This window comes from Chrysoperla carnea, chromosome 5 (assembly GCF_905475395.1).
Source record: "Chrysoperla carnea chromosome 5, inChrCarn1.1, whole genome shotgun sequence".
In the NCBI taxonomy this organism is placed as follows: Eukaryota; Metazoa; Arthropoda; class Insecta; order Neuroptera; family Chrysopidae; genus Chrysoperla; species Chrysoperla carnea.
Window position 1 is genome coordinate 16,313,084 of NC_058341.1, and position 121,896 is coordinate 16,434,979.

The following is a 121,896-nucleotide window of genomic DNA, read 5'->3' on the forward strand; positions in this document are numbered from 1 at the left end:
ATTAAAGTTAGGAAACTCAATCTCGATCATCCTTTAAATTCCATTTGCTTCTATCACTTTGTGTCCTCATTAGTCTTCTTGCTGGGCTATATTTCCCATTACGAATTCTGTATATTATTTGTAAATCTAAACATGTAGTAGAGCTAGCTGAAGCTAACTTGGTATTAGTGATAATTTTTTTTCCCGAATAAAATTTTCCTTTTAAGTTTGTTTTGGTAGCAAAAATAAATTTGTGTAATATATCAAAGGAACAAAATATTATTTTGTGGTTTTATTTAATATACTCGAATATCCTAGATTTATTATACAGGATGAATCCTGTTTTATTTAGAAAATGATCCTCTTGCATTCGAAATGAATGGCAAATAGTTTTTCCCCATTGTTTTTGATATGTACCCCTTAAAAAAATTTCAAAAAAACGAAAAAATTTTTTAATCTTAAATTTGGATAAAACTCAGTATATAAGGTAATTTTGACCCCAAAAAGTACAAAAATCGGGTGTATTTGATGACTGGTCGAATAGTTTTTGAGATATGGACTAAAATCGATCCAAATATTGCGATATCTCAGAAACTCTACATTGTAACTTATTATAGGTGAAATAATTTTTAAAATCGGTTAAGTAGCTAATTCAAAAATGACGAATTTTCATACAAACTAACTTTCTTCCCCATTTCGACCCTCTTAAAGAATGAACTTTTATGAAAAAAGTAAAATAATCTTTGGTCTCAACCCATGAGCTCATGTATCAAGTTTTATATTTCTAACTTCAAAAATGAGTTTCATATAAACTTTCATCCCCTTGAAGAATGAATTTTTTGAATCACTCATTTCAGCTTACTTACTTTTTTGCTTACTTCAAATGTTTAGTGTAGAGACACTCTGTGTTTATATACTGCAAATGAAAATATATTTTATGTATATATCCTTTGATAATTCATGAAAATATGTCAATCTTCTCTGCATGAGTTTGCAGTATGGTACATATAACTTTAATTCGAAAACCTCATGACTCATCTAAGTCACTACTTTTTTTCCTGAAATTTGGTTTAAATAAATGATTTATTTTACCAAAAATTTCTCGTTGCATGAGCGTAGAAGTATGTAGGTGGAAATACTACTAAATATGGGATAGCAAACACTTAATAGGGGATCGGATTAAATATTTTTTCTCCCTTCAGATGAAGAATTCTCACTTCACGAATAGAAAGGTGAAGTTGGTTTTTAAAAATCTTTACAGTATGCTTAAGATATGAACGTTTAAAGTTTCTAATTGAACAAAAAGATAGATACCCACTAGTGACGTCATATGAGGGTATCGCCATAGAGATTACATATAAAACTTTGTGCTAAAAGGAGATGGGCAACCTTTGAATACAATCTTTGATTGCTTATAACTTCTTCGTTTTTAAATCAATTTTAATTTCACTTTCAAATTTTGTCATGGTATCAAGTCTAGTTATACATTCTTATGGGTACTATTGCTAAATCGACAATCTAGATCAAAAATTGCAGTTTTATATGGCTGTTTTATGTTTAAAAAAAAGCAAAATCATCAAAAAATCAGATAAAATGTTATAATATTTTGATATTTTTATTATCTAGCTGTTAGGAATATCATACTCACTTTTTTAAACATTTCTATATTTTTATAAAACTTCAATCATTTTACTAATTTATATGAACAATTTCATTCATACTTTTTTTATTTTGTTTTTTACCACGTTTCCAAAATGGTACCAATACATAAAAACGTACATTTAAATTTGTATACAAAACGTACAAAATTATGTTTGTTTTTTAGATTTTATTTATTCTATCTGTAATTTTTATCAAATAAACAATTAAATACATACGATTATATATTTATTACTAACTTGATTCTATTTTTAAAAAGCAAAATTTTTATTTTGAACATCATTGAATTCTAAATGGCTGAAGGAAAATTTGTTAACATTCAAAAAAAAAATTGGCATGTAGCAAATAAAATATCGCTTCTAACTAAATTTTTTTGTCGCTTTTTGAGAAAGTCTTGGCGGCTTAGAAATTTTCTTTCATTTCATGTGATACCTTGTTTAAATTCCAAATAAACTCCGACACATAACCCTTCGTCAAAAACACCTTAATTAAAAAACAGAATAGAACCATTAATTTTAAAACAAATATTTGTATATATTATTTTCCTCTTTTGAAATGAAGGTAATAAATTAATTTTCCACACACATACATACATACAAACACACACTCTAATTCACACATACCAGAACGGATATAGTATGTTATTTTCATTTTCTATTAACTATAAAATGCCAAGTTAACTAAAACTAAGTAATAGGTATATATTTTAACTAAACTCTAAATGCTAAAAAGTAATTAAAAACTTGATATGTGAGTATATATGCTACTTTGTATACACGGTTGTTCAATAAGATGTTACCACTTTAATGTGGAGTTACACATTGCTCAAAATATTACCACTGAAATGGGAAACATTCATTGTCAAAAAAAATGTTGACACTTAAAAAGAGGAGGCATATATTTTAAGAACATTATACAGGGCGTTCTTCTTTGATTACCATGTGAAAAGTCTAAGATCATCAAGACAAAGCACTTCAGGAGGTGAGTAATCAAATGTTATTTTTAATTTGAAGAGTACATCGTTGCAATTCTTTAATAACTGTCAAATTCTTATTAAAAACTCCTCCCAAGAACTTAGTTTGGGGGGAGGGGGTTTAGTTTATATGATTTGTTACTTATGATTTGATAATTATTAATTTTGATTTACAATCATGTAAATGTGATCTAAATTACAGCCCATGTATAAAAGTAATATTTTATTCTATGACAACAATATATTACTCTTTTTTGGACAAGATGTTTCTCTCATTTAAATGGCTACATCTTTTTGAACAAAATATCTCCTATTTACGTGGTAACGTCTTAGTGAACAACTCTGTCCAGAACGTTAAGTATTATTAAAATAGTTTTGTGTTAAATTATTTTGTGTGTTAATAAAAAACTTTTTATATTATTTAATAAATTTTACCAAAGTTGCTACTGCTACAAACGTTGGAGGGTAAATAAGGCACTATACCAACAGTCCAGACCGACCAAATTTAGCTGAAAACACATGATAAAATCTTCTTAAGACAATCAAATTTACTGTCTGTAATTTTCTCTTAAATTATTCAGTTAGTTTATCTCGCCTAACTTGATAGTATAGTAATAAGTATACTTTTAACCTCCGATGCACAAAAAGATTGTTTAATCTTTAGTCATTTTATCTGAGCCATCGTAGCTCCAATTTAAACTGACAGAGGCACCGCCAACTATCCTTTATTTTGCATTCAATTTGACTACGTGAAAAAGTGCTCAGTTTACGTATAATCATACAAAGTGCCCTCATTTATTACTAAAAAACTTTTTATTTACATATTTTTATTAATTATACGATAAATGATTAATTGAAAATGTACATAGCGTAAACGGTTTTGAAAACTTAACAACTATTTTTTAATTACTTTTCAGTCAAAGCACTTTTAATCAACAAACGATTAATAAGAAAATGGATTCTTATGTCCTATTTATTTATATCGTATTTATTATTCCTCTATTATTAGGAAAAAAAATATTTTACCTTATACAAAATATTGAGAATGGAATAACGGAGCCAAATCATAAAATATGGATTACAAAAAGGTTAAGAGCTCTCACGAAACCCCAGTATAATTGAAATACGTAAAATATAATTTTTCTTTTGATTGAATCACACTGGGTACCCGGGTGCCTCGTTTCTTACATAAGACGACCAAATTTCACTGATGCTATCAAACGACAGAAGAAAAAGAGTTACTTTACAAACAATTACCTTAAGATTAAGAGATAGTCGAACCAGAAGAAATTAGGAAACTCAGCGCTAGGCAAATCCTGGGTTTCAGTACATCAGTTGGTTATAATAGCCACTGAAAAGCGTAGCGGGGATAGAGTACAAGGGTCTATTTGGCTAGGTGCTCTGAACCATTACTTCGAGGCGCGATGCTTGAGCATGTCCCGCTAACCTCCATACCATACCCTACCATACCAAGAGTTGGAGAATTGAAAACCAAATTTAAATTTTTTAAATTTACCTTTTATGAAATGTTCGCAATCTCTATAAAGATATGGTTAGGCATACATCAAAATTAATAACTATAAAATAACTAAAATCTATATGGAATCATCTGTCGTATAATATCATACATATTCCAAGTCATTTGGACAGGCATTCATATTATAATCTTATTATCATATATTCATAGGGATAGGTTTAAAATTAACTTATATATTAAGACATTCTAATATCTTCCTTTGTTTCCTTTCTAGTCGATGGGGTTTCAGTGTGATATGTCTAAGTGGCAGATAGGATACATACAACAGACATTATAATATAAGAGCTAGTAACGTCCCGAAAAAATGGATTTTAAGATTAAGAATTTTGAATATTTCTTTTTTTATTGAAATAAAGTAGGAATTAAGTACATTTGAATGAAAATTGATGATTTTTCATATCCTTTTAGGTATAAAAACTGCAACTTTTAACATTGCGCCCGAAATTATTCCGATAAAAGTTTCCAAATAATTTTATCGTGGCTGTAATTATTAGACTAGTCCTGGAGATAATCTTTGTGACCAGAGTATCCTGGTTTCTAGGTACACCATAATCATCGACCTGGACAACTCCCGAGAACCAATTTTGGATGCATTTAATAACATTAGAGATGATTCTGGGGGTCTACAACCAGGTTGTCTTGGTCACCAGGTACATAAAAGAACCTTTTTAACATCATAGTCGTGATGTACGACTCCATAGACAAAATACGTACTTCACCTCTGCTTAAGTTCATTATGGAAATTAATATCCGAAATTTCACCGTCTTAAAATAAACCGATGAAAATAGCTTTACAGCTCTCGTACCACTAGTGTTATATCGTCTTATAACGTGTCATATTGTGTATTCAGCGATGTCGTTTATCAGTGACACATAATATCCGATTACAACGCGACGCGACACACTAGAAAGACACACTAGCTATTGTAACGAATATTAGTTAATGCAGTTTCATAGAGAAGTATTGTTATTTTAAAACATTTACTTGTCTAGGCTGTATCTTGTTGATTATACAGGATAATTTAGTTTGTTAGAACAATCCAAAACTTGCTCCACCGAGTGCTCCACCGAGTGCTCCACCGAAAAATTAAAATCCATAAAATTGTGAACAAAAGGGAGGATAAGTGAGGGCTATAACGTGATAGTCATTGTGCAAAGCGGGCGGGTATCTGCGAGTTGTTGTATATAATTGTAGTCAATTCAATTTCTTGGACTAATAATATACATCGAAATATGAAATACAAAACCATAAAACCTCCACTTTTTTGAAGTTGGTTAAATAAATAAACAAAAAATCATTAATTTTGTGCACTGAATCGTAACTTGATCAAAAAATTACTACACAAAAACAATTAGAAGATGATTCCAATACTATATTATTATTTAATAAAGTATATGTAGAGAAATTCCCTTCAAAAAAAAATAAATATACAACACAAAATCATGAATGAAATCTTTTATTTCTTGTTTATATTTAGTAATTGGTGTAGATAAAGATACCTTTGTGGAAATCATTAGACCTTAACAATACAGCAAAAAAAATAAAAACGTATAATTATTATATTTTATTTTTTGAGAATATTATGTTAAATCAAAGCAAATGAATGAATACAGAAATAATAATTTACTCATTTATTTTCTAGTAAATATATAGAAAACTTATTGAATGAGTTTTCATTTTTGTAAAGAACTGGAATGTTTATTTCAAAATTTTATCCAAATCTTGCACAAAAATCAACAATTTGAATCATGTTTATGAATAGCCAACGTACTGTCAAAGCATTCTTTCTTCGATTTCTATCAGTTTTCTATCGAGCCAAGTGTTCCCTAAATCATACCGAACATAACAGATTGATTTTATTATAAACATCGGCATTAAATCACCTATATAGAGCCCAATAAACAACCTTGTGGTACACCTAGTGATTTGACAAATTGAATTAAACAGATAGAACATATCTCGAAATATAGCTGTTACAGGAAAAGTTTGAGGTTAAGAAAGAATTATTAATAAGAGTTATTCTCCCTAGGCAAAGTAAACTCACTTACTAAAAACGTCAGTAACAGTTGATTACAAGTGAAATTTACAAAATTTAAAAAACCTCCGACAATTTTTTCGGGTATGGAACCCCAAACTCGCACTTGAAACATATCTAAGAACACTCTCCATTGAATTTTCTTTCAAACGCAACAAAAAATCAAAATCGGTTCATCCGTTTAGGCGCTACGATGTCACAGACAGACAGACAGATAGATGTCAATACAGAAAAAACTTGAAGGTAACAGAATTGTTCAATACTGAATACTTATCCAACTCAAAACCGATCTACGCAGAGCTTCGTTATCGTACTGCCTTAATTTAAAAAAAAAATTGTGAAAATAAAAAAAGTCTTTGAAATTAAAACTTTATTAAAAATTATAATACAATTCAATTCAATCTTGATACAAAATCACACATGAAAATTATAATTTTCAATAAATTTTGTGTCAACAGACCATACTTTTTTTTTTTGTATAATTATAAAAAATCATATTTCATGTAAATAGAAATGTAACGTATAATCTAAAAAATTCTAAAGAAGAAATCATTTATATCAATGTCTTGAATGTTCTATGTTTAATGGTCTGTAGTCTTTCATACCTCAATACAACAGAGCACTGCTACAAGAATTAAAATACTTATGCGACCGATTTTTGTACACCTTTATTTCAGATAACGTCCAGGTTAGTTGTTTTTGTCGCATATTAATATGGTTAGAAAAAAAGTTTTCTATTCTTCAAGGCAAATGTAACTCTCCGTTAATAATCGCCACGTATAGAAATTGGTGACCCTTTCATCATAGTGTTTATCCCATTACCGGTCTTTTTATTAAAATCCGTTATTATATTCAATTACTTTGATTAAAAAGACTAAGGTTCACAAAACTTGTCTAAACCACAAAATTATCATTTAATTATCTTTGATATAATTTAATAATAATGTAACTACTATTTACGTTTCAACAGGTTTCTCGACATAATCTAAGAAAAGAATTTATAATAAATTTATAGAAATTGCATGTTTAACATTAACCAGTTGTAATATTGTGTAGAATTAATAAACGTTAAATTACCCTGCTGCCACGATAATATTTATTACAAATGCAACCATGTCAAAACCCTTTTAAATGTTTTTAAAATGTATTGAAGTGAAGTACCCCCTTTATAGTTCTACTAGACCGTTTATTAAAATAATTGTATATTAATATTTTTTATAAAATAAAAATCTTGTTTTATATTAAAAAATAAATAAATAAATATGTCGCAGAGATACCATTAAAGCCTCATTGTTTTAAAACAAGATAAATTTCACACGTTGTTCGAACAGGCCACGGCCCAGTTTTCAGCACCGGCCAATTTATTTTATCTCATGTAGAACCGAAGATAATGATCAAAGTGCGTATCACGTCTTTTCGCTATGAATTAAAATTTTTTATCTCCTCACCTCGGGGAGCAAAATGAATAAAAAAATTCGTGATTACCACACAAAATAATCCCTTAAAAAAGCACTTTCAGCTATTCGCAAAAAAATCAACAAAATTCACTACTAGTAACTTAAGACAGACGACTTCACTACTAGTAAAATTTACTTCTGAAATACAAAATCCTCGGCATAAAATAGTAATCCGACAAAAGAAACGCGCTGACACGCACGTATTTTTTTCCACCTAGTCATTATCTTGATTTAAACAATCTAATGATCCTTAAGCGAAACCTCAGGTTTTCTCTCAGGAAGCCAGTGCCACAGAATTATGATACTCACTACCATTTCTTGTCGATGGTTGAAATGCTTCTTTATTCGATGGTGAGCGTACTTCGAACGGAGCTCTTGAAATTTTCAAATAAGTTGATATTTCTATTTTACTTAAAATTATACTAGCGTTATTTTCACAAAATATTTTTTATAATAAACTAGCAACATGTACAATGTACATTTTAATAAAAAGGGTCAGTTTTCTTATCTATATGTTCAAAATTATAATCTCAACTTGTGTCAAACACGAGTTTTTAATTTAAAAAAATTATAAAAAAGCGTGAGGGAATTTATGATTTTAATCCTGTTAATCCTTATATATGGAAAAAAAATAAAACTATCTCGAATCTAATCAGCATGATCTTAATTGAAATGTATTTAGGACAAGGCTATTTCCTTTGGGAACTGTTAATCAAAATTTAAAAACTTCTGAAATGTTAATGTAATATACACATTCTGGGTAATTGATTTCCATTAATCAGAAGCATAAATTATATAAATATTTAATAATATCCTAAGGGAATTGTTTACTGAAAACAAACTATTACTGGTGATTTGAATAATGTGTTTCCATAGGTAGTTGCTAATTATTATGGAAAAGAAATATGTTAAAATATATTAATAACATTTCTCAGAGAATTTCAAAACGATGATAACAAATCCTTTTGACTTTCAATAAATTATCTTTTCTTCTTTAAGGTAAAATAATGTTTTTTTGTACATTTACTTTCAATAGAAACAATTTCTATTAAAAGTGAGAACTAACAACAAACCAGGTTAATATATAATGTATAACTTGTTAACTTTATGCTGCGTAATTGTGCCAAATTCATATTTTTGAGAGATTTCGTGTCCTTAAGTATTTCGCCCAAGACAAGACATTTAAAACAACAGAAGATTATTTCACGATTTGTTAGTCTTTTCACGACCATTATCTTTGTAATTTAGGAATAAGAATATTCCAATTAAATTGATTGAAGAAGTTTTATGGAATATCAACATTTAGGCTCTATCAAAAAAATTCGTACCGGCGATGGAAACCGTTCTGTGCTTACTGCTCAATTAAAACCCTTCACATAATCAGGATTAATCGTGTGGCATCTGATATACGTCTAGTGCTTGTTGAACAAACAACTGATTTCTATTTCACGATATCAGATAAAATAACGTGAGTTGTGTCCTGGATATGCTTTCTAACGCCAATCTTAGCATTTTTAATCAGAACTTTTTGATAGTTTGCTTCTTCGTTAAACATTAATTAGTAGATATTATCCTAAATAATTTTAATAACAAAAAAAATAAAAATAAATAACATAAACTTTCTTTAAAAATATATATTTTATTATCTATTATTTTAATATTTGTTTATATACTTTCAAGAGCATTTCAGTTCAAAAACAAGTATAATTAAAATTTATACATTCATTTAAAAACAATTTTAATCATCTGACACATAAAATAATATTAATTACACCTTAACTTATAAAATCTATATATAGTCATTTACTTAAACAAAATAATATAAATATGGTATCAATTGAAATTCTTTCATAACTGAATCAATTTATATTGAAAATGTAAAGTAATGCTATCACAATAGATCGTATATGTACTCGTATCTTTTTTTATGTTTACTTTAATCCGGCTCGAAGGACCAATACCTTGGTGTCTGCTTAAAACTGAAGTATATATACTTCAATTTTAATCAAAAACCATTTTCTATCCGGCTCGAAGGACCAAAATTTCCATGTAAAAACTGATTGCCAAAACACTTTGGAACCAAAAATCATGAAAATTCATTGCTGCAGACAATAATGTTTCCGACAAAAGCAATTAACTAAGTGGGACACTTTACATACCTTGGGCAACAAGTCATCAAAAAATTTCAGTGGAGCGACCTAAGTCAGTACCGGAAAACCAAAAGGTGACTAAATACAAAAAATAGCTGACATAGTTCAATCTTTTAGTGGGCATGGGATCCCCCGAAACGAAGAGAGAATTTGTATGATGATATGCACAGCTAAAGTAAAGAGATCCAAAAAAAGACTCTCGAGGAAGGCCTGGTGACTTTTGACAATAATGTATCGAAAATCGTTAAAATTTATCTTTATATACCGAAGGATATAAACCAAAAAATTAACCAAAAACGAATTGGTTTTTTTCATTAAATTTTCTATTATTAGAAGAAAAAATCTATTTTTTCGTATACTAATTTATATTTGGGGTCAATAAAACCTCATACGAACAATTGTGAGATGTTTGACATGCTAGTAATTAAAGTTAACAATTTAAAAGTATAAAATAAATATGTCAAAAAATAATTCGTTGACCTATCCAAATATTTTCAAGACTATTTCAATTTGTTTTCTGCCAATTTACGTAAACCCATAAACAAAATTCCTTTTATAATTGATCAAAACAAAAACATTCTTTCCAAATCATTCACCACCTGTTGTTATGACACGGTGCGTTGTGTGAATGAAATATGATGAAGAAAAAAAAAGTTGTCCACAGAAAGTTTTTCAAGAAAAACATACATCATACACCATGCACTCTGTGACGTCAATTAAAATGACATAAATAACTTCAAACATTTCTCTTAATAGTGATAATGAATTTACAACCTTAAGAATATAAATTTCATTCTTTTGAAAACAAAAATTACCTTTTAATTAGCAACGACACCATCCAATCTCAATATCAAAATGAAAAGCGAAATTATAACCCAAAAAATTAATTCCTCCTACTTTAAATTTAAACTTTCACAATTTCACTGAAAGTTAAAAAAAGCACAGAATTTTTGTTGTTCCAAAAAGAAAATAACATCATGACAGTTGATTGTCGATTTAAAAATAAACAAAAACAAAAAACGAAAAAAACACAAAAAACACTAATTTTAGAATTAAAAGTTGTTTTTTTATAAAGTAAGAAAAAACACAATAAGAAAAGGATATAAATCACAAAAAAATTTTAGAAGAAAAATCGGAAAAATTCACGATATTTAATACACAACTTTTTTTTCATAAGATTGTAAACGTGAACACTCGTGAATTATGAAAACATCAACACAGACCGTGCATCGTCACCAAAATAATGTGACTAACAGGACTGCACAATAAAATATAAACGCATGTTAGTAAAATTCTCTTCGTTCACATTGGGTTCAGTCAGCTTCTATATGTGTATACCACTCAATATACATATAACAATTGTGATGGCGCACGCATAAAACCTGGACTAACCAATCTTTCTTTACGTTTTTATTAACAACGTACAAGCCTTGTATTTGAAAATTAAGGGATTGCTCGATGAGATAGAGAGGTGAAGCGTTGTGAGCTGCTTTTCTATCCCAAAACAACTGACATGACTTTCTTTTACGGCTACAAACAAATCAAAATGATATTGACTTCAGATGAAGAATTCTCCCTTCACGAATAAAAAAGTGTAGTGGTTTTTAAAAATATTTTCTGCAATGCAAGATATGAATGTTTAAAATTCCTAATTAAGCAAAGAGGACGATACCTGCTAGTGACGTCATGCGTGAGTATCGCCATAGAGATTACATATAAAACTTTGTTTTGCTAAAAGGAGATGATCAACCTTTGAATGCAAACTTTGATTGCTTATAAGTTCTTCGTGCTTATCAATTTTAATTTCACTTTCAAATTTTGTCATGGTATCAAGTCTTGTTTTACATTTTTATGGATAATATGACCAATTCGACATCAGTATTATCCCCTATTGCAAGAAGAGGCGTGTTTGACTAGATATTAACAGTTCCAAAAAGTCAACATTCTACGGCTATCTGTTTTTGAGTTATCTGTACATGTTACATACATTCGTATATGCAAACGAAAGTACAGGCCTCCCACCGAAAGTCGATACGGGATGCTAAAGATGGATTTTTTCGTAGAAAACTTCGTTGAATCACTGCACTGGTTTACTAAGAAGCTCCAAATGCCTCTATAAAGACCCCTAAACTACTTTGTTGGGGACCTAGGATGACGCCTGCCCATCTTCATTTCACGAGTAAGATACTCTTAATCAGCGATTTTCTCTAACAAATGTTTACAATTTTAGCTATTCTTGATTTTTTGCATACACCCTCATGTGAATTCACAATGTTCGTGTATAATCGTGTATCGTGTATCGTGCATTTAGTATAAAACCACTATACATATCCAATCTCGTGTGTTCGGGTTTTGAGTCGACTGACAGACGAGACATTCAACTATTCAACATTATATGCATGAGTGTATAAATGTATACAGTATGTGTGTGAGTGTGTGTATGTTTGGCGAAAGAGAAAGAGGAAGAATCTGAGCCATCATCATCATTAGCAGACGACGACTGTGTACTTCAACACTAGCACAAGAACTGTATGCATGTGTATGCTATCATAAATATATTGAATGACCTCAGAAATTTTTATTTTTCTTATCATAATATGGCGATTAAGTTACTGAGAGGAACTAAACGGAAGGCGAGAATGGAGAAATGTAAATCGTATCCTAATATCGCAATTATCTTGAGAAAAATATCTTTGCCCTGTTGAAAATCATCCCGATTGGTACCATGAAAAGTTGCAATAGGATTTGTAATATACAAACACTGACAAAACAGTAGCTTCACCAGGTACCTCTGCGCGTTCCCTGATGCTAGCTGTCTCAAACGTCTACATCCGTGAGCGTTTTATTCTCATAAAACCGTGCTACGCCATGACCTAATTCAAGAAATGATCAAAATAAGCCTTCCGTAATCATTGGCCACTAAGGACATCCAAATTGAATTGTGCAAAGCCATAATCATTAAAGTTGCAGTAGGATTTTTAATATACAGACTAGGAAGGCAATGTCTTCACTTCATTGTCTCAAACAACCACATCTGCGAGCTTCTAATTCTCATAAAACAATTCCCCGCAATGTTCTAATTCAAGAAGTGATAACAAAAAGCCCCCCGTAATCATTGCCCCCAAAAGTCATCAAAATTGTTCTGTGTAATGCCATCACCACAATCAGTTAAAAGTATTCACCTAAAACTTATACAAACATGATTCGCTATATCATAAGGGCAGTAGTGGCATTGTCCTCCTAATTTCCTAATCCGACAATTCCAGACTATCACAGATGTAGGGTTAATTTGAAGAACGGGGGTACCTCCATTCATTTTATTTGCATCTGTAAAAACAAACAAGGAATCAAATCAAAATGTTTGAGTCTGAAATTTTGTACCCATTCTTTTTATGAGATATTCCGAAAGTGAGTTTTGAGCTCTGAACGGGATAATAATAGACATCCGCACTCCAAGTTGTTCGGAAGAAATGTCTAGAGGAGCTATAAGTCGAGGGCACACATCTGAGAGCTATTATCGTGGGCACATATCTGAGAGTTACTATCGAAGAAGTACCAATTCTCAGATACTTGTTTCTGTACTACACTCATAGACAATATTCTTTAAACTTCGTTAACGCAAATTAATTGCTATATTTATAGATCTATATGCATTCGGAAACATCAAGACAATTGTAAAATATAAAAACAGATATAATTAATTTTGTAGGCAAGCATTTTCACTCCGTTCATCTTCTAAGCATCTCATTGTCCAATATACATTGTTTCACAATCCGCACATAATTCCTTGCTTATTCCAATTAATATCAAGATTATACTCTTCTTCCATATCGTTTGGTAAACCATTCAATATATTGGATATGTGCATTATAATAAATACATACATAGTTTAAAATCGACTTAACTCGATTGATGTTCGAGTATATTCGTTTGTTGCTGCAGATGGTCTTTGCAAATGTTTATAACATATACATTTACAATTCAGTCTCTATGTATAATAGTTAAAAATATGTACACAATGTTACGGAAATATACAGAATGTTCGATTTACATCTAGGCATATAAATATCACGAGTATGACAGAGTACAAGCGTTAGGCAATGCATCTAAGTAAGATGTGCTATATGAAATTGCTGAAATGACTTGTATCGTGACTTATCTGTTGTAATTCATCTATTCAACTAAGAAACTCCCACTCTCCAAGCGTCTTAAAAATATCTTAACGCTTATCGAAGCTTCACACATATATATAATACCTCTCACTTAGATGCATTACTTAACGTATGTATTCTGTCATACTCGTGATATTTGTATGCCTAGATGTAAATCGAACATTCTGTATACAACAGTTTATTAGTATTTGTACGATCTTTTTTACAATACACTACAGCGAGTGTAAGTAAAAAAAGAAAGCCGCATTACTCTGTATATTAGTTATCCTTTTCTCTTAACACTAAGAGTACTACACTGAAATAAAAAGAACAATCATATTCGTTTTAAGTTCTTTGACACACATTTTGTATAATAGATACATACTTATGTTATTGTTATTAATAATAAATTTATTAATAATCTAAATGAATTAATTTACAAAATACAAAATATTAAATTATGCGTATATAATTCATCTGTGTTTCTTACTTCTTAAACGATAGTTAAATAGATATCTGATAGATGAACTACATAATTTTTAAGTGTATCAAAGTTTACTCACTGTTTATTTAATCTAATATGCAATAGCGAGAATATTGAAAATCAGAAGTTTTTGGTTCAATGAAATTTTCTGATTTTTACATGAATCAGAAAAAGAAACGATTCCATGCTTATTAGGCTGTTTGGAATGTTTTAAACAAAACATCGTTTAAGGCGAATTTGTGGTGAAAGTGGATAAAATACGATATCAAAATCAAAGTCAAAATAATAACAATTCAAAATTAAATGTGTTGATTTAAACAAAAAAATATATATATAAACGAATACACAACGATTAATGGCACAAAGTTACACAAAAATATAACCGGGGACCTTTTGATTGCCAGCCAGCCATACTTAAAACTTACTCTCCCCCCTTGCGCCAAAATATTTGGAGCAAAATATATTCCCTACCAAAGCACTATTCGGTTTTTCCTTGGATGTGGAGTCCATAATTTGATGTGGGTAGAGCTTGACAATAGGCCGTTTAAGGACCGTAGTAATGGTCTTCAAGGTAACAATATAAACTAGATTTTGCGAGCCGGAGTGTAGCTGAATTACCGGAATTATTATTAATGACGGGAATTACTACTTATATATCGCTGAAGATGTTCTCTAGACTACTTGACCCAAAAACTATTGATGATTTGTCGAGTAAGCTGCCAACGATTCAATCAAGACATGGGAACGTGTTCGGTTCAGGAATAGAAGATAAAAGGCCCCCGATAAGAAAGTCAGCTATTGTTAGAACTGATAAGTCCTCAGGATCTCCTTTAGCTGACAAAGGGGTCTTGAGTTCAAAACAGCTTCTATTTGTGAGAGAACTGTAGTAAATTCTTCGTAAGTCAGTGATAAATTCCCGACCACACGCTTTAAATGAGACTCAATCGATTTAACCCCAGATTCGAAATGACCCCCAAAATGAGATACAGTAGAGGGATTAAAATGCCAATCTGTCCCATCGTTTCCTAGCAGGTCGGTGTTCGTTGATCAAAATATCTTGTGAGGAAGGTCTCGCCGATTGGCTGGCAGCCATTATGGTAGGAATGCTCAATTCATCAAACTACAGAATTCAGAGTCAATTTGAAATGAGTATATAAAGAGAGAAAAAAAAGATATTATAAATGCTGCAACCACTGAGAATCGAACCGGGGACCTCTTGGCTTCCAACCAGATGAGCTACCGACTGCGTCACCATGACTGTTAAGATTAGATTAGAGAAAAGTATTCATTGCAGAGACTTTAAACATACTTGAGACAAGGAGTTTTGTCATTTCATAAAAAAAATCAGTTCGTATTGAGACACTCGTTACAAAAGAAACGACAGAAATCAATAAGATTTTATCCAACCGGCTTTCCATAATCCTACACTGTATCATCCTGGATTTAATACTCTTTTCAAGTTAACTATTATATTTATTAATCTTGATGCTGTAAAACTATTTTAAAAAAAATTAAAAATTCATATTGTATGCAGTTTATTAACAATTTATGTTATTGAAAGAAGAAATTATAAAAATATACTAAGACTATTATTTAGTTAATAGACCGGTAAAAGTGAGAAGAATTTCCGTAAACTAAACTTTGTTGAACAATATTACAGGAAGTTGTATCGTATGTACGAGTAAGTTATTCTATATGTGTTGAAGAATTCTTATTAAGTGAAGGTTAATTAATACCTATACTCGTTTTTTTATTAATGAAATTTTTTTATAATGTACTGTCTAAGCTATAATTAAAACAACTTGAGAAAAATGGTTTTTGTAAACTTGTATTTAGAATGAATGAATTTTTTTGATAATGTAGTTTGAAAAATTTGTTCTAATTGTAACGGGTATTTTTTAAAGGTTCACTACTTTAATTTTTTTTTATCTCCAATTTCCATAAAACTCAGCATATATGGTAATTTTGACCCAAAATTACCATATATTGGGTGCGTTTGATGACTGGTCGAATAGTTTTTGAGATGCGGGCTAAAATCGATCCAAATCAGAAACTCTGCATCCAATCATTAAATTAACACGATTTTTTAACATTTTGCATCAAAATTACCCCATCCATCAAGTTTCATCAAATTCCAAAACAAAATTTTTTTTGCGTTTTTTTCGATTTTTTCAAAGGGGTACTCCTTAAAAAATTCCAAAAAATCGAGAAATTTTATTAATCTCCAATTTCGATAAAACTCAGTTTATAAGGTAATTTTGACCCAAAAAGTTCAAAAATCGGGTGTATTTGATGTCTGGTCGAATAGTTTTTGAGATACGAGCTAAAATCGATCCAAAAATTGCGATATCTCAGAAACTCTGCATCCAATCATTAAAATAACACGATTTTTTAACTTTCTGTATCAAAATTACCCCATCCATCAAGTTTCATCAAATTCCAAAACAAAATTTTTTTTGCGTTTTTTTCGATTTTTTCAAAGGGGTACCCCTTAAAAAAATTACAAAAAATCGAAAAATTTTATTAATCTCCAAATTCGATAAAACTCAGTTTATAAGGTAATTTTGACCCAAAAAGTTCAAAAATCGGGTGCATTTGATGTCTAGTCGAATAGTTTTTGAGATACGGGCTAAAATCGATCCAAAAATTGCGATATCTCAGAAACTCTGCATCCAATCATTAAAAAAACACGATTTTTTAACTTTTTGTATCAAAATCCCCATCCATCAAGTTTCATCAAATTCCAAAACAAAATTTTTTTTTCCGTTTTTTTCGATTTTTTCAAAGGGGTACGTACCCCTTAAAAAAATACAAAAAATCGAGAAATTTTATTAATGTCCAATTTCGACAAAACTCAATTTATAAGGTAATTTTGACCCAAAAAGTACAAAAATCTGGTGCATTTGATGTCTGGTCGAATAGTTTTTGAGATACGGACTAAAATCGATCCAAATGTTGCGATGTCTCAAAAACTCTGCATCCAATCATTAAATTAACCCGATTTATATATTTTTTGGATCAAAATTACCCCATCTACCGAGTTTCATCAAATTCCAAAACAAAAAATTTGTTTTCTCGATTTTTTCAAAGAGGTACTCCTTAAAAAATGAGTTATCGTGATTTTATAAACATCTATATAAAAATTCTGTTCGTAGTAGCAATATTTTTAGGTGTTACACACTTGGTACTAAACTTAGTATACCTTGATATATTTCATATATGCACAGTATAAAAAAACACATCTCGTTCTAAAACATGAAATCAAGACAATCCTAGCTATCACTACAGAGCGAGCAACAATCCAACAAGAATTGAAATGGCAAAAACAAATCTTTTGCTATAATTTACCCAAATAAAAATAAAAATAAATTCGCATTGTATATTTTTCTAAGAGAATGATTATTTATTCGAATTAGAATAATAATAATAATAGCATGTTTCTAAATAATTCTATTAATATTTAGATTTATTCTAGAAAATAAATAAAAAAAGATATAAGTACATATTATATAGTTTTATTTCTAGAGTTCTCTTGTTGTTGTTGTTGTTGTTCTGATGTAGTTTGTAGTTGTTTAATCGTATTAAAGTAATGCACACAGGTCTAGAGAAAATAAATGTGGAAAAATGAATGAAAATGAATAATACAAATGGGAATAAGGAAATATGTTCTTCATATGAAAACTATATCCATATGTGTGTGTATAACGGTATATGTATATAATATGTTAAATAAATTGTACAAAGTGTTCAATTTTATTTTTTTTTTTTAAAAGATTTTAATATAAAAAATACTTTTTAAAGAATAAGCTTTTTATTGTATTAAAAAGAAGAAAAGTATTATTTCTATGAAACACTCATATACCCGACTAGAAATTTTAAAAAAAGACCTATTGAGGCCTCAATGGGTTTTTCTTTAGGGACAGCACCTAGAGGGACTGGAACGCAAAAGCTTGTTCGGTTCTAATTAGGAATCCCATTTGTGTCCAAAATGGAAAAAATTCCAAATTGGTCCCATTAAGGTATCCCAACTGCGGCTTAATTGGGTAATCCAAGAAATGTTATTTTTACATTGGGGCCTCAATGGGCTCGCTTTAGGGACAGGAAGCTCCTAGGAACCGTGACGCAAAGGTTTGTCCTGCCAAAATTAGGAATCCCACCTGTATTCCGATGAGAAAATCCCAATTTGAACCCAGCTGGGTTGCCCAATTGGCATTCCAAATGGGAATGTAACGTAGATACGTACTTGGGTCCCAATCGTACAATCCTAAATAGATTACTTATTAACTGACTACTTGCGTATTGAGTTCGTGTATGGTTTATGTTTGTGCCTAAAATTTGGAAAAATTCTATTGTTTGACAAATTTTAAAAACGATAAGTGAGAGAGAGATAAAAGTTTTTACAAAACACGCTACTATGGCTTAATAGAAGGCAGTTTAAAAGATACAGGATTTTAAATCCAAGCGTCAATTTTACTTGGAAAGTGAATATCTAGGCCCATAAAATTCGTATTGGAATTTTCTATTGCTCGTTTCTAAGAAAAATACACCAGCCTTCGAGAATTTTTAAAATTTCTGCTTGCTAAATTATATAGACACGATGTTAGAAATAAATCCTCCATCATAGAAATTGAATTATTCAATTTTAATTAAAGTTTAACCTTTCTGAAAGCAACAAGCCACGCGTTATTCTAGATTAAATTTTTGTTTTTGCTAAAATGAAAAATATTCACAAAACAACATCACTCTGTTACAATATGACATTTGACGATGTTGCATTCATAAAAAATAATTTACATTTCAGATTTGTGATTATACAGGGGTTTGAAAATAAACACCAGAAGACAATTGACCAATTTTTAATTAAATCTCCCACAGTTTCATTTATAATTGTATATGTATGTTCTCTCCCCCATGACGACTTTTGATTAAATAAAAATTGATTCACCCCAAGCAACAAACAACATTATTAACCCTCTATAAAAACTAATGCATTTATAAAACCCATATTATTAATATGGTTTCATTTCGACCGTTCGCGTAATAGAATGTCTATACCTCTTCACATAGAACTTATTAGATATAAAGTTAGCTCGTACATTTTTGTAAACTATTTGCAACAAGTCAAAAACTTCAACAACTCACATTTTAAGTTGGAGACCATGACAAACAGCTTAAAATCTATGAATACTAATTTAAAATTGATGAATATCCGTTTTTTCGACTGTTTTTAAAAAAAAGCTAATAAAAAACAAACTCAAAATTCACACGCAAAATTAATCTCAACTACAATATGTGAATAAAGTAGTTATTTTGAAAATCGAAATTGATCTTTTAAGTTTAAATCCTAATTTTTACATTTATTTATCTCCATTTTTTCTAAATTATCTAACTTCTGATTGATCATTTTCCTACTGAATAATTTTTGGCGACGCAATAAAATTTTTTCTTCATTATACCATGTATATATGAAATACACATTGGCTAGAGTGGGCTCAGAAGTGGGTATTCAACATTTATGTCCACTGTTAATGATACTCCATCTGACATAAGAGTCTCTATTAACTTGTGGTATTCATACTATAACACATTTGCAAAAATGTTGTCCCAAAATTCCACCAACAGAATTCAAAATTTCAGACACAAGATTTTCACATGTCAATATAGACATCACCGGACCGCTACCAACCTCACAAGAAAATCGTTGTTTGTCCAATCCACGTCTTTGTCCGAATCGATGGTACTAAAAAACCACTCGAACCTCAATATTCTGGTCCACACGCAGTAATTGAGCGAAACGACAAGTATTTCAAAATTTCACTCAACGGACAAGACAAAATGATTGCAATCGACCGCATCAAACCAGCATATATTTTTCACGACGACTCAACACTGAAAGATGACAAACGAGCAGAGATCCAACCTACAATAACGCAAACACCCCCACAAACGGCCACACAACCAGAACTCACGGAAACGAAACACACGTTCAGGACGATACGTCACATTTCCAACGCGTTTCAAAGAATATATTTATTTTGCTTCTTAATCGCTACGCTAGGAGGGGGGTATATGTAGGGCAACTGTGGTTAGTTAACCATACTCTAGAACTTTCTTAAAAACAAATGTAATTTTGAAATACTATTCTAGACAATTCTAAAAAGAAAGAAACAATGTCGTTTTATATTGCTCAAACAGAGATAGAAAACATATACAAGTAATATATATGCAATGGATTACGCATGAATGTTCTAGAATTTGCTAGACTCTACGGTAACAATTTACTGTTACTATATAAACGACGCACAGCGTGCGATACGGTCAGATAACAATACAGACTCTTCAAGTTGACTACAGTACAATATGTAAGTTCATTTTAATCAAGTTAACAATCATAAATAGTACAAGCTCTTGTGAATCAATTATTGTAGTGAAATATTTTAAACGTCAATAAAACAAATAGTTTTTAATTTGTGATATAAAATTCACTACAAAATATAAAATTTATTACAATTTTAAAAGCAAATAGCAGAGCAGTTAATAAATGTTGGAGAGAGCAAACATGGCTGCGGAAGGCCATCCACATCACTGCCCAAGGAGCCTCCAAAAGAAAAAAAGAATTATTATTCCAAATTGAGAAATACTTATTAGATCTCACTTTAATTAGACGCAGCCTAATAGATTATAACACAGTCAATCCTAAAACACTGTACGACGATTAAAATTAATCTCATACAAATATTCACTTTCAATTTCTCTAAGCACAAACCAAAGTTACTTTTTGTATGTCGCAAGTATGATGCTAAACGAAAAAAAGCAAAGGTCGACGATATACTCTCAAGAATAAAATTTTAGCGTTATCACTTTTGAAGCAAAGTCCCAAAGGGTATAAATTACACAAAAAATGTTTGCCTCGCCGTCAAGAAAATATTTGATGGCAGTAATAAATAAAATACTCTTTTCTTATGGGTTGAATGCTGCTATTTTGAACGGCTTGAAGGAGTCTGTGGAGAAAACGAAGCCACTTGACAAATATTGTACATTAATTTTCGATGAAATGACATTGGAACCGTCATTAACATATTTAAAAAAGAGGACCGAATAATCGGGTTTGAAAATAACGATGGGAAAACGATAAAGGCATTTGCGGACCATGTAATAGTTTTTATGTCAAGGTGTATACGCTGTAAGTGGAAGCAGCCAATTGCCAATTTTTTTTCAAAATTAGGAATGGATGTTCACAGTTTGAAACGGAATATTATAAAGATCGTAAGATCCGCAGGCTTGGAAGTGGTTGCTACGGTTTGCGATCAGTTTACGATTAATTCGTCACCTATAAATTCCCTTAAAGCCGATGCAAACAACTGATACAAACAGCTCGTGCAACTGAAGGCAAAAAAAATCTGAAGTATGGATTTGAATAAATACTCCAAATGCTGGCAGAAAAAACTCGACGTCAAATCGGCCAAATTGTTTCTGCTTAGAGAGGCGAATTGGTGACATTTGGGGGAAACATTACCAGAACTGGCAATAGTATTTCACCCGTATGTGTTTCACAGGGTTCATTACAAAAGTCATTTTTTAAATGGTGCTCCTAAAGGGTCTTTGGGCTTATCTTCTAGATCTGGTTGGATAAATGGAATTATTTATAAAGGTTCTTTAACATATCCAAAAACATCCACATATTTCAGTCGAAGCAATAACTTATTCGCGTGAAAATTGAATTGTTTACTTATCCCTCATAAACTAAAACCTCTTGACGTCGGTGTTTTTGGTCCAAGCAAAACTCAAGGCAACCTTTAATGGCTGGTACATTAATTACCCTGGGAAAGCGTCAACTATTTATAATATTCTAAGTCTTTCTAAAGTGATTTTTTTGAATCTTTCAACGCAAAAAATATTACGAGCGCATTTGCTAAGCCGGGAATCGTGCCATTTAATAGATTGGCATTTTATGAAGAAGATTTTTTTCCATATGACCTTTGTAGCAATCAAGAATTCCAAATGATCCTACAAATGATTTTAAGGCCAATCCTATTGATCCCGATTAACGATAGAGAGCGAGCAATGTGTAACACCACTTTCTACTAGAGAGTCACCAAACATCATGAATTATTTTGAGTTATATAATATAACTACCACATCGAGAGCTTCCGGCAGAATTAATGAAACACTCACAACCAAACCATGCATAACTTTTGAAGTTGTAAGACCTTAAAGTTGTAAATCGCGAATTTACACAGATACTCAAGAAAAACAAAGAATAGAAGAACTGCAAAGAGCTAAGCATGAAGCAAACCTAAAAAGACAACGAAAGCGCTCAAAAAAATGAAAATTGTTGATTCTCAAAAATATTTGAGTTTGTTACAAAATAATATATTGCCAATTGTAAAACACTATCCGTCAGTGACCATATTCTTCACTGACGGATCTGTTGATTCTCAAAAATATTTGAGTTTGTTACAAAATAATATATTGCCCAACTGTAAAAATTTTCAACCTGAACTTGCAACACCTAAATCTAGAAAAAGATCACAGATACTCAAGAAAAACAAAGAATAAAAGACCTGCAAAGAGCTAAGCATGAAGCAAACCTAAAAAAACAACGAAAACGCTCTAAAAAAATGAAAACTGTTGATTCTCAAAAATATTTGAGTTTGTTACAAAATAATATATTGCCAATTGTGAAACACTATCTGTCAGTGACCATATTCTTCACTGACGGATCTGTTGATTCTCAAAGATATTTGAGTTTGTTACAAAATAATATATTGCCCAACTGTAAAAATTTTCAACCTGAACTTGCAACATTTAAATCTAGAAAAAGATCACTGAACAAGAAATTAGTCAGTTAATAAAAGGGAGTTATTGCGTAATAGTGGAAAAGAATATTTGACTAAAACGGAAATACGAAAAAAAGGAAAAACATTCGAAAATTTTGATTTTAGACGTCGTAAAAAATGTGTATCCTTATTTACAGAAAATGAGACATGAAATTTTTGACTTTTTTGTAACTTTAAAGAATTCAGAAATTCTTATCTGTATGTATTTGTGCAAACAGTTGACAGAAAATGTCCAAAAGATCGTTCAGAAGCTTGGACTCTGACCATGAGGCATTTCTCTTTCACACAGAAATTCGATGAGTATCGAAAGGTAATACGTTGGAAAGATTATACGAACTGCGAGCACAGGTTGAGATTTTTCTCATTGACAAAAAAATGAATGATTTGTTGAAACAGTTTACTAATCCGACATTCCAGATGTATTTGGCTTATTTTGTGGATATTTCCACACACTTAAATAAGTTGAATATGCAATATATTCATTTTTGAAGATAAACTTCACGCTTTTATTTGCAAACTTCAGTTGTGGTTACGTAAAATTGAAGAAAACAATCATTCTGCGTTAACGACATTAAAAGAACTTGTGAACGGCAAAAAGTATGACGCTAATAAAGCATTATACAAGAAAACAAAATTCTTTTACAAATGTTAATTGATGAATTAAAACGTTGCTTCCCATAACATACAGAAGTACTTGAAATTGATCAAAAACTTCGATTCGTAACCCCTTTAGCACACCAACGCTAGTGAAGTTACTGAAGGAATCCAGGAAGAACTTTTTGAACTTCAAAATGGCAGAAACTGAAAGTGAGTGGTAACTTGAGTAACAATATTGGTTGAGGAACAGTGTTTTTTTTGTATAAAACTTTTTTATTTAAAAAGAACGTAAAATGTTTGTATATTTCGATGTATTCATTTAATTAGAAGATGTATTACAGATAAAGTTTAGGCTAGGCACTATTCTAAGACATTGTAAACTGACGATAATAATTAATAATTTTGAAGTATTTGGTCTAACGTCAAAATAGTCTAAGCCCGGTCAATCACGATAATCAAAACATGTTAGCTGCTTAGATGCAAACGAATAACATTGAAAAATAATCGGAAGAATTCGGAAAATATGACGAAAAATATTTCGCTAGATACCTTATGAAAGATATGTTCGGAGTAAAAACTAAAAGAGGACCACATAGTCACGTGGTAGTGTTAATGTTGAAGCTGAAGAAGAACTTGAAAAAATTATTTGGAGTTAAAATCTCACAAGCGCTGGTGGTAAAAAAACTACTGAAGACATAGAAACTACTCATGATATACAAATTGATGGTATAGAAATGATTGAAGAAATGCAGACTAAAGGGCCCTGTACACGATCTAATTATTTGTCAAATATTTGTTTAACAAACAAGTTTGTCAAATTTTTTGAAAGTGTGCGAGCTTGTTTGACGTGTTTTATGGAAATTTTGATTGACGGTGTGTGTTTGACAAACCTGTTTGATAGTGTGCAACGGTGTTTGTCAAATAATATCTCAGTTGTCGCCTTGAAACCATGGAGAACACAACTGCGACGACGAAGGACCACAATAACGGCAACATCAAAAGACTATATGGATAAAAACAAGAGAATGAATGCGATCAAAAAAATGACGGATTTATTCCAAGTGTCTCACTCGAACATCACTGAAGATGTTAAAAAAAAGTTGATAATTCCACACAAATTACTGAAGATAACCTTGATAATGGTACACTTTATGTTGAAACACAAAATATAAAAGACAAAGAAGGATAAAGGGTATAAGGATCAATTTCAAAATTTATTATCAAAATATATTCAAATTTATCAGAATAGCAAAAAAGAGTCGACTAAGAGAAACATTAAATTAGCAAAACTCCATATCCACCATATTTTATTTAATTCATTGAATATTTTTTAATTAATTTATTTATTTTAATTCATTTATTTATTTGTATTGTTGAATTTTGGATACGGTTTTTTTAAAGTGTGAATTCGTTTATGTTAATTAAATATTGTTTTTCAGAAAATTTTTTATCACAAAATTCACATGAAAAATGTTTTATTCCAATATGGATGAGTTTATGTTTAACTATAATCATCACATGAAAATGGTTTTTCCCCAATATGAGTTCGTTCAAGCACGAATAATCTGTTTTTTAGAGCAAATGTTTTTGTCACAATCTTCACAAGAAAATGATTTTTCGCCACTGTGAGTTCGTTTATGTACAACTAAATTGCATTCGTAACTGAATGTTTTATCAAAAATTTCACTTGAAAAACTTTTAATTGTATTACGTTGATCTTCCAAAATAGTTTTAAATTTCACTGATTTTTCACTCATAACTATTAATTTTTTATTTAATTGCTGTTCAAGTTAAAAAGTTTTATAAAATGTTCATTTAAATGCATTATTTCATGTTCTTCTAAAATTTTTTTCTTTAATTGCCACGTGCCATTAGATCACTTTCTTCGAATACCTTATTTTTTACTATTAACTTTTTTCGTTGATACACAAATTATTATTATCTTCATTATTTGCCATTTTTTATATTTTTGTGCACAACACGTGCAAAATTTTATTAACTTTTTAAATAAATATTTTAAAGACGCTATCCCCATCCGGCTGTAACATACGCCATGGACGCCATATTGAATTGTGATATTTTGTTCTTAGCATTGGTTGCGTTCTTGGTAGAATCAGATTCTACCAAGGCTGCGTTCACACTAGTAGTAGAGCTTATGGATAAAAAAGATAGAACTAGCACCTTACATATGAGACTAAGATTATTCGCCATGTTTGTGCTTATGTCATTTAGACAAAGTGGATTTTTGAGTAAAGGTACACGAAAATTGACGAATTTTTATGGAATATAATTGATATTTTATTTTTCAAATATCAAATACAATACATTTAATCATCTCTTCTTTATAGTTCTATTGAAATCTATTCAAATCGGAACAGAATTAATAAGTAACAATAAGCGTCAAGCGTCAAGATAATTTTATAAATACAAATCATTAAAGTAATATAATATTGTTATATTACCTCATGTTATTACCTCTATCATTCCATATCCTTTATGACACAAATCCCCCGAATCTTTATCCTAGAGAGTCACAAGCGGGGAGTCTATGTCAGTAAAAACTGCACTCACACGGATTTCGAAATTTCGCATATGAATCAATGCTATTTAATGATAAGTACAATATGGACTAGATGTGCTAGGGTTTATTTTGGCAAAAAGATTTTTTATCATTCATTATCGAGTTCGTAAATGAGCAACATAGGTCAATTGAGTCTTGGGTCCGTAGCATCCATCTCGTAAATCGTTAGAGATAGAACAAATATATAATGTAAAAAATGTTCCTTATAAAAAAATAAACAACTTTGGTGTGTGGCTATTTAAGAGTGGATATCTTTCTTTATTTACGTGACGTCAAAAAACAAACGATTACGTTATCAACACTTATGTACATATTAAAATTCGACCACATGGTATGTATGTTAACAAAAAATATTTGAGATGTTTTTTTTTATTTTGTTTTGTTTAAGAGGTAGGTTTGGTTTTACGTAGAATGTAAAAAACAAAATTGAACAACATAGTACTTAACTTGATTATATACTGAATATTATTATGTACTCAGAGTTTTAAAGCAAGCAAGTACTGTTGTGTACTGTTTTACTTTGTGTACTCTATGTACTTAAACAATTTGTTCTTTTTAATCGGTAAAGTAAAGTGAAAGTGTAACCAAAATTAAAGAAGAACCACTTGAAAAATTCGATTTCAAGACGTCTGAATTTTGATTATAACTATTCTTATTGAAATTAGGTAGGGATGCTTTTACTAGAATGCATCCTTGAAAAAAAGCTGCGGAAAGAGACCTGCTTTCGGTTGCTTTACTAGACGTACTTGATCCCCATCTAAGCTGAACAAGTAAAAAGAATACCGAAATTCAGCCGTCCATAGTTAAATTGTGGAAAACAAACAAACTCTCTTTTTCTATTTATACTTAAGTGTTCTACACCAAACTTAAAAAGAACAAGCGTTATATTTACTATATACATGTATATGTATTTATTATTCACAGATTCATATAATTTTATTAGCTTCGTTTACATTAACACTTATTGGTATCTACTTTACTGGCTGTGGATAACGTTTTTGTACTTTAGTTAGTACTATAAAAAAATAACTCTTTAATTAACACTTAAATAGCTTGTGCTAAATTGTATTTATGTAACTAATATAAAAAACGCTCCGAGCACCAACAATTCTATTTATATTCATTTCTTGTTGAAATGGGGTTTATGTTCTTTTCCACTTTTGGAAAACATGCAATATCTACATAAAAGTGAGATACAGGGAGTTGAAAAGCTTAAATCCAAAAACAACATATTCTTGGCACTAACCTAACGTACATATCGATTTTTATCCCTTTAACTCTATTTGGAGAGGCTGTATAAACGTTCAAGGCCATAAAAACCACGAAAAATCGTAATAATATTCACTAAAACGTTTGAAGAAACTCCCGACATAGTTTCAGGTTTGATTCGTTTGTGACATCGTAGTTCTTAAACGGATGAACCGATTTTGATTTTTTTTTTGTCTTTTTTGCTGAAAGGTAATTTGATCGGGAGTGTTCTGAGCTATGTTTCAAGAACATCTACTCAGCCATTTGAAAATCATCGTCTCTTTTCTAGTTGTTTCGAGGTACGTAATTCTACCATCGCACTTGAAACATAGCAAAGAACACACTCAATCAAATGACCTTTCAAACAAAAAACACATAATCAAAATCTGTTCATCCATTTAGAAGCCACAAAAAAAGGTGTGATCAATTCGTCTGTGGTATCGAAACTCCTAAACATATGACCCGATTTTTTTTTGAAATATAATTTGATCAAGAATGTTCCTAGCTAGGTTTCAAGAAAATCTGCTCATCCGTTAGAGGACGCCTTTTCTAGTTGTTTTCGGTACGGAACTCTAAAACTTGAAACGTAGCCAAAACACTCTCGATCAAATGCATTTCAAACAAACCAAAAATCAAAGTCTGTTCATCCGGCTAGGATATACGTCTTTTTAGTCGGAGGGGTGGGTTAAAAAGGGTGAAGGGGGATTGGGAAGTTGACACGCCATAAAAACATATCAACTGTACTGAAGTTGAAACCCATAAAAACGTCGAAAAAAGCTGTTTTCCCTTTAGGAATCTCGTCCAAATTTTGTAAATCGAACCCTCGCTCTTTCTTACACCATCAATATGCCAGATACATTATATGACTCTAGGCACTACATCTTGCCCTATCTCATCAAAGAAAGACTATGGATTTATAAATATGTTTGATGAACATATATTTATATTTTATATACCTACTACAAAAAATACACAGACTACAACAATGAACAAATATTAGATTTTGATGTACTGTTGGTTGTTTGTTATATTTATATACATGCAATAACAATAACAATAATAATAATACCAAACCTAATTATTGTTATTATGATTATGTTGTTGTTGTTGGTGGTATATGTATATGTGGTTTTAGGTTTTTAGTGGAAAAAATAACACACAAAAACAACTAAAATTTTAATCGATGTGTTTAGTATTTATACAATATATAGGTACTACAACAAACATATCAGTTTATTAATCGTGTATGTATTATATATTATATCAGTCTGAAAACAACATATTACACGGAGAAAAATTCATGAATATTCTATTTTCTTAAAAGATTTATAATTCATATTTTTTTTATTAAGGATAGAAGCTGAATCTTGAACAATAGAACCGCCTAAAAAAAGTACGCATATAGCTAAAAATCGATCTAGTTAGGTTTCATTTTTAGAAAATTTTGTTTGATGCGTGTTTTCAGGAAAAACTTAAACTAACTGCAAAATAAGACTCTTCCTGACATCTACTGGTGTTAATCGTAGTTAACGAAATAAATTTCATTGGCGGGACATTCAAGTTGGTATTTATGTGAAGACATTTTAAACGGTACTTATGTTAGTAATAAAATTTGAGTCATTTTAACTTAAAAAATACTGGCCATCCAGATACTGTGTTTATTAAATAAAAATCTTCATTCTTCTAAATGTGAAGACTAACTGTTAAAATTTATTTCTAGGAATGGAATTATATTTCATTAAAATAATTCCCTTCTAAGCTCATTCTAGCAATCCAGTTTTCAGTACATTTCTTAACCCTCGAACTAAAAAAAGGGATGTTATAAGTTTGTCTATCGTAGTGCCTAAACGGATGAACCGATTTTGATTTCTTTTCTTTTGTTTGAAAGATAATTTAATGGAGAGTATTCTTAGCTATGTTTCGAGTAAGGTTCCGTACCCGATAAACTAGACAATTGATGATCATCTTCAAAATCGACTCAGTTTGGAAAAGGCTTTTAGAAAAACAGTAATTTATTGTAGTGAATTCTTAGATATTATGTTTCAAGTACGAGTTTAAAGTTCGATTTTATGGACATGTCAATACATTCAATGACAAACTTTCAATATTTCCCAATATTAATCATCACTTGAAAGAAGAGCTTAGAGTTAAGTTTAAGCGAAACAATTTGGTAGTTCAAACCAAAATATAATAACTTTTTCACGCAAACCAATAAATTTTCTCTCCTTATATTTTTACACGAACGTTTTCCACGTTTTCCGTGGTAAATATAGGTTGTTTAATGATTATTATTTTGTTGGATACATTGATTACTGACTGCTACTATAAAATAGCTTAGCATGTATATCGAAACGTATAGAGGAGGAATTGTTTTAAATAATAATAATCTAGACATACTATACCACCTATATTTAAATATATATAAAATCATTTTATGAATTGTAGAAGGTGAGATATGAATCAAATCAATTTAAACCGTGTACGTGTACTGCTTGACCAAAAATATTATTAGAAGGTTAATAAATACTGTATTAAAGTATTTCGATACCGGTAAAATGAAAATGATCCAAAAAATGTAATATAAAGTTTTATTTATAAATTAATCATCCTTTTATACGTCTTTTGTGAAAAATCTTATATATTCTAACGATCAATTCTTGTATCTTATATATTTAAACGAGCAATTCTTGTATATATATATATATATATATATATATATATATATACAAGATCTTGGAAATGGCTCCAACGATTTTCATGTAAATGAGTATGTAGGGGTTTTTTGGGGCGATAAGTCGATATAGCTAGTTTTCATTTATCAGAAATGTCCTTTTATCCGTCTTTTCATGAAAAATTTATATATATATATATATACAAGATCTTGGAAATGGCTCCAACGATTTTCATGAAAATGAGTATGTAGGGGTTTTTTGGGGCGATAAGTCGATCTAGCTAGGTTTCATTTATCAGAAATGTCCTTTTATCCGTCTTTTCATGAAAAATTCATCAGACATCTATTGGTGTATAACGTAGTTAATGAAATACAATGCAAATTATAACATAACAAAAAGGAGGCGTTTGAGTAGTCTAAAGTGAAAAAAATTCATCAGACATCTATTGGTGTATAACGTAGTTAATGAAATACAATGCAAATTATAACATAACAAAAAGGAAGCGTTTGAGTAGTCTAAAGTGAAAAATATGACTCTTGCTGACATCTATTGGCGAATAACCGAGCAAAGCTCGGTCATCCAGATATTATGTATTTACTCATGAAAATCAGTATGCAGGGGTTTTTTGGGACGAAAACTCGATCTAGCTAAGTTTTATTTTTATAAAATGTTGTTTTTTCGTGTTTTCAGGAAAAACTGATACAAACTGAAAAATGTGAATTTTACTGCAATCTAATACTATTATTTTTTTTAATTGGGAGGAACTTACTGCCTTACCGACACTGAAACACTAAAGTTAAAGGTTTCGGTATATGGCGTTGTTGAGTAACACATTTTTAATATGCAGGGGTTTTATTGGCGAAAAATCGATCTAGCTAGGTGATATTTTAAGAAAACGTCGTTTTCTCTCGGAAACAGGACCAAAGATTTTCTTAAAATTTAGTATGCAGCCAAGTTCTTTATATTGATTCTCTGAACAGTTTATGAGAAATTAACTATCAAAATCAGTTTTTTACCAAAGGAGGGTGCATTTCTCAAAAACCGTACAGGGAATCGATATGAATTTTTCACAAAAGACTTATACAAGAGTGATTAAGGTATTTTGATACCGTAAATTGAAAATGATATCAAAGATTTGAAATTTTATTTATTAGTTAATCATCCTTTTATACGTCTTTTGTGAAAAATTCATATCGATCCTCTGTACGATTTAGAAGAAATTAACTATCAAGTCAGTGTTTTTACCAAAAGAAAGTTTTTCATTTTTATGCACAGTTCTTAATAGAGATCGATTTCCATTAATGCGAAACTCGAGCCGCAAATAAAAATCTCAATTAATGATAGATATTTCATAATTGAAGACTCACGATCTAATTCAACAATTTAAAAAAGAAAAACATTTTATAATGTGTCACAACGAACTCCTATCTAATATGTCACACTTTGTTACATCGTTGGTGGTTGCAGACACAAGACACACATACAGAGTGGGTATACCTTAGCTACTGTTTAAAAAAATTGTGAATTATCACAATAAAAATGGAGAAAAAAAAAGCGATGTAAAAGAAAATTTATTTGGATGACATCTTTATTCGTTTCTTTCCATTTTAATACATTTAGATGCTTACTCTTACTATTGCCTACGTATAATACGTACCTACATAGTAGGTACATTTCTTTTTTAAATTGCAATAAAAATAATGAGCCCTTAAATTTGTGTGCGATATTTTATTATTATTGTACCCAGCAAGTAGTAGCTGTGTTATTTTTATCAGACCAATTTTTTTTCTATATATAAAAATCATATAATATATATCATTTACGTTCACTATCACTTTTCATAATTCCGTACCGTAATGGAGGCCAGTGGCCTAAAATTTTTTTATTGCTTCAAAGAACGTTCGCTATCGAGCCAAAACATCTTGTGAAATTTATTTTTGGATAGCAGCAATAACTACGATAAGTGAAATTTACAAAATTTACAAAACTCTCTCGATTAAATTAAACTCCAATTTTTTAGATTTTTTCGGATTCGGAGCCCTTAACTCGCACTTGATAGCTAAGAATACTTCCCGTTAAATTACCTTTCAAACGAAACCAAAAAAATTAAAATCGGTTCATCCGCTAAGGCACTACAATACCACAGACAGACAGGCACACACACAGACACACACTAATAGCGGTCAAACTTATAACACCCCTTTTTTTTAGTTCGGGTGCTAAAAATATGAAGGATTTAAATAGAAAGAAAGGAAAATAACACTTGGTGACGTCATAACTCCAATTAATGATGATAAGACGAAAAGAAAGAATAAAATATTTCGATATCTGCGGAGTAATTTTCAAAATATCGAAAACCGAAATTTTGTTTAATTATTTAGCTTTAGATACTTCGAAAACCAAGGCAAGTATCAAAGAATTGTATTCCTATTTTTCGTCTATATTCATGAAATTATAACAAAATTCATCATCAAAATTGAAAATAGGGTACAAATAATTTCAACCCTAAATCTAAAATTGCTTTGGCGCTCGTACTACCTTCAGTATTGGTTTTTGTGTGAATTCATGTCTTAATGGATGAATCGAGTACTGAATTTCCAATGTTTTCGTCAGTCTTACTCTAACCGATTATTTTTTTTACATTGGTATCTGTACCAGCGTGTGCGCCTCTGTTCATCTGTGACACAAACATTAAAATATTGTGGATGTTCTCTGTTAAAAAGAATAATAATTTATCTCGCTTTTTTTTTATTCGCTTTAACGTCGATTGTGTAGGTAGTAGCTAACATTATTTTTCAAAACGATTTGATAATACTAATTTTGTATATAATTTCTCGCAGTCATGCAAATTAATGTTTTATGATAACGAAATTTCTTGTGCATATTAAAATATAATTTGGAAAAACGAATTTGCTCATTACGTTCCATATATAAAGGTTGATTTATATTTTATGCCATTTAAGATACGAGCAACAACGCAATTTTAGACTTAGTATTCAAATTATTTATACTTTATTTTCAACTTTGATGGTGAATTTTGTTATAACTTCATGAGTGTAATCGAAAATAAGAATAAAATTTCGATATCTACCTTGGTTTTCGAAATATTGAAAGCTAAATAATTAAAATAAAGTTTCAATTTTCGATATTTTGAAAATTACTCCAAATGTTGAAAAACTGTATTCTTACTTTTTCGTTTCAGGTCAAGGATAAGGGTCAGGTGAAAGATGCTTGGTAGAAGGAGAAGTCAAAAGGCAAAAGAGACTTTTTTTATCGTAATTGTTTATGTTGAATAGTCCGGCGAAGTGGACGGGTAATTGGTAGCTAAATATAAATTCGACTGTACAAAATACAGTTAATAATTTTGAATTAATCCAAAAACACAAATAACACAGTATCTAGCTTTAATTAATTACGTTAATTAAATATAGTAGCTACTCTAATAATACAGATACAATAATTAATTACATGAAATTCAAAAGATATTTACATAAAATATTATTTATTGTTACAAAATACGAGATACAATGTTTATTTATATGTTTTGATAGGCAATATCTGTAACGTAAATGTATTACAAGTTGCATAATAATAATAATATTATGATTACATAATAATATGGCTTTTGGTGTTTATAGGCAATATAAATAACATTAGTAAAACAAATTGCATAATTATAATATTAGTTACATAATTAAATCTCCATTTTTTCATATTTATGGACAATACATAATTGTAGAGTAAAATAGTCATGTTTCGAACTAAAAACACCCGACTTAAAAAGAAGTAAAGAAAGGTTTTTTTCACAAAAACTTGGTATTTCTTAAATAATCCTAGACAAAAGATGGTGTTGTTTTTTTTCAAAAGAAATGAAAAGATATATTCTTTTTATTTAACAGAAAATAAAAAGGTAACTACCGATGATATTTCCTTGCTCGTAAAAGAGGAAAATGCTCGTCACCGTTTATATATAAAATTTTTTTTTTTTCATCATTTGTTCTACGATTTCCCTACACAATTTATTTTACTTTATACAACGTAAGTAATAAATATACTATGTTTCATTCAATTTCAAAAAATGGATGAGTGTTAGATAGAGGATAAAATAATGCTGTATTATGGTAGTAGGTATGTTTCTTTTTTCCAGGCCATTATATTTATTCTCGATGACTTTAACACTGTGATAATATACACTTGGGTGCATCTCTGTAATAATTTTGATGGTTTATAATTTTTTTTTTAAAGATTTTATCATTGAAAAGTGAATTTGAATCAATTCACTTAAACACGGAAAATAAAATGTTTATAACATTCACTTTGTGTTCATTTCCTATTGAAACCCATTCAAAATATTAAATTAGAATGAATAGGATTGAATTTGAATTTTAAATTCAAAGTCACTTCCTTCCAACAGAAAAAATTTAATGAATTGAAAACTCCTTTTCTGATTGAAGTTGATTAAAATCCATTCTAAAATATAAGCTTTGCAGCGTTGAAATTTAAGATCCAATAAGTTCAAATAAATCATATTTTTAATTATTTAACTTTTCAAAAATTGATATTCTATAATTAAATTGGTGAAAATAAATACAGAAATCTGTAAATATAAAAAATATTTTTCCAAATTTCTTAAAAAATAACTTCAATTGGTACAAGAATTCCGAGCACCGAGTCCTGCCTCAAAGAATATTAAAAGTATTGTCGCAAAATACGATACGTTTCCTTGATAAAATTAATAATTTTCGCCACTATTTTCAATTTAGAAATCGTAAAACTGACATTAACGAATCTTAACAAGTTTTCTATGATGCAGGAATGGTGATATTTTGCTTTAAATCGAAACTTACCTTAACGATTGATTTAATTGTAATTGAACTCATGCCAAACAGTTTAATATCAGTGGGAAGTGTTTCTAATTTTATTAAAAATAATCGTACTTGTTCTAAAGCCTCCTCTGATTCTTCGGAATCTAATTTTAATCGCGTGGTATATTCGAATACATAATGTTTTATTGATAAACTCTATAAAAAAAGATTTATTTTGTAAACTATATACAGTGTGTCGAATTAAATCAGCACCATTTGGAAAACCTTTTTTATGAAAGAAAGAAATATACATAAGTATATAAATTTTTTGCATTCGTATGCGAAGCTTGTCGAAAAATGTAAATTTTGTTCAGTAGTAAATTATTATTTTTTGCAATATAGACAATCTTTATTTAGAATTATAATTAGCAACCATGGTCAGATATTCAATTATATATCTACCATGATAAATAAAATTTTGTTATTTTTACTAACTCTATTTTGATAATTTATGTCTACAAAGCGACGTGTAGACAAATTGATACTACAGAGAATTCGTTAGTGCATCCTAGATAATATTTCGATCTGTATACATAAATTATCAAAAAAGAGTTAGTAAAACTAACACAATCGATGTTGTCATTGTGGATGGATATAGTTGGACATCTGAACATCCTGGCCAACATTTCCTGACCATATAATCAACTTTTATTAATAAAGATTGCCGATATAGTAATAAGGTACTTTACTCCATAGCAAAATTGACAAAAAAGATTGATTTTAAACTATTTCATTTTGCGTTTTAAGCCATATAGTGCTGATTTAATTTGGCACACTATATATTTCTGTATTAATTCTATTAATATAGCATTAAATAAAATAAATAAATATAAAAACAAACTTTATTCATCTCTATTTACCTGTTCCCTAAGCAATGTTAAATAATCCAATAATAAATATAAAGTTGCAAATTGAAAAATAGCAATATAAATATCCATACCATAATGAATAGCAATGGGAAAAATTAATTCACGAAAGAAAAATCGATAGACCACAGTAAAAAATGATAGTGTACAACAAATCATCTCAAATGATAAAATCAATAAATGTTCCTGTGATATTAATTGATTGAATTTCATGTATTCATTACAGTACAATTCATGTTGTTGACGAAGTTCATCCAAAATTTTATCTTTATCTACAAAAATCCATATTTATCAAAATTGAAATCAATTTAAGCCCCAAATACACTCGAATTCGCTTTTGTAGATTATAGAAACACTAAAAACATTTCGGCACTAGTCTCAGGTCCCGCTAAGTTTGTTTCTATACAAATTTTATTACTAATTTCATTTAAAGTAAATACCTTTAAAAATATTATCTATGTTAAGATATTCCATTTATATGGGTTAACTGCTTTGTTAATCCATCGAGTTTACCCAAATTCGATAAATTCGTATTGATGGTGCATTTTCAATGGGCGTTATTAAAATACTGAAGAATAATATAGCTACCTGTTTTAGATATTCCCTCGATGTTTGAATGTGCCAATCGATCACAATTCGCAATCGATAATTGAACAAAATATCGAAAATTTGTTACAGTTTCTTCAATATCTGTTAATGGATGCTGCGATTCTAAATAATCTAATTGATTTTTCAAAATACTTCGAAAACATGTAACAATATTAAATAAAATTTGATTGTATAACATGTACAAGAAAATAAAACTGTACAGACTTCCCGAAACTATTCCCGAATATATAATCAGAAAGATATCAATGTCCTGGATACTTCCACGATCAACTAAAATGTCTAATAATTAAGATAAAATTAGCAGATTATATTTATTCTGGATTCTAAAGAATCTGTTGCTTAGTACAGCCGCATAGGATTTTGCAATTATAACTTGCTCAAGTTGAAGTCTGTTTGGTATCGTTTATGTAAATCGTATCTATTGTACTAGATATTTTTACTCTTTGGACTAAAAAAGTATTCTTTGGAGAATTTTCCGATAGTATATGAAAGAAAGAGTATTCAGACTCTCGACTCAACTTGAATCTTATTGAAACTCATTTGTGAATGATGACAAATGAAGGACTTCGTTTTTTCAAGTAAAAAAGACAATTTTATTTTTGAACAGGATTCAATCAGATTCAATTGGACACAATTTCTGTTTTTTTTTCCATTCAGTTCAATTTGATCTTTTTATCCGAATCGAATAAAACATATCTGAAAAATTTGAAGTAGAAGAATTCCTATTACCTGTTAGAACGTTCGAAAATATGAATAAACATGTAATAAATATTATAAAATAGAGCAGAATTTTCGAAGATGTCTCCTCATTTATTTCGCATACAACATTAGCTTGTATCTTCAAACATCTATTTACAATCTTTAATTGCTTTTTAACTTTAAGAATTAACGAAAAATAACCGAAACACAAAATCAAAGAACGAATTATCAAATTTAAAAAGTAAAATAAATCGGTTAACGAATAAAAATAATGTACAAAACTTTTGATTAAATAATAACAAACGCTTAAATGAAAAAATAGAATTAAAACTGTATATAAAATTCCAAATTCCGAAATATAAGCTACACATACATCATTTTTTGAATATTTTTTAGAATGTGGATAAAATTTTACTGGAAAACATCCAAATAATCGTGAAATTATTAAAAATTCACGAAATATTTTACAAAAACACATTTTTTTAGTTGGAAAAATAAACACTTGGATGTATATTTTTGTGAATTGTAATTTGAGCTTTTCTGAATAATTCAAATAATGTGTTTGAAACAATTTTAAAGAGAGAAAAATAACACTAATTATTCGGAATTAATTATAAATAAATACAATTCCACGCTGTAATGTGTATTCACTTGTCAGCGTGAAAATAATATTTATTTAGCTATGTTTCTCTCACGTGAATCATCAAAGAAATATATTTACAAAATCCAAACAAATTTCTTCTGCGGTTCACCAAATGTATGGATTGAAGCGCAGATAAACGTATTGATATTGGTTATGAAATTCAATGTTCAATGCTCTCTGCGCTTCCACCAAATAATTATATATATGTCAGCCGTTTTAACACGATCAGAAAGTTTTTTTTGAGCAGTATTTAAAGTCATTTATTGTCTAACAAATAACAATAAAATCTTTGTTTCGAAGAAACCATTGTCATTAAATCGAAAGGATTAATAAAAGGATTCGATGCACAAAATTGTTCATCGTAGAAATTATGGCCACACTAACGTTTGAATGACGAACAAATTTTTTTCGATTAATTACAACTATCATTTAAGAATTTGAATAATTAATAAGGTATTTTTTTGTTTTCAATTTAATTAAATTATTCATACATTTTTAATGAATACACTTCAATTTGTGAGTATGCATAGTAGAGCGAGCTATTAGCTCTTGCATTGCTTGAAAATGAAATTATAATTTGTATTTGTTTAAGTATTCCGTACCAAAATATCATCATATAAATTGTTCCAGAAATTAATCGTATTTAAGAAAAGCGTATTTTCGAAAAGCAAGATTAAAATAACAAAGAAATTGAAGGCGCTGGTATTTTCTTATATAAATAAGAAAAATGGACAAATGAGTGGTACATTTACAATGTGAAAGAGAGAAATAAGAAACTTGAAAAGAAGGAAGCTCAAATGAATATACTCAAAAAGATTTAACACGAGTTAGAAAAAAACTAGCCCTAGGTTCTTTCAATTGAAATCAATCGAATGTCGAAACACATTTAATGAGTGCTATGGCTGTTTTCATCATTTTTCTTCTATATTATTCTATATTTTGTCCCTTAATGAGTTCCATTTTGATCCAACTGAGATTATTTTTTTTTGTTAATAAAGGGTACTTGATTTTTTTTCTTTTAACCAAGCGACTGTTTTCGAAACAAAAATAAAAACAATTTTGTTAGACAAGGATATAAAAACAAATTTTGTTAGACAAGGATGAGACTATCTTCTCACCTTCTCTTGCGAGATGTTATCGCAAATTTTTTGAAGAGAACCATTCTCTTTTGCATGGAAATTTTGTCGAGTCAACTGCTCATCATTAAACTTGAGATGTATTAAATTTTGTTTGGATTTTTATTTGCCTAAAGTTTGGGAGACGGTCCGCTATGTGGTTTCATCTATTTAAAAGGAAAAAGTCAGGTATTTTTTGAATCAAATAATGTAACACAAGGTAATATTTTCTTTTTAATACAAAATAGTAATTATAATATAATTTAATAATTATACAATTATATGTAGATGATGTTTTTTTTTTAATTTAGGGTCGTTTTTTGTTGCTTTGGGCAAATCAATATTAATTTAAAAAAAAAGGGGTTTTCTAAGTTGCCTATGTTTTGATCTTGACTTGATAAATTTGTTGTTTCCATTGTTTTAATGTATTATGAAGAATCTTTCATGATCCTTCCAAACATGGACACTATGCTCCTCATGGCAGTATTTTTTGAGTGTCACTTAATCCATTTTGAATTATTTAACGGTTTATTCACAGTAATTTAATATTTTGTATATTTTTATATTTTTCCAAAGTATACACTGTTCTGTGGTACAAACCTTTTAGGTTAATTAATTTTTGATACCTCTAAACATAAAAAGTATCACTAACTGTGGTGACATTTTGTTTGAATGTATTATTTTCTACATTTTATTTATTTTTGTTGAAAACAGTGGAAGTACGGTTTATCACTTCAATTTTCAAAATACTACGCATATTTTTCAATTGATTTGACATTTGATGTTCATAGAGGTATTTTAAAAAAAAAATAATAGACTTATATATATATTTATTGGCAGAATTATGCTTAAAGTATTGTACGAGAGTTTATTTTCAAAATGATAATAAATTTTCTATTGTGATAAAGATAGATTTTTTTTTGTATGTAGTGATAATAAACTATTTGTAATAATAGTATTTATATTTGTAATAGTATTTTTGATGTAATAATAGTAAGACTGTTTAATTCAGATTTTTGAAGTTATTAAATAAGACTGAACTTTTTATGATATTTTTTTTTGATCATTCCCTGATTGACAGGATTTCAGGAACGCATAGACAGCCTAAAACGATCTACTTAATTCAAGGGCCCAGCATCTCTCCATATTTTTGAGTTTTAAAATATATTTTCACATTCTAATAAAATCCTTTTATGTAATATAATTTTATATTATATTTTGAAATTTTATTTTCATAAAATATAATTTTCACAGTTTTTCAAATTTATTAAATAATATTATTTTTTATCATATTTTTAATTTTATTTTCACAACCATGTAGTAATTTTATTATTGTGTTACTAACCAATAAAATTTAGACACTTTTTACTCTTCTAGGATGTAAATGAGACAATGTACAGCATTTCTCTGATAGGGCACATATGGATATGGCAGAGCAGCCATTTTCGAGATAGAGGGAAATAAAAATTGAAAAAAGTTTCTACTCCTTGCCAAATAAGTTCCCTAACGATCTCACAAATATGACTAGCAGACATGTATGTAACGTTTGTGCAATCATTAGGTAGCTTAGTGGGTTAAGAGTAGAAATTTTCCTAAAATTTTTACTGATTTTATGTCTTCTTTCCCCTCTATCTCGAAAATGGCCACTCCGCCTTATTTCTTATGAGAAAAAATGATCCATATTGACATCGGAGTTAGGGTTCATGGATTTCTTTACGTGTTATATCCTAGAATATACACATGCAGTAAAATTTTAAAATATTATAGAATTTTTGTAGGTCTTTTTTTACTAAAAGTAAATTGAATTTTGAAAATGGTGCACTATTTTTGTAATATTGTTGGTACTTTTTTGTTCAAATAGTTGGTAAATTTACTTTTTTTTCCTTACTGTATATGTTTTCTTTGTATAATGAATATGGAACTCTCTCAATGGAACGGTTAAGTGTTGACCGTTTGTTAAATTTTTTACTTTTTTTTTTACATTCGCGTTTTTAATTTAAATAAAGTTTTTTCTGTGACATTGTATGTAAAAAAATTTACATTTTATAGTATTCGAATTGGTTTTCATATTGTTATAAAATATATGTTTCAATTTTAAATGCTAGTAGGAAAATTTTTCAATTTATAAACATAAGCTATGCTTGGCTGTAGTACTCTAGCTATGCTCAATAGTGTAGTTATGCTATGGTAATGCTCTTGTTATGTATGTGCTATGTGGAGAAAATGAATTGAATGGTGTATGGAAAAATGAAATATGTATTTCCAATAAAATCCAAATGTTGTTTTAAATAAACTGAAATGTTATTTTCTCTTGGTTATACATATTTTTTATCTACAGCGATGGAAGTAAAAAGTTGAACATAAAATGTTTACACAGGTGATTTATAACAAAATGCATACCCGAACAAAAAATTTTACTGCATATTTTTTCAAAAGAAGCATTTGACTAAAATCTTAAACAAGGAAATTCAATAATCTGAAGAAAAAAAATTAATTTCGCTCTATCACATTCAAATTTTATCCAATTTCAACAAACCAAGTATGGAATTCTACTAAATTTGAGTCATGCTTTTCAAATTTGTGGTCATAATTAACCTAGCTATAATAGTTTTCAAGAAACTGGAGTCCTGGTCTCAGTATTTGGCACATAGGTCGATCGTAGTGGAAAATTAACATCACAGGTGAAAAGATTGGCCCAAAATTAGTAGGATTCAAAAAAAATTCCAATACGATCGGATAATATTTGCCTGTGATATCAAAAAAAATTCATTTTTGAAACTTAATGACGTCATCAAAATCCAAAAAAATTAATTTCGCTCTATCAAATCCAAATCTTATCCAATTTCAACAAACCAAGTATGGAATTCTACTAAATTTGGGTCATGCTTTTCAAATTTGTGGTCATAATTAACCTAGCTATAATAGTTTTCAAGAAACCGGAGTCCTGGTCTCAGTATTTGGCACATAGGTCAATCGTAGTGGAAAATTAACATCACAGGTGAAAAGATTGGCCCAAAATTAGTAGGATTCAAAAAAAATTCCAATACGATCGGATAATATTTGCCTGTGATATCAAAAAAATCCATTTTTGAAACTTAATGACGTCATCAAAATCCAAAAAAATTAATTTCGCTCTATCAAATCCAAATCTTATCCAATTTCAACAAACCAAGTATGGAAATCTACTAAATTTGAGTCATGCTTTTCAAATTTGTGGTCATAATTAACCTAGCTATAATAGTTTTCAAGAAACCGGAGTACTGGTCTCAGTATTTGGCACATAGATGAATCGTAGTGGAAAACTAACATCAAAGGTGAAAAGATTGGCCCAAAATTAGTAGGATTCAAAAAAAATTCCAATACGATCGGATAAAATTTTCCTGTGATATCAAAAAAATCTACTTTTGAAACTTAATGACGTCATCAAAATCCAAAAAAATTAATTTCGCTCTATCAAATCCAAATCTTATCCAATTTCAACAAACCAAGTATGGAAATCTACTAAATTTGAGTCATGCTTTTCAAATTTGTGGACATAATTAACCTAGCTATAATAGTTTTCAAGAAACCGGAGTCCTGGTCTCAGTATTTGGCACATAGGTCAATCGTAGTGGAAAATTAACATCACATGTGAAAAGATTGGCCCAAAATTAGTAGGATTCAAAAAAAATTCCAATACGATCGGATAATATTTGCCTGTGATATCAAAAAAATCTACTTTTGAAACTTAATGACGTCTTCAAAATCCAAAAAAATTAATTTCGCTCTATCAAATCCAAATCTTATCCAATTTCAACAAACCAAGTATGGAATTCTACTAAATTTTGGTCATGCTTTTCAAATTTGTGGTCATAATTAACCTAGCTATAATAGTTTTCAAGAAACCGGAGTCCTGGTCTCAGTATTTGGCACATAGGTCAATCGTAGTGGAAAATTAACATCACAGGTGAAAATATTGGCCCAAAATTAGTAGGATTCAAAAAAAATTCCAATACGATCGGATAATATTTGCCTGTGATATCAAAAAAATCCATTTTTGAAACTTAATGACGTCATCAAAATCCAAAAAAATTAATTTCACTCTATCAAATCCAAATCTTATCCAATTTCAACAAACCAAGTATGGAATTCTACTAAATTTGAGTCATGCTTTTCAAATTTGTGGTCATAATTAACCTAGCTATAATAGTTTTCAAGAAACCGGAGTCCTGGTCTCAGTATTTGGCACATAGATGAATCGTAGTGGAAAACTAACATCACAGGTGAAAAGATTGGCCCAAAATTAGTAGGATTCAAAAAAAATTCCAATACGATCGGATAAAATTTGCCTGTGATATCAAAAAAATCCATTTTTGAAACTTAATGACGTCATCAAAATCCAAAAAAATTAATTTCGCTCTATCAAATCCAAATCTTATCCAATTTCAACAAACCAAGTATGGAATTCTACTAAATTTGGGTCATGCTTTTCAAATTTGTGGTCATAATTAACCTAGCTATAATAGTTTTCAAGAAACCGGATTCCTGGTCTCAGTATTTGGCACATAGGTCAATCGTAGTGGAAAACTAACATCACAGGTGAAAAGATTGGCCCAAAATTAGTAGGATTCAAAAAAAATTCCAATACGATCGGATAAAATTTGCCTGTGATATCAAAAAAATCTACTTTTGAAACTTAATGACGTCATCAAAATCCAAAAAAATTAATTTCGCTCTATCAAATCCAAATCTTATCCAACTTCAACAAACCAAGTATGGAATTCTACTAAATTTGGGTCATGCTTTTCAAATTTGTGGTCATAATTAACCTAGCTATAATAGTTTTCAAGAAACCGGAGTCCTGGTCTCAGTATTTGGCACATAGATGAATCGTAGTGGAAAACTAACATCACAGGTGAAAAGATTGGCCCAAAATTAGTAGGATTCAAAAAAAATTCCAATACGATCGGATAATATTTGCCTGTGATACCAAAAAAATCCATTTTTGAAACTCAATGACGTCATCAAAATCCAAAAAAATTTATTTCGCTCTATCAAATCAAAATCTTATCCAATTTCAACAAACCAAGTATGGAATTCTACTAAATTTGAGTCATGCTTTTCAAATTTGTGGTCATAATTAACCTAGCTATAATAGTTTTCAAGAAACCGGAGTCCTGGTCTCAGTATTTGGCACATAGGTCAATCGTAGTGGAAAATTAACATCACAGGTGAAAAGATTGGCCCAAAATTAGTAGGATTCAAAAAAAATTCCAATACGATCGGATAAAATTTGCCTGTATTATCAAAAAAACTATTTTTGGAATTTAATGGCGTCATCAAAATCCAAAAAATTTATATCTCCCGGAGATTAAATCCTAATGTGTTTAAAAGTAATACACTTAAAATTATCTTTATTAAAGCTTGTGTCACAGTTTTTATTCCTTTCAGCATACGAATCCACCAATCTAATTTTAATACATCGAATAAAAGAAATAACTTGGAACACAAAAAAAATTGTTTTTTTTTTTAGCTCAACTAATTTATTCATAAAAATTTTTCTTTTGTATAAAAGCAATTTTGTTATGAAAAATTTGTTTATAATTTTATTTTCGTACGAAAATATATATATTTTGAAAATAAAGTATAAATAATTTTTGTTTGTTTCTATTCGTTCAAATCTTTTTTTTTTTTTATATAAATAATTTTAAACTAATTTCGAATTGTCTTCTTAACATATTTTTCTTTTTCTTTTTAAATTGTATAAAATTTGAATATATATTATGTCATTCAAAAATTCCGCCTGAAGATAAATTGAAATAGAAAAAAGAATCGATCCTGAACTGTGAAAAATTGCATTAACAATTTCTCAAAAATATCCTTGGAAATTAGTTACCATATTTAAACGAGACTGCTCCCTGTTTTCGATCTATTAAAGCCGTATTTACAACTGTTGTTTCCCGATCGCTTGTACAATTTGTTGTCATAATAACCAAACATATTCTTAAAAAGATTTCAACGTCATGAAAAGTATCTTTTAAATTCTTGTCAGGTAATAATTTGTATAATTTAGCATTTTTTTTGGAGAGCCTTTTTGTGGAGGCTCTCAAGCGGCCGCAACCTAAATCAATGCGATATTGTAATCTACAGAATGGTCCTAGCCGTAACAGTAACGCTTCATCAAATGATAGATAATGTTAAAATAATTAGACAATATTCACAAAAATATCGTTTTTCTTAAAAAATTTCAATACTCTGTATTTCAATACCCCGGGAAATTGTTATAATTTTAACATTATTTATCATTTGATGAAATATTGCTGTTATAACTTGGGTCACCCTGTATAATGAATATCTTCGTAATTTATTTGATCTAGAAAAATGCTGAGACCAGTAATTAATAAATTAATTAAGAAAAAAGCTTAAACATATTTATATATATATAGGGAGATTTTTAAGGATTTTAGCACATTTTCCTGTGAATAAAATCACTAATTGGATAACAATCATTACAAGAATATTTTTTTATTATAAAAAAAATCAATTCCCGACGCTAGATTTTAAATAGCAACTTTATTTTAAATAAAGTGTGTTAAGTGGAATTACGGTAATCAGGTAATATTCAATTACTTCTTTAGCTATCGTTTCGTTCGACCTTTATATAAGTGCTTTATCTTTTTTGACACTGAGGGTAATTAATTTCATGACCTTATTGGTTGAAACTAAAAAGCATTGATGTTGAAAAAAAACAACATCTGTAAAGCGTAGATAAAGTCTAATACTTAAAGTATTATGTTTTGTTAACGATCAGGTTAACATCATTAAAAATTGTTCAATTAATTTTGAATTTACACTTCATTTGACGGAGTATAAACAAGGCCAAAATATACTGCTAAATTTTCGTTGTTTCGGCTTCCCGAATTATGATATATTTTCTTGTTAACAAGTTCAATTGTTTTCTTGTGTCTTTGAAATACCTGTAATAAAATTTTACCAGTAAGAAAAATTACCAAATATTATTTTAAACCAGGTTTCGACCTTGTATCATTTTGGAGACACAAATTCATGAAACAATCCTACTAATTAAAACTAAAACAAAGCGTTTTTCACAAAGCTTTCTTCTACAATATGTAATTCCAAGATTTCATTATAGAGCAGGTGCCAGGTAGAGTTGAGTGTGCAAAAATCGAGAACTCAATTTTGTCAATTACAATTGATTTTTATTCAGAAAAGCTTATAGATTAATATTCCGGATGTTACCAGATATCCTATTTTTCCAATTTTTGTATATCCCTCCCCTTCAGCTGAAATAGTCAAGTGTTACTTTTTTGAACCAAATAAAACAACCCAAGACTTGTTGGTAATTTTACGTCAAATGGCTCCTTGCAAATTTTCCGCTTCTGAGTTAACAGTTTAATGTTTGGAAAAGCTCCAGAAATTTTGAGCTTTTCAAAATCTTAAAATCATCTATGAACATCTTTTATAAAGTTCTGAAAAGTAATTACAGATTTTTTTATTTTAAAGCCTCAATTTCAATTGATAAAAATTGTTTATCTCACGTCTTCCTGAAATATTGAAGTGTCAACTTTAGCGATAACGTGTTTGTCCTTTACAAAGGTAATGCTACCTTCACAACAGATTTTTCTAGAAGACATACACCGTAATTCTAGTTCTTTATTATATGGAATCCTTTAAAAATACAAAACTTTAGGTATTTCTTTTGTGACCTTTCCATACATATATATATATAAGGATAAGATGTATCCTTAAATTTATATATTGAATTTTTAAGTGGAATAAATCACGTTACGATACATAACAACAACTTTTATTTCTAAGTGTTCTATTCAATTCTATATTATATCAAACCACTTTCTATATACGTTACGTCGGCCATACGTCATCGTTCATGTATCACAATCAAAATAACAAGAAAAATAAACATGATGTGAGCACCGTATGACTTCGTTGGACACTTAGTCAAAATTTATTGCAAATTGAAACGCGAAATTTTTCGATATCGCTACGTACAAAGAAGTTTAGAAGGAAAAGTGCAAAATTCGATCTTATAATAGTCTTAAATTTCAAATTTCAACATGGTTACAGAACCATATATCTTCGAGGTTTCGAAAATTTTCGAAACCGTCATCTAAAATATACATCTATAATAGTATCATAAAGAGGAAATATTAGATTTTTTGTTTATTTGTAATGGATAAACTCAAAAACTACTGGACTGATTTAAAAGAATCTTTTGCCAATATAAAGCTGTATTATTCACGAGTAACATGAGATGTATTTTATTTTTTTTTAAATTAGGATTTCGCACCAAAAAATTAATACCTAACTATGAAATTGAGAACGACAGGAAGTATAAGGAGAAATGAAGGCTATAACGCAGTAATCTTTGTTTTTAAAGTTGAAATTGCCCAGTTGAAGTGGCCTTGTAACTGCTAGTGAAGTATAAAAATATCGGCAAAATTTTTTACCTTGTTTCTTACTTTTGTGATAAATAGTCAAAATCCAAATTTTCAATATCTTGTGACTTTTAAAGTTTTTTAGTTGTGCGGTTTATCTGTCGTGCCAAAATTTGTCCAAATGGATTTAAGGATGCTGAATATTTTCGTCAAAAACTCAACAACGAATTTTTTTCGGGATTAAAATACTTCCTTTGTTTTGTACAAGGATGTAGAAAAAAATGGGTATGTGGTAGAAAGGTATTATATAACAAATTGTATTGTTCATCGACGAAAAATTTATTAGGAAAAATAACATCTGGTTTTTTTTTTAATACATTTAAACATGAGACGACATTCATTCACTTAAAGCTAAAGGAAAAATTTTCCCTAAACTTTTTAGGTATTAAATTAAAATTTTTTGTTACTTATTACTTATATAAAAGTGAAAATAATATTTTTTTCTGGAAATTTTTATGGTAGAGCTTCAAACTGAACTGAGAGTTTCAAAATTATACAAAGCCAAAGTTAGTTTCAAACGCACACATTTTATACCGTTATTGAATTCGATCTAAGTTTTCAGGTTCAATTAAAATCTCACTCTGATTCAAATCTGGCAAACATTAGATGAACGCTTTAATCGAAACAACCATGGTTGTTTCGATTACCAGTTATGGAGTAGAGTGAGATTTTCATTGAGCTTGAAAACCCGCTTACACACCCAACCTTTTTCACTTGAAATATTTTTATCCATAAAGTCATTTTTCGAGCTTCAAGCTTATGTCAATTTAAAAAAGTATACCCTGTATATCAGCGAAATAGTAAGAACCTAATTTATATTCTTTCTAATAGTTTCTTCTCTTATGCAAAATGTTATACGTCGAAGTAACACAAGTCATCTATCTACTTCTTATAATAATATAGCACCACTCAAGAGGGAAATCAGAATGACCAATATGAATGTAAGTATAGTAGTAACACATTCGAACTAATAAAATAGAGAGATATGTCAGATTTTATTAGAACAAGAAATGATCGAATGCAGTTATGGGAATTAATCTTATGTCCTGGAGGACTTTATTCATATATAATATATAATTGAGATTATCAAGGTTATATTATTATATTCTCTTTTATAACTTCTATATAGTAATAAAAAAAGCACCCCAGTTTTGATAATATAATATATCAAAGTTATTATTCCAACTTTGTTTTTATTTGTGAATTTCTCTATTCTCTATATCTGTATGTGATTTAATTTAAAAAACGCAAAGTAAATAATGTTAAAAATCAGAGAGAATACGATGGAATGGGAAGTAAAATTTGAATCATTAAAAAAAGCTCAATCCAGAATCGAGAATTTTCCTGTAACTATGAAATAATTTAAAAAAAACATTACTATTACAAAAGTGTTTAGACTTATTCTAGGTTTAGACCTCGAAACAAAAGTCGGTTATTACTTTGACTGATTACCCATATCCCTGTCTACGGTTTTGGATAGACTGATTTCGATTCGTTTTTTATAATGACAACTTTGCTATCATTAACCTTTGCTACGCTTAGTAGAAAGTTTTACGAATTAACCTATTTGCCACTGTACGTCCAGGGAGATTAACAGCAAACAAACCACGGTCTTAAGCTTTCCAGGAAATGAATAAATGAAATGTATTTGATCGATGCACTAGCAAAAAATTTAATCGATTTCCTATTGAAATGAGTCAGCGGCACACTTCTGGTTTCGCATCTGATTCTTGAAATAGCCAAATAAATCCGATTTTCACTTTTGGGTCAAAATTACTTTGGAAATAATTTTGAATCAATATGGAAACAAAAAATTGTTTCCATTTCTTTCGCAAGTGACTAAAAGAAAAACTTGCAAGGAGTACCTAATATACAACTTACCGTAGTTGTTGTATTATGCACATTTCCATAAATACGTATATTTTCCACTCTTTCCAAGCTCTCTTTGGTATTAAAAACATATTTAATATATTAATAATGCCTTATAGCATTTATTTTTGTATGGTTTTTTATTTTAAATAATAATTGTTAGGTAATTCTTTAAATTATTTAAAAAACCCAGAATAGATTTTAAAATATTCATTGAATCATTCAAAATGTATTAAAATTCTGCTAAAATTTATTATTTTCACTTCGCTAACCATGCATTGCCATCCAAACTATACGTCTATGAAAAATTTTATCTCAATCGGTTGAGGATAACTGCTTTAAAATTGCTTCAGTTGCCAGATTTAACCCAGACAAATATCGTACGTAAAACAATTGCAAGTTAAATAAATGCTAGTTAAATCATTTTGCCCAGCTCAGCAGGATGTGTCGAAGAACGAACATAACGAATATTAGTCTTGAGCTTGCCATGCTGTTAAAAAAATTCCAGAGCTCTTGAAAGGCAAGTTCTCGCCTATAGAAATTTATATATAGAAAAAAGTTTTTAGCCACAGCCTCGGCAACAGCCTTTCAAAATTCCAGTCCTTCTGAAATTACTGTCAAATTGTACCACTGGTACTAGTCACACCAGTTCTTCTTTAAATGGATAATTTTCGTTTTAATAGTAATAATAATATCGTTAGAAATCGTAATATGTAAGTAAGTTGGAAAATGTATAATTTCTTTTAAAAGGTTTTTCATTAAAAATGATAAAAACTTCATCGTTTTCATTTATAACACAATATAAGGCAAAAGTAGTTGAATCAGTCATTTATTTCCAGTCATAATATTTTTTAGGCCATGTTTGATCGCTAAATTTCTGGTCAAAAAGGTAATTATCAAATAAAAACAGAAACTTTCCTTTCCTCCAATGCCCAAACGTTTTGGAATGAAAATATACTGCTTATAATAAAATAATTACATATTATCTATTTTATAAATTTTTCTTTAATTATTTCACATTGACATGTTATAAAACATGCACTAACTTTGTTCTGTCACTGAAAACTGAAACCCAACGTTAAAATGGTGACGTATTTGTGTATAGGTGGACTGCCCTTTTGTCTGTGATAGTTTGTACGCATCATAAGAACCGGGCCATCATTGGTTCCACAACCTTATTGATTATATTTCTAGATACAATGTCTTAATAGTGTACACTGTTGTCACAAATAGTGCACGAATATAAGAATATGTTTTTATGAATTTGACTATAACAATTGAACTAGCTTAAGTTTAAAGTTCTATCATTTTAAATGAAAAACTCTTTATAAATTTGTTACTACCAAATGGTGCGGCATATGAATGAATGTATGGTATCTCTATATATGTATGGGAGTGTAAAATGACAACATATTTTGTTATCAGAGCACACATTCTCTCTCTGGCGAATGCGAAGAAGAACAGCTAAGAGACATTTTAATTTCCTCTTTTCTAATAAAATTTATTTATCTACTTACGAGATATTTATAATCTTTTAAAATTCAGTTTTATTTTCTATAATATGAGGTGATTTTAAAATTACCTATGTTCCACATATCAATCTTACAGATCTCATTTACAGCCCAGCTTAAGTCGAACCAAAAAACTAGCTCGTTTGCTGATTAGATACGTATTTTCCGAGTTATTTCGAGAATCGTTTCGAAATAAAAGCTTTTCGAACCGAATTTTAACCGATATCGTAAAAACTGTATCCCTCTCCATAAGATTTAGACTTGCTGAAACCCATCTGTAATCAGCTATCGATGGTCGTATGGCAAAATGATTTTCACAATATCCATAATATCTTATGAGCTTTATGAGTAAAATTTACGACTCCTATGTATGAGTTAATTGTATTTGTTATTTTTATGATGCAATATCTATAAATAGATTGTTAAAGAGATTCCTGTATTTTATGTAAAATTTTATAGTATTTTAAATTTTTATCGGCTCTAAAATCCATGATTATGACAGCGATTCTTCACTTACTTACTTTAAAATCGTCTATAAATTAAATTGCTTCATCGATTATATATATTATAACGTTAACATGCACGTATATTTCTTCGTACAAAATGTTACAAAGTATCTAATTCAATTTGAATCTTTATTAGAAATGATTCCCCCTTTGACACTTCTTCGAATTGAATAATTATAGTTGTAAGATATGTAAATATTATATGTGTTCTTTTTAGAAATAATGCAAATTTTCTGTGCATTAAATATATTCTTGTACTGTAGTTATTTTGCAAATTTTGATTTCAAATGTTTCAGATTTAGAGAAAAATTTGTACTTGTGAAAATAATTCTGCAAATATATGTATTAACTCTACATGTATGCATAATTCATTAAAAAACTATTTTCTACTTTTTAGTTCAGTAAAAGCTTGCCCCTAAAACAGTATTTTTAATTTAGAACTAAAAAACGTATGTTTACCTAAAAAATATGGTAGAAGCGATGGAAAAATCTGATTATACATATAATACTGTGTCAAAAAATAAGGTGAATTTAAATTTAAACTGCGCGTGTTTGTTGTGCATTATGGACTCCTTCCGCCCGGCCAAACAGTCAACAAGGAATTTGAACGTTATGTGTCATTTGCGTAACGCTATCCGCCTAAAAAGGCCGGAATTGTGGAAAGACAATTCATGGTTTTTACACCACGATAATGCATCATCCCATACTGCACTCATAACTCGTGATCATTTCGTTAAAAACTCAACCCATATCGTGCGACTTCCGGCTGTTCAACAAACTGAAGGCAATTCCGGAAAGTGACTACAACCAGTGTTTCGAAGATTGGAAAATCCGTTGGCATAAGTGCATTGCATCGGGAGGAGATTACTTTGAAGGGGATGAAATTGATTTGGGAGAATAAGTAAAGAATTTTCAAAATAAATACAATGTCATCTTATTTTTTGGGCACAGTAGTATATGCAATATTTCACCTTAATCGGAAACCGAGAGAAATATTGATTTCAAAATTCCAGGACATACAAATAAAAGAGTTTGAAATATCAATATGATTTCATTTTAATTTTTAACATTGTATTATGAATATTTTTTTTGGGACACTCAATATATTATTCTATTATTTGAGTGCATTAATAAAAGCCGAACGTACTTTTAATCTTTAAATAAAAATGAAATATGAAAAGCTTGATAAAAACTTAAAGATATTTTGAAAAAAAAATATATATATATATATGAAATATCCATCAATATAGCTGATAGATTTAAGATATTAAAACGCCTTCTTTCATTGAAAAAATATTGGATAATCTCGGAATCTATTTATACTAAGGAAACTGGAAATGAAAAATAAATGTACATCATTTTAGAACAATTTTCTTTTTTCTCAAAAATATATTTCGATCATATTTTGATAAATTTCGTTTTTACAAATAAATGATTATAAAAATAGACATAATTCAATAAAATTATCTATAGGTACTGGCCCTACTAATATTCACTTTTTGCCATAACCAATTGAACCGCTCCCACTTGAGGCATTTGACTGACTATGGGATCCCGATCCCGAACCAAATGATCCACTAGAACTTGAAGAGTGACTACTTGAAAAACTACCACTTCCACCGCCGCCTCCAGAACATGTCGTACATCCACCACCTCCCAATCCACCTTTACCTCCTCCAACTAATCCTCCTCCTAAGCCTCCACCTCCACCTCCTCCTAGGCCACCACCGCCTGAATTGCCTCCTCCGTAATTACCACCACTGCCTGAATGACCGCCACCTAGGCTTCCACCTCCTCCTAGTCCTCCACCGCCTCCTAAGCCTCCACCTCCTCCTAAGCCTCCACCTCCTCCGAAGCCTCCACCACCTCCAAGGCTTCCTCCGTAGTTACCACCGCCAAGGCCACCTCCTCCAGAATGACCACCTCCGTAGTTACCACCGCCATTTCCTTTTCCTCCACCAAGACCACCTCCAAATCCTCCACCGCCTCCTAAACTTCCGCCGTAATTTCCACCGCCAAGGTTACCACCTCCTGAATGACCACCTCCGTAATTACCACCTCCAAGTCCTTTACCACCGCCAATTCCTTTTCCTCCACCAAGACCTCCTCCATATCCACCACTTCCTCCAAATGCACCACTGCCTCCATGACTTTTTCCACCTCCATAATTACCACCTCCTAAGCCTCCACCGCCACCGAGGCCACCACCTAAACCTCCTCCAAGACCTCCTCCTTGGCCACCATGTCCACCACCATTATAAATACCACCATTTCCTTTTCCTCCACCATATCCTCCTCCTAGGCCACCACCTCCACCTCCTCCCAAGCCACCTCCCAATCCACCGCCATTTCCACCAGTTCCGCCATAATTTCCTCCTTTCCCACCGCCACCTCCCAAACCACCACCTCCTCCAAATCCACCTCCCCCACCAAGTCCTCCACCCCCACCCAATCCACCTAGACCACCATGCCCGCCAGTATTACCACAACCACTTGTACATCCGGAGCCTCCATCTCCTTTTAATGCTCCACCATAACTTCCACCACCTACACCCCCTCCTCCTAATCCACCACCAAATCCCCCTCCAAAACCACCTCCAAATCCTCCTCCTATACCACCTCCTCCTCCACCACCCCCACCTCCAAATAATCCTCCTCCTTTATCACCACCCCCACCGCCATATGGAGAGCGAACAATTCGTCGTAAGTCTGAAAATACAAAACAAAATGTACATTAAAATGTCAGAAATTACATTCATGTTTGCAAGAAATTATCAAAAAAGAATTTCGCTTTAAAGGATATCGATAATAATATATGTCGATTTTGGATAGCACACTTATAACTTGATCGAAAACGTGCTCTTATCAATTTTCCAAAAGATTAATAGTTATAAATTTTTAAAAACACACCATAAATTTTGTATATACTAACAGTAACGAAATTCAGATAGAAAATTATAGAAAAGTTTTACAACTTTGACAGAACGTTTAATGTTAACTAGATTTTCAATTCCAAATTATAAATTCCAAGCGGAGTAATTATGTTTCGAATTTTTTTTTTTTTTTTAGTTCCTCAAATATACGATACAAATTGAACTCAAAGAACTCCCAAATTCTTGTTTAAGCTGGAAGAGTAGGGATTTTTTATTGATTGCGATTTTAATCGTTTGACGACTTATTGATTCTTCTATAAAGATTACAAATTCTTTTCGAGTTAAATAGGTAAAAACACATTTCGAAATTTTTTATTTCGATTTTCAGGATGTATACAATAACTTACTACCAGAAACGTAATAAATCTTTTTAAAAAAATTCAATTTACCTCCGGGATCATTTGTTACTTGTGTATAGCCATGAATATGACAAATTTCACTAACTAAAACTAGCGATATCAATAATTTTATTGATATCATACTATTAATTTTATTAACTCTTTATTATATTAACTAATTTCTTCACCAAAACTAATTAACACGATTATTCCAGCTGAACTGTGACTTAATAAAACAATGGAAGCTGCTTTTATAGTTTTTAAGAAACAAAGTATAGATGAAGAACTCCTAAGCTGTTTAAAGATTTTTTTACTTTGAATTCAATGTCAAACACTATACCGGTTACTTTTTGCTAAGCATGAAATAAGATATACATCAATTTTCTATGTAATTTTGTAATTTCATTTGAATGTCTTTTCCCAGTTTTTTATTACTAGGTTTTTTTTCATTATTTGGCCGATATCTTATTAAGAATTGTTTATGAAAATTATTATTTATGAATAATTTCATCATCATCAGCAACATCTTTGATTATAATAATCAATGCGAAATGAAAAAAAAATGCATACAATATTGCAAAATATCGCGTGTGATATCGCGTGCGATCGAAATTTAACCAACTATGTCTGGACAGTAAGAAAAGGTGAGAAAAAGTTCGGCAACCTTCAAATCACTTCCAATCGGTACGAGAACATATATTTTGTAATTTCATATGAATGTCTTTTCCCAGTTTTTATTATTAGGTTTTGTTTTCATTATTTGGTCGATATTTTATTTAGAATTGTTTATGAAAATTATTATTTATGAATAATTTCATCATCAGCAACATCTTTGATTATAATAATCAATGCGAAATAAAAAAAAATGCATACAATATTGCAAAATATCGCGTGTGATATCGCGTGCGATCTAAATTTAACCAGCTATGTCTGGACAGTAAGATAAGGTGAGAAAAAGTTCGGCAACTTTCAAATTACTTCCAATCGCTACAAGAACATATATGGCTGAAATTTTAATGAATTCGAGAAAAAAAATTGTACAGTTGGTTTAAGGACAATGGTCTGACTCTCTGGCTCGTGGTGTAGTAAGAAAAAAAAACAAATTTTGCTCTTGAACCTTAAGCTCTTCAAGCCTCTTAAATATAACACAAACTGTCCTCTGAAAAAATAGTGCTTAAGGATGTAAGAGTGCCAGGGCAATTTTGGATAAAAGGCTTGATTTTTTTATATGGAGTTGGATTATTCTTATTTTTCGTCTACATTCATGAAGTTATGACATAATTCATCATCAAAGTTGAAAATAAGATAAAAATAATTTCAACCACAAATCTAAACATGCCTTGGCGCTCGTACTACCTTAATTGAAAAAATGCACAAAAAGTAAAAAAAAATAATGTTTAAATAAATACTTCCGCAGTCATTTTCTGTGTCGATTTCAATGAGGAATTATTAATTGCTCTCATTAGGAAATTATTGATAGAAGTATTAATTTTAAAATTATTTTTTACTTTTTTATGCATTTTTTGTGCGACTAACAAAAAAGGCTGTTATAACTTTAACGTATTTGTGTATCTTTGAACCTGTCTATGGCATTGTAGCTCTTAAACGGATGAGCCGATTTGGATTTTTTGTTTTGTTTGAATTGCAATTTGATCGATAGTGTTCTTAGTTTCAACGAAATCTACTCAGTCGTTTGAAAATCATCATTTCTTTTCTAAGTTGTTGATGGAGAGATATAAAACTTCAACAACTAGAATAGAGTTGACATAGATCAAATAACATTTCAAACAAAACAAAATTTAAAATCGGTTCATCGGTTTGGGAGCTAAGATGCCACAAACGAATCGATCAGACCTGATTTTGGATCGGGGGTTTCTTTTTAATTTCTGATTGCCTTATTTGTTTTTGCTAGTTTACAAACTCTGTCAACTATAGCTAATAGTTAATCTATATTAAAATTGATTTCCTGTTATACGCATTATAAATTTTTTTTTTGTTACTATTGTCATTTTCGCTATAATTTGATTTACTAGTAAATAATAATGATTTTATAAAATCATCAAAATTAATTTTAATTATAATTGATTTGATACTAATTATATTTTAAAACCATATCAAATTCATTGTCAATATTATAGTAAAATGTATTTTAACTTTAACACGTCCTCTCTGCCATGATATCATTTAATTTTATAAATCAATTATTTGTAATATCGGTGGTTTTTAAACATTTACAGGTCTAGAATAGATCCGTTTTTATCATGCCACAGTTCGCACCGCTCAGGTGTATGATCCCCGAGTTGTCGAAACTCCCAAAATATCAAAATCTAATGTCTGTCTTATGAACCCTTAAATTTTTTTTATTTTCAATAAAATTTCTAAATCATTTTTAAAAATTTGTAGAATTTTATCAAAAGTATTAAACGAAAATTTTAAAAACACGAAAATTGAAATAACTGCATCTTTGCGAAGATGCAGTTATTGCAGTTATACTGAGAGTTGAAAGGTTGAGAATTTTATCCTTAAATTTTACATGAAGTTTAGAAGCATACAAAAATTATTTTACAACAAATCTGATAAGCCCACTCAAAAGTTTGTTTATTTTTCTTGAAAAGGAACTTTAAAAAGTTACCGCACGAGCTTTTTGAACCAAGATAATCGTTTTCCAAGCAAAATTTACACTTCTGGATTTAAAAATTTTGTATCTTCTGAAATAATCGTTGCATTAAAATTTGTCTCATATTATTCGAATGCTGAAACTGCTTTCTTTAAAGCCCTTGCATATTGTTTTGTAAGAAAATTTTGTCACTCTCCCACTAACTTCAATTTTAACCCCTTTCAGCAGCCTAAGGCACAAAATCTGAAAAACGTCAAGTTTCCTAGTCAGGCGTACAGTAAACAATAGTTTTATCAACACCCATCAACTCGAATTCGTCATCAATAGCATTTGTTTAAATACTACTGGTATTGATTGATGTACTAAAACAATTGGAATGAATAATTTTAACAACATCAATAATTGTGATCATCGAACGAAATAAATGGCCACCATTTTATTTTCAACGAGTCTAATATGATTGCATACAGGTGATTTATAAAAAAATTAAGGTGACGATACACTATTACCATTTAAAAAACTAAGCCCTACATACTCTTGATACCCCCATTTGCAGACCAAAATATACGCCAGAGAGGGAATCCAAGTCATCTTTCTTTTAGTAATTCGGATCACGGTTTTACCAACTAAACCATCTTTCAAGTCTTGATGTCTTGACATATAATGATATGATTGTGAAACACTGAACTTTTTGTGAGACTGTAAATATAATATTTAATCTATACAGGTTGTCCCCCCTAAATCATCGGAATAAACAGAGATTAAAATTTTAGGACGAAAAGTCCCTTTTGTGTTTTTCGACCAAATGTATTATTAACGATATAGACTACGTTAGTTATCGTTTTTAGTTTTATAAAATTAAAGTAAATTGCAATCGAGGATAGTCTATGAATGCCTCGAGAAAAATAGTCAGACTGATCTGGCGTGAATTGTTATGAAGCAGCAGAGAAATTATTAACATACGAAACGATAAAAATTTGAAATGAGGCCACGATCGTTGCATCAGTCAACTTTTAGTACTTTTCATATTCAATTTTACTAAGGAATTCATGGTTACTGTTTAGTCCGGGAATTTAGGGAGGAAACACCCTGTAGATATTATATTTGTTATTTATACATATTATTATTATTTAATAATAGCGTGACCCTAATTATTATAAAGCCAATTAATAACTTATAATAATAATTATTAAATTATTAATTTATGATGAAAATAGAATTCATAGATGTTATTAGTTGGGCGCAGAATAGAACGATCGGTATAATGGTGTCGATTTACCTAAATCGATCTATAAAAGATGCAAATTGAGATTGATTCGGTCTTCGGTTTGCGATAAGTAAAGGAAATCAAATGAAAAATTTTCCCGATTTTTTCAATAAAACACTTTTTTAACAGTGCTGCAATTATAACTATTGTTGTCCCGTCAGCGGATTTTTGGTGAAAACCCACTTAAGAGGATTGAAATCCTTATAAATTTAAAAAGGGGGAATTTTTTTAATTAAAAAGTTTTTTTTTTAAATAATGACTAGTTTAAGTAAAATAAATGCTTTCTTAATTAATTATTTCTTTTTACAAACAGATAAATTAAAATTTAATATATAATTTCAATTTCAACTTTATTTATAAATATTTTATTATTAATTAAATAGGAACTTGTTTTCTCTTTGAAAATTCATCTATATGACCACATCATAGAACCAGGTCTTTTAAGAGCGAAGTTTGTATTCTTAAAAAGATTTCAACGTTATGAAAACTGTCTTTTAAATTCTTGTCAGCAAATAATTTGTGTAATTTAGCTTCATAGCCCAAGTCAACTCTTCCTTAGTTTTTGACGTTACAAAGCTATCTAAACGAAAGTTCTTAAACGCTCATGTATCCTCTACTTGAAATTAAATCCCATTCCCCCTTCAGCATTTATGAAACTTTCTACATAATAAAAATTTATTTAACAATTTTACAAACACGGATGAATGTTTTAATTTAATAACTTGTATACCTATATCAATAAAATCATAATTAATTTGTGTACCTATTGTAATATTTATATTTAATAATTATAATAATAATAAATAATATCTGATAATAAAATAGAAACAAATCTAATAATATAATCGATTTTTAATTTGAAGTCTGTCAGAAAATACTAGAAACAAAAAAATATTCGAAAAAAACACACAATGATTAACAATAACTATTCGAGAAAAAAATTGTATATTACAGAAATAATATTCAAGAGTTAATTAGAATTCTCTGATCATTATCTGTATTTTATAAATCAAAAATGAAATAATATATCATAAAATAAATAAATAAAAAAAAAAACCTTTTGTAATGAATTAGATAAATTAATGAATATTACAAGCAAAAAAATGGGCAAAAGTAAATCTTCATGTGACCTGCATATGCTTTTTGCTAAAATCCATTTTGAACCCACTTTTCTCTAAACACATTAATACAAAATGAATCGAATTCTCGATATTTCTTGTCCTAAACCGATCACTTGGGTAAGAACAGAATTTAAAACATAATTATCTTATTATAACAAAACATGTACAGATTATTTAAACAATTAATTTAGAAAGCTGTTATATTTCTTGATAGTAACATATATTTTCCAAATTTGGATCAATATTTTGCTAACAAAACTACAGTAGAGTCTTCTTAATCAGGACTCAATAAAAACTAGAAGTGTTCCAATTACTTGGATTAAATGGAACTGTTAAAATTTCTGGGGTTTTCACCATTATGCCGTAATTAAAATTTCGTATGTGTAAGTAGTCTGCGTGAAGCTGGGCCGGATTGCTAGTTACTCATAAAATAAAGTATTACAAAAACAGTATCAGGACAGAATTGGAATATGTATGTATTTAAGCGAAGAGTCTTTAAGCATTAAATACATGCCCTTGTGATGCTTTTGTGTTATAGAATCATAACAATGAACCATATTTGATGTATATACAAACAAACAACATCATTTTTTCATTATTTGAAGAGAGTGGTGTGGAAAGTGCCAGCAGTCGAAGAGTATTGCGACTATTGAACGTTTCCGATTCAAATATTCAGATTATCGAGACTGTACGGTATTATGACCTCAGACCTAAGGTATAAAACAAACAACGTGGAAAAAGCCTCACGACAGACATCCATAAGCTTCTTCCTAATTTATCTGAGTATTGAAATTTCTATGTGAGTGGAAGCGCAGATAAGCGGATTGAACATATCTCTTCTGCATAATAAGATAAAGTTCCTTGCGCTTCCACCATAATAGCTACTGAAAAAAATATATTCAGTCAGATTTCTTCGAGACAAAGTTTAGGTATATATGATAAGGTATTATCGTCTGATTACTAAAGGTGATAAGGTGTGCAAAGGGCGCAAAGGGCGCAAGGAATTAGGGGTATCCAAAATAAGGCACCCATATAATAAGTCTACTCAAAATATCATTTTTTCATACAATATAAATAAAAACCGAAAAACAGTCGATGCAAATGAAATATTTCGACACGGATTCCAAAAAACTACAGTTTCATCATCTAATCCGAAGATAATATCCCTTATAATGAATGAATAATATCCTTTATAATGCGTGTACTTTGGAGAGCTTGAAATATTGTAAATTACATTTATACTTCGTGATAACAGACCTTATCGAGCCATGAAAACGCAAGTGCATAATTTATTGTGTAATCAAAAATATTATGACATTTGCTTATCTTTGAATATATTTCGAAAGGAAGGAAGCATTTTTATATAGAAATATTCGTGTTTGACACTTGTTTTTTCACATTTGAAAAAAATAAAAATAAACACGAAAATTTCGATATAAAAATATAGTTTTTTTTGTGTTATCCGGATATAGTTATTTTGAAATTTATAATATTGAAAAATAACATATCAGTTGTACACTAGCAGATAAAGAAATCGAGTTACTACATTATTCAAAATCGGGATAAAAATATGTATTTTATTTTATTCAAAATTTCAGTAAATTAAATATTCATCCGAAAGGAAAATTTTTGTTGTTTTCTCGATTTTTTCACCATATTACGGAGAGTGTTCTTAGCTATATTTCAAATGCGAGCTTAGGTTTCCGTACCCAAAAAAACTAAAAAATGGGCGATGATCTTCAAAATCGATTCAGTTTGGAAAAGGCATGACATATAAATAAATACTATGGAAATGAATGGTCAAATAAACCTGGTTCAATTCATTTCGAAAAGTGAAATGGTAAAATAATTAGGTAATTTAAAACAATAATTCAAAAGAATAAAGTTAACTCAAATATTTCAATTTCAATTAAAATATTTCCAAAAATTTGTCCCAAAAACTGATAGCTCTCTAAGTATCTTTTTCATCTCATCTGATGTCCTTAACCATCACTTTGATATTGATTTAAGAAGGAGTGTTATAAGTTTAAAATGTTTATCTGTAGGTCTGTGTGTTTTTCAGTGGCATCGTATCCCCAAAACGGTCGAACCGACTCGATTGAGAACATTTTATAGCAAAGTTTACAAAAATCGGTTTACAAGGAATAGATCGCAATTGTCGGGGGTTTTTTAAATTTTGTAAATTTCACTTGTAAATAATAATTATCGATTAATTTTCACATTTTAGAGGCGTAGATAAAGTTTTGTTCGATACACGTGTGTTAACACATTATTAACGTAAATTTCACAGGCGTACGTTAATAATACTGTTATCCCACTAGTATCATAAATGCCTATTACCGATTTCAGTGATCCGGTTTCTCTGTTAGCAAGAATATTATATTTCATTTAATAATTATTAAACAATAATACATACAACAGGCATATCGTGACGTTAATTATTCAAATTTTAGACAGATGATAAGGATTTATGTTTTAAAATGAAAATAGGTAATAATTAATTTTTCATAGTATAATGTTTTGATGCTTTTGTGTGTGGGGGCTTTTTCATTTTATTATAATGCTTACTTCATCAACAACATCATTTATGGAATTTCCAATATTTGCTTGCTGCTGGTAAAGAGCGAACGGATAATAATTAAATATCAAAAAAAAAAATTTGTATTTTATTTTAATAAAAAAATTTATCATGTATAGATTGTAGATTTTTGATAATGAATATTTAAAAAAAATTTTTTTTTAATCACGGAAATACCTTTCGGCTAACTTCTATGTTTCTGTGTAAAAAATTTTAAATTAGAAAGATGAAAATATATAGCTTTTTACTGATAGACTACACTATTTCACAAAATCATTTATATGACAATCATTAGGGATAATTGTCCGACGTCTCGCGAAATTTCACACTAAGCAATCCTACTTACAGGACATAGGAAAAGGGTCATAATAAAATCTTACGTCATTTGTAAAACACACATGCACAGAAGTGGATTATCCATAAGGCAAAGTTGGCTCGTGGCTACATGATTGCGGTTACGAAGGGGCAACCGCGCGTAGAAGTTTTTAAACAAACATAAAATTAATTGTGTGAAAGTATGGCAGTATTTCATATAATTTCTGCAGAAACTGGAAATTTTAATGATGTTCATTTAATTGCAAGCCTTAGTACTTTCAATAGTCAACGAATATGGAAAGATCGCAAAGAGGATACGGAAGAGAAACCTCACGAGAGATGAATCTGTCGAAGACATTAATTCTTTATTATCTGGTCAGGAATCATTCAGAGTGACAGGATTACCTCGATGTCGAATTGGCCATATTACCCATAAAAATGCAAAATAGACTTGATACCATGACAAAATTTGAAAGTAAAATTAAAAATGATTAAAAACGAAGAAGTTATAAGCAATCAAAGATTGTATTCAAAGGTTGCCCATCTCCTTTTAGCACAAAGTTTTATATGTAATCTGTATGGCGATACCCACGTATGAAGTCGCTAGCGGATACTTTCCTTTTTGTTTAATTAGGAATTTTAAACGTTCAAATCTTGCATACTAGTAATGGTTTTTAAAAATCAACTTCACTTTTCTATTCGTGAAGTGAGAATTCTTTGTCTGAAAAGATAAAAAAAATTTAATCCGATCCCCTATTGCATAAAAGATGTAATAAAAATTAACTTTCAATCATCTTACAAGAGAACTGTGAAAATCAAAGCTTCTTAATCAAATAAGTCATAACTTTAACGAATAAATTTTCTTTCCAGCAACAATGATGGAAGTAGATATTCAATATGAAAAGTATTTAATGAATATTTTTATGTTAAAAATCCCATTTATGCAAACAAAAAAAAGTTTAATTAATAGGTTTCCAAGTTTTTAATGAAAATAGATCTCTTAATGGTAAAATAATTACCGTGACTATTATAGAAAAAATTAAGTAGGTATTATATCTATCTTATTAACACTTGACGCGCTGACTGTAACCTTCAAAACATTATCTGGTTTTTTTTTCTTCTTATTTTTAATGTACATCACTACGTCATTACAATTAACTTTAAGTCTACTGACCTAAAGCTAATTAATAATGTGGACATAACAACAAATTAAGCCCCTATCAAAAAAGTACTATTTGCAAGAAAATATGGTCTTAACATGGTAGCATGTAAATGTTTTCTTGATTCAAGAAATATTTTAATCAGTTTAAAACTTATTTTCTTCAATTAAGTATTAAGACCGTTGGCTCAAGAAATATTTACTTGTGATGTGACCTAATTTTTGTATTTTTTAGGTCAAAATTACAGATTTTAATCCAAATCGGAGACAAACAAGTTTCTACGCCTTTTTTGCAATTTTCTTAAGGGGTTTTTGAAAAAAGCAAGAAAATTGGATACCTTTGGCGATTGGGCGGTCAATTTTAGAGATATTGACTAAAATCGTATACGAGATATGAGATCTCGAAGCAAATTCAGTCAATATCAATACAATAACTTGTTTTCTAATCGTAAAATGAGCCAAAATTGCATAGGTATATAAAGTACGAGCACCAAGGCAATTTTGGTTACAAGGCTTGATTTTTTTTAAATGAAGTTAGACTAAGTATAAATCAATCCTGAATAATTTAGAGGGGGTTGTCCGATTCATTAAATGAATAAATGACTTCAAAAGTAGGCATATTTAACATTGGTCTTATGGGAAAACGGTAGATGGATGATATGTTTTCATAGATTTCTCCAAAACTAGTCGGTGGAAATTAAAAAAAGTCGGATTCTGCCCGACTTATTATGGATGTATGAGCAAGGTTGAGGGAACACAAATTTTAAAAAATTTATTTTTTTATTTTTGATTCAATTTTTGTTATAACTTCACGAAAAGTAAGAATAAAATTTTTCGTTATCTAGAGTAATATCGAAAAATTTTATTCATATTTTTCGTCTACATTCATGAAGTTATAACTAAATTCATCATCAAAGTTGAAAATAAGGTACACATAATTTCAACCACAAGTCTAAACTTGACTTGGCGCTCGTACTACCTTAAAAAAAATTAGTCCGATAATAAAATATTAAAATACATTGGTATTATACATATATTCAATTTAGTAATAATCGAATAACCTGAATAATAAAAATAAGCGCAAAGAGTTATATAAATTTAATTTAGTTATCCTTTTTGGCAATACAACGCCCATTTTTACTATATATTATAAGGGATTATATTGAAGTAAGTTGAAATCAACTTTTTTTACCTGATCCATTTTGATCAGTTACTTTTTTCAAAAAAATTAAGGATCCTGTATTTTGATTGGTCCTTAAATTTTTTTCTTTTTAACAATAATAAATCTTATAATTATTTCATATTTATTCAAAAATAAACTTTCAAACGTCAAAGTTTGTTATTTTTAAAGCAAGTGATATTTTTTCTGTGATTTATTAAAATGTCTTATTTTTATAAAAATAAATTTTATAGATTTGATAAGGTATGTACACGAATTTTAAATACTTTCTAATTTTCATTTTCAAATACGTTTTATGCAATGTACAGTGCTTTAATGTAAAAGTAATTTTTATTAGATATAATGAAATAGTGATTATACACAAATACATAGAAAATTTCTCGACGTTTTGTAAATTTTCTATTAGCAAAAAATATATGATTATGCCTGCACGATTATATGATTGTGCCTGCACGACCGATCTATAGTGAAAAATTGAGACCTTTTACAAAAAAACTAAGAAAACAAGTACAGTTCAGTTGCTGCAACAGTTTTTAATTTTTTGTTTTTTCGATTTTTTCTTAGCACCCATATTGAAATTGTATGTGTCCTGTTTCATTACATATAAAAAATTATTTTCCATTCATCTGTGTGCGAAATTGCCAATTTTAGTTTATTTATGGTAATCTCAACTGTGCCAGTTTCCCCAAAAATTTTGCGGAAGAATTTATGTAAAAATAATACACAGAAGAAGCAAACTCAGATCCTTCTTTTCTCTCGGATACTCCGAGCTAGTGCCCAAGGATCCTTCTTTTGCATCCTTCGTTTCATATGATTTTGCATATCTACACAGTCCCATGATACTTATGTTTCCAAAGCCCCCAAAAGGTTAAAGATGGCCCATGAGTAAACTAATTATTTTTATTTAAAGTATTTCGATAGCGAAAAAATGAAAATGACCCAAAAAAAATTTTGTTAATCAATTAATCATCTTTTTATACGTCTTTTGTGAAAAATTCATATCGATTCGTTGAACGGTTTATGCGAATTTAACAGAAGGCGTATTAAATACTCACAAAGTTTCAGTTATTTGGTAACGAAACACTTTAATAGCTTTCAGTGATATTAATGACTTTTATTATTTATTTCAGTTAGAATTTGCATTTTTACAATTGCAAGTTAAGGACGAATGTACTGCAACGAATCCAAGTTTAGATACAACAATATTTCCAAGATGCTCATCACCAATTCACAACCAATCGCCAGCACCATTTCATATTAATCTAAATGAAAATGAACAATACACATTATTTTGTATGGGCTTACAAACTTTATCACCAAAAATTCAAAAAGTACGTGGTGTTAAAACACAACCAAAAAATGTAATCAATGGATGTTTAAGATTATAAATTCATGCCAATTTTTGAATTATCGTGATCACAGACGGGCAAGCGGAAATGGATTAATTCAGTGATTTTATGAACACCTATGACAAAATTTTGTTTGTAGCATCAATATTTCTAAGCGTTACAAACTTGAGACTAAATTTAGTATACTTTGATGGAAATTTCATATATACCTATAAAATTGTACTTAATAATTTTTTTTTAAATTGTAAATATAAGTTGTATTTTTAATCGAAATCGATTGTTTTAATGAAGCCTTAAATTATCGATTACGGGCTTTGTTTATGCTATAAAATTGTACATAATTTTTGTATTATAAATTTTAAATTCTTTTTATAAATTGTAAATAATATAAATTGTAATAATTTTTTTATATATTTTGTTGACGTGATAGTAAAAAATCTATTTATTAAATTATCTAAGCTTTTTTTCTTTCCTACTGCGCGTTTTTAAGTTTTCATTGTTTTAAATTGACCTTTTTCCTCTGAATATTAAAAGATCCGCTAGATGGCAGCACTAGGAAGACATTAAAAAAATCCTTTTCCGTATGACTGAAACGATTATCTCAGAGAATATATCGGTAAAGTGATATAGTCTCTGATTATGCGTTGAAGACTGTCGTACGGAAACGTCAAAGGTTAGCGAATCTTTTTAATCTCCAGTGGAAAAAGGCTAATTAATAGCAAAAATTTTTGAATTTATTCTGACATTTTACTCCTCCATCTATGATAATCATTTTAAACCATAAATAAAAGATTTTTGTAAAATTTTATAATAGTAATTGTCAAACAATTCATGTCCATCTTTTCTTGTACCTAATGAATTATGATTATTTTATACTCAATAATATTGAAAATTGTGCAAATATTTTAGCTATGTAAAACAATTCCTTCGAGTATTATGGAAGAGGAATAAGTGAGATCAAGCGAGGTGGAGGCTATAAAGCGGTGGTTTTTACTTTTAAATCCAGTAAAGCGGGCGGGTATAAAGCTAGTACATATAATAATAAAAAAGACAAAAAATATCTATTATGAAACATACAATCATTCGTATTCAACCCAAATTTTTTTTATATTTTTATACAAAATAAAAACTTTTTTCTCCGCCATCAACGATATATATTTTTCCCACGATATGTATATAATAACAATAATAATTAATAATTTATTTATGTAAAATAATGCAAACAGTGCTCGTCGCGTCAGCATAAAATAATATTATAAAAATCGAATAAAAAAATAAATAAATATTATATTCATGCTAATGAATATTATGATAACATGATAGTAGAATCTATTTTCATAGTAGGTACAATATAATGTATGTAGTGAACGCATTACCGCTTTTATTTTATTTTATTTTTTTTTTATTTTATTTAATGTAAAAAGTATTCATAATATTTTATTGATTTTAATTGAAAAACAGGAAATTCTATTGTTGCCATAACGTAAATGAATAGACCGATATAATTTATTTATGGTTTATAATAATAAATACAGTACGATCCTGTTAATCCTGAATTCCTAGCTAAGGTAATCAGGGCCGTAACGAGGGTATATAGCGCCGGTGGCAAGTATTTAAGCACATAAGTGATAGCTAGCGAAAAACAGACATCGCATTTATGACTTTATGTAAATTAATGAGCGTCGTTTACATGATTCTTTACTAACTTTTTGTTTTACGTATAAAACATACGTTTTGTTTTGCGCCTCTATTTCTGTTGCGCCGGTGGCGGATACCTTCTTTGCCACGCTCTAGTTACGGACCTGATGGTAATTACTATTTAATATTATTTGGAACGATCTTGAGAGATTATCTAATTTTTTCAAAAACCTAAATAAGTGTATTATTGTATTAATTAGTTTCAATAATTAAATTGTTGTAGACTCATTTCCATTTAAATATTAAGCGACGTAAAACGCTGGCATTTGTTGTCGCCAACCAATCAAAAAGGCAGCATTTGTTACGTCACCCAACATGCATATGACGCAACGTAATATACGTAGACTTCTGATTGGTAACGCCAACGTTATCAATACTAAGCCCTAAATTTTTGAAGCTTTTAATCTTACAACGATTAAGGAACCATTATTATTAAATCCAAAAACCCTTCAAGTTAGGGCTCAGCCCCATTCAAGCGCTAAGTTGTCGTAAAACGCTGACGTAAAGTGTTGATAACCAATCAGAAGCCAGTTTGGTACATGATATGGTAAATGCTGACATCTGATGAAAATGCACAGTACAAAAATATCGGAAATCAGTTCTTTAAAATTAGGATAACCTTTTAAATTAAATTCTACACCTTCCCAAAAAATGTTATTTTTGAATAATTTTTATTATTTTGTGTAGGAATCAATTCTTCACATCGTACACATTGGTGGATCCTTTTTTTTATAAATGAAAAAACAAGAATCATTAATCCCAACAAAATTTTATTGGTGCTAGCTTATATACTTGACCGACGATTTTCGATGTCCTTTTTTTGTAATAGAGAATAGATTTTTGAGTCTCGCTTGTAATTATTTTAAAATCGAAATTCGGACACATTCTTAATTACCCCCGACTCGAAAATCCGAATGAGCTAATTCAAATCGAATAAGAAATCTGTCGTATTATTGAGATCGTACTGTACGTTCTACGAGAATCAATAAATATGAAATATTATTTTCAAACCAATATTTGCGTGTTATTATTATTATTTTTATATTATTATGCATATTTTATTTTCATATTTTTCATCATAATAATTTATAGTGAAATATATATTGAAAAAAAGTTTATTTTATTCGAATTTTTACATGCGTTATTTATATATTTATTTATTGTTTAAAATACAGTAAATAAATAAAAGCTATTTAATATTTACTTTCACTTAAAAAAATATGTCACGCACATAAAAAAAAATAGAGGCCATACAAGTAGGTGTAATAGATGATCTATGGTGGATAAATAATTTCTGGATAGGTTGTCTAAAAATGGAAAATATACCTCTCTGGTTACAGTATCTCTATCATAAAACACTTTATGTTCCAGCCCCAGCCTGCAAAATTGCCCAAAATAAAAACAAAATGACAAATATATCTCTTTCTTCAATTCCTTCAAAGAAAGTTATTAAGTAAGCACAACACTCGTTTTTTCATTTCATAAACTAATCGTTTTTATTTTAACTTTTAACCATTTTTTATTATCAAAATTATCAAAAAAATTAGATTCTTTTGGAGCCCAGTTCGACTGCATCATCTAAATACAATAATTATTATCATCAAAATTGTAAACCATAATTTTAGATATGCAAAACTATATACAAGAATGCTACAAATATTGCCTATATAACAAAACAAATGAGTCAAAGGCAAAGGATCAAAGTTTCCAGTAACAGTAAAATTTCATTATATCTTCATTAATACTTTTAAAATTTTTAACTCATCATCACAAATCGTGTAAAAAATTTTCATATTTCTTATCAGAATAACTTCGAAATATTAAAATACCTTTGAGCCGTTTTAATAAAATTGATTATCTTATATACATATAAAATGCTTTGTCCTGAATGACTGACGTATCAACGCACAGCCTAAACCGCTGATCGTAGAGACCTGAAACAGGAAGGTTTGTTTTTTGTATGACGTAAACATTCGATAAGAAAGGTTTTTCCGAAATTTTACTCCTAAGGGGATAAACGGGGGCAAAGTTTGTGTGGCCCAAGATGATTCCTTGGTCCAATCTACTATCAAATTTTGCATAAGCATTCTTAAACAGAATTTATGGAAGACGTGTTTCGTATTTACCAAGCGAAGTGGGTGGTTAACTGCTAGTAAAATATAAATATTTTGAAATTGTTACAAAAAATACTGCATAATAAATTCGTAATGTAAATTTTTCATTTTTTTATTCATAAAAATAATTTATCATACAATTGTAACTAACAACTAATCAAACAATAGAAAAAACTCAGTCATTCAATTCATTTTTCATTCGAGTATATTCCAATATACGCTGAAATATAATAGAAGCGAAATTGCATAACCGTCACACCTACGAGAATAAAGTATTTCTAGTTTTCTAAATTCTAGTTAAATGCCTTAATTTAAAAAATATTATTTTATTAAATAATTTAAAACGTCAATAATTTAAAAATAAACATACTGATTCGATAAAATAAAAAATAATAGGTTTTCTTTTTTTTGGAAATTTTAGAGTACATTTTACTTGACGAATCTCACAACGTACATTAGAATATACTTTAATCAATTTATTAATTAGAAAACAGCGTTTAATTAAAGCATACCTTTAATAACTTAACAATCAATACCAGAGGTCATGAATCGGGTAATTGATGAAGGTAAAATACTCCAGATAATTTCTTATAAATATTTAAGCTACTCATAATGGCTGCACTTTTAAAAACTTCGTGCAATCCTTACGAAAAATAACTTTCGATATAATTTTTTTAATATTTCGGAAAATATCATTTTAGGCATCCAATATAAAAGTTTCAATAACCGGAATACACGATTCCTGATTGTTTTATATGAATTTATAAAAACTCAAGCCAAACTTGAAAATTGAAAAACCAAATAAATTGAATAACAAAATAGCTTTTCCAAAGGACATTTCTAAAGTGCTAAAAATATTATTCCAAATAAATAAAAAACTTGATCAAAAATCATTTTTCAAAAGGATCGTGCAAAGTTTATCTAATAGAAAACATCATAGCTACTAACTGAAACTATATGGAAAAATCTTAAGCCAATCAATTTCTGTAAATAAAATCCTCTCTAAAAATATTTAAAATAAAACAAGCATTGAAATTCTTGATAAAAACTCAGAAATCCAGTATTAATTCAATATAATTTCGGTAATGCCAATTTTATAAATGGACGCAGTTTTTATTTTAACGTGCAATTCTACAGATTGTGCAATTCTAAAATTTTTTAGGGTACCGCATGTCCCGCGCATTTCTATATACATAAATTTGTATATTGAATTGAATCCATATTGAAAAATTTTTAAAACCTTGAACGAAATCTGCGATGAATACGATATGGAATTGCGAAAACCAAGGCTCGTGTCATTTTCGAATGTACAGACTGATTTTTCAGTTGAAGATTATTTCCGGATCACAATGTACATGCCGTACATCGATTTGTTTCTGATACTTTTGCTTAATAAAAGATTGTACGGACGTGAGGCATCCCAAATATCAATCAATGTAAAAACAATTTTTTTTTTTTTCATTAAAATTTTTAATTTTTAAATATTGCTTTATTTTAAAATTTTGTTTATCAGTCATCGATTTCATACTTGCAGGCATGTAAATGTAACCCTACAAAATACATAAGATAAATCTACTTTGTGCAAGGCAAAGTTTGGTGTCATGACCTCTTTCTCTAATCCTATAATCACATTTCAATGAATTAAAACCAATAATCGTGTTCATTAATATTTGACAATTGTGTGGTTGTAATCGTTGGCACAATACTTTCTAAATCGACATCAACAGTTCTTTCTAATCCGTCTTCATTATTTTGTTGTTTCATGTGTCATAGTATCATTCTTTGATTTTTTAAATCGGCTATCCTTAATACTGGTAACATATTTGTTAATTGCATTAATGTTGATATATTCACTTTCATTTGTGTTCCACCTAAATTCATTGTCGTAGTTATTCGCGAATTATCCGTTATCGGTTTTTTACCATAAAATGAATAATATTTATCTTTATCTTCATCTTCATTTTCTTTAACTAATTCCATTGATGGAGAAGGCGAGGGTATAGGATTAACATGTGGAGTTGTTGATTTCCTTGCAACTTGTAATATACGAGGTTTTGGAACGAATGTTGTAGATTTCTTTGCCACTGGAGATTTTTTAACTACATCCATTTTCATAATTTTATTAATGGATGAAGATCCGGTAGGATCTTCTTCAGATTTCCGTTTAGATGATTTATATTCGTTATATAACATCTTGGTGCCATCTTCTAGGATTACCATTAAATTATTACGTAATTCAGTTAATTCCTGTTGTAGTTTTTCAATAGCCTCATATTTGGGTTCCAGCCCCGTATGTTTTTTAACTGTATGTATTTTTACGTGATGTGGAAAACTAAAACCGACGTCACAATAGCCGCATACGAATGGCTTAACATGACTACGAAAATGTTCGATAATTGACATATAACTTTCACTTGTATGTGAGCAATTTGGGCAAGAATATTTTACACATCCTGGTTTTGTGACAGGAGTTACAGATAATTTTAAATGAGAATGAAATAGTACATGATGCTCTTTGGCAGCTGCTTCATCTTTACATATTTCCTGACACCATTTACACTGCACAGCACTAGCATTTGGTTTCTTAGAGACTTCTTCTTGTTTACCAAGTTCTTCAGCGAATTGCGTTTTAAACAGATTCGCGTTATTATGAACTTTAATATAATGTTCCTCCATTGCGACCAAACTATAACAATAGAATAAACAATTTTTACAATTAATACGAGTGGGTTTTACAGCACTTGCGGCACCATCGGAGGTCGATGGAGGAGGAGTGGTTTCGTCAATTTGTAATTGTTGACCCGCATGCATTTGTTTATGATGTTTAAGAACGTTTTGTTTTGAACCACGGTAACCACATATTTTGCATAAAACTCGCCCACGCACACGAGGAGGAATTTGACTTTTACCGAACGTACGAAATTTAAAAGAACCTTTAGAAAATCTTTCCTTATGTGTGGCCTGCCAATGATCGTAAATAGCTTTCACTGTATCGCTTTGTTTTGGACAGTAATGACATAAATATACAACTGGTTCTTTTGGGTCAACAGTTGGTTCCGGTAAAGACGTCGATGGAATATCTTTTTCAGTCTCGTTCTCTAAAATTGGTGGTTTGATATCTTCTTCTTGATCTTCCTTCTTTGGTGTTGTTTGTAAAACAATTTTTTTAACTTCCGGTGGATTCTTCGGTGGTGCTTCTACAGCAACTTTTTTAATTTGCGGTGAATTTTCACCTGGATCTATAGTTTTTCGTCTATTACCTATTTTCATTGGTCGAGTTTTAATATCCTTAGGATCGATTAGTTTAATAACTTTACACTTAATTTTATGCCTTAGAGAATTATGTTTGACAATTTCAATAATTGTTGTGCCTTTAACATCACAATACCCACATTGATACGGTTGCTCTTCCCAATGGCGTATAATATGTTTAGTAACGTCACGCGGATACTTCGAAAAGTATGAACAATGTGGACATTTATTCCGATCGGTTTGTCGAGGATCCACAAAAAATTCTTCACCCGATGTTAAATCTTTGATTTTATGCATTGAAGAAGAATCATTATTAGTTTGATCAATCTCCTCATATTCGCTATCTTCTTCAGGATATTGCATGCCTTCACCAAGTGCTGTTGAAGACGAAGTTGGTGCTGATGAACTTGTTGAACTATTTAAATCGGTGTTTTTATGGCGATTTTCTGATGGAAAACCAAAAATGTCTTTTAAATTTTCCAATGGTACATAATTCGAAACTTTTTCCGTTTCACCGGATTCTTTTTCTTGGCGATTTATTTCATTTAATATAAATGATTCGATATTTTCGTCCACAGTTAAGGAAACGATAAACTCTGGCTTCCATGGTTTACCATGTGCAATCTCCAAATGCGATTTCATCCAATCAAAACTATGCGAACGTTTACTACAGTAAGTACAAATAAACCTACAAGAGGAAAAAAAAAAATAAAATAAAAATTAATATTCTCTTCTTCAAAAGGTAAAATAAATCGATAAAACATTAGGTAAAATAGGTAAAATAAACATTCCGATTTAAGATTTTAAAGAGTGTCATTTTTTAAATTACGATTTTGATTTGACAATGAGACTTTGATAAACTCAACAGATTTACTGTAATCTCAAAATCGATCGAATGATTTAGGTATTGTTGTAGTTAAAATACTACCAAATTCTCATTGCTACTTAAAATTAAATATTAAAGTTCGAAAATTGATATTTTACTTACTTTTCGTAATTCATTTCTTCACAAAGATGTTCGGCAATTTCTTTCCGCGCTGTCGCCGTAAATTTATTACATATGGAACACGAATAAGTAATATTTAATTCCAATTTTTTACTATCCAAATCTTCCTTACGTTCATAATGTTTTACCTCCGTACTTTCCTCCCCTGCGTATAATGAGTCTTTAATTACTTTAACTGTAGGTGTCGCTGTAGTTGATTTTCTTCGTTTGCTCGTAGTTTTCTTTACATATTCAGTGCTATCCAAGTCCTCTTCAAGGTATTCTACATCAACGTATTCATCATTTACTACAGGAGTTGTTTTCGCGGATTTACGTGGAGATGTTTGTTTTGTCTGCGTTTCTTCAAATAATATACCACGTATGTGTCGTATTCGAGGCATATCCCGTCGCCAAAGTGGTGTAGTATCAAATACTTCGGCTGCTGAAGAATTTGCGCCTGGAACGCTAGATTCAATAGAGGGTGTATCATCTTTATAATAAACGGAAATCATATCCACCGGTTGACCTGAATGTTTAGAATTAAAATGTTTCTCAAATCCTTTATCGTAGGAGCATCTGTATTGACACAAACTGCACATGAATTGTGATTTGACAGAATGTGCAGTTTTTGCATGATCGATAATTTCAGTACGCGTAACGGTTCTCATTTTACAAAGACCGCATCTCCAAGGTTTGCCATCCCCTATGGCTTGTGTTAACGCTGCATCATTTGTAGTTGTAGTTTCTACATTGTCTTTTCGCTCATCGTTTCCATCTGCATCTAATTCTCTAATCACGTGGACGTAAGGAACTTTGTCGGAATGTTTTTCACCTAAATGTCGTTCCACGACATATTTTTGATAATGATAATAAGAACAATGTGAACATTTATACAATCGTGTATCATGCATTTTTAAATGTATCCCAATTTTATCGATTGATATAACTGCCCCTAAATGTTCTGGACAATGTGGACATTTATAATTAATTTCATCCATATGCAACGCCCGAAAATGACACCGTAACATTGAATCATCTACAGTTAAATAATTGCATCCATTCGCACCACACACAAATCGTTTATTTTCAGGGACAAATCCAGGTAAATCTTGTAGATCTTCATTCGAAATACTACTTTTACGGGTCTGTTTACCTCCCATTCGTGAAGATTCAGAAAACGAACTGTTTGCTAAATTTACCATTTTATCAAACATTTTTTCATTTTTCTCTAAGCACGGTACAGGATTTACAGGAGCAGATTCAGGAACAGCAATTGAATTTGAATGAAACAATAAATGACGAACCATATTTGTCCGTACTTTTGTAGCATACGAACATTGAGCACATTTCATATCAAACGGTGAAATTGGTTGGCGTGGTAAGAGATCAACTTCATTTGGTGCAAACACCATTTTTGTTTCAACTTGTGGTGCCGTGCGATCCATATCTCTGTTCGAACTTTTACGTTTCAGCGTACTTGTACTTTTTCCTTGCGGACAAACAACAAATAAATCATTCTCCAGATCAGCTTTAAATGGATCCAATGGTATAGTTCGAACCTGTGTGATTTTATGACGGTCTTTCATATGTTTTGCAACGGTTGAGGCTATAGAAGATCGATAATTACACAAAGAACATCCGTACCGAGCTAAACCATGCCGTTTAATATGATCCACAAGTGAAGTCAGATATTTAATTAGTTTCTTACAATGGAAACATCGGAACATCGATGAATCTTGACTTGTGTCACATATAAATAAATGATCTTTAAAACTTGCTAAAGTCTCTGAAGCATGATCACAGCCCGGGGTTCCACAACGATACAAAGCTTTACCATTTAATCCCGTGCTTTGAATGTCGTCTAACGAATTTACCACTTGCTTTGGATTCTCGTTATCAGCATCATTTTTGGGATTATCCTTGGATTCAATCTTATCTTTCGGCTCATCATCTAAAGCTAATGGATCCACTTGATTCGTAACATCGTCTTCATCACTATTTTCTAATTCGACCACCAGAGGAATGTCCAATTCTTTGGAATTTTCCGTAATATTATCTTTAAATAAATCAAGGTCAGGTTGCTTCCCATCATTTTCAGTTTCTTTTAATGTACTTTCAATTAGTTCGTTCAAATGTGAATTTTCATCCTCTAAATTTGTTTCAAAATTTTCTTTGGTAGTTGAGTTAGTAGTATTATTTGTTTCATTTTCGTTTAGAAGTAAAAGTAAATTATCACTAAATGGTGTCCCAGATGTTGTTGCGCTAGATGAGGCTGTAGATGTTGTTGAAGAAGAGATAGCAGTTAATGCTGGGGGGTTGGTTTCTGTAGTAGTATCTGGGGTAAAATTAAATGGCGTACTTGGTATGGGGATCGCTGTACTGAAATGTGTTGTTTTTAGATCTAAGTTGCAAATGAAGAGATGTCGAAGAATTGATTCGGAATTTATTGGTTCACGAATCTAGAGAAAAAGAAAAATTAAAGTATAATTTAAAATATAATCAGCAAATAAAGACATAACTCTTCAACTTACCTTTAACACTGTTTTTAATGCTGGATTAATTTTTCGGAATAATACTTTTGGTGATTGATTTGGATGACGCTTTCCTAAATGATCTTTCATAGTGTGCTCGTATTCAGCACACGACGCACAATACAAACATTGAATGAATCCAATATTATGTTTTGTATAATGTTGAATTAATGCTAGCATGGTTTCACGTTTTTCTGGGCATAATTGACAAGCGTACATATCCATGTCTGCATGTTGCTCAACATGTTCAACAAAATTTTCACGTAAATATATTTCAACTTTACAATTATCTGAAAATTAATAATAAAATTTTCTTTTTTTATTTAATATTTTAAAACAACTTCGCCGAAGACAACAACATTTGAGCAAAACATTCGTTCTTTTGTGGATTTATTTAAAATGAAATTCAAAAAATACTTTTTGTCTCATTTAGTTCCCCAAGATATTCAATTGAAATATTTGTAAATTAAAAACATTATATAAAAAACAAAATACATACGTACCTAAGGGGCAAATATATGGTTTACAAATTAATTTTAACGGCATCTGTTTCTTGTACTCATTGTAATCCCCGCGTGGTTCCAATTGATACACTCGAAAATTTTCAGAGCCATGATGTTCACATTGGTGTCGTTCAACTAAAGTTTGTGAAGCAGCCCGATAGAAACAGTAGCCACATTGAAAACGACATTCTCCATGCTCATGTAAAATATGTTGTTCCAATCGCTTGGCACTAGTAATATTAGGCTCCGAACAATATGGACAAGTACCCCAATCTTTTTCATTCATATGTAGAGGTGTTTTTACCGTATTTAAATGCCATAGAAATGTGTTCGCTTCATCAGTTGAAAATGTACACATTTTTGCCATACATTTAAAAATATGCGCTAATTTTGTAGGTTCTAGCATTTTTTGTACAGTTTTAGGATCCTTACAAGCCATTTGTTTATTTATATACAAACGTTTTGTAATTATTTTTGGAGATAATTTTTGCTGCGGAGATGCATGCTTCGGAGATGCACTAGTTTTTATCAGTAAAGGAACAGTTTTCAAGAGTGAGGTTCCAGGTGAAAGTGTTTTGATTGGACTTAGTGCATAAATTGTTTTTGTTGGAGTTTTTTGTTCTGTTTTTATTGAAGTTGTTTCAACTTCATCCGGATTCAAAGTACGTACATCTTGGATTTTAAATTCAAGACCATCTGTTGGCTCCGAAAAGGAGACTAGATTTTTGATAACTAAATCATTACTTGTGTTTGAATCGGTGTCAGTAATATTACTACGATCAATGTCTGGAGACATTGATAATTTATCTCCACTTAATCTACGCATGCGTATCACAGGCTTATTAGTTACAGAAGCTTCATCAACTTTTTCGCCGGTTGATAGTTCTAAATGAAATATAAATAAATGATCCAATGCATCTTTACACGTAAGTTTTACATCGTTTTGTTGAATATTCATATCACATTTATTACATTCACCATCCCAAAAATCTAAATGTTTATCCAAAACATGCGCAGTAAAAACTTCTTTATCATCACTTGAAAATTTACATGCATTTGATGAACAAAAATATTGTAAAGCATCTCCGGTTTTTTCAGCGGTTACAGGACCCACATGATATTTGACTGTTTCTGCAGTAGGTAAAATTGCAGCTGGATCATTGCCTTGTTTAACAGCATTGGCTAAGCGTTGGATTGTATTCATCATTGCTGAGTTTGTTTTTCCTGTGCTCCATTTTGACCAATCATTTTCCATATTTAAGACTTCATCAATTAAACTGTTATCTAAATCGTCATCATTATCGAATATTTGAGGTATGTCTTCAATACTATTTGGAGATTTTGAATTGGGTTCTTTATTATCAATTTTCTCTTCGATAGAAACATTTTCCGTTGTATTTTGCTTATCTAATTTTGATTTTAATGTATCTAAAAATTTTAAAGTATCGTCACTATTTTTAGTAGTAGAAGATACTTCGGGAGTACTTGGAGCGATTTCATTATTTTCTTCACTCTCTTCGCTAGATTCTAATCTTAATTTTAAAGTATCCAAAAATTGGAACGATGTACGGCGTGTTTGGCAAACCGCTTCAGCAACTTCCTGCATAATTTTTAAACGTTCATCTTGGATTTTTTGTTCGTCAAGTAGCTCATCTGGACATACAAATACATTTAACTCACGTTCTTTTTGCGGTTGATCTTTATTTTCATCAACATTTAACACTGAATTTGATTCGAGCTTATTTTCATCACTAACTAATTTTGAAGAATAATTTTCAAGAGGTTTTTCTTTTGAAGAACATTTTTCAAGATTTGTTTTCTCTTTGGAAGGCTTTTCAACAGATTTTTCTTCCTTAGCAATTTTGCCTATGGACTTTTTCTCCGCAGAAGGTTTTTCAATTAATTTTTCCTCCGCAGAATATTTTTCTTCAATAGATTTCTTTTCTGCAAAAGGTTTGTCAACAGATTTTTCTTCTGCAGAAGATTTTTCAATGGTTTTTTTATCTCCAGAAGATTGTTCAATAGATTTTTCCTCCGAAGAAATTTTTTCAATTGATTTTTTCTCCTCAGAAGTATTTTTAAGTGGTTTTTCTTTCGTGGAAAACTTTTCAAGAAGTTTCTCTTCATCGGAAGATTTGTCAGGTGATATACTTTGATCGGAGAAAGATATCTCAGTATCCTCCGTAGAAGATTTGTCAAAAGATAGATTATCCTTTGAGGAAGATTTTTCGATTTCTTCTTTAGATAGCTTTCCTTCAGAAACTCCCACATCAACATCCATTGTTTCATCGTCTACAGAGTTTTGTTTTTCCCCCATTTCCTTTTTTAATCTAGCTAACTCGCTTTTGTTTTCAACCGCCTCTGTAGCTATTGACGACATATTTATTTTATAAATTCGAACAAGTTTATCTGCATGATAGCGCTTCACATGTTTTTCTACATTTTCTTCGTGTAATTGCACAAAATTACACTCTCCACATAAATATCCCAAGAGTATTGTATAATTTTTACAAGTCGGGTAAAACTGAATTAAATCAAACCTTTTTCCTGGATGCGAATGAGATACATGAGTACGTAAAGAGGGTTTCGAAATTGTTGTAAATTTACAATGTGAACAACCAAAACTGTACTCCCCTGTATGTGCAACTATATGACTATAAAACGCTTTTGTGAATTCATTGTTAATCGTTATATCACAAAATCGACATTTAAAACCATTAAATCGTTTACGACGAGGGAAGCCAGCACAATTTATCGTTTCTTCCGTTTGTTTTAAGCTATCGTAATCATTTTTTATTGATTCATCGATACATATTTTAGCACTATCAAGATGTAATCGTGATATCATGATTTCATCACTTGGATGTGCAGATCTATAATGTAAAATAATTGATTTACCTGAAAACGCACATAGTTTGCAATTATATTTTCCAGGACCTCTAAAACAGTATTCTTTATCGGGATAATTCATAGCTGATACCGTATTATCCATCTCGCTTTTATCATTTATCGCTTCATCTGTTTCTTTTTCTTTATCTTTTTCCGCTTCTGTTTCGCTTTTCTTTACTTTCCTTTTGATTACACCCGTACTCCAGGCTTTTCCACGTCTACCTTTTCGTTTTACTAGTTTTACACCAAGTGTTTTAACCGCAGCTGGTTTAGCTAAAGGTGTTACTGTCTTTGTGTTGCATTTTACAGTTGTTTGTTTTTCCTCAACTTGGTTATTTTCAAAAATTGATTTTAAAGTTTTTCTTTCATCAATTTTTAATTTTTTTAATTTTATTAATTTCTTAATTACATTATAAATTTTTGTTTTTAAAATAATTCTACGCCGACTTGTACATTTTTTACCTCCTTTTAAATTTCGTTTCAAAAATAAATTACGTAAATTAACATCTGTTGTAGTTTCTTCAAATGATCCCACTTTCTTCACAGATTTTCTTTGTTGCTTAACTACTTTTTCTACTTCCTTCTCGTCTATACTTGTTCGTGGTTTAATTGTTTCCAGATTAGATTTTTCAATTACAATTCGTGGAACACGGTTTCGAGTACGCGTAGGTAACTCAAGTGGTGGTGTATCTGGTAAGCTTTTACTTTGCCTGGTGACACGAGTTCGTCGTGAAGGGGACACATCTTCTTCAGAAATAATGTCTTTTCCACTACGCAATTTTCGTAGCGATGGGAAATTTTTTACCTCTTCGCCCTCTTTTTCCTTATCTTCATCTTCATTTAATAATCGACACATTCTCTGTCCAGTGGCTGTGAGTACTCCTTCGCAAATAAACATATCACGAATATCATCCTGTAACATTTCTAAATCATTGCGACGTTTCATTTTCGTTGGTTTATCAGATGATTTTTCTGTAGATGCTTTACTAGCTTTTGATTTGATTTTTTTATCAGAAGGTTGTTCAACATTTTCGGTTTCTCCTTTTGGTTTTTTTGTTTCCTCTTTTGTTTTCGATTTCTTGTCATCGTCGCCACTTTCATCGGATTCAGAATTACGAATAATACGTTTCATACGAGTTTTACTTATGGTTTCACCCAGTCGTTCTAATACTGCTAAAAATGTATCCGTTTCACCGGATTCACACAATTTTCGAACAAAATTGTTAATTAAATCCTCTTTGGAATCTACCTTTGTTTCAGATGTTTTTGGCTCTTTTGATTCCTTTGATTCCTTTGATTCTTTCGATTCTGTTTCATTTTCATTTGAATTACTTGTGCTAATTTCGGGATTTTGAGTGGCAGTATTACCACTTTTATCTATTTCGTTATTTGTCTCATTAGTTTTTTCTGGTTCAGCCATGGATGTGTCTGGTTCAGGTATATCTACATTTTCGGGTTTTTCTTCAATAATTTCTTCACGTTTGAGTTTAGGAATTTTAAAACTATTTAAGGCACCTGGTGTTGGAATGTTTGAAATACCATCAATTGTTGTTCTCTCTGGTTCTTTTTTAGGTCTAGGTTGAGGACGTGGATCATATCCACGGAATACTTTTTTCTCTGGTGGTCTCGTATTACGATTTTGATTATATCGATCTGTTGTTTCTGATCGAATATTACTATCAAATCGTGCTCGCCTAGGGTCTCTTGGATCCCTAGGGTCACGAGAATCTCTAACATCTCTTGAATCTCTAGAGTCTCTTGAATCTCTAGGATCTCTTGAATCTCTATGATCTCGCGCATCTCTATGATCTCGTATGTCTCTATGATCTCGCAGATCTCTTGGATCTCTATTTAATGGCCGTGGTGGGACTTTTGCTCCTGTTAAAAGTGATGGAATCGTTTGCACATTATACACATTTTGATTATTATATAAGGGAGATTGATTTTGTGGTGGAGATAGTAGCGGAATTTTCTGATTATATCCAGGGGGCGCAGGTCCAAGAAGTCCAGGTTTATGATTGGTATGATATTGATTAGGATTTTCGTAATAGTTAATTGGATTCATTTTTGATAAATCATATTGATTTGATAAATTTTGATTAAATTGATGAAAATTTTTATTTTGATTATATAAAGGTTGGGGGAATGTCTCTTGTAATGGAATTTGTATATTATTGTACATATTTCTTGGTGTATTGAAAGGATCTGAAGGAGTTGATGGAGGACCTGGAGAATATATATCTTGTGGATACATTTGTGAATTTTGATTAGCTGCTGGTTGATTTATGTGTGATTGTTGTTGATGCATCCAAGATACATTATGAGTTTGTGGACTAAGACGTTTCAACCGTGGATCATTTGGATATGTAATTATATTTGGATTACTATTATGATGGGGTGGTGAAAAATTTGACATTTGTTGTTGAGGTTCAAATCCTCCACCAAATCTTTCTAATTCTTTCATTGTTAATCCTCTACCAGTTATATTTCCTGGTGCCTTTTCTTGATACGTTTGAGAATCGTCAGAGTTTACATCATTGACTGGTTTATCTGATCGGGGTTTTCTCTGATATTTATCAGCCAATCGAACGTATGTTTGTTCCGGTTTATCATTTTCAATTTTTTTCTCTTCTTCTACTTTTTTTACTTCTTCTTCTTTTACTTTTTTCAAATCGTCGACATTTTTAACTTCTTCGATTTTTTTCACCTCTTCATCTTTTTTCTGAATTGGTTTTTCAGTCTCAGTAGGCTTTGTTTGGCTTTTTTCTTTGTCTTTATCAATTTTAACTTTTACCTCTTTTTTCTGCTCTTTATTTTTTTCAAATATTTGTTCATCAATACTCGACAATAAACTACCGAATTTATTTTCTACTTCCTTTTTCTCAACCACCGTTATCTTAGGTTTAGTTTTATTTTCAGTCTCTTTGACAGTGGTTGTTTTCGAGGTTGCATGTGGTTTTTCTTCTTGTTTTTCATCTTTTTTCTTTTCAATTATTTTACTTTTTTTCGACACATCTTCATCCACATTAGGTGAATTACCTCCCGATAAATCTTTAATTTGATTAACGAGTTGAGCGCGTATATTTTCTAACTTCTCAATATCTAATTGTTCCTCGTTTTTATCCACAGCATTTTCGGAAAGTAAATCAGCTATGTCATCTGAAGTTAAAGGTGGTTCATTTAGTGGAGGTGATATAACCGGCTCTTCCTTTTTAGGTTTAATTATTCCTTTACTATAAATTCCAAAACTATCATCTTTTGTTTCAGATTCACTTCGCCATTTCCCATCATCGATCGATTTTGTACGATGCCTATGTTTATGAGATGACGACGATGATTCGTGATGACGATTTTTTTTGGGATCTCGGTCTTTACTATGTTTATGTTCGATAGGACGTTCTATAAGAGGTTTGAGATTTCGAATTGGCGACAGTCTTCGTTCAGTTGGTATTAATATCGGAGCCTTTGGCGCTGGATCAGGGGTACTTGGTGGGCTTGGACTAGCTGGTGCTGATGAACAATCGAAATTTTGTTTTACAGGCTGAATTGATTGACGATTATCAACTAACGGTTTCGTTGTTGTATCTGCCTGAAATTTTTGAAATAAAAATTATGTTTGTTATATGTTTGCATTAGAATTTTGAAGTACCTTTCCAACTTTTTCGTATAACTTCTTTAATCCTTCTTCACATTTAATTAATGTCTCATATTTTAATCTGTTGAATAGAAAATGCAAAATTAAATAAACAAATTTTATTTTGGGAAAAAGAAAAAAAAACAAAAGATGACATACTTTTTTTTAGAATTTGTAACAATATTATATAACGATTGAATTTTGTCGAGTTGAGGCGCACGTGGCTTATCAACATTCTTTAAACGATCTATCATATTCTCCAAAAACGGTATATATTTCTGCATTTCAGCAAATTTACGATCATAATCCTCCGGTGTAGTTGCCATTTTGTTGTTTTTCGATGAATTAAATTATCGTAACAAAAAATTTTAAAATTCTGAAAAAGCAAAAATACTAAAATCAAATATCATTAATATTTTAATAAATTAAATAATGAGTATGCATTTAAAGATTTCATTTCGATTATATTAAAATGGGATATACGCTAGTACCAGCCTCAAACAGGGAAGGGGTTGAGTTGCTACGTCTGCAGATTTTATTTGAAGACTCCAGAAATCGTGTGGTTTCTCTCGACATCAATATAAATCATAAAGAGCTCAGTAAAAAGAGAGATTTTTTGATTATTTATTTCATATCCAGATAAATTCAAAATTTCTGGGAAAGATTTAGTTCAGGAACATCTTACTTCAGAAAGATTTAATCCAAAATTTATGAATATACATATTTATGTGAAAATAATTATTTGTTATTTGTAATGAATATGGTACCACATTATGGATATCAAGCCATTGGTAATGAAAGAAAAATCGATGAGACAAGATAGACTAAAAAAACTTTTTAATATTAAAATAATCTGTAAATTAAAATTGAAAAAATTAAAGTTAACAAAGAATGAGTAATACAAAGCTAAGAATGAAAAAAGTTGTTTGCAAAAATAATTAAAATAGAAAATAAATTTTCTTTACTGATAAGAAAAGTACTGAGTGTATCAAATGTACAGGTCTTACATAAGATAGATAATAGTTTATAGCTACCAGATAATGAATATGATTCACATTCTGTATTAAAATTAAATTGTAAATAAATTAAAATATAAACTAAGTTAATTGTTTAACTATTGTAAATACTGAGTTTTGTTTCCGCGATCAATATTTTACATATTAAATGCAAAACACTCTTGATACTTAGTGTATATCAATATTGTCAATAACGGAAATGGTGGTAGGATGATTCAAACAAGAATTTTTGTATAAGCAACATGTGTACGGTACGGCTCAATAATCCGACCACCTAAAATTTGTACCCTGTTTGGATTGACGAAGCGTTTATATTATAGTATGGAGAAATTTGGAAACATTTCTTAAAAGAATGTAAAAATTTTAAGCGCAAATAATATAATCCAAGTGTCGACATGCGATAGTGGTAAGAGAAATTAAAAGACTGAGCGACGAGTGGTGTAAGAAAACCGACAATAACAATATATATAGCAATTAGAATGAATAACACGTTATTGCGCAGTAGTAGGAGTTTAAAAAAAATACGTCGGTTATAAAGGCGTTCGGATTAGCAGGGATTCGGACTATCAAGGTTCTACTATATCCCTTTGCGTACTAACCATTTGTTCATATACACCCGGTATATTAAATATACACAGGGTATATAAGAGAAAGCTTTATAAAAAATTAAAACGTAAGTAAATAAAAGATCATTATAAAAGATCTCTTTAGAAAAACTCATTGATAACAGAAATAATATATATATATAATATTGTTATATTTCTGGCACAAATAAATGTAAAGGAATAAAGCTATGAAGTTCAAGATTCATAAAAAATTGTCATTTTCCAAAGACCTTAAAAACAATGAAATTCGAGACGTAGTACGTAGCCTTACATGTATAAAAATATTACTTGTAGAATAAATTCATTTTGAAATGGTAATGTCGGAGAGGAATGGAAGATATAAATATATACATATAAATATAAATATATTACGTATCTACACTCTCTTTTTTTGAGCAGTCTCATTTCAAAATAAATCCATTATACACATAATAAAATAGTTTATACAGTAGTAGTTTTGTTAATTTCAATGTATTATAGTTAATAACGGCTCTCTTTATCCTCCTTAACTCCCCCACTCAAGGAACGTTGATGGGCGCTCTGAATCCTTAATGTAAAATCTATTTTAACCTTCCCATTCCTTGGTCAGTCAAAAAGTCCTTTGTTATCAAGTACACTACCCCATATGGCCCTAATTTAAAGTTTTGTAATAAACTTTGCTTGCCCCTGCCCTCCTGATCAACCAAGGAGACCTTTGGTCCCCGTAGCCTTGATACACCCTTTGAAGTATGAAATATATGATCTAAGGTTGCCATCTTGAAAAGGTGATCAATTTCTCATGTAATCTTTCTTATTACACATCTAGACGATAAGAATTCTGATACAAAGTTTCAACTATCTAGGCTATTAGTATTCCGGAGATAAATAGACAAATGAGACAGTTAATCAGGAAAAGAAATGCTTAGATTTCACCAAATAGGTGTAGATGAAACAATTATATTGATCTAGGTATCAAGTAACTCATCAGCCACAAGTCATATTGATGATGACTGTATTTAAAATAAATATTTATAAAAGGCAATTATTATTGATGTCCAAATTGGAGAGAATTAAAATTTTCTTTAATATAAAACTGCTCATTGATTATATTATAAAATGATATTCGTAAACTAGTCTCTTTATAATCCTTTCCTTTCTCTTTTCTAAATCGTCTTCTTGTAATTGTTTGGAGAATCAATGTAAAACAATCCATATCGTTCACTTATTTCCATTTTCCGTCTCTGTCAGGAGTTCTTTAAGTTTAATACAACAAACAATTCTCTCGTTAATGAGAGCTCTAGTTACTTCTGAAGTTCGAATATCATAGTGAAAAGAAGCTTTAAATACTGTGTTAAACTTGCTTCTTAAAGCTAAAGGAACTTTTATGTTTGATAAATGTTGAAAAGATTTACTTGCCCTGGGAAGTGACAAAATAGTCTTAAAAGATGAGTACTGTGTTAAAAGATTTACATTGAAAATATGAACCTCAAAAAGACCTAATACGATGTAAGAAAAGGAAATTCCGCATTCTTTTACTTTGAAGTCATAATAAGTGTAGGTATTAAAATGAAAAAATTGAACTTGAAATAAAAATTGATTCAATTTCACTTAGAGAAAACCGTTCGTGATACTTTATATCAGGCTAAAATAATATAGCTATTGAAATTACAACTTTTTAATAAAACTGATGTCAAATATGAAAGATCGAACCTTATATAAAAAGTTTAAAATAAGACTAAAAAATTTATTAGTTTTATTCAATATCACAATGTAAGAAAAACGTAAATAAAAACTATTCTGTGTAAAAATATAGGTGTGTGATATGTGTGTCTTTCTAACCGCCGTATTCCGAGTACACCACTAGACTGACCAGCTTCAAGCTCATATTTGGCCTTAAAACATAATCTCCGTACATATAAAATATATATGGGTTAAGTTTATAAACGGTTAGAAATATAAGTATAAAAACAAAATTTTTGTGTAGGTATTCATTGAACGATATAATTTAGTCCATTTTCAGTTTCGTCTGTTATTAATATTTCAAAAATGAAGAGATAACGAGCTGAAATTTTAATAATCGTTCTACAGAGACTCAAATTAATTTGACACTTCAAGTTTGTAAACGGGCGGTTCATTAGTTTAATATATAATCTATTTCTAGAACTGTAGAAGTTAAAAGAAATTCAAAGACGAAAATGCTACTTGTTTATAAAACCTTCGGAACTTGTATTTGTAAACTCAATAAACTTCAATATAGAAGTTTTACATTTTTCCAATTTCGAAAAATCATTTATTTAGTTATTTTTAAAATAGTTTAAAGTATTATTTGCCTGTCTTAACATTATGAAACTCGAGAGAGTCTGTTCGGAATATTAATTTATATTTCTATAAATTCTTACTATTAGGTGGACATCATTTGATATTGAGAATATTTTTCTAAAAAAATTTACGTTTCTAAATTAGTCAACCGATAAAAATTCTTAAATAAATTAATCTATTTTTTCCCTAGAATATTCAGGCAATTTGATTAGTGTTAATTTTATAGTAATTTTAAAGTTATATTAAAAACTTAATCTAGTAGTTTTATAAAATTTATTATCTAATTTTCTTTGAAAACTAACATCACAAGTTTCATATCAGTATGATTCATTCCTTTGATGAGTAAGTTGATTAGATTTCCGAGAATAATTTTCCTCAAAGCAAATAAATTATTTATTAGAATATTATCAACTAAGACCGCATTAAAATTGCAATATATTGTATAAAAAATAAGATACATATGCTAATTAATAATAGTCGATGCAAGTATAAGAAAAGGCATTTTCATAACCTGAAATATAAGGTCTATTTCAAGTAGTTTTGAAATCAACTTAAAAAAAATCTGTAAGTGTATAATTAGACATGTCTTAGTAATATTTTCTATTGAAAACTAATATTTTGCTTATTAAATTTTAATAGCTTACAATTTATTAACTTTTCGCTTAATTTCGAAATTTTATGTATAATACTAACCTGTACGTCTTCCAAATGTAAAAATACAACGTAATAATTTTTCATGTATAATACTACTACGCAAAATGGATGCTTACTATTCAAGTCAAATAGATTTAGTTGTCTAAAGAATTATAGAAAAAAAATCGAACACTGCCACGATATGATTTCATCATATCTAAACGCCCCATTATTAACATAATAAAAATGCGCCATTTCGTTGAAAGGACACATTAAATAATTTTGATAAAAAAAAAAAATGATATGAAAATTTTTAATAACACAGCTTATTTAAAATATTATAAAGATAATTCACATAGTGGTTTTTTTCCTAATTCACAATTATAACAAGAGAATTCTTATTAAAACGACATACCTATCTATTCATGATGAAGAACTAATAAGTTACTACCTACTACGGTTATAAAGGCTGAAGAGAATGGCTCTATACACAAAACGAACAGCTCTAAAAGTATATAGGCATTTTATATAGTAAAAAAATATTGTGTGTTATAATCGCTTGAAATATTATCATCATTACTTACACATTATTTTAAAAAAATCACTATAAAAGAATGAAAAATACTTCTAAGAGCTACTAAGTCTTTATTATTTTTAGAATCACTTTTTAAATTTTTCCACACAATGTCTCTAACGCCTCTTGAATTGCTTCTAGAATCCAACATGGCGACAGAGCATTTTTACATGAAATAGTAGTTTGATCATGTTCGAGGCGGTTGATGTGTAATTGTATATATTTCCCGCTGCAGGTTGACGCTTACACCACTCTCTCTCTAAAATTATTACAATGCCCTATGCTGATGCTCTGTGTCTGTTCTTTCGTATAAAAACATTCAGTATTTCGTATAGCGTTGTGTGGAAGACAATATAATTCTAGGATAAGCTTATTATTTCATCTGTGTTTATAAAAAAAATCAAAAAATTTGTGTTCTAATTATGAATAAATAATTGTTGTTTATTATTTTATAGACTATATTACTTTGTAATTGTATTAACTTATGTAATTAAATTTTTTAAATAAAATAAATACTTTTCCTATTCGTTATAATAATAAGTACACTATTTGGAAATATGTATTACCTTTTTATTTATTCTGCAAGATTGGAGAGACATTTTTGGAATAATTTATTTAATTTTTCATACATCACTTTCAATCGAATTGGACTTTAGTTATTTAATAAACAAAATGATAATCTAATTACAATGCCAACTTAGAAAGTAAGTATATTCAAAAATTTGTTTGACATTGGAAAATTTTCTATAATAAATGATTATCTTATCAAAGTCTTTATTGGGAAAATTCTTATTCTCTTAATCGGGATATGATAATAGTTTTATGTAAGGTTTGTAAATAAATTTTTAAGGGCTCCTATTAAAAAAGTTGTACATATTTTTTTTTTGTGAATTTGTTGAAAATAACAAATAGTTGTGTATGCCACTTGTCTATAGGTATGTATGTATTTTCTCCTTGGCGGCTTGGCGACACGTCGCCTGTGTAATTACATTCTTCAAGATGGCGGCAAAGTTATTGATTTGTTTGTGTCTAGTGTAGAGGGGGATAGAATTTTTTTATATTATTTCAATTTGACAGTCATACCTCATACTTCAATTACGTCTTATCATAAGAGGTAAAATTCGAGGGAGAAACAGTTTTAAATTACTTATTGCTTTATGAATAGTTGAATAGCATTTAATTATTTTATGGAAAATTTATATAAAATGGAAAATATCAACTATTCTTATAAATCTAAATACCTATACATTTATTTACGATATTCGCATCTATCTGGAAAATTTAATACGATTACAAGATTATATTCTAAGAGGTCAATACCAAGAACAATAAATGTTTATATTTGAGGTTAATTTTTTCAAAATATTTTTATGTTTTGCGTAGTTTTTATTACCTTATATTTTTCTAAACTAAAATATTATCAAGATTGTTTTAATCTCAATAGTTCTTAACTAATCTGGTTTCAATAGAGTTAAAATAAAACTATTGTAATTTCTAAGAATTTATTTTTTTCTAAACTATTATCAAGATTGTTTTAATCTCAACAGTTATAAACTAAAGTGGTTTTAATAGAGTTAAAATAAAACAATTGTAATTTCTAAGAATTAAATGTAATTCAAAACGTTAATTTACAATTTGTGATAAGATTATTTCTGGGAATTTTTTGTAAATGCTACTCTTATTGAATAGGTATTTATAAAATACAATATTTGATTAACGTTCTAGGCAATTTTACATACATGTTGAATCTATTGCATATGTTTTGAAAATAATGATTGTTACATATTCAAATATCATTTACTTTCATAGGAAAATACAATAGCCCGTATGGTTTCTAAAATTGAAAGATTAAATATCTTTCGTAGTCATTTTTAAAATACTACTCTATAAATAGATTTTATGACGAAAATTGATTTCAAGATTTATAATAATAAAGAAATACAGTTTTAGAAAACGGATAATTTTAGGTTGTAATGGAAATGACTGTTGCATCGCCCACAAGAATGACGTTGGTGAAATCCTTTTGCTGCTCACAATTGATATGCATATCATTTCCCGCTGCTAGAAGGTCTATCATATAACAAAATTGCAGTTATTTGAAAAATGGAAAACAAATTTTTTGATATACACGGTGTATTTACAAATATGCCATTTTATTCAACAATAAAATAATATTCAGCCCTCCTTAAGCGAAAATTTGAGACAATTCTGATCTGCACTTAATATAGAAAGTACGGCTAACCCAAATATCTTGAAATAGATGTTACTTCGTTTGAGTTTTCCCATAAATTCTCGCAAATTTACAGGAATTTACAATTGTATGTCAGTAACGATCACTAAATTGTAATGATGAGTTATTTAAGTTAAACAACCGTGTGGATTTAGGCCAGTCCTTATACAAAATTATCGTTTTTAAACAGAAATATTAGAAAACACTGATACTAATTACACAACAAAATTAATTTTATAATTCCTTACAGCTTAAATAATTTAAAATCACTCAAAAATTCATATTTTCTCAGCTGTATTTTGTCACAAAACATCAAAGATTTCGACTTATGGCGCATATTAATCCCAAAAATTAATATAAAGGAATAAATTGTATAATAAATTTTTTGTTTATATGAATTGTTTATATATATTTTTGTTTATACACATAATTGTCATCGTTTGAATTATCATTTACATGCCAAAAGGAAAATATCAAATGACTGATTTATCGAAAATCTATTTATACCTGGATACTTGTTTGTTTTTTTACTTCCATGGAAACCATTCGGGAAAAGCGAAAAAATTTTTTATCGTTACTCATACCTACTTGATTTTTGGGATTGCAGCGGTACGCTTAAGAAATTATACAGAATTTAAAATTTGTTATTGACTTTGTTTTTGAAATATATAAAGCCCCAAAATTACATATTTACAGTTAATTTGATGATTAGATGAGTAGATCTTGAGGTACCACCGATATACCATAGAAAAAATTCGACCAATCGTCGTATATTTTTGGATCAAAATTACATTACATACCTTCACTTTCAAGTAGGGGGTAATGAAGAAATTTTTTTCTTGAGGAAAGAAATCAGAAATTTCTAGTATAAAAAGTTCATCAATTCAACAGAATTTGGCGTAAACTTAGCCAACTAAATCAATGATAAAACCAGGTCCAAAGGGGGAACCACCCTGTCCTGTCACCTCGTCAGTACAGTCTTGGATAGGAAGCGATTGCTCTGGAAATACGCACAAAATGTGCGTTATTTTTTGCTTAAGGCGGTGGATACTAAAAATATTATTCAACAGGGTATTGTCCAAGTTCAACTGTGCATTTTGCCGCGTTTCATTCTCAAAATAGTTGTGCCGTTTTTAGCAATCTGTATTGCATTATGCAATTTGCATACACGAAATACATTCAGTAGAGATAATTAGTAGAGATAAATTTCATAAAGACATTCTCTATAGTTTCGTAAATATTCATTCAGATTTGACATACGTCACTATAGGTCATTGGTCTGTTGTTGGTTATGTTTGAAAGTCACCGTAGATTTCAAAAAATAGTGTTATTTTTAATAATTTAAACAAAATTCCGTTTGCTCTAGGTAATAAAAAAATTAAAATTCTAATAATAAAACATCCAAATTAATTTTTTAATTACAATTTTCAGTTTTGTCTCGACAATAAATAATAATATAAAAAAAGAAATGCAAACAGAAAATTTTCTATTAAATGGACAACCAAATTCAAAGCCACCACCAGATAGAAAATCGGAGAATCCGCCTCCGCTCTTTATGAAATTATCACCATATGTATTGGCATTACGACCATGGTCATTAAGTGCATCATTAATGCCAACACTATTAGGTTCAGTTATTGCTTATAAACTTTCTAGTGGTTTTAGTTTTATTTCTCTAATATTAACAATTTTCACAATTGTTTCCGTTCATGGAGCTGGTAATTTAGTTAACACATACTTTGATTTCGTAAAAGGTATCGATAATCGAAAATCAGATGATCGTATTCTAGTGGATCAGTTATTAAGTAAAGATGAAGTTGTCTCCTTTGGAGCATTTTTATACGCAGCTGGTTGTGTAGGCTTTATAATCTTAGCATATATCTCCCCTGCAAAAATGGAACATTTAGCACTAGTTTATTTTGGTGGATTGAGTTCCAGTTTTTTATATACAGGTGGTATAGGTTTTAAATATATTGCTTTAGGAGATGTACTTGTGTTAATTATATTTGGACCGATTTCGGTACTTTTTGCATTCATGGCACAAACTGGTCGTGTAGAATGGGCTACAATTTATTATGCGATACCGTTAGCCTTGAATACTGAAGCGATTTTGCATAGTAATAATACACGAGACATGGTGTCTGATAAAAAAGTTGGTATCGTTACGTTAGCCATTTTGATTGGACATACAGCATCACATATTTTATATGCATTTTTATTATTCACTCCCTATATTATTTTTGTTGTAATTTCGTTAAATCATTCGAAATGGTTTGGGTTACCGTTAATTACGCTTCCAGCTGCATTTCGTTTAGAGAAACAATTTCGTAAATCGGATACAATACGAACTGTGCCCAAACAAACGGCAAAATTGAATTTATATTTTGGTTTATTGTATGTGTTATCATGTTGGTGTGTGCCGAGTTTACCATTAATACGCTAATTGACTAAGTTTTTTTTAAAAATATCAAATCTTTTTTTTTATATGATTATTTATTATTAAACATATTGTACGATGACTCAATTTTTTTGAAAACAGTTGTTTTTATTTAAAAGAGAATCTTTTTTCATGAAGTGGAAAACGTAACGGAAGATTTGATTGGACAATTTTTTTTTTGTATGTAAACTTTTTACATACACTTCGATCCGGATTTGGGGCGTAAATTTGATATGTGTAAAATTTCACTTTTCTAAAAGGCAGTGGAATCTCGATAACTCGAACGTCCAGGGAAATGAAAAAATTTCCAGTTCATGAGTTTTCAACTTAACAAGTATTTCGAGAAACAGCGGATTTAACTGCTAAAATTCCGACTTAGAAAGACGTCATTATATTTTACTAAATAGGTACGACTTACGGAGTTTGCTTTTTGAAATTCGGGTTACAGAGTATAAATATATACTATTAATACCTCGCAGGGAAATAACATTTCGTTCGAGTTACAAAGTCTAAATAATTCGAGATACCCCTTATTTAGAGGTTCAGCGAAAGGGAATGGCATTTTTTTTTTCTACTTTCTGAGGCTTACGACTTAACGAGGTTTGAGTTATAGAGATTCCACTGCACAAGAGGTTACAATATTAAACTTTGCCTCATAATATACTACCTCTGAAGGATACATAAAGGATGTTTTCTTATTTTTCACTCAAATTATACAAAAACTTCGATGCTGGAATCAATGAATGAGACAAGATATGCTACCTTCATAAAATTCGTTTTCGAAGTAGAGTTTAATTTTGGAACCTCTTGTAAAAATTGATAAACGTGCAAAAATGATAACTTTTTACGAAACCTAAATCCGGTCCTTTGCACACAGCCTTTTTTTGCTTTTATGTTATGAAAAAAAAAAAAATATTTTGAAATAAATACCAGTGCAATAGACGCAAAAATAATTAATGCTTAAATAGGCCTAATTTTTTTTTAAACATAGACTAGAGCCTTTTTCGTACAGGAGCTTAGATTAGAATTACGCTCAATGTTTTTGTAATGGATACTTGTGCGAATGAGGCCAAATATTAGGCAAAAATGGTGGACTGTGGACTATTTAAATGTATAATATATATGACAAAAAAGGCTATTATATAGTCCAAAATAATTTATATAATATGTTGAATAAAATTGCTTGAACAAAGTAATTTTTTTGGAGCTACTGATGGGAGAAATTATTGTAAAGGTTTATCAGAATAATTACCAAATATTGTAAAAATAAACCGATATTTTTTCATGTAAGTAAAACAATTTCTTTTGTATTATTTGAATTCTTAGAAATCTGTAACAATCTAATTTATTCTGATGCATTTGTTTGCGAAAAACCAGAGGGGCAATTATTTGCATTTATAAAAAGTAGCTGTGTTGTTTTAAGTTTAAAATCCATCCAAAAATGGCCAAATTGATTTTGCGCTTTCATAAGCAGCATACTACCAAAGAAGATACCTAGATCACTAAGTATTAGATAGAAAATACTTAGTTTGTCTCAATTTGTTAATCAAGTGCTATCAGCCAAAAAAAGGCAATCTTAGGCTTTATATAATTACTATATACTTAAAATAACACAGTCATAAATGCAAAAGTTATTTCGAAATTTATTTTACTTAGATCAAAAATATTTTTGTTTTACATCAAAAATTGTGATAAGTAAACTCTATCAGTTTGGAAAATTTGCAGTTTTTTTCGAATTAAATACAAATATATTGACACTACTACCTATAAGATAAAAATTCCTCAAACTTTTCTCATCATTTATTGTACGTGTTTTGTTGTTTTTCTAAAGGCCTGATTTAGACTGTAAAAGATTTTGTCTTAAGAGTTTTTGTCAACGTGTTTGTATAAGAACTGAAACAGTTTCTCACGTGTATGCCCCACTTAATTCAATCATTATTTACCTTTTGCGTCACTTGCAAAATCGTTCGCTACGTCCTTGGGGATAAACATTTGAAAGATGTCACATTCAATTAATAAAAGTTGATAAACTAGGAAGTGCTTTTTGTAGCATAGTGGTTCATAATCTGTTATTTATTTGTGAAAATGGACTCCCCCACTATAATTAAGCTAAGAAATACTCTTCTAGCAATTTCCTCATACGGAAAAGTGTACTACATTCAGAACAGGATACCTACCTTTCTCAAGTATGTAATATTAATGTTGCGAGTTGTTTGCTAGGTTCTGAAAAAGAAAATCAAAACGCTTGATAACGTTTCATTGAAGGGAAATCATTTTCTTTGTCATTCAACTACACGCGTACAGCGCGCACTATCAGAAACTATCATGGAGACGCAAGCATACCGCGTGTCATAATATATTATGCGCAATATATTTGCGTCTTCCTAATAGTTTCTTGTAAGAATGTTTGATGGTGTGTGCTATGTGTCAGACTTTCTTACAATAATTTCGAATAAGAAATTTGTGTAACGTGTTCTCAGTATTAAGCTCGAATTTTGGAGACCATCTATTTTGACACAGATCTTATAGAGTCTAAATCTGTCCAAATTAATTATGTATTTATTATTGTCTCAACAAGTATTACTTTTTTTTTAATTTGTATACATTTTGTTTTTAATTAATTTAAAAAATTTTCATTTATTTGATAAAATACAATAAAAATGGCGCAGCTTTATACAAAAATAGTAAAAATACGTATTTATTTGTATATGTTTAGTGAATTCCGAAATTAAATATCTTGTATTTTATGTTTTGTTTTATTTTTATATAAATTCATTGATTTATTTGTTAAAAAAGATTTCACACTACTAATAATTACTAAAAAATTGCTTAAAATCTAATCGTAGTATGGACGACAAAACCACAAAGCAACTTTGAGCGATATCTTGAAAATCTCCTAATTGTCAAATTGATAATTAATTAATTATTTATAACTTGATTTTTGGGCCTGTATGAGCCAGGACATTTATTTTTTTTATCTATCTATGCCTATATTGCTCAGTGGAAAAATTAATTTTGACTAACATCCATGATGACTAACAATAATTCTCCTATCGTTTATGCAGCTACAAATACATAAATATCATACAAATTGTGTAAAATTTATTTTTGAATGGTATCTCAAAGAATGCAAGTTTTGTAATCGACGAAAATGACATTCATATCATTAAATTTGTTTTGATGAAGATTATTCGAATTTAAAAATGATGTTTCTTTCTCAAACTTTACATAAATGACAATAATGTAGACCGTCATTATTTAAAAAATGGGGTGTTTTTAATATTAAGCTCGTTTGTACGTCGCAGGCATGTAAAGAAATTCATCGTAAAAAATATTTTACCCTATAAGAGTCTCTTTTAATCCAAAATGGCTATTTAATAGAAAACTTCGTATTTTTATCTATTAAAACATTTCAAAGTCTTGAGATACCAGATTTTCATTCTAAGCCTTTGTAATTTTAAGGATTTTTAGGGCAGTTCATATTTTTTACGTTAAGTCTGCGACAATTAAAAAATTTTTTTTATTACGAGAATGACAAACCCTTATGACACATAGCACGGTTGTACTGTAGTAATTTTAAACTAATTATTATGAATATAAAAAAATCAGTATGTACCTTAGCCCGTGAGCTAGTAACACCTGATTATCGTCAGCAGCGAAAAACTGGCATTAACATATGTTATAGATCAAGACTTTTCCATGGTTTCCATTCCCCTGAATGCGTGGCTCCCCCCCCACGCTCAAAGTTGTAGGAATATATAAATGACTTAACGAGCTGTCAAATACCTAAGTACATTGTGGATTTGTACAGTAGACCAGAACTATACTTTTCCAAAAAATTTGACCCCTGCGAGTGGAAGTCGCTATCTCTCGCCAAAATTGTGTTTGCTGTATGAAAATATGCATGGTTTAAAAGAATTGAAGAAAACCTGAGATCAGTAAGTCTTTGTAGATTAGCCAAGAACCTAGAATTACCCGAGTGGTACTGGAGGAGATGACTATCAACTATGGTTCTGGACTAATCTACAAAGCCTTACTGGTTACAGGTTTTTGGCAACATGCATATTTTCTTACCAACTAACTACTTTGAAGAGAGGTTAGAGACCCCTAATATCACTCGCGAGATTGGAAATCATATGGAAAATTGTGGTTCTGATTCAGACGCAGATTAAATGTTGAGAGCGTCCTAGGCAAGCGTTTCTTCGATGTCCCTCTAGCGACCATAGTGCTTATTATAATAACTAGCTTCTTTGTTTAAAGTATTCACGCCCCTTTGTAACCTCGCGACACTAAGTACGTGCCTACTTTGCCTTGGAGATAATCCGCCTGTTCTGGTTCCTCAACATCTATTTATACCAGTTTTTGGCAGCTGAGGAAATTCAGTTGTTACTATCTGACCGACTACGTATACAATGTATTTATTACAAACTACAAATTTAAACTATAAATATTTCTGTTATAATTTTAAAATATGAAAAAAAAATAATATAAAATGTTTTCAAATTTTTCTAAATGCATTATCATTTTTATCCCCACCAGCACAGCTACAATCGACAAGGCTTTTTTTTTTTGTCTTTTAGACTTTTCAATTAAATACGATCGTTGATTGCTTTTGTCATCGCCTCTTGACGAGGAAAGAAATCAGTGAGAAAGAAGAGGAAGTTAAATCAAAAACAACATATTTTTGAAGGAGTATTTTTTATTGATTTCGGGTATAAAAGTTATACATAAAGATATACTTACTAATTAAATACATACGAATGTATATTTTATATTATATATAATAATTAAGAGCCCCCACTCGCAAAAAACAAATTAAAAAATGCGAGGAATTTTTTCTCCCTAAATTATATCAGAAGCATGTACTTTTTTGTATTGTCTTGACAATAAGGAAATTAAAAAAATAATTTTAAAATACATCTCGTTTGAATATCAAGTGAAATAACTCTGCTAACTTCTAATAACAATAATTCCACGAGTCTTCATGTACTTACTTGGTTTTGTCTTATGACAGTTCGAGAATTTAAAAATACGTCTCGTATGAATATCGAGCTGAAATTACTTTACTAGCTTCTAATAACTAATCATTTTTATATAAATTTCATCTTTAAATTATAATCAGAGAATTTAGGATGTAAAGATTAATCACTTTTTGTAATTTGTTTTTAACGATTGAGAGTCCTTAAATGTCCCAATTTATTTTTTTAATTTTTGTTTTTAATATAATTATAATTTTTCAATAATAATAATACGAAATACGCTTATGTTCTTCATTATGTTGCAAACAACATTTTTTTATTTATTTTAGACATATAAAAAAATTTATAATTATTCTAAAACGATGTAACTTTTCTTTTAAATTTTAATTATGAAACAATAATGCCATTATTCTAAGCTACACAATTTTAATTTTTTTAGACTGTATTTTGATTTGCTATAAAAAAAAATCGAAAAAATGACCCTAATAATCGTATTATTTCAAGTACACGACGAATATACCATACTAAACATGGCGCATTTACACTTATTGTAACGTAACACCATTAAAGTTTTTTGGACTAAATGTGTTTCGCTTTTGTGTAAATTCGGCCATAATTCATTTAAAAATTTGAAATTGTTATCTCACTCTCTTTTCCAAGCAAAAACAATTTAAGTTCGAATTTATTTATTCTCAATAAATAAATCAACAATAAATTTTTGCCAAAACGAGAGAAATTGTAACCACATCTTATTTCTTCCAAAGTTATGTTAAAAGCTACCATAAATAAGTAGGGGGGAAGGGGGTCTATTTAACTATTTACAAAGTGATAACTGAAAATGAACAAAAAATGTCAGATACTTTCGAAGGAATAATGACATTTTTGTAATTTTTTCTTTAAATGGAATAATATATGTACATTATTTATATATAGATTTTTGTTTTTTTAATTTGACTGTGATGAAAATTTTTTTAAAGTAAAGCTCTATCACAATTATTTTTGAACTTTGCACTATTTTTCTTAAATTTTAATATAAAAGGTACGTTCTTCGTGGAAGCTTACTTGTTCACATCGCTTACGTTTTTATTTCTTCTACAGACAGATAAATTTTCAATGATATACAAAGTTCTACTTCAAAAACATTTAGCTTTCATAACGAACGCACCTAAAAATCATTCTACCATTTGTTTTCTGTTTTCCTCTTAACTAAAAAACTGTAAAGATTACTTTAATTTTGGACTTGTTCATGTGTTAAAAGATTTATTTATATTTTCAAAACATAATACGTAATGGTGTTCGTATCAATTCTATTGAATCGCAGCGGCATTTTAGATCACAAAAATCGTATGAACAAGTACATTTTGAAAAACACGGTATGAATTTCATTTATATTAATATAGAATACGGTAAAAAAAACTTAGCGCGTTATACAGGAACGTAGAATCTACGTAAAAAAATTGACTACTGGACTATAAAACATAAAAAAACATTTTGACTTTGTTTCAAAACTTGGCACATATATTATAGGCAAATTTAGACTTTATAAGTACACCAAAATTTTTGTTTTGAATCTTTGTCAAAAAAAGATTTTATAAAAGATATAAACTAAAAAAAATTTTCTGTATAAATGATTTGTTCCTGAAATAACGATTTTGGGGCAACGCACAATCAAGATAAGAAACTAGTGAACTCTGTTTTTGTGTTCCTTGAACATTCGAAATTACATGAAGTCTTCAAAATTTAATTAACCGCTCTTGTCTTCATTTAATTCAAGTACTCTTTTGTTACTTAAAACCAACATAAATCGTTGATTATCCCATCCCATAATAGAGTTTATTTTTAAATAAAAAGCGATCTGCCCCCGAAAGCTATAATATAGATACCAAATTAGGCGTCCAGCGAGGTATTTGAACTATGGCTTGTTTAATATGGTTGCCAATATTTACATCAATAAAACAGATAATTTTTGAAGCGTATGCAAATAATTGATGAATTTTGATCGAAATTTTTACCAAATTTAGACGAAATCAAAGTTTAGGAGAGTTATTGTCAATATTTAATTTTAGCCCGTTTAATTGTATAATATTTATGCACGATTGATTAAATCGAGTGTCAAAGAAAACCATCTTCAGGGCAACTGACCCCTTTAATAAACCTACATTTGTTCTTTTGATTGTACGCTGCTTAAGCCAATAGAACTTAACGCTAAGATTTTTTTTCTAATCATTCTTGACAATATATTATAATTAATATTTCTATTTCGAATATGTTCGATAAAAAATGCTTTGTCATCTATTTTACGAACTTATCATTTTTCTTTTATTTATATATTTTAAATAAATTTACATTAGTTTATAAAAAAACAAAAGAGAAAAAAAAATGAAACAAAACAAAAGAAATTCGCACGTGTGTTAACGTGTACGTGTGTGGTTTCCGCATGATCATCATCATCCAAATATTTAATAATTTTGATTTGTTGTAAATATAGACAATATTTTATATTAATAATTAATATTTATTCGATATATATATACTTTTTTTTGTTTTGCTTTCTCGAAATTTTTTAAATAATTTTTGTTTGTGGAGATCATGATTTTTGAATCATGAATCAACATGTAAATGTGGAATATTGTTAAGATGTTGATCGTTTCTTTTCTTTTTTCCAAACGGATATCCTCTCCTTAAGCTCTAAAACTGTAATAAGAAAATTACATTAAAGCGACATCGAAACTGGTTTGAAAAAGATAATAATTTCGGGTCAATTATGCACTCTGATAATTCCCCGATTCGTGGTCACTTCAGTAGTTAATCTACTTTTGGAAAAGGTAATACGAATTCATTGATTATTGATTAGGAGAGTTGAGTTGATTCAGAAAGATGAAACATTACACTACTCTTTCGAATAACAAATTTTGGTATCGTATACAGATATGACCTAGACATAGGTTGTCAAAGGAAAATTTATACTTTCGAGATAGAGGATTCATTAGGCACAAGAAGAATTATTGATCAAAGTTGCGGTGGATTGTTCTGGTCTACAAATATGCACGATTTTTAATGGGAGCCAATTTATTAAGGAATTAAAAGCTATAAAAATATTATTGAACAAACCTGGCTGTAACATATCTTCTGTAAGTGGTTGCCGATTAAATGGATCTGTTGAACTATTTAATAAATGACGCATAATCACAGGGCGATCCATAACTTGACCCGATGGTAACCGTACTGGATCTGACATTAATGTGTCCATTAATGGATCTCTAAATTCATCTGGTGCATCAGCTAGATAATCATCAGATTGTTGATTGGCAAGTAATATATTGTAGCCTTTTTGAGCGAGAGCACGAAATTGTTCCACTTCCGATGGTGTTTTTATTAGAGAACGTTCCATACGTAATGCTGCATCATCGAATAATTCTTTTCGGAATGAACGCTGTAATAAAAAGGTAATTAAATGAAAAATTGTAGGAGTTATCCTTCGAAAAATCAACGATAATTTCCTTAATTTGGTTTAAGCAAAAGCATGATTAATTTAAATTGGGACAAATAACTACATCGTTAACTCTTCGGCATCTAAAGAGACTTTGAGAAGACTTTTATTTTAATATTTTATAAATAAAATATGTATATTCGATAAAAATAGCACTTTCTTGGCAACAAGTACCCTCTTTGGAATTTGACACTGTTGTTGCGAATATTTTACGATGATCTTTAATTTCTTATGGATGAAATACATACCTCATCGGCAGCTAACGCCGACGCAAATTGATCACAATCTAAATGCAAATAAATATCAACTAAATGACTTAATAAACGTCTTGGTTCCCAGCCATATTTTTCGGGATTTTTTACTTTTAAATTTTTACATTTAGGACCGCATAATTGTTGTAAATTAAAATTCAACATAGATGCCAATCTAAAAACGAGAAACAAAGTTTACAAAGACGAATTTAAAAAAATATATATATCGATTACCTGTCAACTAATTCTGGACGTAAAAATGGCTCTTTAATCTCAACAGTTAAATAATGAAACATATCAACAGTTTCACGGGCTAGTGTTAAATACGATCTACATTGCCGTTCATCACTCGCTAGCTGCCGTGCCCGTGTGGTTTGTTGCTCTTGTGATGTACGTGACCATGCTTCCGTGTCTGCCATCAGTTCTTGTATCTCATGTATGCGCTTTAAACTTTCTAAACTTTCATCTAATAAGAATGTTGTATCATTCATTAACATATTTATAAATTTTACAAATTGTTTGCCAGATTTTGATTCGTTTACAATTGCAACACGATGTATGGCTGAATACCACATTGTCTGCAAAAGAAAATTATAAATAAATTGTAATATCTTTATAGGTATCGCATTTTACGTTTCAAAGACCTTTGGCTGTAAATTTGGTGCAATAACTTGTATATTTTTTTGAAAATTAATTTTACTGATTTAAAAAATAGTAAATATTGATAGCTTACCTGTAAAATTAAGCTGATATGATATCGAATAGTGAATTTATCATAAAATTCTGAACTGGAACCAGTAGTTTCAACATCCGTGTAAAACTTCATTAACGAACTAGGTAAATGTGTTTCTGATATTGGATGTGCCAACACACGTTCATTTAATCGTTCGGTACGGACATTAATCGCTGGATGTATCACAAATAATACTTCAATTAATTTTGCTACTAAGTACGGATTACGTATATATGTGGCCGAACATATTATCACTAATAACCAAGTTATTAGCATATGATCCATATAGTCCGTAACCACAACAGGATAATATTGTAAAGAAAATAGGAGAAATTCTGCAATATCCTCAATATACCATTCTGGTAATGCACAAAATAAATCTGGTGGATTTGCAGCTAACGGTAATTGGAAATTAAACGTACTTCCCGCAGGACATCCTGTTAATAACGATAATTGTGCTTCAGCAACAGTGTTATAGAATGTTAGAGTTCGTCGTATCAGGTTACGATCTAATAATCCAGCATCTGCACATGCTTTTGATTTATTTAATTTTTTGATTTGTTGCTTCCAACGTTTTATCGATTGTTTATATCGGGAAGCGAATGGTGTGTCGCGCCATTGTGATTCTGTAGCTGTAGTCTCGTCTAAAAGCTTTTGTAAATCACGTAACGCACGAAGACGACGTTGATATTTTGTACAGGCAGGTATTAATGCTAAATGATGACATAATAATGTTAAATGCCAGCATTGTGTATGGAATGTTGCATCGGTCCACTTGTGATCTGGTTTATTACCTAAAAAAATGTTAAGAAAACACCTGTTACTTTGATATTGTACAGGGTGGAGCATAATACCATATTTTTTAATATACATAGCAGAGCATAATACCGCCCTTCCTTAACTAAAACCATTTTTTTCTAATTGTCATGATGAAGCTGTCTTCATTCTGGACGTTAGTACTACCCATATTTGTGTATGATAATTTTATAATGAGTTGCGCAAATTGGGGAGTACTACACAACCTTAATTTCGTAGTATTATTTCGTATTTCGAAATATTTTGAGTTACGAAATGTTTAAAAACAAAGTACACACTCAAAAAATACCACAATAATAAACTTTCAAAATTCACTAATGATTCTTGACTTTCGTGTACAATTTATCATACTTTTCTCTTCTTTTCTAGTGCACTAAAAGCGTTGGGTTTAAGCAAAAATTAAACTTGATTTCTCTTAGATAGAGTTTACAATGGCCAGCTCTTTGGCCATGAAGGATTTTTGAAATTAGAATATCACAAACCTTTAAACCAAACTAAGTTTATAAGCACGATAAAAAGTTAGAAAATTAAACTTGTTGGAATGAACTGGGGAAATTCTATAGATTTTTTATTAATTCCAGCAAATTTAATTAGAAAATAACTGAATAAATTACTTACTAAAATCATCCAACCATTTTTGAATTTCCTGTGACGTGAACTTTAATCGAGTATCATTCTTAATATCAATCATTGTGTTCGGATGGAACGGATACATTAAATCCACTTTATCCAATTTCACTTTCACCGCTAACATTTGTAACACACTTAACAAATTTAACATAAAACCATCCCCTGCGACCATACGCTCCTCCACTTGTAATTGTGTTCGTTTTTCATTTGCTTTGAGAAATTTCGCCACAAATTGTAACATGAGATCACGACTCGATGCATTCGCTAATATATCATGAAACGTTTTATGTAAAATAATTCGAGTATTTTCTAATTCAAGTTGCAGAGTTTGTATTAACGACACATCAGATACTGTACTACCACTAAAAAATTTCTCTGCCACTTTTGGTTCATCTTCAGCGAACACCGAAACTGATAAAAATGGTCCTAAATAACTTATACGAGACAATTCGCGTCCTACTGCATGTGTGGTCGATGTTTCCGGTGAAAAATTTGCGAGTTGAATTAATAAACGACATATAGGACGAATATTACCACCACCTAATGGCCGTATTTCTGTTAAATCGGAGAGCGTTTGTATGGGGTTACGATGTTCATTCTCAACGAAATTAGCATGAAGCATTACTTTAAACAATCCTTCCAAAATTGGAGTAAAAATGTGATTAAATAATTCCAAGTTCGTAAACGTGCGACCTACAAGTTCGTTAATAAATCCTCGAGGTAATTTTTGTTGCAATAGTGGAGTTAACAAAGGACTGTTTTCCTTATCGGAATTTTCGAGAGGAATTAAGTATCCTTTTAATACTAATGAAGTATATTGAATAATTTGAGCACGTAAATCATACAACACGTCGCTTAATGGAGGTATGCTTGATTTCTTTGGATGATTACGCTCTTCAACACTAACTCGACCATAACAATCTGTTAAATAATGTATAGCGACGGCTTGTGTAGTTTGATTCTGCGATTGTTCATTGTTATTCGGTGGCGTAAAATTTGGAGTAGGGCATAAATCAATGGGGCTTGTTAAAGGACTTTGTGTGGGACTTGTTGAACTTAAACTAATATTATCACTTTGTTCAAATGCAGCGACACAACGTTTTGGCGTTAAACCGTTTGCAATTTGCAATAACATTTCCATTAAAGCTTGTGATATGAGATCTTGTAAACAACTTGTATTCGTCGAAGTTGTATTTTGTTGTTGTTCTAGGAAATTTTCTGCAGTCTCTGGTAAATATATGAATGCTGTTTCTTGATGAGAGGATTCTTTTTTCCATGACGCACCAAGAACACGAAAAATGGCAGTGTGTAATTGCTCTTCGGTGATTTCTGTACTTGAAGATGACGTTCGTTGTCGAGCAAGTTCCTTACGTGGATCAGATTCTTCCACCTAAAAATCAATTTTAATAATTCAATATTTTTTACAACTGTCAAAACATTTTGCCTTTATTTGAAAACTTCGACCAGATTCTACTTTGTAAAGGTCATGTAAATAATTTTCTGAAGTAATTAGAACGCAATAATCACAAAAATTCAGTATATTTGACTGTTAAACATTTTATAAGAAATTACTTCGAGATACCTTCCTTCGAGTGGAATTTCGGACTAAGTCTCATAGAAAGCATAATAGAATATGTGGCTGAAAATAGTATCCCTAGCACAATTTATATTTGGAAAAAGATTACAAAATTGAGCAATTTTCTTACCTCCATATTTTCAATTCCTGAATCAATATCCGTAGTAATCATTTTTTCATTATTACTTTCATCCACCTCCATATGTGAGCTCGCTTCGGAATCACTACGATTTTGTGCAAACATTTTTTTCGATGAATTCGATGACGTCGTATTATTATTATCAATAATTGGAGTTTTAGGTACAACAAAAACATCATTATTCAATTCTGGTGTACTCGATTTATCACTATTCGCATCAGTCACTACATTAGTATCATCGCCAGGTTTACCTGGATCGCCATGTGATTTATCACATATATTCAAATTTATTTTCTCATCAACACTTGTCGAATGTACAACATTTGTTACATTGTTTTGACTATTTGTACGTCCTAATGGACTTGGTGTCTCGATATTATTGTTGTTAGCACCTGGGGTTGGAGTTAATGGCGGTGAAACGGGTAATGGTGATGTATTTCGTTCTAATGCTGCCAGGCGTGCAATTCTCCGCCTTCGTATCTGAAATATTTAATGTTTATATAACAACTGCCTTGAGTAATAACTTGCGGTTTAAGACCTTAGGTGGGAAGTGATTACTGTCCATATCATTTGATTTTAGTAGTTCAAAGTCACCTTATCAACCCTTGATTAAGTACTTGAAAAAAATTTTCTAGTCTAATATTAAGAGGAGGCATTGCTTCAATTTTCCCATCCGCGGTATTTGTTGGCTTGTAATCAACATTTCTAACAATTACGAATTATTATTCTGGGAAGCTATTTTGGAAATGGTCTTAATATATCGCTAGGTATCCTTAATTATTAAAATTAAGGGCTGCGGCCTTTTGTTAAAATTTTAAGCAACAAAGCAGACTTCACCCATGTCCAAAATTATAAAATTTTAACTCAAAATATTACAAAAGACAGTATAAAATATAACATGCAAATTTTTTGTGGCTAAATAAATTCTATATGTTAAATAGAAAAAAATTCCATCCAAGAAGCGAAAGGTCACCCCGCTTGTCTCAAAATGACAAGTCAAAATTCTCATTTGATTTCTTTTTATTATTGATTCGAAAGTTTTGGTCAGTCTAAATGCCTTAAATTTATAAGCCAGAAAAGCTCATTACCTTATAAATAACAATTTTTGTCAAAAATAAGTTATTGTATAGAAATGGCATGCATAAATTCGCCACAAAAAGATAGTATGTAAGATGAATGTGGACTTTACTATTTACATAACAAAAATATTTAAATTTTGGATTTCCTTCAAAAACGAATCGCAGAGTTCAATTTACAATAGTTTTTTTTCAGTTTTCAATTAACTTTTTACAAAAAAAAATTGACATTTTTCTAATTTTAACACAAAGAAAAATTATTTTCCACAACAAGACAAAGGATTTCTTAGCAAAAAAGCATGTGTTTTGGCGAGACATCATTGTAAACATTTTTACAGAAAAGCAAACTCATATGCATATCAATAAACAAAAAATTGAAGAAAAAAAATGTATTACCTCTTCTTGGGATAATTCGCTCATTTTGAGCAAAAAAACAAAATATGTTCACAAATTAATAACAATTTCACTTCGCTTCAAAATTCAATTCACAAATGTCTTTATTACAGTCAAAAATACTTAGAAAAATAGCATACGTCAATTCAGTCAGTCACCTCAACAGCTGAGCAATGAAAACTGATGAACACTAGAATGGAAAAATTATTCAAGCATATTATTGTGAAAGGAAAAACTTTCAACACAATGATCGAGAACAAGAAACGATATATTTCGATACGATATTAAACTATTATAACGTTTGGCCTTCAGCCAAAATTATTTTGTCTTTATTGAATAAATTTGTTTTTTGACTAAATATATTTTATTTATTATTTCTTTGTTGTATTCAGTTTTATGTGTATTCATGACAATCATGTAGAAAATTGATGCGTGCGCATTTTATTATTAAAACATCTGGAACATTTTTGTTTTCGAGTTATTCTATTTATCTCACTTTATATTATTGATTCATTTATGACTGTATCTTTATTTAACAACTAATTATACCCGCGAATTACAAATTATTTGTTGTTTCACTATGATCTGTCACCTTGAATTTAAATTATATATATATTTTTCTATCTATTTATAAATTTTCGAAATCAAAGTAAATAAAAACAAATTCTACGTTTCAAAAATTTACGCACTTATTTTATAAATCAAAACAAACTTTAAAAATTTACGTCTTCCTGAAATTATATAACTGAAAATTATTCTTAGCTGAAAAATAGTAACGATGCGTTAACTATTTTTGTTGTTGTTGTTTTAAAGTAGGTTTTGTAGTTTTGCAATGAATTTGGATGACCGAAATAAATTAATTGGCAATATAATTGCAATTTTTTTCTAAACAAATTACATTATGTAATTCGCAAATGCTATGACCTAAATGTAACGTCAGTTGCATATAAAGTGAAAATGCGGCATTTGTTATGACTCAAATGTAATGGTAATTGCATATATATTTTTTGAAATAATATGCTGATTCATTTTCAACCCCCTAAATTAGTGTCAATAAACCAGTCCAAGTTTACATACAGAGAAATTTTGATTTTATTTTCAAATAATGCGCATATTATCGTGTACAGACTGTACTATCTCATTATTTAAAAAATTCATGTCCAAATCCAGACAATCGATAGACGTGACGGTAGGTTCGTGTCCGGCCAACGTACTTATAAACAGGTCAATGTTCCATGCATGTATTTCAGCCTTTATTTTTACAAAATCCCTTCGATTTGCGTTTTTAATCTTTAATTTTCAGACAGTGTGTATATTTTTTAAAGAAATTCATCCTAATCATAAAATTTCTGCAATTAATTTTTCTGCGAATTTAAATATTAGTAACAGTAAAGTTTAGTTAGGTCATTAACATATGTAAATTATTTTTGGTATTAAGATTAAAAAATAATCTGCGTTTTATTTAAAATTGGTACGTTATGAAAAACAGCCAATTAAATTTATTGTAATATTTAAGGGTTCAGTAGGTCTCTTGCTAGAATATTGAAAAACAAGCCAATATGAGTTTGTGACTTTTATATAGAAATAACACATCATTTAATTTTACATGATTTAACAAAAAATTGTGTAGTTCTAGGAAAAACTAACCGTTTCGATATCTCAGTATACAGACATTCATTTCACAGAAAATGTATCTGGATTAAAGCGTAAAATTTTTCCATTTTGTATTTTAGTTGATAATTAACTTTAATTATTTTCTTAATTATCCAAAACTAGCTCATACATTGGGAACAAAAGGCAGAGGTCAATTGAGTTAATTCTAATACTGATAAGAGGAGTACCGCAAGTTGGCCCCTAGCACCTAGTCTCTGGTATCTTCTCTGCCCCTACCCCCACTGTAATCTATATTTGGTTTACCACCTTTTTTGCTGATTATTTCAGCTCCTCAATCATTTAGAGAGAACGAGAAAACTATTTTTCAAGAGTGTTTGTGAGCATTTAAGTTGGGGAGAGTATATGCATATTGTGAGTAAATAAAAAATATATTTTTATTGCTGCGATAATAGTCTTTTATTAAAAATTTCAATTACAGATTTACAATTTTCAAGGGATAAGTAAATAGACCTTTCACTGTTCAGAATTACACTTAAAAATAGAAGGCAATAGGATGGATTTATAGAAGCAAAAATTCTGGTATGTTTTGAAAACAAGTTTGAAAAATACAATTATGTATTAATCCTATTTTGGATGATTTTTGACATATTCAAATTGCTTATCAGAATGCAATGAATGATAAAAAATCTGCTGGCTCTTTATTTACGAAAAAGTTTGTCCAACAAAATACTTTTTTCTTATAACGAACAACTTTTCAATTTACAGTTATCTTCTATTTCTTATTTTAAATAACTCTGAAGGTCGCATAAGCATTGAACAGAAATCGATTTTAAAAACATACTCAACTTTCGATTTCTGCTGCAACCATTTGGTTTTGATTACAATCTGTATATGAATTTTTCGAATTATATAGTAATCTCCAAATTAGGATTATTGAACTAGTTAATATATTACTTGAAGCAGCCAACAACACTTGTCTTAGAAGTCTCTGCCAGGATATCCGAGAAATGGCTACTTCTAATTATATTTTAACTATTTCCCCATTCACAGAGACAAAGACTTCCATCGAAACTTGATTGTTTTATATTAAATATTAAAGTTCAAAATTATTCGCTGAAATTTTAAGGTTGAAAAATTACCATTTATTGAAGTCATTATCTCCGTAAATTAAGGCATAAAAGATACACAAATTAATTTCCACAAAAGGTCTATTTTAAAAATATAAAACTCATGCAAATTTCTTTTGCCAACTCTTCGGACCCAATTTTTTTACACGCGCTTTATACATATGTGACATTAATGCATACATAACGGGTATTATGAAAATTAGCAAATATAGTCGCATCACAGTTGGAAAATGAAATGCAAAATTATATGTATTTGGAAGGGAAACTGTAAATTTTTGTGTTTCCTCAAAATATGGTATATTACGTAATATAATGACACCTTCACACACAATACCTAATGGATATAATGGTATCCATATGGTGTATCGTAACCATGTTAAGAATCCAATATCTTTGTTGTATAATTGACTTATGTAATATGGATATCTGAAAAAAAGAAAAAAATGTTTGTTTTAGTTCGTACAATAACAAAATAAAATTTAAAATTCAATTTAAAGTTTTCAAGACTTTAAGACTAGTTTATGTTGTAACTAATATCTATGAAAACCTATGTGATAGAATGTTTGAATAGTTTTCCTGTTTTTGGGAGGTCAAAATCTATAAGAAAATGTAAAAAATCCTATGCAGTTTTTTAGTCACAGACCTGTGTAATTGTTCTTATAAAATTTGATAATTTCAACCACTCAAAGCCTTTGAACGACTTTCTCTATCTTCATTTAAGTGGAGTTTCAAAAAAAGAAAAAAAAGTTTAAAGTTTTAATATTTACCTGACTAATTCAATAAGTGTCCATACAAAAAATAAATAAAATATCACTGGTTTCTCTTGCATTCGAGGTTCCGCTTCGATCATACAAAATAATATCACAGCTCTGCCACCAGTTTGTAAAAATGCTGGAAACGGACTACCTTTTGTATATCCAAACATTGGGTGCATCACCTCTAAAAATTGTATTAACTGTACAAATTTAATTGCATTACCCACAGCCGCATATGTGCCCGGCATTGAATCCGGACCATCTCGAAAATATCGTATCGCCATTACAGTAAATATATATGCGAATCCAATAAATTGGCATAAATTGTAAAAAATTAGATAAACTTTTTTCATATCCTCTGGAATAAAAAGAGAAAAGAAAGTATAATTGAAGAAGGATACAAAAACACGCACCACATAATTATATATTTACCTTTACGGTATCCTAATTCGTCTTTTTGTACTTTATCAAACATTTCTGGATAATCTTGACGTACATCGCGTACTTCATCATCGTTAATGTCATCATTTTCTGTTTGCCAGCGATCAAAATCAATTTTTAACCAAGCCGGTTTTTGCGGCCGTCCCGTTAAACGGGGCCACCACCCAAGTTTTGATTTTTTTATGGCAAAATCTACTTTACTATCTATAACTTTGTACGTACTTTCCTGAAATGTAATCACCAAAAATCGAATAATTGTGGGTTTTAGAAGATGAACAAATTTTTTGCTTATACCTCCGGGTTAACTTCGGAATGAAAATCAAGTGAAAATTCATAATTATGCGCCCCTCTAGCGCCATGTCCACGAGCTGCAAATTGTAGTCGTTTTGGCTCCAAACTAATATTTGGATCCTAAAAAAATTGCAATCTATGGGTGGATTTTATAACGAAAACCGGTAATTTGGATTCAGGCCATTGACCCCGATTAAAATCCAAAATAATTTTCGGTTTTATAAATATAAATAAAAATTTGTTACCTTTACGTCTTTTAAATCAACTTTAAGGGTAATATTCCCTTCCGATTGGGACCAATACACGAATGGGCTATAAACTTCTGGCATTATTTTGTTTAATTTACGTATTCTTCGATAAACATCAAATATTGCACTTAAAAAATAATGAAAACATTAAAATTCCATTTTCATTCACTTGCAATCATGTCAAAAGGTCAAAATTTTTGCATAGTTCTAGAAACTGGGACTTTAACTTCACATAAAGTCAGTCATAATGATTACGTAATTCATTTAATTAAATGTAATTTAAAAGTGGTTTTGAATTTTGTATTTTTTTTAAATACAAAATTTTTAGAATTTCATGACAGATTCTCTCTGATAAGGATTAAAGAATTCCTGTTTTGTTCAAGGTTGATGTTATATATCTCCATCAGTTATTCGAATCCCACTTAATGATTTTTTCTCGTTTTAAAATAGCTAAAATGTTTTTCTACGTAAAATAAGAGTTAAATAATTTTTTTCCTCCCAGAAAAAAACGATTATTTCGAGAAATTTAAACCAAAATAAAAGTTCAAAAAACCCGCTTGTGGAACAAACTAAAATATCGAACAAACTTGTTTTCGAACATAACCTCTCTTCATTCTTGTATTGTATTTTAGGTTATATTATCTTGAAAAAAATGTCGATTGTAAAATATAAATCGAAAATTCGACTTATTCTAAATGAAACATATCGTGGATATAGTACATTGGTCGCAACAGAACCATCTAAGTTGACAAAATTACCTGAATATCCACCAATTTATGAAGTTAGCGAAAGAGCAAGACGGGAACGAAAATTTGAGGATTGGACTGAACAAATTAAAAATCTTCATACAGTTGAGGAAAAATTAATGAAAATTAATATGCCCAAATATTATGGTTGGGAATCTGTGGTACTTAACGATACAAAAATTCCATACAATGCATTATCGTTTATACAACATTGTACTCGAACTCATATAATTCATGGAGCCGAGCTTCCAAATTTTTATAAGAAAATTGAATCAAATTTAGATGCAGTTATTAAGGATATAAAATCAGAAATTGAAAATGCACTGATTGTTGAATTTCAGTTAGTAAGGTCGGTATGAGATTATGAACTTTGATTGAATTTCTTGTGATGTTTTCTTATTCGCTAAAGTATTTTAAATTTATAGACGAAAACCAGAAAGTAAACCACTTTCTCCAGCCGAAAAAGAAAATTTAATAAGCCGTTCTATAATTGATCAAATAAATCGAATAATTATAAATAATTTATCGAAAAATTACGAACACCTTTTAACGAGCCAGGTAAAATATTTTCAATTTTAAAGATTGGTTCGTAGAAGTTTTTGTTTCTTGGGCGACAAATCTGCATTTTAAAAAACCAATGTAGACATAGAAATCGAAATCACTCCAAAAATTTAAAATTTACGTTTCAGATTGATGTAACACCTCGACATGAAGCATTCTGGTTTGTTGGCGGTTTTAAACCATCAGAACGATTACGTAAAACCAGGAAAAATGACAAATTTCAAGAATTTATGAGCAACGATCCCATTGATCGTCCAATTCAATTTATCGGATCGCCATTTTTAGCTTTACGTAACACCCTACCTCTAGATCCAATAATTTCGTTGGACGATGCGACGAATAGCGATTTTAAGGTACCCTTTTTCGATTATAATCCCAAAGTATTGGGATATAACAATGAGTTTCGACATGGTACAAATATCCCTGGTTTCTGGCCAGATGATCCATATAAATTTGGATTGTTGTCGTTCAATGGACGAGGGCATATTTTAGAACGATTACCAACTTTTGGTGAGGAAGATAATTTAGAAGCTCTACATGCCCAATCAATTTTATCATCTTTTGCATGGCTGCATTCGCAAGCGTGTTATCAGGGATTTTCAACATTCACGGATCTGACTTATCCATTAGTGAATCAAAATATTATTACCAACGGACAATATTGGTCATTTTATGTTTATCAATTAAATACAACATTATTACACGGGAAAAATATGCCGAATAATCCACGACGAAATATATGTTGGGCTTTAAAACCACAAAAACTGTTCGAAAACATTGATGAAAATAAAAAAATTATTGGTTTCAACGACGAAGTTTTAAAGAATTTACTTAAATTTTACATAAACCAGCCGGCCCAACGAATTGAGAATATGACACCGTATTTAGGGGAAAATATCAAAACAATTGCGGATATTGAAGATAACGAAAAACGTGAATGGTTGGAAAAACAATTCAAATATATGATGTCAAATCGACCTCGACATCGATTACAATATGAGATTTACGATTGGGAACGTATTTATAAAATTGATCATAAAACACGCCAGTTAGAGCCGAGACGACGTCCATTCGAATTAAAAGATAATAATCCAATTGCGTATCGACGTTATGATGATTTTCATCCACGTTATGTACCGAAAAAATTGAGGCCAGAGGGTACGAAACGTAAAAATCAAAATAAATGGGAAAAAACATATTTCCCGTAGTTTTGTAAATGTAGAAAATTGTAAATTGTATTATTTATATTGTGTTTAAAAATTTTTAATAAAAATTTGTTGCTTTTTTTTAAAATTTTGTATAAAAAGCATGAGATTTGTCAGCTGCATGAGATATTTTTGCTAAATTATATGTTTTAGAATGCGCTCGTTTCAAAAGTGATGGTCATTTTTTTTCTATCACGTAAGGTTTATTTGCAAATTCAAACACAAAAAAATTGGTAAAAGCACTTGTTTATTAAAAATTATACAGTAGCCTGCAAGCATAGTGGCATCCCATCTTCCTTGGTACCGTCTGTGTGTTATTTAATCAAAAATATTTCGGGATCCGGGATAAAAGACAAGGTGAAGATAGTTAGATTGTAGTACAACGAAAAGACAAAAAAAAAAAACAATTTAAATTTAAAATAACTTTTATTTAATAAAAAAATTACAATATTTACAAAATTCCCTTCTTCAGTTTTCGTATTTTATTTAATACCAATTGACTATCATCCATAGGCTCAATAATCGCTCCCGTTTTAATTGTTACACTTGGTTTAACTAAACGTTTATGTGCGGTTTCTGGTAAGAATGTATTGCCAAGTGGTGCACGTATTGACGCTTCAAAATCTTCGACACGCTTAAATGGGAATGGTAAATCATTAACTTGATGTTCCCTAACTTTAATATCCTTATGCTCTTTAATTATTAAATTTCCTTTATTATCGTCTTTACGTGGAACTTTTTTCGGTTGTTTGATGACAAAACGACGGCTTTTACGTTTCTTAATATCCTTTCCACCCCATGAGCCCCATCCTGGTAATGATAGATCAATATCTTTAGGAGTGTTTGCATCGACTTCATCTTTTTTCTCTTTATGAAAATCAGCAATAATGTCATCATCTTCGAAAGCTTCGGATATCAAAGCTTGTTGTGTATCTTCTTCAACTCCATCTTCATCATCAAGAGCATCGTCCAAATTTTGATTTGTTGTAATTTTAGTTTTTAAATGTTTTGGTTCAATTTGTACGAAGCTTGTTGGATCAATATCTGGAATCTTATCATCAGATTTTTCCACTTGAACTTGAGGTGATGTTTTGATTACTGCAGGCTTTGATGTGTAGCCAGCAGTTTCAATTAACGCCTCATCCAAATCTGGACGCATTTGTCTTTGTGATTTTAACGATAAATCTGGTTTATATTTTGATTTTGGTTCATTTTTCTCCTTTTTCTCTGATTGAGATGAATCGTTAAGATTTTTTATATTCTGTACACGTTTTTTCAATTTCTTCTCCAATTTAAAGTCGATATCTTCAAAAATATCGTCAATGGTACCCTTTTGCGATTCAGGAAGTTTTGATTTTACCGTTTTTTTCTTTTTTTCAGTCTCTTCTGCAGAGGGTTTAACTCTTTTCTTCTTTTGAATCTCTTCTGAAGGTTGTTTAACTTTTGTTTTCTTTTTAGGTGGTTCTTGATTAGAATCTTTTAGTTTTTTCCTTTTCTTTAGTGAATCCTCATTTTTAACGTTTAGGGTTTCATCAATTTCTTCAACAGTCCAACCATTTACAGTACTGGTTACATTAATTTTCTTGCTATTTTTCTTACTTGTTTTTGCTACCGTTTTCTTGGGCGTTTTACGCTTTTCTGTCTCATTCAAATCATTTATTTTACTTTTAAAAATATCTATTTCATCTTCATCAATTTCTTGATTCATAATCTGGTCATCATTTTCTAAGGTAGTGCTCGATACTTCGGTAAATTTATTTTCTTCACGTGGCTTAGAGTTTGATACATCGATTTGTGTTTTATTTTTTTCATTCCAATATTTTCGATATCCACTTAAAAAATCTGTAACTTCTGATGATGGTTTTATCCCATTTATCCAAGGATTCGATGGATCTTCTGATGTTGAATGGATTTCATTGATTTGTTCTTCTTCGTTGTCTGAATCATCATCAACACTTTTTTTAATCTTTTGCGTTAAATCACGACTTACGGAAAGTTGTTGGGCCAAAACTTGTCGACTCTGTAAAAAAAAAGCCAATATTAAAAATTTAGAGCAACGAAAAATATTTGCGCTAATCATTATTTTTTTTTATGTTACTCCAAAAATAGCCTAAAATTTTAAACCCAAAATTTGAAGACCTTCATTCGAACTAAAATGATATCGTTTTTTGAGGACATTCTTTAACCTGAGAATAACTTCTAATAAACGTTAGTTCATACCTCTTTATCGTATTTAGCACGAACTTGTTTACTCCTCGCCCATTGTCCAGTAGATCGATGTCGTAATGAGACACGTTCTTCGGCTCGAGCTCTTTCAATTTCCTCCAATTTTTTTAACGCTTCTTCCGGATTATTCTTTTGTAAATATTCAAATTCCTTAATTTGTTGTTTAATTTTTTCACGTCTTTGAATTCTGTGATACTTTTTACTTTTAATTTTATTCTGTCGTCGAGCTTTTGCCTCTTTATACGATTGCTGAGCACGAAGTTTAGCTGCTTCTTTCCGTCGTTCTAGCATTTCAGCCAATGTTAATGGAAATTCGGATTCAACTTCTTCTTTTGGTTTTTCAGGTTTTAATTTTTCCATTTCAAGTTCAATTTCACTTTTAAGTCGAAATCGTTGCAACAGATCCGTTGTCGTCTCGACAGGTTTCAATTTTGGATCTTTACGTAATGGAAATTCTAGCTGTTCAGCAGCACGGTTTGCATATACAATTGGTTCCCATTTATCGAGTGTTTTCTTCACATTTTCATAAGCTACAGTTCGTTGAATTTTCTGTGCTTCCGGTTTTTCTAATGGTTTTGGAATTGTTTTTACATTTCGACGAACTTTATTGATTTTTTTTGTGATATCAATTTGACTAGACTTTTTATTTAATACCTTGACTAAATTGTGTAAATTTACTGTACTATTTTTACCAGCACTTGATTTTACTAAATTGTATTCGGATATTTGTAAAGATGGTTCGGTTCTTGTGGGTTTTCGAATATGTTGAGATTTATCTAGTTTTGAAACGGCTTCCAATAAACGAGAATGCTCTTTTTCAGAGATTTCTTCGTCCGAATAATTAATATCTTCGTCCATGGTTTTCGTTTATGTGAAAAAAATTATTTTATTTATCAAACACACGTGGTATAATCAAATAGATCATTTGACACTTTCAAAAAATTGTTTATAACCTCAAAATTAACTTATGAATGAGCGCACTCTATGAGCTGTCTTCTGAACTGTCACATAGTTTTCTCTTTGGGTCAATAGCTGCTCTACTACAACAAGACACGTATAGATGGCAGCAGGTATATTGTTTAAGTCAATAGCTGCTCTACTACAACAAGACAGGTATAGATGTCAGCCAGTATATTACGAAACCAAGTACATAATTTCGAAATTGGAATCCTGGTTGAATCTACGAAGAATCGTGATTGAATCAATCGGTTGAAAGAAAGTCGAAAAATGATGTTTAGTCTCGATTATGATTTCATTTGACGATGAATTTCTCTAACAATTCAACGTTATAACGACAATTGAGAATAAATTATTTCATAATTTCGCTTAGTTTTCGAGAAATCGTCAAGTGCAAATAAAAATTTGATTATACTCTAATATTTTATTTATAAAAATAATATAAACACTGGGATATTTCAACAATTAGCTCATTCAATTGTATTTTTTTCATTTGTTTTTGTATATTTTTAATTTATTGTGTATCATTTAAAGCATCATGAAAATAAAGTAGTAAATTTATTTATTGGAGATTAATGTAAATAAAACTATAAATTACTCATTAAAAGTAAAAGTCAATAAACACGAAAATGTCAATAAAAAATTTACTTTATTTCAATTAAAATTATATTTTTCCTTGTATAAAAAATTAAAGTTATCTTACAGCAATGAAAATTTCAGTTTCATTTTACTCGTTGAGTAAATTTGATCTAGATTTTTAGTTTTTGGTGTACTTGAGTTTAGAAAATTGAATTTTTTTTTTGCTTAGATACCTCTGACAGAAAAGTTTTTTGGAAATTTTTACTGAATTTTATATCTATCCAATACACACTAGTGTGCTTGAAAAATATTTCTCTTTTTTTTGCATTCTATCCATAAAATTTGGTTTACTTAAAAAAATACGAATACCTGATTCATTTTACAATTGAATATCACACTTCGTATAAAACTTTAGGCGATATCTCAGAAATTACACATCGAATCGTCAAGTGAACGCGATTTGTATTTGTAGGGTAAAAATTATCCTAGAAATTAATTACTATTCAAATCGAACCAAAAAAAAAAATTTCTCTATATTTCGCAATTTTCTTAAGGGGTACCCCTTTGAAAAAATCGAAAAATTCACGAAAAATTTTATGTTCCTGAATTTGATGAAACTTGGTGTATAAGGTAATTTTGACCCAAAAAATACAAAAATTGGGTTCATCTAAGGATTGGGTGAGTAATTTTGGAAATATCTCCAAAAATCATGTTAGAAATATCTCGAAAAATACTCATCTAGTTGCGAAAAGAACAATTCTGAACTCGGATTTCGAATTAATTTTGAGAATAAACGACAAGATTTTGAACTATCGGCTCAAGAAATTTGTTTGAGATATTTTTATTGTTTTTTTTTGGTGGGTATAGAATAACTGTTTGATTATTATCTAAGTAAAATGGTCAACCATATGTTGTTCCCACATTTTTAAAGTTCATATTATAAGTACTAATTATAATGTTATTATATAATTTTGTAGATAATCCTCTGTCCGACATATGATGGTCTTTGAGGTCTGGGCAGAAGAAAGAAATTGATATCATAAGCGATAAATAAAAAAAAATATAAATTAAACCGATTCACAATATTTTAAGTATTTGAAAAATTAAATGATTAACTTCAATATTGACTTCCTCATAGATCAAAAAAGGTGTTATATCAGACGGGGCCAAAGGCGACATCGAACCTTAATCCATTATACTATCTTTTATATTTGAAAAGACTTAGAGCCTTGAAATTTTGCACGAAGGATGAAGGAAAAATACTTTCTAAATTATTTCATTAAAAAAATTTGTGGGCTTTGATTAATTGGTTTTTAATAATATATTTTTATGATGACTATAGAAACAAAGTTTGTTCTTGTTGTTTATTTAGGAAATTAAGTTTGTTCTTTTTGAAAAATCAATTTTAGATAAAGATGGGATACTACAGAAGGTATTATGGATTTTTCAACATGTTTTTCATCTTTTAATTCTTATAATTTTAATAATTAAAGTTTAGAAATAAACCTACATTTTGAATAATAATAACTATTATTAACTTGATAGGATACAATGAGTCTGTATGTCTCTCAAAATGTTATTATAAAAGATTTAAATACGTATTGTACACTTAGATACGTTTATACAATATTACTCAATAAATTTGAATCGACTACAAATAAATTTAAACTGCGTATATTCGTTTACTGAAAAAACGTATATTTAGCTAATATAGCGAATTAAAGATTAGTTTTTTAAGAGAAATATCTAACTGTAAAGAGATCATCCATAAAATAAGTGGCTCGGTCAAGTGAGGCAGGGGACTAGTTCAAAAGCTTTCTTACAATGCAGTATTGTCAGTGTTTCAGAAAATACATAGCGTCTTCTTGATTTGACAATAAAAAAACTACATTCCATCCGAGTGGAGTATCATAGTCGCGGCATAGTGGGAGGGAGGGGTTCCAAAGAGGCTGGAATTTATCCCTATAGTTTATGGACGTTCCCCCGGGGTTCTCACAGGGTTTGTTTCAAGACGTTTGGACATTATACATACAATCCATAAATGAGATTGAAGAAAGATTCTACGTATGATATTTTCTGAAAGTATAAAAAATTAAAAGATTCCAGTCATTTTTTTCTGAATTCGAGTGTAATAGAGGTGCACTTGCATACAAAAATAGACGTATCTTATCTATTATGATTAAAATTTATGGCATTATAAGTGAAAGTAATTCAGTTTTTTATGAAATTTTATAAATTAGTTTTTGATAAAAAAATAAAGATTAGATAAATAAGGATTGTTATTTGTAAATCGATATTATATTTTAAAAGATAGAAGGTTGCCATTTTGCCAATTTGTGGGCAAGAAGTTAAAAATTTTAGTAGAAAACAAAACTTGCTTTAAGTAAATTAATATTATATTCCCACCTGTAGAACGAAAAAGATAATTACCTGAAATTTTGATAGTATATCTTACTCCAAGCAAATGATCAGGCAAATGATTATAAAAAGAATTTTCGGAACCCGTAATTTTAAAGTGCTGTTAATACATTGGTCCTGAGGTTGTCCGGTAAACAAATTCAATTATTCACAATTACGACAAAAAACTCAATCGATTAGTTAGACTCCAAGTTGAATTTGGTTTGAAAAACGAAAATGTTCTTCTGTATGTAAAAATAACAGAATAGGGTATTGAAACAATTAACTATGTTATTATATATTGTATTTTTTAACATTGTTTAAGGTTACTTAGGGATGTTCCTAAAAATTTCCATTAATTTTAATTGTATATCTTATATCGTTAAAATTATAGGCATTTTGTTTTTATTCTTTGTATAAGTACCTGGGAAATTTTTGTGGTCTTTGGCTAAGTTTTAAGTACCTAGATACTACTTAACCAACTACTTAAAGGTACATTAATTTTTTAGATAATATTGTGGTTTTTTACAAGTATAGTAATAAGCGTTAGAGTGGTCATCTTTTATTGATGGTAAAGGTACAAAATTTTACAAAATCTGTAAAAACAATCTTCATGCTTCCTCTATATACAGACTGAGAATACAATAAAGTGCTTTGTGTTTAGTTTGATTTGCCATTTCATGATTATGGTTCAAAAGTACCTTATATCATGAGTTTTAACCAATTTAACATTTGGAGGAGTAGTTTTCGAAATAACGTCAAAAATCGATCCGAAATATCGATTTTCTCAGAAACTACTAACTCAATCGCCAAATGAACACGATTTTTGAATTTTTTAGGTCAAAATTACCTTATATTATGAGTTTTACCCAAATCGGAAACGGATAATTTTTTTCGATTTTATCGA

General features: G+C 29.8%; 7 protein-coding genes across 9 annotated transcripts; 2 read left to right on the forward strand and 5 right to left on the reverse strand.

The window, feature by feature from the left end:
• Positions 1–52,902: 52,902 nt before the first annotated feature.
• Positions 52,903–55,007, reverse strand: LOC123300018 (glycine-rich cell wall structural protein-like). Its single transcript, XM_044882471.1, has 2 exons — positions 54,826–55,007; positions 52,903–54,212 (listed from the first exon to the last, which is right to left on the reverse strand). The coding sequence occupies exons 1-2, from the start codon at positions 54,914–54,916 to the stop codon at positions 52,996–52,998; spliced, it is 1,308 nt and encodes a 435-aa protein (XP_044738406.1). The 5' UTR covers positions 54,917–55,007; the 3' UTR covers positions 52,903–52,995.
• Positions 55,008–71,563: 16,556 nt separating this feature from the next.
• LOC123300153 lies at positions 71,564–89,294 on the reverse strand. 3 transcript variants are annotated; one of them, XM_044882653.1, is made up of 7 exons: positions 89,103–89,294; positions 84,126–84,342; positions 83,982–84,048; positions 77,444–83,921; positions 76,941–77,230; positions 74,413–76,868; positions 71,564–74,112 (listed from the first exon to the last, which is right to left on the reverse strand). In XM_044882653.1, exons 2-7 carry the CDS (start codon positions 84,290–84,292, stop codon positions 71,940–71,942), a joined length of 11,631 nt encoding a protein of 3,876 aa, XP_044738588.1. In that variant the 5' UTR covers positions 84,293–84,342; positions 89,103–89,294; the 3' UTR covers positions 71,564–71,939. The 3 variants fall into 3 exon arrangements, with proteins under 3 accessions (XP_044738588.1, XP_044738587.1, XP_044738589.1); XM_044882652.1 differs by having other exon boundaries at positions 88,934–89,294; XM_044882654.1 differs by lacking the exon at positions 89,103–89,294 and adding an exon at positions 88,579–88,673.
• A 3,264-nt stretch (positions 89,295–92,558) lies between these two features.
• On the forward strand, positions 92,559–96,420 carry LOC123300155 (ubiA prenyltransferase domain-containing protein 1 homolog). Its single transcript, XM_044882656.1, has 2 exons — positions 92,559–92,688; positions 92,754–96,420. Exon 2 carries the CDS (start codon positions 92,791–92,793, stop codon positions 93,763–93,765), a length of 975 nt encoding a protein of 324 aa, XP_044738591.1. The 5' UTR covers positions 92,559–92,688; positions 92,754–92,790; the 3' UTR covers positions 93,766–96,420.
• A 4,669-nt stretch (positions 96,421–101,089) lies between these two features.
• Positions 101,090–108,117, reverse strand: LOC123300154 (ubiquitin conjugation factor E4 B). Its single transcript, XM_044882655.1, has 8 exons — positions 107,846–108,117; positions 106,365–106,853; positions 104,647–106,048; positions 103,213–104,006; positions 102,714–103,057; positions 102,477–102,654; positions 101,850–102,171; positions 101,090–101,432 (listed from the first exon to the last, which is right to left on the reverse strand). The coding sequence occupies exons 1-8, from the start codon at positions 107,867–107,869 to the stop codon at positions 101,371–101,373; spliced, it is 3,615 nt and encodes a 1,204-aa protein (XP_044738590.1). The 5' UTR covers positions 107,870–108,117; the 3' UTR covers positions 101,090–101,370.
• A 1,773-nt stretch (positions 108,118–109,890) lies between these two features.
• LOC123300564 (U3 small nucleolar RNA-associated protein 14 homolog A) lies at positions 109,891–118,015 on the reverse strand. The gene is made up of 3 exons (XM_044883151.1): positions 117,051–118,015; positions 115,295–116,850; positions 109,891–109,939 (listed from the first exon to the last, which is right to left on the reverse strand). The coding sequence occupies exons 1-3, from the start codon at positions 117,912–117,914 to the stop codon at positions 109,891–109,893; spliced, it is 2,469 nt and encodes an 822-aa protein (XP_044739086.1). The 5' UTR covers positions 117,915–118,015.
• Positions 109,938–112,611, reverse strand: LOC123301830 (very-long-chain (3R)-3-hydroxyacyl-CoA dehydratase). The gene is made up of 5 exons (XM_044884742.1): positions 112,316–112,611; positions 112,074–112,190; positions 111,771–112,005; positions 111,351–111,696; positions 109,938–111,009 (listed from the first exon to the last, which is right to left on the reverse strand). The coding sequence occupies exons 1-5, from the start codon at positions 112,397–112,399 to the stop codon at positions 110,685–110,687; spliced, it is 1,107 nt and encodes a 368-aa protein (XP_044740677.1). The 5' UTR covers positions 112,400–112,611; the 3' UTR covers positions 109,938–110,684.
• Positions 112,919–114,869, forward strand: LOC123301829 (28S ribosomal protein S30, mitochondrial). The gene is made up of 3 exons (XM_044884741.1): positions 112,919–113,413; positions 113,490–113,622; positions 113,754–114,869. Exons 1-3 carry the CDS (start codon positions 112,971–112,973, stop codon positions 114,831–114,833), a joined length of 1,656 nt encoding a protein of 551 aa, XP_044740676.1. The 5' UTR covers positions 112,919–112,970; the 3' UTR covers positions 114,834–114,869.
• Positions 118,016–121,896: the final 3,881 nt, after the last annotated feature.

Excerpts from the sequence above, each read along its gene's own strand:
- LOC123301830 (XM_044884742.1), bottom strand. The coding sequence starts at position 112,399 with ATGCCAGAAGTTTATAGCCCATTCGTGTATTGGTCCCAATCGGAAGGG. Across the intron at positions 112,006-112,073 it reads ATTCCGAAGTTAACCCGGAG|GAAAGTACGTACAAAGTTAT; the intron begins GTATAAGCAAAA and ends ATTACATTTCAG. Across the intron at positions 111,010-111,350 it reads ACACTTATTGAATTAGTCAG|ATATCCATATTACATAAGTC; the intron begins GTAAATATTAAA and ends TCTTTTTTTCAG.
- LOC123300564 (XM_044883151.1), bottom strand. The coding sequence starts at position 117,914 with ATGGACGAAGATATTAATTATTCGGACGAAGAAATCTCTGAAAAAGAG. Across the intron at positions 116,851-117,050 it reads GTGCTAAATACGATAAAGAG|AGTCGACAAGTTTTGGCCCA; the intron begins GTATGAACTAAC and ends TTTTTTTTACAG. Across the intron at positions 109,940-115,294 it reads AAAATACGAAAACTGAAGAA|TAAATCTGTAATTGAAATTT; the intron begins GGGAATTTTGTA and ends CCTTGAAAATTG.
- LOC123300154 (XM_044882655.1), bottom strand. The coding sequence starts at position 107,869 with ATGAGCGAATTATCCCAAGAAGAG. Across the intron at positions 103,058-103,212 it reads ATATCAGCTTAATTTTACAG|ACAATGTGGTATTCAGCCAT; the intron begins GTAAGCTATCAA and ends TTTCTTTTGCAG. Across the intron at positions 102,655-102,713 it reads CGTCCAGAATTAGTTGACAG|ATTGGCATCTATGTTGAATT; the intron begins GTAATCGATATA and ends TCTCGTTTTTAG.
- LOC123300018 (XM_044882471.1), bottom strand. The coding sequence starts at position 54,916 with ATGATATCAATAAAATTATTGATATCGCTAGTTTTAGTTAGTGAAATT. Across the intron at positions 54,213-54,825 it reads AGTAACAAATGATCCCGGAG|ACTTACGACGAATTGTTCGC; the intron begins GTAAATTGAATT and ends TTGTATTTTCAG.
- LOC123300155 (XM_044882656.1), top strand. The coding sequence starts at position 92,791 with ATGCAAACAGAAAATTTTCTATTAAATGGACAACCAAATTCAAAGCCA.
- LOC123301829 (XM_044884741.1), top strand. The coding sequence starts at position 112,971 with ATGTCGATTGTAAAATATAAATCGAAAATTCGACTTATTCTAAATGAA. Across the intron at positions 113,414-113,489 it reads GTTGAATTTCAGTTAGTAAG|ACGAAAACCAGAAAGTAAAC; the intron begins GTCGGTATGAGA and ends TTAAATTTATAG. Across the intron at positions 113,623-113,753 it reads AACACCTTTTAACGAGCCAG|ATTGATGTAACACCTCGACA; the intron begins GTAAAATATTTT and ends TTTACGTTTCAG.
- LOC123300153 (XM_044882653.1), bottom strand. The coding sequence starts at position 84,292 with ATGGCAACTACACCGGAGGATTATGATCGTAAATTTGCTGAAATGCAG. Across the intron at positions 83,922-83,981 it reads TATACGAAAAAGTTGGAAAG|GCAGATACAACAACGAAACC; the intron begins GTACTTCAAAAT and ends CAAAAATTTCAG. Across the intron at positions 77,231-77,443 it reads ACCATATATTTGCCCCTTAG|ATAATTGTAAAGTTGAAATA; the intron begins GTACGTATGTAT and ends ATTAATTTTCAG.